The 144179-nt window shown below is 44.2% G+C and overlaps 2 protein-coding genes across 14 annotated transcripts in view; one reads left to right on the forward strand and one right to left on the reverse strand.

Annotated features, from left to right (window-relative positions):
• The first annotated feature begins 3238 nt into the window (after positions 1–3238).
• On the forward strand, positions 3239–104070 carry CCDC83 (coiled-coil domain containing 83). Of its 2 annotated transcripts, none has more exons than XM_089662402.1 (11): positions 3239–3280; positions 53169–53287; positions 62650–62734; positions 64770–64938; positions 76254–76421; positions 80352–80443; positions 83532–83600; positions 89401–89522; positions 93451–93548; positions 99470–99564; positions 103826–104070. In XM_089662402.1, exons 1-11 carry the CDS (start codon positions 3272–3274, stop codon positions 104003–104005), a joined length of 1206 nt encoding a protein of 401 aa, XP_089518528.1. In that variant the 5' UTR covers positions 3239–3271; the 3' UTR covers positions 104006–104070. The 2 variants fall into 2 exon arrangements, with proteins under 2 accessions (XP_089518528.1, XP_089518529.1); XM_089662403.1 differs by lacking the exon at positions 3239–3280 and adding an exon at positions 31164–31290.
• Positions 104071–108912: 4842 nt separating this feature from the next.
• The window catches only part of PICALM (phosphatidylinositol binding clathrin assembly protein), a 198037-nt gene continuing 162770 nt past the window's right edge, over positions 108913–144179 (reverse strand). For 11 of the 12 annotated variants that reach the window (XM_089662407.1, XM_089662414.1, XM_089662412.1 and 8 more), the window contains 4 exons: positions 134585–134644; positions 134034–134138; positions 117113–117215; positions 108913–109850 (listed from right to left, as the gene is read on the reverse strand). In XM_089662407.1, the coding sequence (XP_089518533.1) occupies positions 117123–117215; positions 134034–134138; positions 134585–134644 (258 nt within the window). In that variant the 3' untranslated portion in view covers positions 108913–109850; positions 117113–117122. The remainder of the gene's footprint in view (positions 109851–117112; positions 117216–134033; positions 134139–134584; positions 134645–144179) is intronic. The other variant, XM_089662408.1, reaches the window with a different exon arrangement.

The raw sequence follows: 144179 nt of genomic DNA on the forward strand, positions 1-144179 counted from the left end.
ACGCCCTCTGATACAGGGTGCTACATAAACGATAGACCCAATGCAGTCTTTGATAGCTGCCAGAATGTGTTCTAGGCTACCTAGGATTAGGTTATATTAGGGTCCATGCACACTGGGCTTAAACAAATGCCAGTTCCCTTGGCAGAAAAAAATGCTCATGTAGAGTGTTTTTGTACACAACTTTTATGGAGCTTTGGGAAGTGCTTTCATTTAAATTACAGTAAAGAAAGAAACTTTATAAAAATGAAATGAATGTGACCTGGTGACGCTGACATAAGTGTGAGTTTTCTTTAGCGAATTCTGCATATCTTAACAGCCAGTAGGTCATAAGATATAGACAGCTAATCCTATATGCACATCTGAACTTTTTCCTCAGATCACATGTTTGACATGTTCACTAAACATGCATTATTTTCAACCCATAGATATTGAAATGAACTTGGGCCTCACGATGGTACTAAACAAGCAGTGAAGGTAATTTATTTGAATGAAATAGAATATTTTCCTTACTATGTTTTGTATTATGTATGACTTGCCTGCACCAGCTCAAAACACTACTCTGACATCTCCCTCACTCCGAAATCCTGACAAAACCAACCAATCCAGTGACTAACAATGGCAGCTGCCAGGCATATGGGCATTGCTGTGCCCTTCCGGACAGAAAGCACAGCATGTTTGTATATTTAACAGTCATTGATGCTTCCAGTGTTCTATTGAAACCCTAATTTAACTTTAAGGCTTTGTTCACACCAGTGAACTATGGGAACGTGTGCAAAATCGTGTGTTTTCCCACAATGCAGTAAAACACGTTGTCCGTTTGCAGACACAAGGCATTTCCATTAATATTTAATGGCACCCCCATGCATCTTGCAAACACATGCACTTTTGCATGCGCCAAAGTACACGTACCATAGTATCATGTTTTTTTGTGCAGTGTACTTTTTTTTGCACATTTCTTGAATGCAAAGTAGCCCATTGAAATTAATAGACTGCCCTGAACACAACGTGCAGGAATGCACGTAAATGCGCCTAAAAGCGTGTGCAAATGGAGCCTCAGGTACAGCAGAAAAGCCTGTCCCCTGTAACCATGCTGTAGGGAAGGACACTTGCTCTCTGCATGGAAGCAGTAGTCTTACTGCAGAGATCCCCAATGCTCCCTTGTGAGTCAAACCTATACAGCTGCAATCAACAAAAAACTCATGCTCCCCACTGACTGGAGACTGGAGACTCAGCAAGAAATGCATCAAATCACTGCAGAGAGACCTCTGGTTACACACAGATTAAAGCGGAGTTCCACCTGAAAAAAAAAAAAAGTCAGCAGCTACAAAAACTGTAGCTGCTGACTTTTAAAATACAGACACTTACCTGTCCCTCGGACCAGCAGTGTCCTCACCACCACTGCTTTCACCGGCCATCTTCTCTCCCTGACGCCGGCATCTTCAGTGAGGGCACCCGGCTGTGACAGCTTGCGGCTTCACAGCCGGGTGCCCACTGCGCATGCGTGAGAAGCGCTGCGCTTTGTTAATGGCCCTGTAGTCTTCTGAGACCTGTCACATGTCCCAGAAGACTACGGGGAGGGAAAGGGGAGGGCAACTTCCGCTTCCGATTGCATAGGCAATCACAGCAGGCGTGGGAGTGGGTACCTGTCAAATTCAGGTACCCGCTCCCCCAAGGTGCCAATCCTTAATGGGGAGCGGGGGACAAAGACTTAAACGGAACTTCCCTTTTGGGTGGAGCTCCGATTTAAGGAACCTTCTCTGCAGCATTCTGGCAAGGGGCAGGCTTTTCTGCATATGCTGGGGCCACTTTCTGAAATAACAAGTGAACTGTAAAGCCTAGTACACACGGGTTAAAAGTCGGGCGGAACCATTTGGCCAGCTTCTGTTGAAAGAGCATGACTGAAAGAGGACTGCCGATCGGCTCCCGATCAGCACTCTCAGCCAATGGCTGAGAGCACTGACCAGTGTTCTGGATGGGGGGGAGACACCACATCCCCCCTCTCCCCTGTCAGAAAACAATAGCACTGTGGGGGAGATCGCTATACTGACATTGGAGCTGTCAGGTTTTCTTCGTTCAGCCCGCTGGATTAAACGGAAAAAAAGAGTAGTCTGTACCAGGGGCGGACTGACAAATCATGGGGCCCCTGGGCAATAGGGGATCATGGGGGCCCTGTGTCCTTGTCCACACTCAAACCACACCCAAAAAAACCTATGAAAGGTACCAGGGGCATCTCATGGGGCCCCCTACTGACCCCGGGCCCTCTGGCAGTGCCCGAGTACCCAAATGGTCAGTCCGCCTCTGGTCTGTACTAGGCTTAAGACTTTGCAAATCTTTTGTTTGACACACCTGGAATGTATTTAGCTGATATACACTGAAACTGGACTTTAGACTCGGTACAGATCTCTGCGATACATGCGTTCCCACATGTGTTCCTGCATCACAGGAGATCATGTGTTACACTGTATTGTGTGCTGAAATGCCATTATGTCCTAATGGTATCCAAATGCACCAAGCTATCCCATGCACATTTTGTTGAACCACAATACATAGTTACTACCATGTGTTGTGATTCAGCGCAATTTTTAAAAAGTGCTGTGCTATTTTTTTGTGTGATTTGGATGCAGTAGATAGTCCATACAAATGAATGGGCTGCCCTACTGCGAAGCACAGTAGCACACACAAAAACACGCAGCAACAAACATGCGCTGGCACATTGTACAGATGTGAAACCAGACTTATTAAAACTTATATATTTTCATCAAATATTTGTGTTATGTGTGATATTTTAGAATGAAAATTAACATTATTACATCAACGATGCCCTCCTACATTTGCTATTTCATTTCATACACAGATATAGAACAATATGCATAATGTGTGTCTGTGTCATATTTTATTGCTAGTAACTCCTGATTTAAGCACCCTGAGTCAAAGAACATTTATTGATTTGATTTCTAATTGATATATTTATTAGCTGTTGTGGGTTACTGCACCACATGATTGTGTATTACCCTTCTTTTTAAGCTCATAAACCGCATGGGAACCACATCTGTCCCACATCCCATAATCCCCTGTCATAAATAATCTATAACTTATACAAACTGCCATGGTAGAAATTCGTGCCCACAACGTCCCCCAAAAGATTAACTTGCTTTACAGGGCTTATTGGGATTCTTTGCATTCTTTAAATCTAAGGACTTTGAACTCTTTATTCACAATGTAGATTTTTTTTTTTCAGTTGGCATCTGGGAGGTGACGAGAGGTGACATAAATGCATTGGGTAAGTATCTAAGTTATGCTTTGTATAGTATTGTAGAAATAAAGCATAAGGGGCCATTTATACCTCTGTATGTTAGTTAGCATTTTAAGCTGCACCTGCGGTGAACTATGAACATCGTTTTCAGTGATATAGCTTACTTATTTCATCTTGTGTTATGGTGCTTTTCCTAAAAACATCCTGCTTCCTTGCATTGGAATGAGCAGCAAGGGCTCATTCTCATGTGTGGCAGCTTCTGCTGCATACTTTACATAATTGCCCATGTACGCTCCAGTGTGTCCTCCTGCAGCAGCCTTTCTCAACCATTCACCCCAGAGGAACCACAAAAATATTCTTCTGGTCTTGGAGAATCCTTACCAATGCCAATCCATAGGGCATCAACAGAGGAAAATGCCCCTATATTGGTGGTCAGCAGAAAGAATGCAGCCCTTACAGTGGAGGTCAGAATGTCACCCATACAGACAGCAAGAAAAGATAATTGGGTCATGCTGCTCGTTTTGCAAAGTAGCATTGGTCTTGGAACTATGCAGGCACCATCGGATCAGACGTCAATCAGCCACAGCTGAAGGAACCCCTAGCAACCTCTGGAGCAACTCGAGGGTACCACAGAACTCTGATTAAGAATTGCTGTTCTACAGCAATGCAACATCCTCGCTCCCCCTTATTGTTTTGGCCACAAACACTGGTATGTTCTGCTGGTCTTCTGGGTGTTCCATGTTTAATGGTGTGGGACACCAAAACTACTGACTGCCAATGTAAGGAGCACCAAAACCAATGACTGTCAACTATGATGGGGGCACTACAATGACTACCACCTAAAAGAACTCTTTGCTACCACCAACAAAAAGGGGGGCACTACCTATCCACCAACTCAACTTGGGGCTCTTCATAGAGCATCAACTTAAAGGGGGACTATGCTAACCACCAGCAAACAGGGAGCACTACGCTATGCACCAACTAAAACAGGGGCGTTATTCTGACCACCAACTAAAAGTAGGACAGTACACTGACCTCCAACTAAAAGAAGGGCACCTTACAGAGCAGTAAGTTAAAGAGAGGAACTGTGCTGACCCCAAACAAAGGTGAAGCACTGCACTGGCCACTAGCTAAAAGGGAAGCACTGACCACCTATGATATCTAAGTAAACATTAGTGCTGCTGTATAATCATGCATTTTTCAGTGTGTTCTTGTAGCATGTTTATGTTTGTTTTTTATGTGTTTTCATGCTCCCTGAATTTATTGAAGAAGAAGGAAACTGGTTGTTAAGCACAATGCCATGAAAAAAGTAGATGTTTATGAGGTCCAAAATGCACAGTGTAGTACCAAAAGAAGCATGCACCATGTTACATTGATGTGAATGAGCATCGTGGAGAATAAAATGGTTTTCATTGTTGTGCAATGCAGATCTACAGCAGATGAACATCAAATGGCACTAGTTTGAACAGGGCTAATACAGGGAACTACAGTGATCAACTAGAATGGTGGCAGTATGCTATGAACGAAAAGAGGGACACTACACTGACTACCAAAGTAAAAGTTGGAATTACAATGACCACCAACTAAAATCAGGGAACTGTGTTGACCATCAATAAAAAGGAGGGTCACTATACTGACAACCAACTCAGGATGTCAGTATAGGGGGACAGCTAACTGGCCCCCAACTAAAATACAAGCACTTCAGCAAAACCATGAACTACATGGAGGACACTACCTTGAATGCCACTCAAAAGGAGTAAACTACTCTGGCCACCAATTAAAAAGAGGGCACTAACCTGACTGCAACCTAAAAGGAGTACACTGCTCTGGCAACCAAATAAAACAGGGACACTACCCTGACTGCCGCCTAAAGGGGGGGGGGCACTAATCTGGCCAGCAACTAAAAGGGAAACACTACAGTGACACTACTAATAGAGTGGCATTATCCAGGCCACCAACTAAATGGGAAACCATAAGCTAAGCACCAACTAAAAGGCGGGCACTACCCTGACCACCAACTAAATAGGGGAGACCCTGAAAAACACATGGACCCTAACTAGAAAATCTAATGGGGCTTTTAGAGGCACCATACCAAAAAGAAGGTCAATACTTAAAGTATAAAAAAATTAAAGCTTTATTGAACAATGTTAAAACCACAGTTGTGGTAAAGGGTCCACTCTGTATTGTAAGGCCACAGCCAGAAATACCATCTTGAGGGTGAATAGAGGCCATCCGTACAGCTTAATTAGGTCCGTACCATACAGTCAATATTTATGCCTCAAAAGCAACTGTTCCAGTCAAGAAGACTTTAAACAAGAGGCTGATGCATTAAAAATTAGAATGCGGGCTCGCGGCTATTCAAACAAAATGTTGAAAAAAGCATATCATTGAGCAAACCAGCAATCATGTACGGACCTAATTTTTCAAACACCACGTCCCAGGCAAGGCAAGGAGACCACCACAAAAATAATCATGCACTATAACAGACAACAGCAACAGATTCATCATGTAATTGATAAATATTGGTATCTCCTTAAAGCTGATCTTGCTGTAGCCACATGTGTAAGAGACAAGGCCGAAATTGCATTCCAAAGGAATGTATCCATCACGGATGCACTGGTACAGAGCCATTTTGTTAGGACAGAAGAACAGATCCATGTTGTCACAAGGGAACATTTATATGTGGCGGATGTGCTTATTGCCAATATATCTCTCAGGACAAAAAGCATATACTACCGAATGGGGAGTTGCATGAAGCACAACACTATGTGAATTGGTAAAACCAAACTTAAGTTTTGGAAAATAATTTATGACCACGTATTAGCTATTCAATTGGGAGCTATATCATCCCCCATATGGAGACATGGTACATGGTATCATTCTAAGAATCCACAATGTGTCAGGTTCTTTGCCCGTGAAAGAGTCTATCTAGACTCTAGAGGTCGTGACGGGATCACCGCATCCTTCAAGAGGCCAAACATGGTCTATCCCTTCCCCTTCAGGCATGCACCTTACCCTGCATGTCTTGTGAATAGCCTTTTCAAAATCATGTAATCAACGTACTCAATCTCCTCACTGCTTCTTCATAAATTCTCAGTGATCATGAAAGATAAACATACTCCCATAGTGCAGTATTGCTTAAAATTCTACCAATCTCCAAAATGGCCACCGCGGCACTTCCGTTTGCGTCTGACGTCACAGCCGCTTGATGCGTTTCGTCATTCAATCAACTTCCTTCATTTGCAATCCTATGCCTTGATTGGTAGAATCAAGTTGCTTGAACCTCAAATATATGTAAGCGCAATTTTACATTATTAAATTGGAATTGTAAGTAATACTGCACTATGGGAGTATGTTTATCTTTCACGATCACTGAGAATTCATGAAGAAGCGGGGAAGAGATTGAGTACGTTGCAGGGGCGGACTGACAACTTATTGGGCCCACGGGCAATAGGGGATCATGGAGCCCCTGTGTCCCTACCGAAACTCAAAAAAGCCTATGAACAAGGTACCAGGGGCATCTTATGGGGCCCCCTACTGACCCCGGGCCCTCGGGCAGTGCCCGAGTTTCCAAATGGTCAGTCCGCCCCTGGTACGTTGATTACATGATTTTGAAAAGACTATTCACAAGACATGCAGGGTAAGGTGCATGCCTGAAGGGGAAGGGATCGAGCACATTTGTTTGGCTTCGCACACAGGTGGTGGATGCAGGATGGTCACACGCGTATTTTGGATTTTATTCACAGTATAAGAGTGAAATGCAAATTTTCACCCTAAGAGAGTAAGAGTATTTAGGGGAGGAGTGGTGCACACCTTCTATATATTGCACTTTATATATTGCACACAGGTGCACATGTAGCACATTTGTATTAGAAATATTACACTATATTATTTTTTTTCTTTTGGAGATTTGGATCAGTACACTGGAAGATCACATGAAAAAGAGAGATTCTATGATACACAACACATTTTGGCTATCTTGATGAGAAGACAAGATCGGAGTAAGAAGTAGTGCGCTGTTGCTGGCATAAAAAAAAAATATATATATACTTTTTCTTCCTCTTGGAAAGCCAAATATTTGAATGTGCCTTATTTAGAGTAAGTTAGTCTTGGAAAAGGTTAATTCTAATATGTACCTAGCCAAGGGCTATGCATAGAATAGCTCCCTGTTGTCCCGAATTACTAATTTGTTTGTATTAAAATCAGTTTGGGGAGTAGGGATGTAGTTTGGATGGATTTGGGACACAGTGACTATTCAGACAATTTGATCTGTTTTCTCAGCTTTGTTTTTTTGTTACGGACATGTGGTTTGTGCACCTCGCCTATCTGTGCACCCTTGATGAAGGGTTCCTTTTTAGATTCAAATGGTCATGGCTCCTTGTGGCTCTTTATGAACATCTTGATGCCATCATCTGGTATACGTGAATATTTGATTATTACAGATGTTATATTTTCCTGACATTTTTTTGATATGTTGTATGCTTATTTTGGCTTTATTTATATAATTTTAGAACTATATGTTATATCTCCCTGAGGAAGCGGGCTATTGTCCTGCAAAATGCGTCGGAAAAGATTGATGAAAGATCTTAAAGAAATTATGTCAACTATGCTAGCCATGGGAAATTTTTCTGCAATGTTATGTTACTCTGCACAAGCTATACATGTCTTTTAATATGAGCTGTGTGAATGCTAAAAAAACCTTTACCACAACTGTGGTTTTAACATTGTTCAATAAAGCTTTAACTTTTTATACTTTGAGTATTAACTTTTTATACTTTGAGTATTGACCTTCTTTTTGGTATGGTGCCTCTAAAAGCCCCATTAGTTTTTTTCTAGTTAGGGTCCATGTGTTTTTCAGTGTCTTGCCAATAAAGGGTTGTGGCACCAGTAAAATCCATCAACAAGGGATGATACCATTGGACATATAGGTCTCCCTCTCCCCTTTCTTCCAGTTAATGTCTCAACTAAATAGGGGACACTACTCTGACTAACACCTAAGAGGAGGTCACTACGCTGACCACCAACTAAAACGGGCCATACCCCGACCACCAACTAAAAAGGGGATGCTACCCTAACCAGCAACTAAAAGGGGACATTACTATGACCACTAACAAAAAGGGGGCACTACACTGACCACTAAGTAAATAGGAGAGACTACTCTGACTACCACCTAAAAGAGTACCATGACCTGGTTACTAACTAAAATGGGGGCTGTGACAGGCCCAACCAGAACAGGGGCTTTTTGAGGGGACAAGGGGTTAGCCTTCTACCCACTGATTATGGCCCATGGAGAGAGCAGATAATTCTGGACAACAGCATGATGAACACTGATAGCGAGCCTTGGATTAATTCTCTGAGTAAAGACAATAAATCTTCCCTTCTGGAGTGGATGGAAAGAGGTAATATTAATCTTATACAGGTTAATGGTCAGAGGAAATATAGTGGCCCTCCTGCAGACTTAACTGCAGGTTAGAGAAACTCCTCCACTTGGGGCAGACATATTTATTATTATTATTAATTTACAGGATTTATATAGCGACAACAGTTTGCTCAGCGCTTTACAAAATAAAGGGAGACATTACAGTTACAATACAATTTGGTACAAGAGGAAACAGAGGGCCCGGCTCGTTAGAGTTTACAATCTAGGACAGCGGTTCTCAACCTGTGGGTCGCGACCCCTTTGGGGGTCACAGGGGTTGCCTAAGACCATCGGAAAACACATGCTGCTGGAGGAGGGGTAGAGAGGTTGTCTGGTCAGCGGGTCCGGTGTCTTCATTTCCCTGGACCGCGATGTGTGGGCGGGATGACATGCCGCCGCTGTCATCTGGCCACACCCCAGGGATCATTCAACAGTTCAGCCTCCTCGCCGGTGATTGGCCGCCGGAACTGAAGCTCAGGAGAGGCACACAGGCGGCCAATCAACGGTGAGGAGGTGGAACTTGGAGAGGAGGAGCCGAGCGGCAGTGCGAAGATCAAAGAAGATTGAGTGAAGGAGCTGCTGGAGCAAGTTAAGAGGAGGAGAGCAGCTGGAGAAAGAAGACAGCTGACCGGTAAGTGCCTGTACTGTGCAGATGGTGCTGCTGCAGCCAGGTATGCTGCATGTAGATGGGAGAGGGACCGAGCCCAGGCTGGAGCAGAGGTCAGCAAGGTAAGTATCATTGGTGTCAGTGGGAGGAATAGTGCCCCATCATTGGTGTCACTGATACCAATGATGGGGCACTATTCCTCCCACTGATACCAATGATGGGGCACTATTTCACCCCCACTGACAGCAACGATGGGGCACTATTTCTCCCCCCACTTACACCAAGGATGGGGCACTATTCCTCCCCCCACTGACACCAACGATGGGGCACTATTCCTCCCCCCACTTACACCAAGGATGGGGCATTATTCCTCCCCCCACTTACACCAAGGATGGGGCACTATTCCTCCCCTCACTGACACCAACGATGGGGCACTATTCCTCCCCCCACTGACACCAACGATGGGGCACTATTCCTCCCCCCACTGACACCAACGATGGGGCACTATTCCCCCCCTACTGACACCAATGATGGGGCACTATTCCCCCCCCACTGACACCAATGATGGGGCACTATTCCCCCACCCCCACACACTGACAGTTATGGAGTAGCAATGAAAATTTATGGTTGGGGGTCACCACAACATGAGGAACTGTATTAAATGGTCCCAGCATGAGGAAGGTTGAGAACCACTCATCTAGGAGGATATTTGTCAACAATCTCCCTCAAGAAATCTATGAAGATAGATAAATTCCACTTTTTCAGACTTTTTTGTAGGAATATTGTATGAGTTTTGTCTTATGATGGACAGATTATACCATTTGAATGCAAACAACTGAAAGACAGCATGTGTACTTTGTGTATTAAGGGGTGGGCTTGTTGCCGGGCTGCCTGGGGTGGACTCCCTGGTTTGTCTGGCTGTTGAGATGTCCATCTTTGATGTGGGAATTGATCGGGAATTTGTTTGTACAGTGCTGTTTCATTTCTGGTACCTTGTAAGTGCAATTTGGTTTTGGATAAAAGTTTTTAGTTATGGTTTTATGCTATGGATAGCTTTTTGGCTTCCTATGTGCCACAATTGAATGACATATCGAGAGTGGCTGTCCTCTATGAAGCACGCTGACATATAAGGAGTTACATCTGATGGTGTACAGCAGTGGTTCTCACCTTCTTAATGCCGTGACCCTTTGATACAGTTCCTCATGTTGTGGTGACCCCCAACCATAAAATTATTTACCCAGTAATTATAATTCATGAGTGTTGTTTTACCTCCAATACAGCTGCTTTCAACACAGTAGCTGCTTTTAACAGAGTAGCTGCTTTCTACACAGTAGCTGCTCTTTACACATCAGAAATATGTGTTTTCTGATGGTCTTAGGGGACCCCTGTGAAAGGGTCGTTCGACCCCCAAAGGGGTCGCGACCCACAGGTTGAGAACCACTGGTGTACAGGGATCTGCGAATGATATTTGATACCATTGAGCGAGTTTACTGTTCAGTAAAATGGGGGCCAAACACATCTGGTAAACCTTCTGTGAGCACGGTGTGGGGTGACACATTTGCATGTGTTGATAAGACGGTTTCATCATTCCATCACTTGAAGAGTATCCAGTTTTTCTATACAAGATTTTCACATTGAGATGGGACTTTTATAGATGAGCTTTTTTTATTTATGAGCATGAAATGTTTACACTTTATATTTATTTATCTATTTATGTATGAGTATTATCATTATTATATAGGATTTATATCGCGCCAACAGTTTGCTCAGCGCTTTACAATATAACGGGAGACAATACAGCAACAATACAGTTCAATACAAGAGGGAAAGGAGGGCCTGATCCTGGGAGCTTACAATCTGGGATGAAATATTCACTTTTATGAAATGTCTATCTTGTTGATGTTTAATGATATGCGAGTGTGTGTGGCCAGCGTCGGGGGGGGGGGGGCAGGCACGTCTGGCAATGTCTATGGTCGCAAGGCGAGAGTAATGACATCTTGGCGCATTTCAGGCCACACTGCAGCAGCCGCTATAAAAACCCAGGAGCTGAGCGGATGGCACCGGACTTGTGTGACTGACAGACAGAAATGACTGAGGCAGACCATAACGGAACTGGTGTTAACCTGGGTAGTGGGCAGGGGCGAACTGACAACTCATGGGGCCCCCGGGCAATAGGGGATCATGGGGCCCCTGTGTCCTTTCCAAATGGTCAGTCCACCCCTGGTATCAGTTGAGTATTTATATTTTTGAGCGCTACACTGTTGCGTGATCATATTTGATAAATTCCAGTATTAGGATTTCATGCTAGCTGCTGGGTTATGAAAACATTTGTTTGAACTAGCGCGGATTACTTTTGCACATTTATATACAGCTAGGAGGCTACAGAACAGAAGATTTCTGTTTCAGGTGGAATTCAAGAAAAATATTTTAGGGTAGTTTAGGCACAGTTTAAATGACTATATGTTCCCTATAAGGCAGAGGATCTTCACTTTTTGATCTCAGGTTGACAATACTATAGCAGAAAAATATGCAGAGAGCAGGCTAACAAAAATGTGAAAGTCATATAAAAACTGTTTTAGGGTTGCAATGCAATATTAACTCAAAGTATGTGTTCACTGTAAATACAATATACATTGGATGCCTTTGGTAACTGCTGCTTGTGGTTTGCCTCTGAAGATCCAAACCTTTATTTCTCACGCTCTGGAATTTAGTCCTCTGGCCTCTCACAGGCTGATGCTAATTAAATGGCTTCTGTACTAGCTCTACACTTTTGCGGCACAGGCTGCAGGCAATAGTCCCTGGTTTTGGAAACTTGTCCTTGGGAATATCCAGGTCTTGATAATTATAGTATAACTATGGGCAAAATAAAAAATGACATATATGATGCAGTCTGTCACTAGCAACATGGCAATTGCTTTTCTAACATAGTTACAGTACATAGTCTGGTTTAAAAAAGACAAAAGTCCATCCAGTTCAACCATAGAAAAAAAAAAGTTATAATCCTATACCCACAGTTGATCCAGAGGAAGGCAAAAAAACACAGCAAAGCACGATCCAATTTGCTCCTGCAGGGGAAAAAAATCCTTCCTGATCCCCCAAGAGGCAATCGGATATTCCCTGGATCAACTTTACCTATAAATGTTAGTATCGCTTCTACTTTACCTTTGGGCGAGTTCTGAATGCAACCTGGAGGGAGGATTCACCCATTGTGACCAGACCTTTTTCTGATGAGGATCCTTGGGATATGATATAGACCGCTCATATTTATTTAGTTTCTGGTGAGTGCGCATTTCTGCTATTCTTCACAGAGCACTACCATTGATTGCTACCAGTCACCTGGCACGATTATTACAATATAGACTTTTTATCAGTATTTTGATTTGTGTATTTTATCTGTTCATATTTTCCTCAAGTGCTGCACTGTTCTTATATTCTATAAATGTTAGTATCTAGTTATATTCTGTGTATCTAAGAAAGAATTCAGGACTTTTTTAAAGCAATCCGCGGAGCTGGCCAGAACCAACTCTTGAGGGAGTCTATTCCACATTTTCACAGCTCTTACTGTGAAGAAACCTTTCCGCGTTTGAAGATTACATTTCTTTAATAACTGTTGATTCTGCCAGTAGTTCTATTATTTTTCTGTTCCTGTACCAGGGTGACAAGGTTGCTCATTCTCCAGTGAAATAGCACAGAACCGTTGTCACCCTTAGATGGACATGTATTTTAAATGGTAAAAGAAAAACAAATTCAAATATCACAGCACAGCTGTGTGTGAAATAAGAAATCACTGAATACTATAGTAATTTACACGCCACAGGTAAAACACCAAGATAAATGCAGTCACTTTCCTTGCTTAAAGGATAACTCCACTTTCACTGATACAAATATATATATATACTGTGCGTGTGTGTGTGTATATATATATAGATATATATAGATATATATGTCATATACAATTGCTACACAAGCCATATTGTATATTATATTTAAACTTTAAGGAGTGCCAGAGTCTGCACTAAAAGTCACATTTTAAGCATCCCCTGCAATAGGAATTCAGTTTTGGTGAGCTACTCCTCAAAGGTTAAATATAATATACAATATGGCTTGTGTAGCAATTGTATATGACATATATATCTATCAATATATATATATATATATATATATATATATACACACACACACACAGTATATATATATATTTGTATCAGTGAAAGTGGAGTTATCCTTTAAGCAAGGAAAGTGACTGCATTTATCTTTGTGTTTTACCTGTGGCATGTAAATTACTGTAGTATTCAGTGATTTCTTATTTCACAAGTAGAAAACGTAAAATGTAAAATAATGTCACTGTAACTTTCTGTAAAATTCAATGCAGTATGTCATCCTGGAGGAGTTCTGTATAGTATTGGCGTATACAATTCCCCAAAATGACGTTTTCTACTTCTTTGGTTGGCTTGCTGATTTTTCCAGAGTCTGCACTAAAAGTCACATTTTAAGCATCCCCTGTAATAGGAATTCAGTTTTGGTGAGATACTCCTTAAAGGTTAAATACTTCTAAAGGGATGCAAACACTGAAACTTTACTCATCAGAATACTGAGAGTGCACCAGGTAGTTATAATGAATCAGATCCCCCCCCCCACGCACACACACGCATTCAGAAGCAATCAAACAAAAGGTTGTATTGGCAGCCGCGGAGCTTTGGCAGGATCACCCATTCTTCTTCTTTCTCCCGCCACAGATACATGAAGCAGAAGAACAGTGATAGGAGTGGGCTCTATATACCTGTTCAGAGAGAAGAGGAGATGGAGAGAGACTGAAAAAAGCTGCAGCTGGAGATGCTGGAGAAGCCTTGCCCACTACTTGGAGAGTAGAATGGGGGAGCTGTAATTGGCTGTAGCCACAGCCTGCAGTGGAACAGCAAGCCCCTGAGCTTCAGGAGAACTGTGGGGGGCTGCAGGGACTGGTGGGTATTTCGCAAAGGAGGAAGTGCTGTACAGAGGAGACTGTGTAGAACTACAAGGCCCAGGAGCTGAGTAACTTCAGTAGGAGGAAAAAGGATTGCTAGTCCAGGCTCTAAAAATAGTTTACTCACATGGAGAACCAGGGGAAGCTGCTGGTGGGCTGCTGATTGCCAGTGCTCCCTGTGACACCAGATCAGGACTGAACTGTTGCACCTGCCAGAGAACACTAAGCCAGTGGGACCACCAAGTGAACTGCAGAATCCTGATCATGAGCCTGATCATGAATCCAGTATTCTGGACACCCATGGGAAGGGAGGAGACTCCACAACAAATTTTAGAGTAGAACACCAACCCAGTCTGGACCCCCAGGGATTTGTTTTGAGGATTAGTTTTCCTTCTGTTGGAATTACAAAAACTCTTCTTAAGAGTGCTCAAACACAATCCTTGGCACCAACAGGTATACCGCTAACTAGTGGGAGGGGATAAATTGGGACTGTTACCCACAGCCCACTGAATGTACTTACTGTTGTAGCACTACTCCCGTGGGAGCCAAGGAATACTGTTCAGGTTTCCACTATCTTCACTCCGCAGCCAAGCACACAGGTTCATTCACATGTTTCTTCAATGACCAGTCTAGGAGTGTTGTTTTTTTTTGTTTTTATCTTTGAAGAACTTGGATAAGTTTTAGGGAATTATGTGGGATACTCCAAAAACAAGAACTATCTAAATTGGAGGATTTAGGTATTCTTCAGAACAAGCTATGTTAAAGTCTGTGCTTGTAGCAAACAGTAGACTTTAGCTTTAAAGTAGTAGGAGTAGGATTATTATTATTGTTATTATTCTACAGGATTTATATGTTGGGACCCTTACTTATTAATATATTTATAAACAGTATAGGGTCTGGGATTATAAATCCCATTTCAGTCTTTGCAGATGACACCAAGCTGTGCCGTGGAATAACTTCCTTACAGGATGTACAGCGCTGAGCAAACCCTTTGGCGCTATATAAATACTGTATAATAATAATAATAATGTCTTCAATTTACAAGCCGACCTCAATGTACTGCTTAATTGGGCAACTATGTGGCAAATGAGGTTTAATGTTGATAAATGTAAGGTTCTGCAGTTGGGAGCTAAGAATATGCATGCATCATACATACTGGGGGGGTACAACTGGGGGAATCAATGGTGGAGAAGGATCTGGGAGTTCTGGTAGATCACAAGCTTAGTAATGGCATGCAATGCCAAGCTGCAGGTTCTAAAGCGAGCAAAATCCTCTCTTGTATTAAAAGAAGTATAGACTCCAGAGAGAGAGATATCATATTACCCCGGTACAAATCATTAGTAACACCTCATCTGGAATATGCAGTTCAGTTTTGGGCACCAATTCACGAAAAGAACATTGGGGAACTGGAGGAAGTACAGAGAAGGGCAACCAAACTGATAAGAGGCATGGAGGAGATCAGCTATGAGGAAAGATTAGAGGAACTGAATTTATTCTCTCTTGAGAAGAGGAGATTAAGGGGGGATATGATCACCATGTATAATACATAAGGGGGGATATGATCTCCATGTATAATACATAAGGGGGGATATGATCTCCAAGTATAATACATAAGGGGGGATATGATCTCCATGTATAATACATAAGGGGGGATATGATCACCATGTATAATACATAAGGGGGGGATATGATCTCCATGTATAATACGTAAGGGGGGATATGATCTCCATGTATAATGCATAAGGGGGGATATGATCACCATGTATAATACATAAGGGGGGATATGATCCCTATGTATAATACATAAGGGGGGATATGATCACCATGTATAATACATAAGGGGGGGTATGATCTCCATGTATAATACATAAGGGGGGATATGATCATCATGTATAATACATAAGGGGGGATATGATCTCCATGTATAATACATAAGGGGGATATGATCACCATGTATAATGCATAAGGGGGGATATGATCTCCATGTATAATACATAAGGGGGGATATGATCTCCATGTATAATCCATAAGGGGGGATATGATCTCCATGTATAATACATAAGGGGGGATATGATCATCATGTATAATCCATAAGGGGGGGTATGATCTCCATGTATAATACATAAGGGGGGATATGATCATCATGTATAATCCATAAGGGGGGGTATGATCTCCATGTATAATACATAAGAGGGGATATGATCTCCATGTATAATACATAAGGGGGGATATGATCTCCATGTATAATACATAAGGGGGATATGATCTCCATGTATAATACATAAGGGGGGATATGATCTCCATGTATAATACATAAGGGAGGATATGCTCTCCATGTATAATACATAAGGGGGGATATGATCTCCATGTATAATACATAAGGGGGATATGATCTCCATGAATAATACACAAGGGGGGATATGAGCTCCATGTATAATACACAAGGGGGGATATGATCTCCATGTATAATACATAAGGGAGGATATGATCTCCATGAATAATACATAAGGGGGGATATGATCTCCATGTATAATACATAAGGGGGATATGATCATCATGTATAATACATAAGGGGGATATGATCTCCATGTATAATACATAAGGGGGATATGATCTCCATGTATAATACATAAGGGGGGATATGATCTCCATGTATAATACATAAGAGGGGATATGATCACCATGTGTAATACATAAGGGGGATATGATCTCCATGTATAATACATAAGGGGGGATATGATCTCCATGTATAATACATAAGGGGGGATATGATCTCCATGTATAATACATAAGGGGGGATATGATCTCCATGTATAATACATAAGGGGGATATGATCATCATGTATAATACATAAGGGGGGGGTATGATCTCCATGTATAATACATAAGGGGGGATATGATCTCCATGTATAATACATAAGGGGGGATATGATCTCCATGTATAATACATAAGAGGGGATATGATCACCATGTGTAATACATAAGGGGGATATGATCTCCATGTATAATACATAAGGGGGGATATGATCTCCATGTATAATACATAAGGGGGGATATGATCTCCATGTATAATACATAAGGGGGGATATGATCTCCATGTATAATACATAAGGGGGGATATGATCTCCATGTATAATACATAAGGGGGATATGATCATCATGTATAATACATAAGGGGGGGGTATGATCTCCATGTATAATACATAAGGGGGGATATGATCTCCATGTATAATACATAAGGGGGATATGATCTCCATGTATAATACATAAGGGGGGATATGATCTCCATGTATAATACATAAGAGGGGATATGATTACCATGTGTAATACATAAGGGGGATATGATCTCCATGTATAATACATAAGGGGGGATATGATCTCCATGTATAATACATAAGGGGGGATATGATCTCCATGTATAATACATAAGGGGGGATATGATCTCCATGTATAATACATAAGGGGGATATGATCTCCATGTATAATACATAAGAGGGGATATGATCACCATGTATAATACATAAGGGGGATATGATCTCCATGTATAATACATAAGGGGGGATATGATCTCCATGTATAATACATAAGGGGGGATATGATCTCCATGTATAATACACAAGGGGGGATATGATCTCCATGTATAATACACAAGAGGGGACATGATCTCCATGAATAACACATAAGGGGGGATATGATCTCCATGTATAATACATAAGGGGGGATATGATCTCCATGTATAATACATAAGGGGGGATATGATCTCCATGTATAATACATAAGGGGGGACATGATCTCCAGGTATAATACATAAGAGGGGATATGATCTCCATGTATAATACATAAGGGGGATATGAGCTCCATGTATAATACATAAGGGGGGATATGATCTCCATGTATAATACATAAGGGGGGATATGATCACCATGTATAATACATAAGGGGGGATATGATCACCATGTATAATACATAAGGGGGGAATGTGATCTCCATGTATAATACATAAGGGGGGATATGATCTCCATGCATAATACATAAGGGGGGGAATATGATCTCCATGTATAATACATACGGGGGGGATATGATCTCCATGTATAATACATAAGGGGGGGATATGATCTCCATGTATAATACATGAGGGGGGATATGATTTCCATGTATAATACATAAGGGGGGATATGATCTCCATGTATAATACATGAGGGGGGATATGATTTCCATGTATAATACATAAGGGGGGATATGATCTCCATGTATAATACATAAGGGGGGATATGATCTCCATGTATAATACATAACGGGGATATGATCACCATGTATAATACATAAGGGGGGGATATGATCTCCATGTATAATACATAAGGGGGGATATGATCTCCATATATAATACATAAGGGGGGATATGATCTCCATGTATAATACATAAGGGGGGATATGATCTCCATGTATAATACATAAGGGGGGATATGATCACCATGTATAATACATAAGGGGGATATGATCTCCATGTATAATACATAAGGGGGGATATGATCTCCATGTATAATACATAAGGGGGGATATGATCACCATGTATAATACATAAGGGGGATATGATCTCCATGTATAATACATAAGGGGGGGTATGATCTCCGTGTATAAATACATAAGGGGGGATATGATCTCCATGTATAATACATAAGGGGGGGGATATGATCTCCATGTATAATACATAAGGGGGGATATGATCTCCATGTATAATACATAAGGGGGGATATGATCTCCATGTATAATACATAAGGGGGGTATGATGAACATGTATAAATACATCAGTGGTTCATATAGTGAACTCGGTGTAGAGTTATTCCCCCTGAGGTCATCACAGAGGACAAGGGGGCACTCTTTATGTCTGGAGGAAAAGAAATGTAATCTCCAAATACGGAAAGGTTTCTTCACAGTGAGAGCTGTGAAAATGTGGAATACACTCCCTCAAGAGTTGGTTCTGGCCAGCTCAGTGGCTTTCTTTCAAAAAGTCCTGGATTCTTCCTTGGATACACAGAATATAACTGGATATAACATTTATAGGTAAAGTTGATCCAGGAAATATCCGATTGCCTCTCGGGGGATCAGGAAGGAATTTTTTCCCTGCAGGAGCAAATTGGATCGTGCTTTGCTGGGTTTATTTTTTGCCTTCCTCTGGATCAACTGTAGGTATAGGATTATAACTTTTTTTTTTAATGGTTGAACTGGATGGACTTTTGTAGGAGCTGAATACATTGAGCAGACCTAACTATCAGAACACAGCAGCACTGATTACAGTGTGCAAACTATGCTTTTACCTAACAACATTAACAACCACATTGAATACAGTGTGACAACTAAATTTACTATCAAAACACATACAAAATCTAACTGAACCTAGCACCTGTCTAGGAGGGTGCTACACTGTGTATATATACTAAGTTTAGGATGGCCCCTTACATCTGGGCCTAGAAGGGGCAGACTTTGCCCATTTGCGCCAGGCTTCAGTACAAGTTTAATAATATCCAGTTTGCAAATTGTTAACATTGCAACTGCTATTTGACATTGTTTACTGTTATTGCCGCCATAATTTGCTCTGCTGGACAAATAGCCTTGTTCTCTAGGAGGCCAGTTCACACCAGCATGCTGCGGTGGTGTGAGCTCAAAAACACTACAGCATGCAATACTTTTTTCAATGCAGCACAGTGAGACACAATCCACCACATCTCACCAATCTGCGGCTAGTGGCTAGACTCGTATCTTTTATTGGGCAATCCATTTTCGTCATGTTTTTTTTTTTTTTCGCCTGGAGTTGTTTTTTTAAATCGTAAACTAGCACCTATTAAAGTGGGCGTTTTAATCGCTTGGGCTAGTTGTAATGTTTCAGCGCCAAATGATGTACCCTCGCTTTCTAAGATATTTTATTGTACTTCTCTATGTATTGCCTTTTGTAACTTTTGTTATTCAACTTTGAAAACCCTAATAAAAATCTTTGTAAAATAAAGTGGGTGTTTTACCTAAATGTAAAAGTCTGCATGAAGACATTCCTGACATGTCAAAGTCAACACATTTTTCAAACAAATCTCTGCCTTTTATCATTATTATTATTATACAGTATTTATAAAGCGCCAATAGTTCGCTCAGCGCTGTACATTACAAAGGGGGACAGAACATGTGACAGAACAATACCAATACAATGCAAAACATGAGGGGATTGAGGGCCCTGCTCTTTCAAGCTTACAATCTAGGAGGGAGGGGATGGTGGTACAGGAGGAGATAGCTGTGGGGGATGGAGTGGTAGGAAGAGTGGAGGAGGTTGGCAAGTTAGCAGGGGGTGAGGTAGGCTTCCCTGAAGAGATGGGTTTTCAGGGTGCGCCTAAAGGAGAGGAGAGTAGGTGATAATCTGATGGGTTGGGGCAGGGAGTTCCAGAGGATGGGTGACACCCTGGAGAAGTCCTGGAGGCGGGCATGGGAGGAGGAGACCAGGGAACTAGAGAGAAGGAGGTCTTGTGAGGAGCGGAGTGTGCGTGTTGGGTGGTACTTGGATATTAGGTCGGTGATGTAGTTTGCAGCAGTATGGTGGACGGCTTTGTACATCAGCGTTAGGATTTTGAATTTGATCCGTGGGGCAATCGGAAGCCAGTGGAGGGATTGGCAGAGGGGGGTGGCGGAAACGGAGCGGTTGGAAAGGTGAATGAGTCTGGCTGCCGTATTCAGGATCGACTGAAGCGGGAATAGCCAGTGGTGAGGCAGGCCAGTGAGGAGGGAGTTGCAGTAGTCGAGTCGTGATATGATGAGGGAGTGGATGAGCTGTTTAGTGGTTTCTGGGGTTAGGAAGGGGCGTATTTTGGCGATGTTGCGGAAGTGGAGTCTGCATGAGTTTGTTAAAGATTGGACTTGGGGCTGGAAGGATAGGTTGGAGTCCAGAATGACACCAAGTACTCTGGCCTGCGGGGCGGGTTTGATGGTGGCGTTGTTGGATGTGATGGAGAAGTCAATGGGGGGTGGTGTCCGGGCTGGGGGGAAGACAAGAAACTCGGTTTTGGAGAGGTTCAGTTTAAGGAAGTGGAGCGACATCCAGTCTGATATGTCGCTCAGTAGGTGTGTGATTCGGGCAGAGACTGAGAGGGTGAGGTGGGGGGTAGAGAGATAGATTTGAGTGTCGTCGGCATAGAGGTGGTAGTTGAAGCCGTGAGAGTGTATGAGTTGGCCAAGGGAGGAGGTGTAGATGGAGAAGAGAAGGGGCCCAAGGACAGAGCCTTGAGGGACCCCAACAGAGAGGGGGAGTGAGGGGGAGGTGGTAGCATTATAGGTAACGCTGAAGGAGCGTTGTGATAGGTAGGATGAGAGCCAGGAGAGAGCGGAGTCTCTGAGGCCGAGGGAGTGTAGTTTTTTGAGGAGGAGGGGGTGATCGACTGTGTCTGTCTACTGTCTGTCTGTGTCTGTCTAAGCGCAGTCCTTGTGCGTCTGTCTACTGATTTTGCCTAGAAGGAAGCATTTCCTCAGACTCCTCCCTCCAGTGATCAAACTATAACATTGTAACTACGTAACAAGTAACAAGGTTAGAGGCTGTATCAGGGGCTGATCTGTGTCAGACATTTGTGAACAAAGCACAAGGATATAGATTATTGGTCATCTCTGACCTGGCATCCTAATCCAGGAAGACCCAGGATGATACCTGAACAAAGATGGCGCTCTCACTCTGAAGATATGAAGTCTTTGTCAGGGTATCTATGTGAGATAAAAGCTACATGGGAGGAATTCTGTAACACATTACTTACCATGCATGCAATTATCATAAATATATTTGACGCTGGATTCACCTTAACCCCCCTGGCGGTATTCCCGAGTGTAGCTCGGGGTAAAGTTTCAGCACCACAAGCGGTAACCCCGAGCTACACTTGGGCTTACCATGTGGCGCTGCTCCGGGATCCCTCGATCAGTTACCTTGTCCTGCGCTCCCGCGATGTCCCCCCTGCAGTGTCCCGTGTAATGTCCTCCGGTGGATGCCGGCATCTGTCATCTGGGTTCCGTTCCCTGCGACGTTGGGACGTACGGGGGACAGAACAGCGGGAAATTTGAAAATGACAAAAAGGGACATTCACTAAATACACTAAAATCACATAGTATTCCATTACTGTATCAAACCATTTCACATACATTTTGTCCTGAGTGCTTTGTCCTGTACCCTGCCTGCATTTTTACTGTTCTTTCTGCCTGGAAACTGAGAAACGTCCATGGCGTCCAAAAAGCGTCCCTTTAGGTCAAAATCGGTTTTAGACCGGCTAGAGAACAGCGATAGTAAATTAGAACCACTTGCAGAATTGTGTGATACTGATTCGTGGAGGAAATTCGTCATCAGACACTGAAAACGATTTTGCGACTTTGCTCAGCGATGTGCGAACTTGGCGCTATATTTCAAATTTCAGTGTTTTTGGTTTGATTATATTATTGAATTAAATTTATTATTATTATATTATTATTTTTATGATTATTTATTAAATTATAATTTATGATTTCGTGTTTCAAATTTTAACATACCCGGGATGTTTACTAGACTCTTGTTTGGACAGATTTCAGTGAGTTATTCCTAAAAATTACAGGCCTACAATAAAAACAATACATATTTCCATGCAAAAAAATGTACCACTTTGAGCACAGAAATATGGACATAATCAGACCGCTAGGGAGGTTAAAGGCTACAAGACACAGGGATTACTGTTTAATTGGAAAATTTTATATACCTGGAAAGCCTTTCACTTTCTCCACCATTCTATGATTCATTGGTTTCTCAAGAACCCTAAGCCAAGCCCTTCTTTGAGACATCCCAGCCATGAGAAGCATCTGGCATTGGAAATACCTTACTTTAGTAATTACTGAGAAATCTATGAGGATTGTAGAACAGGCTGGTGATAGAGAGAGAGGAATGGTATTATTCGGATGACCTCTACTGGTCACAGGTCCCATTTCTACTTTTCCTTGATCGTACTCCTAGTACGTACAGTACACTATTTTACTATGGAGTAAGATTTTAAAGCCATATGCTATCATGATTTAAAGTTATACTCTGTACTCACGCCATCTTTTGACGTCATTATAACGTGTTGCAACAGGTTGTATGGTTGGAGTAGCTTTTAGCTTTAGCTTAAAATTGCATAAAATGAAGTAGATTTTGCTGGAGGGCTTGTATGTGTTACCCTAAGCCTCCTAGATATTGATCTTCCCTGTAACACTTCCAGTAAATTCAACACTAACATTAGCCCTTCCTGTAACCCCATAAGAGTATTATTAACCACATGCCGCCCAGCCACTGTAGAAATACGGCGTCAGGGCGGCACGGCTTGGCAAAACCACGTTTTAAAACGTGTGTTTTCAAAACAGGTATTGGGCGCGAGCGAGGCGCGCCACCGTTCTACCTGTCCCGCCGATCACGGTCGCGGATGTCAGCCGCCGGGTCACAGCCGGTCGTTACCGGCTATGTCCCGGCGATTAGCGGCAATCAGTGACAGAGAGCACAGCTGCAGTAGCTGTGCTTTCTGTCAGTTCCCTGACAGCTCCTGACACGCTGATCGGGACAGAAGAGTTTATCTCTCCCGATCAGCGGTTTTCCCTGCAGTACACCCCCCCGCCTCCTAGTAAAACACTCCCCTCACACAGTTAACCCTTTCACTGAATAATAAAGTTAACCCCTTCCTCCCCAGTGCCATTAGTACAGTGTCAGTGTTTTTTTTTTTGCACTGATCACTGTATTGGTGTCACTGGGGATGTCAGTGACCCCAAGTCAGTTCCCCCCCAGTGTCAGAATGTCCGCCGCAGTCCCGCCATAAGTCGCTGATCACCGCCATAAGTCACTGATCGCCGCCATAAGCCATTAGTATACAAAAAAATTAAAAATCCCAGTATCTTTCCCGCCATTTGTAAATGCTAAAACTTTCACGTAAACCAATTAATTTACACATATTGGGGGTTTTTTGTAGCAAAGACATGTCGCAGAATACATTTTGGCAGAAATTTATGACTAAATTTGATTTTTACATTTTTTTTACTGGACATGTTTTATAGCAAAAAGTCCAAAATATTGTTATTTTCCTCAAAATTGTCAGCCTTTTTTTTGTATAGCGCAAAAAATTAAAAACGCACAGGCGATCAAATACCACCGGAAGAAAGCTCAATTTGTGGGAAAAAAAAGGATGTAAATTTCATTAATGTACCGTATTGCATGACCGCGCAATTATCCATTAAACTAGCGCAGCGCTGTATAGCAAAAAAATGGCGTAAATTGCAGTATCTATACCATAGTTTATAGACGCTATAACTTTCACACAAAGCAATCAATATACACTTATTGGGATTTTTTTTTACTAAAAACATGGAGCAGAATACATTTTGGCCTAAATGTATAACTAACTTTGAGTTTACTATATATTTTTTATAGCTGAAAGTAAAAAATATCATTTTTCTTCAAAATTTTGGGTCTTTTTTTGTTTATAGCGTGAAAAATAAAAAGCGCACAGGTGATCAAATACCACTGAAAGAAAGCTCTATTTGTGTGAAAGAAAGGCCGTAAATTTCATTTGGTTGCAGCATTGCATGACCGCGCAATTATCAGTTGAATTAGTGCAGCGCCGAGTAGCAAAAAGAGGCCTGGTCATTAAGGGGAGTAAATCCTCCGTTGGGCAAGTGGTTAAATAGATAAAAGGACGTTGGCAGCTCGATCTTCCACAATAAATGAGTTTATTAATCCAGGTACAAAATAATACAGGGCTTACGCATTTTAGTGCATAGCCTTTATCATAGTCTAGGCCAGGGGTCTCCAAACTGTGGACCAAGGGCCAGATGCAGCCCTTTTTCAGGCCCTTGGGACACTATTCCTCCCAATTATTTGAGGCACTATTCTTCCACCTTACACCAACAATGGGGCACTATTTTTTCCACTGCTACCAGTGATGGGGCACTATTCTTCCTCCTCTTCCTGACCACAAACCCACCATGTTTATTCTAACCGATGCTGGAATCAGGACATTTTTTACCCTGGCCACAATCTGGCTCCCCTAAAGTCTGGAGAACAGTAAACTGGCCCTTTGTTTGAAAAGTTTGGAGACCCCAGCCTAGGCTATGACTAAGGCTATAAACTGAAATGCATAAGCCCTATATTATTTTGTATATGAAAAGACAAAAAGAGGGCACACAGGCCTAGTGCATTACCTTTACAAATTAGATTTATTGATAAAAAGAAAATACTCACAAGAGAAATAAAATCAAATGGAAAGCATGTCACAAGAGATGCAGTGTGGTCCAAGACCCCTGAAGGTAGCCTGGTGGGGGACTGTAGACCTCTGGATGGCTGACGCGTTTCGAGGTTGTACCTCTTCCTCACAGCCAGTCTTTTTTTGTCTTTTCATATACAGTTCTCTTTGGATTTCCCTGGTCCATTGAGGGCAGCAAGGCTTGCATTCCTTTCATACACATGTGGGGATATTGACATTGGGGAGTCCATTGTCCAGCGCAGGAGCTCATGCGTCCGGTTGCTTTTTTCTTCCTACTATATTATTTTGTACTATACCTGGATTAATAAACTCATTTATTGCGGAAGATCGAGCTGCCAACTGCCTTTTATGTACATGTTTGCTCGGGTGCTAGGAGGACACCACTAGCCAGTGCACTGACCACTTACCACCTCGAGGAATTACAACAGGTGTTTTCTACTGTATTTAGGAGTAATACTAACCCTTTCTGTATCCCCAATACTAACCCTCACCGTACCCTAACATAAAACCTTCCTTTAACTCGCTAAGACTAATACTAACTTCTTCTGTGACCATAATATAAAACTGACCCCAGGGGCGGACTGACAACTCATGGGGCTCCCGGGCAATAGGGGATCATGGGGCCCCTGTGTCCTTGCCCAAACTCAAAAAAGCCTATGAAAAAGGTACCAGGGGCATCTTATTGGGCCCCCTACTGACCCCGGGCCCTCGGGCAGTGCCCGAGTTTCCAAATGGTCAGTCCGCCCCTGACTGACCCATAATGCTAACATAAACCCTTCCTGTAACTTTGAAACTAACCTTTCATGTAGCCCAAACACATAATTTGCTGTCCTACTAACAACTAGCCAACAGCTAGCTAACAAAACTGACAGAAGCAGCGTTGTGTTTCATTCCAAAACTGTATTTACTTCTGTGAATAGTCCTGTAAAACTGCAATACCGTCATGTAAACTAAAGTTACCATATGCTTGTAAACATGTCTCTCACAAATTCATATAATGAACACGTTTCTTACAAACAGTTACCTACAAATCACATTGAATACATTTAAATGCGATTTATCTATGTATGTGACTTTGATAAACAGAATTAAAGAACTTACAGGCATATGTGTATCAAAGGCAGGAAGGAGGAGACCTTCACTGGTGTTCTTCAGGAAGCTAAAAAAGGCTGCAGTGGTTTATGGAAAATCTTCATTCTTAAAAAACATGAGACACTTCCTGTTCTTTATGGATAAGGATGCAATTGCAGTGAATGACTAAAAGATGGTTCCCTACTCAACATAATGATGTGAATACAGAACATTCCTAGCCTGGTTTAAATATATACCACAACTGAATTACTGTAACATTTACCTTGGTAGCTCTTTATTCTGGAAAAGGACTACTAAATCTGAGACAAGTTGGAGTTATTCTTTAGCAATCCCCTGATTTAAGATTTTAAGATCTTCTTTGCAAACTTTACCATCACCACTAGGAATGGCTTTTATAATGAGACCCATTGGGCATACTTTGCACTTTGCTTGAGGGTCTTTCAACAAAACAAGATCTCCTATTTGAACATTTGGTTTCTCCTTTTCCACTTTCTTCTTGTTTGGAGGGATGACAAATATTCTTCTTCCAGCATTTCCAAAAGGTGTCAGCAAGGTTCTGAACCTGCTTCCACCGGCACTTGTAAAGATCTTTTAAGGTGAACTCAGCAGGTGATGATAATACTGCAGAAGCCTTCTGAGTCAAGAGCATTGCTGGTGTAAAAAATGTATATGGGAATGTTTGACCAGTCAAGTTCTTCCACCCTAAACTCGCTCATTCATGTCTTTATGGACCTTGCTTTGTGCACTGGTGCGCAGTCATGTTGGAACAGGAAGGGGCCATCACTAAATTGTTCCCACAAAGTTGGGAGCATGAAATTGTCCAAAAGTTCTTGGTATGCCGACACCTTAAGAGTTCCCATCACTGGAACTAGGGGGCCAAGCTCAACCCCTGAAAAACAACCCCACACTATAATCCCCCCTCCACCAAACTTTACACTTGGCACAATGCAGACAGGCAAGTACCGTTCTCCCGGCAACCGCCAAATCCAGACACATCCATTGGATTGCCAGACAGATAAGCGTGATTCGGCACAGCAGAGAACACGTCTTCACTGCTCTAGAGTCCAGTGGCAGCGTGCTTTACACCACTGGTCACGATGGTTTGTATTGTACTTGGTGATGCAAGACTTGGATGCAGCTGCTCGGCCATGGAAACCCATTCCATGAAGCTCTCTACACACTGTTGTGCTAATCTGAAGGCCACACAAATTTTGGAGGTCTTTAGCTATTGACTGCAGACAGTTGGTGACTTCTGCTTACTGTGTGCTTCAGCATGCGCTGACCCCGCTCTGTCATTTTACGTGGCCTACCACTTGGTGGCTGAGTTGCTGTTGTTCCCAGTTGCTTCCACTTTGTTATACCACTAACAGTTGACCGTGGAATATTTAGTAGCCAGGAAATGTCACGGATGGACTTATTGCACAGGTGACAACCTATCACGGGACCACGCTTGGCGTCACTGAGCTCCTGAGAGTGACCCATTCTTTCACAAATGTTTGTAGAAGCAGTCTGCATGCCTAGGTGCTTGATTTTATACACCTGTGGCCATAGAGGTGATTGGAACACCTGAATCCAATGATTTGGAGGTGTGTCCCAATACTTTTGGCAATAAAGTGTACCTCCGTACATATGGATGCAACAGTTGATGGGGTAGGTTCATTCTCCTCCCCGCCTTGCTCTTTGTTGGTTATCAGCGTCTCTGTTACCCAAGGGGCTGGACCTGAATGCAGTGCTGAAGTATGCTGGTCACTACTGCACTCTCTGCATCTTATATTGACCTTACAGTCTTTAGCAGTGTATTTTATGGATGCACAACATCTGAAGCAGATAGCATTTTCCTTCAGGTAAGCTTTACATTTATCAATGTGCTTGCTTCTGAACCCACTATGCTTTGACAGTGGGTGTGTTTTTTTATGGATTGGGCATGAACTGTCTGGGTCCATGGACTTCTTTTCAGAGTTGTTAAGACTTAAAGCTGTGCCAGTGGCTGACACCTCTGTCTTTCTGACTGACAATGAAGGTCTGTTGCCGTCTACCTACAGAGTGCAGGGGTTAGATGTATGTAATGTACAGAGTTCAGTTGTCAAAAGTATGCTATATACAGTGTGCAGGGGTTAGAAGTATGTGATATACAGAGTGCAGGAGCAGGAGGTACATAGTTACATATAGTTAGTCTGGCTGAAAAAAGACAAAAGTCCATCCAGTTCAACCATAAAAAAAAAAAAATAATTATAATCCTATACCCACAGTTGATCCAAAGGAAGGCAAAAAAACCCAGCAAAGCATGATCCAATTTGCTCCTGCAGGGAAAATATTTCCTTCCTGATCCCCCGAGAGGCAATCGGATATTCCCTGGATCAACTTTACCTATAAATGTTATATCCAGTTATATTCTGTGTATCCAAGAAAGAATCCAGGACTTTTCCGTGTTTGAAGATTACATTTATTTTCCTCCAAATGTAAAGAGTGCCCCCTTGTCCTCTGTGATGACCTCAGGGGGAATAACTCTACACCGAGTTCACTATATAAACCACTGATGTATTTATACATGGAGATCATATCCCTCCTTATGTATTATACATGGAGATCATATCCCCCCCTTATGTATTATACATGGAGATCATATCCCCCCTTATGTATTATACATGAAGATCATATCCCCCCTTATGTATTATACATGGAGATCATATCCCCCCTTGTGTATTATACATGAAGATCATATCCCCCCTTATGTATTATACATTGAGATCATATCCCCCCTTATGTATTATACATGGTGATCATATCCCCCCTTGTGTATTATACATGGGTATCATATCCCCCCTTATGTATTATACATGGAGATCATATCCCCCCTTATGTATTATACATGGAGATCATATCCCCCCTTATGTATTATACATGGAGATCATATCCCCTTATGTATTATACATGGAGATCATACCCCCCCTTATGTATTATACATGGAGATCATACCCCCCCTTATGTATTATACATGGTGATCATATCCCCCCTTATGTATTATACATGGAGATCATACCCCCCCTTATGTATTATACATGGAGATCATACCCCCCCTTATGTATTATACATGGTGATCATACCCCCCTTATGTATTATACATGGAGATCATACCCCCCCTTATGTATTATACATGGAGATCATATCCCCCCTTATGTATTATACATGGAGATCATACCCCCCCTTATGTATTATACATGGAGATCATATCCCCCCTTATGTATTATACATGGAGATCATATCCCCCTTATGTATTATACATGGAGATCATACCCCCCCTTATGTATTATACATGGAGATCATATCCCCCCTTATGTATTATACATGGAGATCATACCCCCCCTTATGTATTATACATGGAGATCATATCCCCCTTATGTATTATACATGGAGATCATACCCCCCTTATGTATTATACATGGTGATCATATCCCCCCTTATGTATTATACATGGAGATCATATCCCCCCCTTATGTATTATACATGGAGATCATATCCCCCCTTATGTATTATACATGGTGATCATATTCCCCCTTATGTATTATACATGGAGATCATATCCCCCTTATGTATTATACATGGAGATCATATCCCCCCTTATGTATTATACATGGAGATCATATCCCCCTTATGTATTATACATGGAGATCATATCCCCCCTTATGTATTATACATGGTGATCATATCCCCCCTTATGTATTATACATGGAGATCATATCCCCCCTTATGTATTATACATGGAGATCATATCCCCCCTTATGTATTATACATGGAGATCATATCCCCCCTTATGTATTATACATGGAGATCATATCCCCCCTTATGTATTATACATGGAGATCATATCCCCCCTTATGTATTATACATGGAGATCATATCCCCCCTTATGTATTATACATGGAGATCATATCCCCCCTTATGTATTATACATGGAGATCATATCCCCCCTTATGTAATATACATGGAGATCATATCCCCCCTTATGTATTATACATGGAGATCATATCCCCCCTTATGTATTATACATGGTGATCATATCCCCCCTTATGTATTATACATGGAGATCATATCCCCCCTTATGTATTATACATGGAGATTATATCCCCCCTTATGTATTATACATGGAGATCATATCCCCCCTTATGTATTATACATGGAGATCATATCCCCCCTTATGTATTATACATGGAGATCATATCCCCCCTTATGTAATATACATGGAGATCATATCCCCCCTTATGTATTATACATGGAGATCATATCCCCCCTTAATCTCCTCTTCTTATGTTTTGATAACGATTATACATTTTCATTCTATTGGATGTACTGATGCAAATCTTTGATATTTTATGTTGCCTTTTCTTCGTTGCTGAATTCCGTGTCCCCCTCTTCCTATTGGAGCTGCATCTTCTCTGTTGAATTGTCTGCAGGAAGTCCGCCAAGTGGCGATATGACACCGAGCTCAACGAGGATCCCTGTCGTTGCTGCAATTGTGGACTGTTCTATACTTCGTCCAGCAGATGGTGATATAGCACCGCACCTTCCCAGATTCCAGGAGGGATGAGTGTCCAGCCATTGCCGGAAGTATTGCTGTAGCTATGGTGACAGCGAGTGTTGTGTGTGGGACTCAAGCTGCAGGAAACTGGGCAGGTTGTCATCTGCTGGGTACATGTGAGTATAGAGATCAGGGGGACACATACACCACATGTGGGGGTCGTCATCTACTCAGCCTCTTCTATAAACCCAACTCACCCTAACCTGCTACATACTTCACATCTTATATCTCTGAACTGTATAGGGGGCCGTGTCTGAGCTGCATAGGGGGCCGTGTCTGAGCTGCATAGGGGGCCGTGTCTGAGCTGCATAGGGGGCCGTGTCTGAACTGCATAGGGGGCCGTGTCTGAACTGTATAGGGGGCCGTGTCTGAGCTGCATAGGGGGCCGTGTCTGAGCTGCATAGGGGGCCGTGTCTGAACTGTATAGGGGGCCGTGTCTGAGCTGCATAGGGGGCCGTGTCTGAACTGCATAGGGGGGCCGTGTCTGAACTGTATAGGGGTCCATGTCTGAACTGCATAGGGGTCCGTGTCTGAACTGCATAGGGGTCCATGTCTGAACTGCATAGGGGTCCATGTCTGAACTGCATAGGGGTCCATGTCTGAACTGCATAGGGGTCCGTGTCTGAACTGCATAGGGGGCCGTGTCTGAACTGTATAGGGGGCCGTGTCTGAACTGCATAGGGGGCCATGTCTGAACTGTATAGGGGGCCATGTCTGAACTGCATAGGGGTCCACGTCTGAACTGCATAGGGGTCTAGTTCTGGACTGTGTAGGGGGCCATGTCTGAACTGTATAGGGGTCTAGTTCTGGATTGTATAGGGGTCCATGTCTGGACTGTACAGGAGTCTCTTTCTGAACCGTATAAGGGTTCATCTCTGGACTATATAGGGCTCCATCCCTGGCCTACATAAAGTTCTGTCTCTGGATTGTAGTATAGGTTTATCTCTGGACTGTATAGGGGTCCATCTCTGCTCTATATGGGGTTCTATCTTTGGACTGTATAGGGGTCCATCTCTGCTCTATATGGGGTTCTATCTCTGGACTGTATAGGGGTCCATCTCTGCTCTATATGGGGTTCTATCTCTGGACTGTATAGGGGTCCATCTCTGCTCTATATGGGGTTCTATCTCTGGACTGTATAGGGATCCAACTCTGCTCTATATGGGGTTCTATCTTTGGACTGTATAGGGGTCAATCTCTGCTCTATATGGGGTTCTAACTCTGGACTGTATAGGTGTCCAACTCTGCTCTATATGGGGTTTATCTCTGGAGTGTATAGGGGTCCATTTCTGCTCTATATGAGGGTATATCTCTGGACTGTGTAGGGGTCCAACTCTGCTCTATATGGGGTTCTATCGCTAGACTGTATAGGGGTCCATCTCTGCTCTATATGGGGTTCTATCTATGGACTGTATAGGGATCCAACTCTGCTCTATATGGGGTTCTATCTTTGGACTGTATAGGGGTCCATTTCTGCTCTATATGAGGGTATATCTCTGGAATGTGTAGGGGTCCAACTCTGCACTTTATGGGGTTCTATCTCTGGACTGTGTAGGGGTCCAACTCTGCTCTATATGGGGTTCTATCGCTGAACTGTATAGGGGTCCATCTCTGCTCTATATGGGGTTCTAACTCTGGACTGTATAGGTGTCCAACTCTGCTCTATATGGGGTTTATCTCTGGACTGTATAGGGGTCCATTTCTGCTCTATATGAGGGTATATCTCTGGACTGTGTAGGGGTCCAACTCTGCACTTTATGGGGTTCTATCTCTGGACTGTGTAGGGGTCCAACTCTGCTCTATATGGGGTTCTATCGCTGGACTGTATAGGGGTCCATCTCTGCTCTATATGGGGTTCTATGTCTGGACTGTATAGGGGTCCAACTCTGCTCTATATGAGGTTCTATCTCTGGTCTGTATAGGGGTCCAACTCTGCTCTATATGAGGTTCTATCTCTGGTCTGTATAGGGGTCCAACTCTGCTCTATATGGGGTTCTATGCCTGGACTGTATAGGGGTCCATCTCTGCTCTATATGGGGTTCTATGTCTGGACTGTATAGGGGTCCATCTCTGCTCTATATGGGGTTTATCTCTGGACTGTATAGGGGTCCAACTCTGCTCTATATGGGGTTATATACCTGCGCTGTATAGGGGTCCAACTCTGCTCTATATGGGATTCTATCTCTAAGCTGTATAGGGGTCCAACTCTGCTCTATATGGGGTTCTATCTTTGGACTGTATAGGGGTCCATCTCTGCTCTATATGGGGTTCTATCTCTGGACTGTATAGGGGTCCATCTCTGCTCTATATGGGGTTCTATGTCTGGACTGTATAGGGGTCCAACTCTGCTCTATATGAGGGTCTATCTCTAGACTGTATAGGGGTCCATCTCTGCTCTATATGGGGTTCTATCTCTGGACTGTATAGGGATCCAACTCTGCTCTATATGGGGTTCTATCTTTGGACTGTATAGGGGTCCATCTCTGCTCTATATGGGGTTCTATCTCTGGACTGTATAGGGGTCCATCTCTGCTCTATATGGGGTTCTATCTCTGGACTGTATAGGGGTCCATCTCTGCTCTATATGGGGTTCTAACTCTGGACTGTATAGGTGTCCAACTCTGCTCTATATGGGGTTCTAACTCTGGACTGTATAGGTGTCCAACTCTGCTCTATATGGGGTTTATCTCTGGACTGTATAGGGGTCCATTTCTGCTCTATATGAGGGTATATCTCTGGACTGTGTAGGGGTCCAACTCTGCACTTTATGGGGTTCTATCTCTGGACTGTGTAGGGGTCCAACTCTGCTCTATATGGGGTTCTATCGCTAGACTGTATAGGGGTCCATCTCTGCTCTATATGGGGTTCTATCTATGGACTGTATAGGGATCCAACTCTGCTCTATATGGGGTTCTATCTTTGGACTGTATAGGGGTCCATTTCTGCTCTATATGAGGGTATATCTCTGGACTGTGTAGGGGTCCAACTCTGCACTTTATGGGGTTCTATCTCTGGACTGTGTAGGGGTCCAACTCTGCTCTATATGGGGTTCTATCGCTGGACTGTATAGGGGTCCATCTCTGCTCTATATGGGGTTCTATGTCTGGACTGTATAGGGGACCAACTCTGCTCTATATGAGGTTCTATCTCTGGTCTGTATAGGGGTCCAACTCTGCTCTATATGAGGTTCTATCTCTGGTCTGTATAGGGGTCCAACTCTGCTCTATATGGGGTTCTATGCCTGGACTGTATAGGGGTCCATCTCTGCTCTATATGGGGTTCTATGTCTGGACTGTATAGGGGTCCATCTCTGCTCTATATGGGATTTATCTCTGGACTGTATAGGGGTCCAACTCTGCTCTATATGGGGTTATATACCTGCGCTGTATAGGGGTCCAACTCTGCTCTATATGGGGTTCTATCTCTAAGCTGTATAGGGGTCCAACTCTGCTCTATATGGGGTTCTATGCCTGGACTGTATAGGGGTCCATCTCTGCTCTATATGGGGTTCTATCTCTGGACTGTATAGGGGTCCATCTCTGCTCTATATGGGGTTCTATGTCTGGACTGTATAGGGGTCCAACTCTGCTCTATATGAGGGTCTATCTCTAGACTGTATAGGGGTCCATCTCTGCTTTATATGGGGTTCTATCTCTGGACTGTATAGGGATCCAACTCTGCTCTATATGGGGTTCTATCTTTGGACTGTATAGGGGTCCATCTCTGCTCTATATGGGGTTCTATCTCTGGACTGTATAGGGGTCCATCTCTGCTCTATATGGGGTTCTATCTCTGGACTGTATAGGGGTCCATCTCTGCTCTATATGGGGTTCTATCTCTGGACTGTATAGGGGTCCATCTCTGCTCTATATGGGGTTCTAACTCTGGACTGTATAGGTGTCCAACTCTGCTCTATATGGGGTTCTAACTCTGGACTGTATAGGTGTCCAACTCTGCTCTATATGGGGTTTATCTCTGGACTGTATAGGGGTCCATTTCTGCTCTATATGAGGGTATATCTCTGGACTGTGTAGGGGTCCAACTCTGCACTTTATGGGGTTCTATCTCTGGACTGTGTAGGGGTCCAACTCTGCTCTATATGGGGTTCTATCGCTAGACTGTATAGGGGTCCATCTCTGCTCTATATGGGGTTCTATCTATGGACTGTATAGGGATCCAACTCTGCTCTATATGGGGTTCTATCTTTGGACTGTATAGGGGTCCATTTCTGCTCTATATGAGGGTATATCTCTGGACTGTGTAGGGGTCGAACTCTGCACTTTATGGGGTTCTATCTCTGGACTGTGTAGGGGTCCAACTCTGCTCTATATGGGGTTCTATCGCTGGACTGTATAGGGGTCCATCTCTGCTCTATATGGGGTTCTATGTCTGGACTGTATAGGGGTCCAACTCTGCTCTATATGAGGTTCTATCTCTGGTCTGTATAGGGGTCCAACTCTGCTCTATATGGGGTTTATCTCTGGACTGTATAGGGGTCCAACTCTGCTCTATATGGGGTTATATCCCTGCGCTGTATAGGGGTCCAACTCTGCTCTATATGGGGTTCTATCTCTAAGCTGTATAGGGGTCCAACTCTGCTCTATATGAGGTTCTATCTCTGGTCTGTATAGGGGTCCAACTCTGCTCTATATGGGGTTCTATGCCTGGACTGTATAGGGGTCCATCTCTGCTCTATATGGGGTTCTATCTCTGGACTGTATAGGGGTCCATCTCTGCTCTATATGGGGTTCTATCGCTGGACTGTATAGGGGTCCATCTCTGCTCTATATGGGGTTCTATGTCTGGACTGTATAGGGGTCCAACTCTGCTCTATATGAGGGTCTATCTCTAGACTGTATAGGGGTCCATCTCTGCTCTATATGGGGTTCTATGTCTGGACTGTATAGGGGTCCATCTCTGCTCTATATGGGGTTCTATCTCTGGACTGTATAGGGGTCCATCTCTGCTCTATATGGGGTTCTATCTCTGGACTGTATAGGGGTCCATCTCTGCTCTATATGGGGTTCTATGTCTGGACTGTATAGGGGTCCATCTCTGCTCTATATGGGGTTCTATCTCTGGACTGTATAGGGGTCCATCTCTGCTCTATATGGGGTTCTATGTCTGGACTGTATAGGGGTCCATCTCTGCTGTATATGGGGTTCTATGTCTGGACTGTATAGGGGTCCATGTCTGCTCTATATGGGGTTCTATGTCTGGACTGTATAGGGGTCCATGTCTGCTCTATATGGGGTTCTATGTCTGGACTGTATAGGGGTCCATCTCTGCTCTATATGGGGTTCTATGTCTGGACTGTATAGGGGTCCATGTCTGCTCTATCTGGGGTTCTATGCCTGGACTGTATAGGGGTCCATCTCTGCTCTATATGGGGTTCTAAGTCTGGACTGTATAGGGGTCCATCTCTGCTCTATATGGGGTTCTATGTCTGGACTGTATAGGGGTCCATGTCTGCTCTATATGGGGTTCTATGTCTGGACTGTATAGGGGTCCATGTCTGCTCTATATGGGGTTCTATGCCTGGACTGTATAGGGGTCCATCTCTGCTCTATATGGGGTTCTAAGTCTTGACTGTATAGGGGTCCATCTCTGCTCTATATGGGGTTCTAAGTCTGGACTGTATAGGGGTCCATGTCTGCTCTATATGGGGTTCTATGTCTGGACTGTATAGGGGTCCATCTCTGCTCTATATGGGGTTCTATGTCTGGACTGTATAGGGGTCCATGTCTGCTCTATATGGGGTTCTATGTCTGGACTGTATAGGGGTCCATGTCTGCTCTATATGGGGTTCTATGCCTGGACTGTATAGGGGTCCATCTCTGCTCTATATGGGGTTCTAAGTCTTGACTGTATAGGGGTCCATCTCTGCACTTTATGGGGTTCTATCTCTGGACTGTGTAGGGGTCCAACTCTGCTCTATATGGGGTTCTATCGCTGAACTGTATAGGGGTCCATCTCTGCTCTATATGGGGTTCTAACTCTGGACTGTATAGGTGTCCAACTCTGCTCTATATGGGGTTTTTCTCTGGACTGTATAGGGGTCCATTTCTGCTCTATATGAGGGTATATCTCTGGACTGTGTAGGGGTCCAACTCTGCACTTTATGGGGTTCTATCTCTGGACTGTGTAGGGGTCCAACTCTGCTCTATATGGGGTTCTATCGCTGGACTGTATAGGGGTCCATCTCTGCTCTATATGGGGTTCTATGTCTGGACTGTATAGGGGTCCAACTCTGCTCTATATGAGGTTCTATCTCTGGTCTGTATAGGGGTCCAACTCTGCTCTATATGAGGTTCTATCTCTGGTCTGTATAGGGGTCCAACTCTGCTCTATATGGGGTTCTATGCCTGGACTGTATAGGGGTCCATCTCTGCTCTATATGGGGTTCTATGTCTGGACTGTATAGGGGTCCATCTCTGCTCTATATGGGGTTTATCTCTGGACTGTAGAGGGGTCCAACTCTGCTCTATATGGGGTTATATACCTGCGCTGTATAGGGGTCCAACTCTGCTCTATATGGGATTCTATCTCTAAGCTGTATAGGGGTCCAACTCTGCTCTATATGGGGTTCTATGCCTGGACTGTATAGGGGTCCATCTCTGCTCTATATGGGGTTCTATCTCTGGACTGTATAGGGGTCCATCTCTGCTCTATATGGGGTTCTATGTCTGGACTGTATAGGGGTCCAACTCTGCTCTATATGAGGGTCTATCTCTAGACTGTATAGGGGTCCATCTCTGCTCTATATGGGGTTCTATCTCTGGACTGTATAGGGATCCAACTCTGCTCTATATGGGGTTCTATCTTTGGACTGTATAGGGGTCCATCTCTGCTCTATATGGGGTTCTATCTCTGGACTGTATAGGGGTCCATCTCTGCTCTATATGGGGTTCTATCTCTGGACTGTATAGGGGTCCATCTCTGCTCTATATGGGGTTCTATCTCTGGACTGTATAGGGGTCCATCTCTGCTCTATATGGGGTTCTAACTCTGGACTGTATAGGTGTCCAACTCTGCTCTATATGGGGTTCTAACTCTGGACTGTATAGGTGTCCAACTCTGCTCTATATGGGGTTTATCTCTGGACTGTATAGGGGTCCATTTCTGCTCTATATGAGGGTATATCTCTGGACTGTGTAGGGGTCCAACTCTGCACTTTATGGGGTTCTATCTCTGGACTGTGTAGGGGTCCAACTCTGCTCTATATGGGGTTCTATCGCTAGACTGTATAGGGGTCCATCTCTGCTCTATATGGGGTTCTATCTATGGACTGTATAGGGATCCAACTCTGCTCTATATGGGGTTCTATCTTTGGACTGTATAGGGGTCCATTTCTGCTCTATATGAGGGTATATCTCTGGACTGTGTAGGGGTCCAACTCTGCACTTTATGGGGTTCTATCTCTGGACTGTGTAGGGGTCCAACTCTGCTCTATATGGGGTTCTATCGCTGGACTGTATAGGGGTCCATCTCTGCTCTATATGGGGTTCTATGTCTGGACTGTATAGGGGACCAACTCTGCTCTATATGAGGTTCTATCTCTGGTCTGTATAGGGGTCCAACTCTGCTCTATATGAGGTTCTATCTCTGGTCTGTATAGGGGTCCAACTCTGCTCTATATGGGGTTCTATGCCTGGACTGTATAGGGGTCCATCTCTGCTCTATATGGGGTTCTATGTCTGGACTGTATAGGGGTCCATCTCTGCTCTATATGGGATTTATCTCTGGACTGTATAGGGGTCCAACTCTGCTCTATATGGGGTTATATACCTGCGCTGTATAGGGGTCCAACTCTGCTCTATATGGGGTTCTATCTCTAAGCTGTATAGGGGTCCAACTCTGCTCTATATGGGGTTCTATGCCTGGACTGTATAGGGGTCCATCTCTGCTCTATATGGGGTTCTATCTCTGGACTGTATAGGGGTCCATCTCTGCTCTATATGGGGTTCTATGTCTGGACTGTATAGGGGTCCATCTCTGCTCTATATGGGGTTCTATCTCTGGACTGTATAGGGGTCCATCTCTGCTCTATATGGGGTTCTATCTCTGGACTGTATAGGGGTCCATCTCTGCTCTATATGGGGTTCTAACTCTGGACTGTATAGGTGTCCAACTCTGCTCTATATGGGGTTCTAACTCTGGACTGTATAGGTGTCCAACTCTGCTCTATATGGGGTTTATCTCTGGACTGTATAGGGGTCCATTTCTGCTCTATATGAGGGTATATCTCTGGACTGTGTAGGGGTCCAACTCTGCACTTTATGGGGTTCTATCTCTGGACTGTGTAGGGGTCCAACTCTGCTCTATATGGGGTTCTATCGCTAGACTGTATAGGGGTCCATCTCTGCTCTATATGGGGTTCTATCTATGGACTGTATAGGGATCCAACTCTGCTCTATATGGGGTTCTATCTTTGGACTGTATAGGGGTCCATTTCTGCTCTATATGAGGGTATATCTCTGGACTGTGTAGGGGTCCAACTCTGCACTTTATGGGGTTCTATCTCTGGACTGTGTAGGGGTCCAACTCTGCTCTATATGGGGTTCTATCGCTGGACTGTATAGGGGTCCATCTCTGCTCTATATGGGGTTCTAACTCTGGACTGTATAGGTGTCCAACTCTGCTCTATATGGGGTTTATCTCTGGACTTTATAGGGGTCCATTTCTGCTCTATATGAGGGTATATCTCTGGACTGTGTAGGGGTCGAACTCTGCACTTTATGGGGTTCTATCTCTGGACTGTGTAGGGGTCCAACTCTGCTCTATATGGGGTTCTATCGCTGGACTGTATAGGGGTCCATCTCTGCTCTATATGGGGTTCTATGTCTGGACTGTATAGGGGTCCAACTCTGCTCTATATGAGGTTCTATCTCTGGTCTGTATAGGGGTCCAACTCTGCTCTATATGGGGTTTATCTCTGGACTGTATAGGGGTCCAACTCTGCTCTATATGGGGTTATATCCCTGCGCTGTATAGGGGTCCAACTCTGCTCTATATGGGGTTCTATCTCTAAGCTGTATAGGGGTCCAACTCTGCTCTATATGAGGTTCTATCTCTGGTCTGTATAGGGGTCCAACTCTGCTCTATATGGGGTTCTATGCCTGGACTGTATAGGGGTCCATCTCTGCTCTATATGGGGTTCTATCTCTGGACTGTATAGGGGTCCATCTCTGCTCTATATGGGGTTCTATCTCTGGACTGTATAGGGGTCCATCTCTGCTCTATATGGGGTTCTATGTCTGGACTGTATAGGGGTCCATCTCTGCTCTATATGGGGTTCTATCTCTGGACTGTATAGGGGTCCATCTCTGCTCTATATGGGGTTCTATGTCTGGACTGTATAGGGGTCCATCTCTGCTGTATATGGGGTTCTATGTCTGGACTGTATAGGGGTCCATGTCTGCTCTATATGGGGTTCTATGTCTGGACTGTATAGGGGTCCATGTCTGCTCTATATGGGGTTCTATGTCTGGACTGTATAGGGGTCCATCTCTGCTCTATATGGGGTTCTATGTCTGGACTGTATAGGGGTCCATGTCTGCTCTATCTGGGGTTCTATGCCTGGACTGTATAGGGGTCCATCTCTGCTCTATATGGGGTTCTAAGTCTGGACTGTATAGGGGTCCATCTCTGCTCTATATGGGGTTCTATGTCTGGACTGTATAGGGGTCCATGTCTGCTCTATATGGGGTTCTATGTCTGGACTGTATAGGGGTCCATGTCTGCTCTATATGGGGTTCTATGCCTGGACTGTATAGGGGTCCATCTCTGCTCTATATGGGGTTCTAAGTCTTGACTGTATAGGGGTCCATCTCTGCTCTATATGGGGTTCTAAGTCTGGACTGTATAGGGGTCCATGTCTGCTCTATATGGGGTTCTATGTCTGGACTGTATAGGGGTCCATCTCTGCTCTATATGGGGTTCTATGTCTGGACTGTATAGGGGTCCATGTCTGCTCTATATGGGGTTCTATGTCTGGACTGTATAGGGGTCCATGTCTGCTCTATATGGGGTTCTATGTCTGGACTGTATAGGGGTCCATGTCTGCTCTATATGGGGTTCTATGTCTGGACTGTATAGGGGTCCATGTCTGCTCTATATGGGGTTCTATGTCTGGACTGTATAGGGGTCCATCTCTGCTCTATATGGGGTTCTATGTCTGGACTGTATAGGGGTCCATCTCTGCTCTATATGGGGTTCTATCTCTGGACTGTATAGGGGTCCATCTCTGCTCTAAATGGGGTTCTATGTCTGGACTGTATAGGGGTCCATGTCTGCTCTATATGGGGTTCTATGTCTGGACTGTATAGGGGTCCATGTCTGCTCTATCTGGGGTTCTATGTCTGGACTGTATAGTCCATCTCTGAGCTGTATAGGGGTCCTAATGGTAAAAGAAGCCTGCATGCAGGAAATGTTGTGTGAAACTTATACTAACACCAATTTAGCTCCAAGGATGATATTCATTTCTTGGTGCTGAGCAGGGATGAGGGAATGTGCAGGTTCCTGATCAGTGATGTGACCCATGTGTGAAGTCTGACAACTTTGCAGCAAATCCTATGGAGTCTCAGAGAGGTGAATCTCGTTATGTAATTCTGGCCATTTGTAGGGCTGATAAGCTGTTGTCAGTGTGTTGTAGAGCGATTTAGCATGATTGGCACCCAATGCAGTGCAGCTCCAACGTACATGTATTGCAGCACCCCAGAAGATCCACTACTGTGTGTTGTGGTCTCTTTCTATTTATTTGCATTGTTTAGGGCCGGTTCACACTGCATGCATTTCAGTTGCTTTTTTTTCCTGCATCTAAAGCGCACAGAAACTAGGTTATATGGTTGTCAGTAGAACAGGCTGCATTTTTTCTGCACAGAACTGTACTGGAACGCGGTAAAACGCATCCAAACCACACTGGAACACACCAAAACGCACAAAAAACATACTGGAACATACATGTCCCTATTTAAATTGAAGAAAAAGAGCGAGGAAAAATTAACTGGAATGCATAAAAAACGTACTGGAACGTACAGTTGCAAGAAAAAGTATGTGAACCCATTGGGATTACGTGGAGTTTTGCATGAATTGGGCATAAAATGTGCTCTGAACGTCATCTAAGTCACAACAATAGAAGAACACAGTCTGCTGAACATAATACTACACAAACATTAGATGTTGCCATGGTTCTTCTATTGTTGTGACTTAGATGACGTTCAGAGCACATTTTATGCCCAGTTCATGCAAAACTCCACGTAATCCCAAGGGGTTGTGACACTGGGACTCCACAGGGGCTTTTCAGGGCTGCTGTGGAGGGCTAGGAATTCCTCCATGATGGGTGTCTGGACCATGGAGGATGCAGCTGGATCAAGGGTTCAATCTGGTGGCTAACCTGTATTTTGCAGTCCAGGAGGGGTTCTGGAAGGGCTTCCAGTGCTCCCTGGAGAGTGCAGTGGAGGGTATCAATGCTGCAGAGCGGAAGCTGTCTCATCTGATGGAGGCACCTCAATGGACTGGCAGCCGAGATGACCCTGAGAGGAGGTGGGTCTGGCTGATTTTGGTGTGGCTCAAGCTTCCCCCAGAACTCAGGGCTCTGTCCCACCCTGTTTCCTTTTTGCCCCAGATCGCATAAGGCACCATCCACTCTTAGTAGAGGAGGAGAGCATATCACTCCACCAGGGACTTTTTGAGCTTCTGGAAGTGGAACTAAAGAAAGACTGTCAGAAAACATGGCCATGGAATAACTCTCTGGAATTTTCACACATCTTTCTCCATGCCACAGCCTTTTACAGGTGACTCCCCAGTACGTTGCAGTCCAGGGAGGACCACAGTAGGGCTTTCAGTGCTCCCTTGATAGTGTAATGGAAGGGATCAATGCTGCAGAATGGAACGGTCTCACTTGATGGAGGCATACATAAACAATTATATTTTTCAACATGAAGCAGTCAATCAGGTCCAGTGGGTGATACATACAGCGCATACAAGAACAGCCGCTCGTAAGACGTGCATTGTCTAACGCACGTCCAGTGCGTTGTAACTATCTGCACACAATCAAGTATATTTTTGTAATTTTAACTGTGGTCTAAAGTGCCTAAAAAGTCCAGATATTTAATATTTGGTTAGGTTTCAATTAGATATACCAGTACCCACACCCATAGCTACCATCCTATGGCTTTGGTGTGGATTTCCCATATACTTAACACCCCAGGTTGGAAACCATTTTTTTTTACCCTTTAATCTTTTTCCTGGCAGCTATGTAGACGGTTATCTAGGGAGTAATGATGAGCAGAAATGCCTTGAGTTCATTTCGAACAGGGTTTGGTGAACTTCGTAGAAGTTTGTATGCAAAACCTAAACGCCACTTAAATCAATGAGAGCCAAGCGGTCAAATTAAAAATGCCCATTTTCTGGACTAATAGACAAGGCGGGTATCAAAAAATAGCTAGGGGGTGGCCACTGCCTTAGGTAGAAGCAGTAGAAATACAGGTTCTATATATGATTTTCAGCCCCTGTCCATTCCTATGAAAGCCCAAACAGCCACAGTTCAGTCTGAACCGTCAGCTCATTCCTAGTAGGGAGGTTAGGAGAAATGGAGCTTATGCAGGCCATATATGGGTCGAAAATCGGCCGATTTTTCGTCCAAAAATAAAATCGGCCGGTTTTCGGATCGTTAGTGGGCTAATTGTTCAGCAGTTTTTCGGTATTTTGGCAGATTTTTTTTATCGGTAAAGTTGGAAAAAAATCGGCAATGATGGGCAAATCGGCCGATCTTTTTACAAATAAAAAAATGTGCGCATGAGCAGTGACCTGCAAGAGGAAGACAAAAAGAAGAAGAAAAAGAAGAAGAGGATGAAGAAGAATAAGTAGAGGAGGAAGAAGAAGAATAGGAAGAAGAAGAGGAGGAAGAAGAGGATGAATAAGAAGAGGATGAAGTAGAGGAGGAAGAAGAAGAGGAGGAAGAAGAAGAATAGGAAGAAGAAGAATAGGAAGAAGAAGAGGATGAAGAAGAAGAAGAGGATGAAGAAGTAGAAGAAGAGGATGAAGAAGAAGAGGAGGAGGATGAAGAAGAAGAAGAGGATGAAGAAGAAGAAGAGGATGAAGAAGAAGAAGAGGATGAAGAAGAAGAAGAGGAGGAAGAAGAAGAGGATGAAGAGGAGGAAGAAGAAGAGGATGAAGAAGAGGATGAAGAAGAGGATGAAGAAGAAAAAGAAGAGGATGAAGAAGAAGAAGAAGCAGAGGATGAAGAAGAAGAGGAAGAAGAAGAGGAGGAAGAAGAAGAATAGGAAGAAGAAGAGGATGAAGAAGAAGAAGAGGATGAAGAAGAGGAAAAAGAAGAGGAATTCCAGTCCGGCAAAAAGTGTTTCTGCAGAGAGCTCCGCTATTTCTTTGACAGTTCCTTGACATTTATAGCGGTTGCAACAATGTATCTATTTGTTTCCGAATAAAAACATCTGTATCCTAAATGGATACAAATACATTGTTGCAACCGCTATAAATCTCAAGGAACTGTCAAAGAAATAGCGGAGCTCTCTGCAGGGACACTTTTTGCCGGCTGTAGACGGGATGAAAATCGGCCGATTTTTTTTTACCGTTGCTGGTAACGTCGGCCGCTTGAACGACCGATTTTTTGTTTTTTTAAAGAAAAATTGGCCGATTTTCGACCCATCTATGGCCTGCATTACTCTACTCTTTGTAGTTGTCAAAGACAATATTCCAGGCAGCACAGTGGCTAAGTGGTTAACACTTCCACCCATGGAGCCTCATAGAGCCAACCTGACAGGGCCCCCCAATAAACACGGTTTACTATGCTTCAGTTATGAATTAACACAGTGGGTGATCGGTACCAATCACTATTATGTTCTTTCAGGAAAGGAAGGGGTTGGTAAATATTATAGATTTATCAGACCCTTCCTCCATGCTATATCCTGAGGAATCCTATTGTAAGTTTGCAGCTATCAGCGGTAAGGAGAGGAGGTAAACACTGTGGGAGTTGGGGGGGTACACAGGGGGGGTCTGTGCAGCAGTGGAAAACATATAGTGCGCAGGGAGGGTGGTTTGTGTGGCAGGGGGGCAATTACTGGAACCAATTCCTTGTATGCTTCTCTCTGCAGGAGGGAGAGGAGAAGAAGCCAACTTTCTGCTGCTGCATCCCATACAGGGGATCGGTTCCAGTAATTGCCCACCCACCACATTGATCACCCTCCCTGAACACATCCGATTCATTCCGCCATACAGTTGGACTAGTGGTATCCCCTTATCCACAACCCTTCTTCCACCTCGCAGCCATAGAGCCGTTGGTTTGAATCCCAACCACGACACTACCTGCCTGGAGTTTGCATGTTCTCCCTGTGCCTGCGTGAGTTTCCCGCAGCTACTCTGGTTTTCTCCAAAGACATGCTGGGAGGTGAATTGGCTCCTGTCTAAATTGGTCCTAGTATGTATGAATGAGTTGGGGAACTTAGATAGTATGCTCCATGAGAGCAGGGACTGATGTGAATGTGTATTAATATATGTAAAGTGCTGGTTAAATTGATGGAGCTATATCTGTATCTGTAATAAATAATAAAAAAAGTTCACATCAAAAAGCCAGACCAGGGCAACAATGTGGAGCCAATGCTGAAGAGAGTGCATGTAGACAGAAAGTGGCTAAAAGAGGCTGAAGGAGATTAGAAGCACTGATATGTTACAAAAAAAATTAACATAACGTATTTTCTGGCGTACAAGACGACCCCCTACTTTTCCTGTTAAAATGTAGTGTTTGGGCTATACTCACCGTATAAGACTACCCCTCTTCCAAGGCACACCAGTGGGAAGAATCGTGCCCCATCATTGGTGTCAGTGGGAGGAATAGTGCCCCATCATTGGTATCAGTGGGAGGAATAGTGCCCCATCATTGGTGTCAGTGGGAGGAATAGTGCCCCATCATTGGTATCAGTGGGAGGAATAGTGCCCCATCATTGGTATCAGTGGGGGGAATAGTGCCCCATCATTGGTACCAGTGGGAAGAATCGTGCCCCATCATTGGTGTCAGTGGGAGGAATAGTGCCCCATCATTGGTATCAGTGGGAGGAATAGTGCCCCATCATTGGTATCAGTGGGAGGAATAGTGCCCCATCATTGGTATCAGTGGGGGGAATAGTGCCCCATCATTGGTACCAGTGGGAAGAATCGTGCCCCATCATTGGTGTCAGTGGGAGGAATAGTGCCCCATCATTGGTATCAGTGGGAGGAATAGTGCCCCATCATTGGTATCAATGGAAGAAATAGTGCCCCATCATTGGTGTCAGTGGGAGGAATAGTGCTCCATCATTGGTATCAGTGGGAGGAATAGTGCCCCATCATTGGTATCAGTGGGAGGAATAGTGCCCCATCATTGGTATCAGTGGGAGGAATAGTGCCCCATCATTGGTATCAGTGGGAGGAATAGTGCCCCATCATTTGTATCAGTGGGAGGAATAGTGCCCCATCATTGGTATCAGTGGGAGGAATAGTGCCCCATCATTGGTATCAGTGGGAAGAATCGTGCCCCATCATTGGTATCAGTGGGAGGAATAGTGCCTCATCATTGGTGTCAGTGGGAGGAATAGTGCCCCATCATTGGTGTCAGTGGGAGGAATAGTGCCCCATCATTGGTATTAGTGGGAGGAATAGCGCCCCATCATTGGTGTCAGTGGGAGGAATAGCGCCCCATCATTGGTGTCAGTGGGAGGAATCGTGCCCCATCATTGGTATCAGTAGGGGGAATAGTGTCCCATCATTGGTATCAGTGGGAGGAATAGTGCTCCATCATTGGTATCAGTGGGAGGAATAGTGCCCTATCATTGGTATCAGTGGGAGGAATAGTGCCCCATCATTGGTATCAGTGGGAGGAATAGTGCCCCATCATTGTTGTCAGTGGGGGGAATAGTGTCCCATCATTGGTATTAGTGGGAGGAATAGTGCCCCATCATTGGTATCAGTGGGGGGAATAGTGCCCCATCATTGGTGTCAGTGGGAGGAATAGTGCCCCATCATTGGTATCAGTGGGAGGAATAGTGCCCCATCATTGGTATCAATGGAAGAAATAGTGCCCCATCATTGGTGTCAGTGGGAGGAATAGTGCTCCATCATTGGTATCAGTGGGAGGAATAGTGCCCCATCATTGGTATCAGTGGGAGGAATAGTGCCCCATCATTTGTATCAGTGGGAGGAATAGTGCCCCATCATTGGTATCAGTGGGAGGAATCGTGCCCCATCTTTGGTGTCAGTGGGAGGAATAGTGTCCCAACATTGGTGTCAGTGGGGGGAATAGTGCCCCATCATTAGTGTCAGTGGGGGGTGGAATAGTGCCCCATCATTGGTGTCAGTGGGGGGTGGAATAGTGCCCCATCATTGGTGTCAGTGGGGGGGAGGAAAAGTGCCCCATCGTTGGTGTCAGTGGGGGGGGAGGAATAGTATCCCATCATTGGTGTCAGTGGGGGGTGGAATAGTGCTCCATGATTGGTGTCAGTGGGGGGTGGAATAGTGCCCCATCATTGGTGTCAGTGGGGGGGGGGAGGAATAGTGCCCAATCGTTGGTGTCAGTGGGGGGGAGGAAAAGTGCCCCATCCTTGGTGTCAGTGGGAGGAATAATGCCCCATCATTGGTATCAGTGACACCAATGATGGGGCACTATTCCTCCCACTGACACCAATGATGGGGCACTATTCCTCCCACTGACACCAATGATGGGGCACTATTCCTCCCACTGACACCAATTACACTTGCTGACCCCTGTTCCAGTATGGTGCTGCTGCAGCCAGCATATGTGGTTGCAGCAGCACCTAAGCACGGCACACTTACCTGCATCTCCTTCACTCGATTTTTGCGGGGCCGCTCAGCTCCGCCTCCTCGCTGGTGATTGGCCGCCTGTGTGCCTTTCCTGAGCTACAGTTCTGGCGGCCAATCACCGGTGAGGAGGCGGAGCCGAGCAGCCACGCGAACATCCAGTGGACGAACTGAATGAAGGAGCACCCCGCTTCCTGGACCGGTTTATCGTGGGACTGGAGCCAGGTAAGAGACAGCAGCCCCTGCCCACCCCTGTACTTAGTTTCCCTTCTGTTGGAAGGGGGGGGGCGGCGGTGGCACCGCCCCCCTAAAAAGTGTCAGCATGCCGTTACCGGCGTATAAGACGACCCCCGACTTTTGAGAAGATTTTCAAGGGGTAAAAAGTCGTCTTATACGCCGGAAAATACGGTAGTTTATTTTTTTTTTCCTTTTCTGTGTGGTTTCATATTTCTGTATTAAGAGTTTTCTTGTAATGATACTGTCAGGGCAATATTCTTTTTACAAATCATGTATTTAACATTACAATAGAAATGTGTATGTAATATAGTTGATAAAATCTTTTTTAACCAAATGTCTTTTTCAATATATTTATGATCCTATTGCACCATTAAAGTCCCACTGGGGGTTCTTTGGGTACATACAGTTTATGTTTAAAAACATGGCAATTGTTTGTTATACAAAGGTGTAACGGAACCGACCCAGACTGCGCTTGAGTACTTCCGTTATACCGGAATACCGCTTCCCAGTCCGAACACCGACAACAGACACCACAGCCGCCCATACAAGACTAGACGACACCAGTACTGAAGTAAACCAGGAGGTAGACTAGTTTATTTAAACACAGATATAAGATATATACACTCAAGGGACAGTCCCCCCTCCCTTCATAATGACACAGGGTGGGTGGGGGGGCAATCTACATTTAGTAACAAGAGGCACACAGGTATTCCAACTTCACACCAGCAGACAGTCCCATCAGGAGGGAGGGCTGCTGGAGACACCCCCCCCCCAAGCTAATACCTATAAACACATACATCCCATAATAGTTTGCTCCCAAGCCACACAGACAATAGAACAATGGGATGCAGCCCCATAACATTAAACAATCAACAAGCCCCCACCCCAATATTAGGACAGATCACCCTGTACCCCTAACAGGCACAGGGTGATTTACACATAAGAGGGATATGGGGAGCTGAGACAGGGGTCTCCCCATCTCTCCAAAGTAAGCTGTGTTCCATGGGCCCCCCACCCAAAGTGACTCCTGTCACAAAAGGGCTTTAGCAAGCTTAATGTCATCCAGTTAGGGTTTGCATTTACTTTAATGTCAAAAATGTCCATAAAAAGCAGATTCAGGTGTCAGCTTTGGATAAATGGAATGGTCCAACAATCAGGATTTTTTACTCTTGTGCCGTGGCTCAGTTTGGATGTACGTACCCTCTCTTTAGTCATACATCACCCGACTTTCCTCTTACCTCCTGCCTGTCAGGTTCCCCATTAGATGACCGTGTTGGACCCATGATGATCACACTTTTCTATATCTAATTAACATTCCAGAGGGAACCCAATGAAAAGCCCCTTTAAAGCAGCATTTCCCGTGTAGCATAGTAATCCAGCGGCAGCTCAGAAGTCAGCTCACAGGCGAGCCTTTCAGGACGAAAGTATAATGAATTTTTGTTGGCGGTCCTGGCTGGGGATGGACCACGTCCCTTCCTGTCTTCTCAGCTGTTCACCAGTAACAGGACGAGAGTTTATCCCAATTCATAAAGGAGATGATTCATCCCATAATGGCCCCCAATGACGACACTTTTCCCTCTTGGGCTGCTAGCCAATTTTTTTTATTTTTTTTTATTTTTTTTTTTAGCAAGAACCTGTCTCAAATAAAACTGAAATAAAGTATCCACCTGTTCTGGAATGGTATTTTTCCTAAAATACAGATCAGGAACATACTGAAGGTATTGGCACATTTCACCAGCTCTGCTCTCACACCTGTATACCCCCCTATGGACCAGAGCAATTTTCATGTTTAAAAATGGTGATATTACTGAAGATAGCAAAGTAAAATTATTATCATTTTTTAAAGGACGAACAAGGCTTTCTTTTCCTGATATTGTCTTGCAAAAATGATTTTTATTTTTTATGCAATCTTAACATGAATGTAACAAAACTAAAAAAAAAAAATTATATTTTGATCAGTGGGAGTTTAAAAAATATATTGTTACTATAGATATAAAAAGTCTATAAAATAATAATAATCTATTATTTATCCCATTTAAAATGACATTAAAATGATGGTTCTATTTACAAACAAAACACATTTTGTTCTTTAAAATTTGCACTTTTTTTAATGTGACACTAAAAAAAATGAACAAATAATCCATACCTGCCTGCTCCCTTGTGAAGCTGAAAATGTTCCCATTTCAGCAGGACTAGCTTAGCATGAGCTAGTGAAGATCACAGGAGTAGCGGTGTCTACTACATTGATTTCCAGCTTGCAGAGCAGGGGTCTCCAAACCAGGGGCGGACTGACAACTCATGGGGCCCCCGGGCAAAAGGGGATCATGGGGCCCCTGTGTCCTTGCCCGAACTCAAAAAAGCCTATGAAAAAGGTAACAGGGGCATCTCATTGGGCCCCCTACTGACCACGGGCCCTCGGGCAGTGCCCGAGTTTCTAAATAGTCAGTCCGCCCCTGCTCCAAACTGTGGCCCGTGGGCCACATGCGGCCTGCTGCAAGATTTTATCTGTCTCGGAGCTAGTACACAGTCTCTGCTTCTTCCCTCCTCCCTCAACAGCTGATGTTCAGTCTCTGCCAGGGGCGGACTGACCATTTGGAAACTCTGGCACTGCCCGAGGGCCCGGGGTCAGTAGGGGGCCCCATGAGATGCCCCTGGTACCTTTTTCGTAGGCTTTTTTGAGTTTGGACAAGGACACAGGGGCCCCATGATCCCCTATTGCCCGGGGGCCCCTTGAGTTGTCAGTTCGCCCCTGCCCACTACCCAGGTTAACACCAGTTCCGTGATGGTCCGCCTCAGTCATTTCTGTCTGTCAGTCACACAAGTCCAGTGCCATCCGCTCGGCTCCTGGGTTTTTATAGCGGCTGGTGCAGTGTGGCGTGAAATGCGCCATGGTGTCATTACTCTCGCCTTGCGACCATAGACATTTCCAGACACGCCTGCCCCCCCCCCCCCCGACGCTGGCCACACACACTCGGATCATGGTCTCTGGTGGCTCCAGAACTGCGCATGCGAAGTTCCAACCCGAGCCTTCAAAGTCTTTTTTCACTGGCACTTTTCTCCTGTTATGGCCATTTACGGCAGCGGAAAAGTGCCAGGTTTTTACTGGCTGTCCATAAAAACATGGACAGTTGGCAACTCTTGTCCCCCATATCTATCCACACCTCAGCCCCAACAGATGACAACCAACAAGATCCAGAGGCGCATAGATAAAGGAAGGAGAGGTAATCCGAACACAAGGGCCCCTGGTGTCAGCTGGGTCCCTAGCACTGGCTACATTATGGGTTATGACTAAGGCTTTTTTCAACCTCTTGTATTTTTTATGTCATTTTTTGTGGTCGTTTCAATACAGAGGAAGATTTTAGCGCAGTGGCGGTCGTGCGGATCTTTTTTTTCCTATTCATGTCCCTAGCACTTGCATACAGATCACATGATCACCTATACACATATCTTCTGGAGAGTGTAAGGCTACGTACACACTAACTTTGTTAGCAGGGGGCCCCATGAGATGCTCCTGGTACCTTTTTCGTAGTTTTTTTTGAGTTTGGGCAAGGATACAGGGGCCCCACGATCCCCTATTGCCTGGGGGCCCCATGAGTTGTCAGTCCGCCCCTGGTCTCTGCTTCCCCCGTCTCCTGGTGCAGTCTTCAGGAGGGTAAGAGCACAGGTCCCCATCTGAATCCTAGCAAGCAATGACATGCTTGCCCCAGCATTCACAGGAGGATGGAACTTCCTCTGCCCTGCATTTTTACAGGGGTAAGAGGCAGACTCTGATGTAAGGGAACACTCTGATGAGGGCGCTAATCATAGAGGGACTCTGATGGTGACACTGAGGTAAGAGGGACTTTGATATAAACAGAGATTCTGATGGGGATACTAATGTAAGGGAGGACTCTGATGGGGACTCTGGTGTAAGGGGGGCTCTAATGGGGACTCTGATGGGGACACTAATGTAAGGGGGGATTCTGATGGGGACACTGATGTAAGGGGGGACTTTGTTGGGACCCTGATGTAAGAAGGGAAGTCAATGAGAAAGATGCAGGTTGAATTTATTTTTGTTTGACCATTAATAATGGTTCATGTTTATGTGGAATTTCTTTGCTTCACTGAAGTTGGGGCAGCACAGTAGCCAAGTGGTTAGCACTTCCGCCTGGCAGCACTAGGGTCCCAACCACGACACTACTTTCCTGGAGTTTTCCTGTTCTCCCTGTGCCTGCGTGGATTTCCTCCCACACTCCAAAGTTGGTACCAGGGGTGGACTGACCATTTGGAAATTCAGGCACTGCCCGAGGGCCCAGGGTCAGTAGGGGGCCCCATGAAATGCCCCTGGAACCTTTCATAGGCTTTTTTGAGTTTGGGCAAGGACACAGGGGCCCCATGATCCCCTATTGCCCGGGGGCCCCATGAGTTGTCAGTCCGCCCCTGGTTGGTAGGTAAATTGGCCCTAATATGTGTATGTATGAATGTAAATTAGGGACCTTAGATTTTACGCCCCTTGAGGGTTAGGGACTGATGTGAATGTACAATATATATGTAAAGCGCTGCATAAATTGACAGTACTATATAAGTACTTGTAATAAATAGTTATTTCTCCGTTGTACCAAATCATATCATTGATTACAAAAAAGTTCCAAGTAAAACATATTTATATAAATTTTATTGTTTAATTTAGAAAACAGTTTTTTTCTGAGGGGGATGGGTTGATTTTAATTTGTAAAATATGCAATGAGGCCCTTACACTGAAAAGCTGGGAGACCACCGTTCTAGAGAAATCCCACAGCTAGGATACATGCATAGTTGCATAGTAGTAATGCCAAGCTGGACCAATGTGACTATGTAAAAATATCCATACATGGAATTCTTTACACAGTTCAATCTGAGCTTTTACAATCCATATTTGAGAATACGGCACATATATATTTTTACATTTTTGTCATCCTTCTCATTCCAGGCAACCACAGACATGGGGAAGAGCGAGAAGAAAGGAAAAAAAGGAACAAAGAAAAAGAAAGGAAGTAAAAAATCTCAGGAAGACAAAATGACGTTTGCTGAAGCTCTCCTTGCCTATCAGTCAGTATCCTGGGTGGGGTGACCCTATATGTGATCAGACATTTGGAGTCAGAATCGGGGTTAGAACACCTGGGTGTCAGAATCGGGAAGGGGGGAGTCACATCCTTTACATTCTAAAATCCTTTTAAGAATAAAATGCCTTGTGTTTGAGATGCATTTAATGCATATTTCCACTGCTGTTGTCAAATTTGAGAAAACCCCACTATATGTTTATTATATGTCCCCATCAGAGGCGGACTGACAACTCATGGGGCCCCCGGGCAATAGGGGATCATGGGGCCCCTGTGTCCTTGCCCAAACTCAAAAAAGCCTATGAAAAAGGTACCAGGGGCATCTAATGGGGCCCCCTACTGACCCCGGGCCCTCGGGCAGTGCCCAAGTTTCCAAATTGTCAGTCCGCCCCTGGTCCCCTTTTATACAGCATGCATAAAAAATGTTCTATGTAATATTTCTACCTATTAAATGTTTTTAAGGAGGAGGTGTCATAGCTGACGGCAAGGTTAGGACAGTTGAGTCTGTCCCAAGTCTGTCTTCATGAACCACTTGCCCTCCGGAAGATTTACCCCCCCCTTCATGATAAGGCAATTTGTTTACATACAGCGCTGCGTTACTTTAACTGATTGTCGCCCAGCCACTGTAGATATACGGCGGCAGGGTGGCACTCGCAGGCAAAACCACGGTTTAAAACGTGTGTTTTGTAAACAGCTAGGGGGCACGCGCAAGGCGCACCACCGCCCTATCTGTCCCGCCGATCACCACCGCAGATGTGAGTCGCCAGGTCACAGCCGCTCCTTAGCGGCTATCTCCCGGCGATCGGCGGCAAACAGTGACAGACAGCACAGCTGCAGTAGCTGTGCTGTCTGTCACTTCCCTGTCAGCTCGAGGATGAGCTGATCGAGAAAGAACAGTTTCTCTTTCTCGATCAGCCTTGTCCCGCCCAGTACACACCCCCGCCCCCTAGTAAAACTCTCCCCTCACTCCTATAACCCTTCCCTGCAAAATAAAGGTAACCCCTTCCTCCCCAGTGCCATTAGTACAGTGTCAGTGTTTTTTTTTTTTTGCACTGATCACTGTATTAGTGTTTTTGGGGATGTCAGTGAACCCAAGTCAGTACCCCCCAATGTCAGAATGTCCACCGCAGTCCCGCCATAAGTCGCTGCCATAAGTCCCTGATCGCCGCCATAATTCGCTGATCGCCGCCATTATTAGTAAAAAAACCCCTAAAAATCCCTGTATCTTTCCCGCCATTTGTAAACGTTATAACTTTCACGTAAACCAATTAATTTACACGTATTGGGTTTTTTTTTAGCAAAGACATGTCGCAGAATGCATTTTGGCAGAAATTTATGACTAAATTTGATTTTTGCATTTTTTTTACTGGACATGTTTTATAGCAAAAAGTCCAAAATATTGTTTTTTTTTCCTCAAAATTGTCAGCCTTTTTTTTATAGCGCAAAAAATAAAAACCGCACAGGCGATCAAATACCACCGAAAGAAAGCTCAATTTGTGGGAAAAAAAAGGATGTAAATTTTATTTATGTACCGTATTGCATGACTGCGCAATTGTCCGTTAAACTAGCGCAGCGCTGTATAACAGAAAAATGGCGTAAATTGCAGTATCTATACCATAGTTTTTAGACGCTATAACTTCCACACAAAGCAATCAATATACACTTATTGGGATTTTTTTACCAAAAACATGTAGCAGAATACATTTTGGCCTAAGTTTATAACCAACTTTGAGTTTACTATATATTTTTTATAGCTGAAAGTAAAAAATATTGTTTTTCTTCAAACGTTTTGGCCTTTTTTTGTTTATAGCGTGAAAAATAAAAAGCACACAGGTGATCAAATTACACCGAAATAAAGCTCTATTTGTGTGAAAAAAAGGACGTACATTTAGTTTGGGTGCAGCATTGCATGACCGCGCAATTATCAGTTGAATTGGTGCAGCGCCGAGTAGCAAAAAGAGGCCTGGTCATTAAGGGGGGTAAATCCTCTGGAGCTCAAGTGGTTAACTGACAATTGTAAGGTCATGCAATGCTGTATATAAATGAAATGTATAGAATTTTTTGGGTAGTTATTGATTACCTCTGCGTTTTTTTATTTTTTTGCGTTATAAAAAAAAAGACTGACAATTTTGAAAAAGAAAACAATCAATATTTTGTACTATTTGCTATAAAACATTACCAACAAAAACATTTTTAAAATTATATTTTTTCATAAATTTAGGCCAAAATGTATTCCGCTACATCTTTGGTAAAATAAAATTCCAATAAGTGTATATTAATTGGTTTACGTAAAAGTTATACCGTCTACAAATGGCAGTTTACATACTGGAATTTTTATTTCTTTATTTTTTTAATACTAGTAATGGTGGAAATCAGCGACTTATAGCGGGACTGCGGCGGGCATTCTGACACTAACTGACACTGGATGGGAACTGACTAACGGCCACTTTCATCTCCAGTGATACGCATACAGTGATCAGTGCTAATAAAAAGCACTGACACTGTACTGGATAGGAAGGGGTTAACAGGTAGGGCAATCAAAGGGTTAACAGTGTGCTGTTTTGTGATTACTGTGTGCTGTTTTACTAGGGGACAGGGGCGGACGGACCATTTGGAAACTTGGGCACTGCCCGAGGGTCAGTAGGGGGCCCCATGAGATGCCCCTGGTACCTTTTTCATAGGTTTTTTTGAGTTTGGGAAGGACACAGGGGCCCCATGATCCCCTATTGCCCGGTGGCCCCATGAGTTGTCAGTTCGCCCCTGCTAGGGGATGTGCAGCTTTCTATCTCTCTGTTTTGCAGAGAAATAGTAAGCAGCACATCCCTGCTGACAGGAGAGAAACCTCTGTTGTTAACACTCAGATCTCTCCCCTGTCAGCTTCTCCTGGCCATGAATCGCTGGCTGGGACCCAGTGATTGGCAACTCCAGGAGCCAATGACAGCGTGGGTAGGGCAGCGCTCATGCGTGCGCCCCCTTAATAACTGGTTGACCCTCCTTTGGCAGCAATAACCTCAACCAAACGTTTCCTGTGTTGCAGATCAGACCTGCACAACGATCTGGAGTAATTTTGGACCACTCCTCTTCACAAAACTGTTTCAGTGTAGCAATATTCTTGGGATGTCTGGTGTGAATCGCTCTCTTAAGGTCATGCCACAGCAATCAATAGGGTTGAGGTCAGGACTCTGACTGGGCCACTCCAGAAGGCGTATTCTGTGCTGTTGCAGCCATTGTTTTGTTGAATTGCTTGTATGCTTTGGGTCATTGTCCTGTTGCATCACCCACCCTCTGCGGAGCTTCAGTTGGCAGACAGATGGTCGTACGGTTTCCTGCAAAATGTCTTGATAAACTCTGGAATTCATTTTCCCATCAATGACAACAATCCGTCCAGGCCCTGAGGCAGCAAAGCAGCCCCAAACCATGATACTCCCTCCGCCATGTTTTACAGTGGGGATGAGGTTTTGATGTTGGTGTGCTGTGCCTTTTTTTCTCCACACACAGTGTTGTGTGTTCTTCCCAAACAACTCAATCTTGGTTTCATCTGTCCACAGTATATTTTGCCAGTAGTGCTGTGGAACATCCAGGTGCTCTTTTTCAAACTTCAAACGTGCTGCAATATTCTTTTTGGACAGCAATGGCTTCCTCCGTGGTGTCCTCCCATGTACTCCATTCTTGTTTAATGTTTTCCTTATTGTAGATGTGTCAACAAAAATGTTAGCATGTGCCAGAGATTTCTGTAGGTCTTTAGCTGACACTCTGGGATTCTTCTTTACCTCATGCAGCATTCTGCGCTGTGCTCTTGCAGTCATTTTTACAGGACGACCACGCCTAGGGAGAGTAGCAACAGTGCTAGACTTTCTCCATTTGTAGACAGTCTGTCTTACCGTGGACACATGAACATCAAGGCTTTTGGAGATACTTTTGTAACCCTTTCCAGCTTCATGCAAGTCAACAATTCTTATCGTAGGTCTTCTGAGAGCTCTTTTCTGCGAGGCATGGTTCACATCAGACAGTGCTTCTTGAAACCAGTAAACCCAAAACAGGTGTGTGTTTTTTAAGGGCAGGACAGCTGTCAGCAACACATCCAATATCATCACACTGATTGGAGTCAAGGTTGGCTCACTCCTGGCTCCAATTAGCTCTGGGAGAAGTCATTAAGCTAGGGCCTCACATACTTTTTCCTCCCTGCACTGTGAATGTTTACATGTTATGTGCAATTAAACCATGGCAACATCTAATGTTTGTGTAGTATTATGTTCAGCAGACTGTGTTCTTCTATTGTTGTGACTTAGATGACGTTCAGAGCACATTTTATGCTCAATTCATGCAAAACTCAACGTAATCCCAAGAGGTTCACATACTTTTTCTTGCAACTGTAAATGACAGCTGAGGGGACAGGTACTCAGTTTGTCTCATCTCACCATGAGCGGTCAAACAATGAATGACCTATTATGAAACCATCCATCAGGAAATGAGGAAGTGATCATGTAAATGTTGATCTATATACGTCTGACATGGAAACAATTTGTGCATGCTGCATTTATAATCCTGGATAGTGTTTTCACAAGCATGGGTGTTTGAACATGTAAGTCATTTCCTTCTATTCTTCTCATTAAGAACATTTCCTCTGCCTAATCAGAGAGCCTTTATGGTTCATTACATTATAAGCGAAAAGATTTCATGAAGAATTCCACCTCTGACTGTGTGTTCCATAAAACCCCTTCTACGCAGTCCAGATTGACTTTACAACAAGAGTCTGCAGGATAGCAGTGGCCAGTATTCAGTCTTTGCAGCATATCAGATCTATATCTCAAGGCCTTTTTTTATTTTATTTAAATTGTTATTATTTTTAATGAACATTTAATTGCATTATCTGGTGATTTTATGTCTGCCTGAAAGTCAGCTTAAAAGCATAAATTTGACAAACTTAAAAATTCTTCCTTGCAGTTGGGTTTTGCAAGGGTCAGTTGCTCATTTAGTTCTAAGAATCTGTAGTACTCACCCCCAGAGGGACTGATGAGAATGTGCCCAGATCTCCCCTACTAGCATAGAAGCTGCTAGTCACAAGCACAGTCACATGCACATGGACAATACAGGCTAAGTCAAGGGAATGCGTTTTTAGACTTTTTTGCTGAATAACTTGAAAAAGAAGGGGGGTTCAGGATCTTCCAGAATGATCAATTATAGGACAAATTTACAGCACAAATCCTTATAGCCGTAGGCACATGTTAAAGTCCCAAACACCGGTCTTACTCACAATGCTCTAGGAGCTATCTGCCATACAGCATCCTCAGGTGGGTCCTCAGCGAGGGAGGTAAAAGATTCTTCTCCAGACTAGGACTTCAGGACAGTGCTCTCCAGCAAAAACCCATTAGTAGTTTCCTCCAGATCCTCAGCTCAGCACCTGCTGAGGCCCAGACTACAATTGCTTGACTCACTATAGCTGTCTCCCAGGGGCAACAGCCCCAGGAGAAATATAATCTTCCCTGAAGAGGAAAGTGCACTCTGGAAAGGCCTCCCAAACATTTATCGCTTCCCCAGCCACCTTTCAGACACCTCCTTCCAGGGATTGACTAATGCATGATAAATATTCATACTTAATAACACACATTTGACCCTCCCTGCTCTGTATTCTGGAAACCTCTCTCAGACAGGGGCGTATTTACCACAAGGCAAACAAGGCATTTGCCTAGGGCGGCATTTTTTAGGGGGACAGCACTGATAGGGAATATGCTGCGTGGGATCCGAGAGAGGTGGCGGGCTGCTTGATGGTGTGTGCAGAGCGTGATTGTCGTTCCAGGGGATGTCCAGAGCTGTGAAGGTTAATGTCTTTCTCTCTGTCGCTGGGGTGCTGCGGTGGGTTTTAGCGGAAGGCTCTCTCGAGTGGTGGGGGCTGGTGTTGGTCAGTGTCAGGCTCTCTCCGCCGGGGAGGGCGACTGATTTTTGTGTTGCCTAGGGCAGCAAAAAAAAAAAAAAATACACAACTGCTCCCAGAAGCAGGTGTGAGAAATCAAAAACCCAGCTAGGAAACCCAGACCTGACAAAAACAATACATTACTGCTCCACTGAATGTAGTGACACCAAAAACTAAATTTTATCCTAGCAGTCTAATTAGAGAACATAGAATTGGAGATCTGCTTACCCGACACTTTGCTCCTCCACTCTGTTAGACTGGTTCCCCCAGCAACTGCCTCCTATGTTCCAGCAGTCTAAGGTTTTGATGTCATCAAGATGAATGCAGAGTCCACAAGCCTGCACTAGACATGATGACACCAAAGGACAATCCACTGCCGGAGAATAGGGGAGCATCATTTGCTGGGGGAGCAGAGGATTGAGTGAGTAAAATGCTTTTACTCTCCCCTAGAAAAAGGAGCAGGTAATCCTTGCAGTGTGGCCATAGCCCCCCTGCAAGGAACGATTTTCAGATTTCCCGGAGTTGGTGGCCTTTAATGGTTAGATCTGGAAAAAGCCAGCTTGACTAATTAATAAAACTGCATAACTGTTCAAAAAAGATCAGTTAAAAAAAAAAAAGATCTCAGGGACTTAGTGTAGACTCTAAGCCTTTCCATCCTCAAATCAAGCAGGTACCAAAAGCGGCAGTCTATTAGTAAAAAACAAAATATCTGCAGTAGCAATAAAAGTAACCATCAGGATATTTTGTGTGAATACATAACTGTTAAAGCGGAGCTCCACCCAAAAGGGCAAGTTCCATTTTAATGCATTGTCCCCCGCTCCTCATTAAGGATTGGCACCTTTGGGGAGAAGATACCCGAATTTGACAGGCACCGGCTCCCACGATCTCCTAAGGCAATTGGAAACGGAAGTTGTCCTCCCCCCCTCCCTCCCCATAGTCTTATGGGACACGTGACAGGTCCCAGAAGACTACTGGACCATTCACAAAGAGCAGTGCTACTTGCGCATGCATAGTGGGCACCCGGCTATGAATCCACAAGCTGTCACAGCCAGATGCCCACACTGAAGATGTTGGCACCAGGGAGAGAAGATGGCCAGTGAAACCAGCCATGGTGAGGACATTGCTGGACCAAGGGACAGGTAAGTGGCTGTAGATTAAAAGACAGCAGCTACAGTTTTTGTAGCTGCTGACTTTTTTTTTTTTTTTTTTTTTCAAATCAGCTGGAATTTCGCTTTAACCTCCCTAAGATCAGCCGTAGTAATTTATATTGGAATTCTAGGTTACACTTAACTAGCCTTAAAACTGTCCCCTTCCCACTCCTAACACCCATGCTAACTAACCTGTGTAAGATATATATATATATATATATATATATATATATATATATATATATATATACTTTGCTATTTGTAGCCTGTTCTTGTCCAGTCAGGTAATCCCACTCCCCTGTGTCTGTCAACATGGCTTCAGGGGAGAGGAGGGAGTACCAAAAACAGATAGGACCATTGAAGCCTATGGGTGAAGTCACCTGCCAAGGCATTATACCAGTTCAATTTGCCTAAACAGCCTCCCTAATGGGGCCCCCTTCTATTCCCGGGCCCCATAGCAGCCTGGACTGCTATGGCTATAGTTACACCACTGCTTGTATGCGTTGTCAGATAACAGGGATCCCCAAAGCCTGGGAACTTTATTGTGCAAATAGTAGCTTCAGTTTCTGACTTTCTGTTGACTCACACCCCTCACACCTTCCGTGTACTTATTGCATATCCTTGTAATGAACAGAGAGGTGCAGGAGGCAGTGAGACTAAAGATACTATTTGCATCTTAGCACTCCCTGAGTTTTGTGCCTTGGGGGGGGGGGGTGTATACAGTGTATATAACTATACAGCTATAGGTGTCCACCATGCATGGCTGCCTGCAGATTATAGGACTTGAATGCATAGTCAAGTTGTGCAAAACGTTAACAAATGCAAAAAGGAAAAATATGCATTTTTTAATTTTTTTGCATGGTCTAGCAAAACAATGCATTCATAATCAGTGCAACGTGGTTCCTTCAAGCTCTTCCTCCAGTCCCAGGGCCATACGGAGATACAGACCTGGCGCTGGAGGTAACACTGGACTACAAGGGCGGTGATGTAAGGGGGAATATATATAAATGGATCAATTCAATCAATTATCACTTTTCTACTGTCAAAAGATTTCTTACAATTAAAAAGTGCATGCACAGTTGTCATTGGCCTGGTTGAGTCTCATTCCCTGTTGCACACACAATATCTGGATTTCCCATACTTCAATAGAAAATCAGGTCTTAGTAACATTGACACTAATGACATTGAGTGACACCGATAACTTCTAAATATTAGTTACCGTCAAATAGTGAATCATTGATTTTTATAATGATTGTTATATAGGCTAGCTGTCTTTGAGCCTTTTATGCACCGCATTCACAACTGAAATGTGTTCACTTCTCTGTAAGTGAAGGTTTTAGAATAAATTGTGTACCCCATCCTTCGCCCATCTCTAATAATTCCTATGAAAAATGATTGTGACAGCCACTGGAATCCAGGTCATTGTAGGCATGCAAGTTCTAATTGTAATTTTGAAGCAGAGACCTGTGGAGTATAATCATATTGCACCTATATATTTATATAATGATAAAAAACATTATAATACCATGTTATAAAGCAGTGTTTCTCAACCTTTTTTCTGTCAAGGCACCCTTTAAAATTATGGACAGTCCCAAGGCACCCTTTAAAATTATGGACAGTCCCAAGGCACCCTTTAAAATTATGGACAGTCCCAAGGCACCCTTTAAAATTATGGACAGTCCCAAGGCACCCTTTAAAATTATGGACAGTCCCAAGGCACCCCATTCTAAAATGTGAAAAACTATTCTAATAGTTTTATATAAACGCAGCAACAAAATCCGCACATGTAGGACACCCAACATTAGAGGTGATTAATTCTTCCAAAGCAAATACACTTTTGCACACTGGTACTGACTAGTATTCCAGTGTTTCTCTTCTCCCTCTTTTTCTCCGTCACTGAGCAAATGTGACCCCAGCGCTGATGGAAGGGGGGGTGCGCGAGGGTCAAACAAGAATGCTGTGCAGATTATCAATGTTCTCCTTATCAACTGATGATGTCATTGTTTGTCAGGACGCTGGCAGCTAGACGGTCATAATGGCGCACAATGAAAACCCTTGGCTTTGTGAAACTAAAAGGCAGGCTTGTTCCACCCACAGACCTGTATACAAGTTTTGGGCAATTTGTAGACATTTTGCCAAGGCACCCCTGAAGAAACCTCAAGGCACCCAGGTTAAGAAAGCCTGTTATAAAGTATAGGCATAAACCTGGCACACATTTTCAGGTATATTTAAAATAACTATAATTTTCCAACAAACAGGAAACTCATTATTGTGTTAATTAACTGCCTGCAGAATTCAGATGAAGGAGTCTATGATTGAAGAACTTTTGGCTGAGGTGAAACAAATAGAAGAAAAGAATACAAGATACAAGGAACGGGTATGTGTTGTTATAAACTGTTTTTAAAAAAAAAAAAATTAAAACTTTTATATGGTTAACCACCCACTCCTTCTCATTAAACTCAATTCCTTTGGCCTCCAAGATTTGGCTGTTTCCTGGTTCCCCTCCTATCACAGCCAGGGGCGGACCGACAACTCAAGGGGCCCTCGGGCAATAGGGGATCATGAGGCCCCTGTGTCCTTGCCCAAACTCAAAAAAGCCTATGAAAAAGGTACCAGGGGCATCTCATGGGGCCCCCTACTGACCCTGGGCCCTCGGGCAGTGCCCAAGTTTCCAAATGGTCAGTCCACCCCTGATCACAGTGCACCTTCATTGTTACCTACAACTCTGTCTCCTCCTCTCCACTTCCTCTCTCTGTAGGAGTCCCCCAAGGCTTTGTTCTTGGACTCCTTCTCTTCTCTATCTACACTTCCTCTATTGATCACTTGATAACCACCCATGGCTTTCAATACCATCTCTACGCTGATGACACCCAAATGTATCTTTTTACTCCTCACTTCACTCATTCACTCTCCTCTCGCATTACCAACTTACTAACTGATATATCAACATGGATGTCGCACCACTTCCCTGAACTAAATCTTTCTAAAACCGAGCTGATAATATTCCCCCAACCACCCCCCGCTCATGCCCTCCTCCATGACTTTTCCATCAAGATTTATAATATAAACTCCAGTCCCTCCCCTCACGCCAGGGTACTAGGTGTACTCCTAGACCTATCGTTTCGGCCCCAAAGAAGGGCTGCTTTTACCAACATGGGGACACACAGGAGTTCTGTCCATCCCCTTGCAGGCTCATTGATGTCAATTGGGACACAGTAGACACAGCTGATGCTCCCAATCTGACATCCATGTGGGTGGAGATGCATGGCCCCAAAAGCGGACAGTATGAGTTTAGGGACATGCCATGCACCTACATGGATATCAAATGCCACTACTTTCGGGGGCCCCGAAAGCAGACAGTATGAGTTTAGGGACATGCCATGCACCTCAAATGCCACTGCTTCCCAATTTACATCAATGGGGCTGCCTGTACAGGAATACAGGGAACACCTGTGCATCCCCGTGTGGGTAAACATGGCCTTGCATGGGTGTACACTGTAATGTATCCGTTGTGAATGAGGCCTTACTGTATTTTTTTTTCTTCAATTGTATTTTATTTATATTTTTTGCAATTTTGCTTTTTTACAGCCCTATTTGGGATCTTTAGTGAGATATCTGGGGTTTTAACAGACAGTCAGACAGAGAAAGGTACTGAGAATATACCGTAGAGTCCTCAGTCCTTTTCTTTGCAGCCTCAGCAGCGCTGCATGTGAATGAATAGGAGCGCTTTGTACAGAGACTCCTATTCATTCACAAACTGAAGCATAACAAACACAGTTTACTCTGCTTCACTGATGAATGAACACAAGAGCGATCTGTGTTCATTCATGAAGGGGTTGGTGAACATGACATGTTTTCAAGCCATCCCCCAACCCCTATCCTGACACCGATCTCCCGATATAGCCAGCTTAAGAGGGAACTTCCCCGTTATTTGGAGAGACTTGCTCGTTGTGAGTCTGGGATAGGATGTAGAGAAATGTCCCCACACAAACAAACATGAAAATAAAACTGAAGAGGTTTTGTATTAAACAGAAATGGTAGCTGGTGGCTTGTATGATGATGGTGATTACACCGCTTTCATTGAAAAAATAATATAGCATGTAAAAATGCTACAGAAGCCATATTTTGCTGGTTTTAAAATTAATTTTCTAATCTGCAGCTGTTCTAATGTTCTAAAACTCTCCAAAAATTAATGTTAACATGGCAACCTGGTAAGTGTACAAAATGTCCTCAGAAATTTAATTTCCTGCTTGTGTGATTGGTTCATTGATTTTCTGCACAGATACAAGTAACATTTTAGGCATCACCTACAATAGGAACTTCATTTTTGGTGAGCTATTCCCAAAGGCTTGTCTACATGTGGGGATCTCTCCAATTCATCTAGATAAAACCAATTCTGTTTTTGCATCCAGAATGAACGTCTAAAGGCCGAGCAGACGGGACATGTCAAGGAGCTGCTGAGTGACGCCAAAGCCCAGGAACGGGAACTGGCTAAGAAAGAGATTGTCAACCGGGAAGAAGTAGACGAGCTGATGAAAGAGAAATGGGATTTTATACGGCAGAAGGAGAATTTGCTGGAAGGTACAACAAATATATCCACAAAATATGTGTTTTGTTTGTAATGTTAGAGAGAACATGCAGTTCTTTTACACAGCCTGAAGGACAATACCTTCATGAGACCGTGCCCTCAGATGTCTGAAAGTGCACTTTGTATCTAGTAGGAGTGCAACTTTTCTACAGTGGGACAGGCAGATGTCCCCACAAGCACTTGGAAGCACTCTGGGGTATCCCATGACACCAGCAATCCAGGGCCATGGCACAATGAGGGTGGAGGATCTGGTCCCATCCAGCCTGGAGGACCTGGAAGTGGTTGCACCTTGATTGCCTAGTATAGATACACCAGTGGTGGGCAACCTTTTTTTTCAACTGAGCCAAATCTTGCCAAAACCACGATTGAAATTTATTTTGAGAGCCACATTTTTAAAACTGAAAATACATCCCCCATATAGTAATTCATCCCCCATAGTAATTCATCCCCCATATAGTAATTCATCCCCCATATAGTAATTCATCCCCCATAGTAATTCATCCCCCATATAGTAATTCATCCCCCATATAGTAATTCATCCCCCATAGTAATTCATCCCCCATATAGTAATTCATCCCCCATATAGTAATTCATCCCCCATAGTAATTCATCCCCCATATAGTAATTCATCCCCCATAGTAATTCATCCCCCATATAGTAATTCATCCCCCATAGTAATTCATCCCCCATATAGTAATTCATTCCCCATAGTAATTCATCCCCCATATAGTAATTCATCCCCCATAGTAATTCATCCCCCATATAGTAATTCATCCCCCATAGTAATTCATCCCCCATATAGTAATTCATCCCCCATATTAATTCATCCCCCATATAGTAATTCATCCCCCATATAGTAATTCATCCCCCATAGTAATTCATCCCCCATATAGTAATTCATCCCCCATAGTAATTCATCACCCATAGTAATTCATCCCCCATATAGTAATTCATCCCCCATAGTAATTCATCCCCCATAGTAATTCATCCCCCCTATAGTAATTCATCCCCCATATAGTAATTCATCCCCCATATAGTAATCTATCCCCCATAGTAATTCATCCCCCATAGTAATTCATCCCCCATAGTAATTCATCCCCCAAACTCATAAGTTGACGTGTCATATGACCAAAACACTTAGCCGTCACTTTATATCCTCCAAGTGGAGCTTGGATTCATCCCCCATATAGTAATTCATCCCCCATATAGTAATTCATCCCCCATATAGTAATTCATCCCCCTATAGTAATTAATCCCCCATATAGTAATTCATCCCCCATATAGTAATTCATCCACCATATAGTAATTCATCCCCCATAGTAATTCATCCCCCGTATAGTAATTCATCCCCTATAGTAATTCATCCCCCATATAGTAATTCATCCCCCATAGTAATTCATCCCCCATATAGTAATTCATCCCCTATAGTAATTCATCCCCCATATAGTAATTCATCCCCCCTATAGTAATTCACCCCCCCTATAGTAATTCATCCCCCATATAGTAATTCATCCCCATATAGTAATTCATCCCCATATAGTAATTCATCCCCCATAGTAATTCATCCCCCATATAGTAATTCATCCCCTATAGTAATTCATCCCCCATATAGTAATTCATCCCCCATAGTAATTCATCCCCCATAGTAATTCATCCCCCATATAGTAATTCATCCCCTATAGTAATTCATCCCCCATATAGTAATTCATCCCCCCTATAGTAATTCACCCCCCCTATAGTAATTCATCCCCCATATAGTAATTCATCCCCATATAGTAATTCATCCCCCATATAGTAATTCATCCCCCATATAGTAATTAATCCCCCCTATAGTAATTCATCCCCCCTATAGTAATTCATTCCCCATATTAATTCATCCCCCATATTAAGTCCCCAAGTCCCCCCTGTGTCAATTCACTTACCTTTGCTCCGCGCGTTCCTCTCGCTGTGTTTCCGTGCCGTTCTGGTCTTCAGGGCGGACTGTGAGAGGAGAGGAGTTCGTCAAGCTGCTCCGCCTACATCCTGGCTGCCCCGCCTACATCCTGACAGCTGCAGAGTCCTGACTTTTGGGGCGGCCGCCCGAGAGGAGGGAGGGGAGCGGGCGCCCGGCACACAGAAGAGCCGCATTTAAGTTTGTAAAGAGCCGCATGTGGCTCGCGAGCCGCGGCTTGCCGACCACTGAGATACACCAATAGAAGTTACAGAGCCCAGATAAATTAGAGATTATTCTGTTTTTAAATGGCTTCAGGTGAACAGAAAATGTATTCATAAGTAATAGTATAAGTAAATATAAAAGTTTATCTATCTTCTGTATTTATGGCCAGTTTAGGGCAGGACATAGGCAATCTATTCAGGGTGTTGCAGAGGCAAACTAGCAACTAAATTCAATGTAATTCCCTTCACAAGTAAATCCTCTTCCAGCATAGAAAAAAAAACTGGCCATAGCTGTCAGATTCTAATTACCTGCCAAAGGATTTGTATTTTTGTTCCTCCAGATCTAAGAAGTACGCAGCTCTGCCACATAGCACACCCCTGTTTGACAAGGACTCTTTCTCTAAAGCATTTCAGTAACACTTGCGCGTCTTGTGCATTCCCAATTTTTTTTTTTGCATTGCAGCAGTTACAGTTCTATTCTAAAGCAGTTTTATTCTAAAGCAGGCACAGCCTGAGTAACGAAGCCCGTCCCCTGCCTGCATGCCGCAGAGAGAGTCTCTCGCTTTCTATGAGGATGCAGTGGACTCATTGCCGAGGTGCAACACCCCCCACATACCTATAGCTCTGCAATTAACAAAGCTCATGTTCAGTGGTGATTGGAGAGTTCTTACTCAGCAATGGGGTATTGGATCTCTGCAGAGAGACCGCTGCCTCCCAACAGAGAGCAAGAAACCTTCTCTGCAGTTATTGCAGGGGGACAGGTTTTCTACTCAGGCTGTGGCTGGTTTTTAAAGAAAACAAACTGTAAGGACCCATTTACAGTGCCTTGAAAAAGTATTCATACCCCTTGAATTTTTCCACATTTTGTCATGTTACAACCAGAAATGTAAATGTATTTTATTGGGATTTGATGTGATAGACCAACACAAAGGGGCACATAATTGTGAAGTGGAAGGAAAATGAGAAATGGTTTTCAACATTTTTTACAAATAAATATGTGAAACGTGTGGCATGCATTTGTATTCAGCCCCCGGAGTCAATACTTTGTAGAACCAACTTTCGCTGCAATTCCAGCTGCAAGTCTTTTTGGGGACCTACCAGCTTTGCACATCTAGAGAGGGACATTTTTGCCCTTTGTTCTTTGCAAAATAGCTCAAGCTCTGTCAGATTGGATGGAGAGCGTCTGTGAACAGCAATTTTCAAGTCTTGCCACAGATTCTCAATTGGATTTAGGTCTGGACTTTGACTGGGCCATTCTAACACATGAATATGCTTTGATGTAAACCATTCCATTGTAGCTCTGGCTGGATGTTTCGGGTCGTTGTCCTGCTAGAAGGTGAACCTCCGCCCAAGTCTCAAATCTTTTGCAGACTCATAACAGGTTTTCTTCTAAGATTGCCCTGTATTTGGCTCCATCCATCTTCCCAACAACTGTGGCCAGCTTCCCCACAACATGATGCTGCCACCACCATGTTTCACGGTGGGGATGATGTGTTCAGGGTGAAATATTAGTTTTCCACCACACATAGCTTTTTGTTTTTAGGCCAAAACATTCAATTTTGGTCTCATCTGACCAGACCACCTTCTTCCACATGTTTGCTGTGTCCCCCACATGGCTTCTCGCAAACTAAAAATGAGACTTCTTATGGCTTTCTTTCAACAGTGGCTTTCTTCTTGCCACTCTTACGTAAAGGCCAGATTTTTGAAGTGCATAACTAATAGTTGTCCTGTGGACAGATTCTCCCACCTGAGTTGTGGATCTCTGCAGCTCCTCCAGAGTTACTACAGGCCCCTTAGTTGCTTCTCTGATTATTGCTCTGCTTGCCCGGCCTGTCAGTTTAGGTGGACGGCCATGTCTTGGTAGGTTTGCAGTTGTGCCATACTCTTTCCATTTTCGGATGATTGATTGAACAGTGCTCCGGGAGATGTTCAAAGCGTTGGGATGTTTTTAATAACCTAACTCTGCTTTAAACTTCCCCACACCTTTATCCCTGACCTGTCTGGTGTGTTCCTTGGCCTTCATGATGCTGTTTGTTCAGTAATGTTCTCTAACAAACCTCGGAGGGCTTCACAAAACAGCTCTATTTATACTGAGATTAAATTACACACAGGTGGACTCTATCTACTAATTAGGTAACTTTTGAAGGCAATTGGTTCCACTAGATTTTAGTTAGGGATATCAGAGTAAAGGGGGCTGAATACAAATTCACGCCACACTTTTCAGATACCTATTTGTAAAAAATGTTGAAAACCATTTATCATTTTCCTTCCACTTCACAATTATGTGCCACTTTGTGTTGGTCTATCACATGAAATCCCAATAAAATAAATTTACGTCTTTGGCTGTAACATGACAAAATGTGGAAAATGTCAAGGGGTATGAATACTTTTTCGTGACACTGTACACCCTTGTGTTGTGGTAACATACATGTTACCATAACGTGAAGCAGCACATTTCAAGCATTACTGCATTGCAATGCCATTCATTTTGAATGGTACACCATAAGGCAACGCATCTTTGTTGCAGCACACCACAATGCATAATGCTCATTAATGCACCACAAGATTGGAAAGGGGCAATAAGACTCTGCACATCTTTTGTTTATTTCACCTGATTTAAACTAAAAGTTCAATTAGGCTTTAAAAGATGCACTTGCTGATGTTTTATTGAATACATTTCTGCATTAACCCTTTTACTACCATAGCCATATGGGAGTGTGTAAATCTGACAAACTGACTGTTGGCTTTTAGATGAAAGCGATCTGGCAGCTTTGCACTCCAGCATGTGCCCCGGCCATGTTTCTGTGGTTCTGCGCACCTATCGGTGGACCTGGGACCGGCATGGTGGGTGCCGCTGGGGAGAGGGGAGGGACATACTGCTAATAACCCAGATCCTGGCATCACTACTGGATGGGGTGGAAGCTAATGTAGTGTGATCTGCAGTCCATTAGCTTCATTGGAGGTCTTTTAATCCACTGATGTCTCATTAAAGAGAACCTGTCACCAAAAATGCATCACATAGGGGACTTTTTGGCCCATATGGGATGAAAAATATGTAAAAGAGTTAAAGTTACACCAAAGCACGTAAAATCCCCTCCAACAAATATTTAAGCCCCCACCCCAACATACATGCATGGTAGAATCAAAATGTCCATTGCACTACACATGTTACATAGCCCCAGGCATACTGGAGTGACAGCAATAATTCTAGGCTCATTTTTCACTGTTATAGTAGCTCTAAACTGAAGACCTGTTGGGGCTTTTAAAGCATAGCCTGTGGAAAATATAAGGTACCAAAGTTTGTTGCCATTCATAGGTGCACACAACTTTGGCTTGACATGTTTGGTATCTATTTAGTGCAACCTCATCTTTTATATTTTGCCAAAGAAACTGGGTAGTTTGTTGCATGGATGTGCCCTTAAATTAACTTTAGTGTATTTTTTACTGAAATTTAGCATTTCATAAAACGCTGCACTAATATCGTGTGCCATAAAACATTGGATCTACCACCATTTTATTCTCTAGGGAAGTGGTCTCCAAACTGTGGACCGAGGGCCAGATATGGCTTGCCTTGACTGACCCTTGGCACACTATTCCTCCAACTGACAGAAATAATGGGGCACTGTTTCTCCCACTAAAGCCAATGATGGGGCACTGTTCCTCCAACTGACACCAATGATGGGGCACTATTCCTCCCACTAAAACCAATGATAGGCACTATTCCTCCCACTAAAACCAATAATGGGGCACTATTCCTCCCACTGACACCAATGATGGGGCACTATTCCTCCCATTGATACCAATGATGGGGCACTATTCCTCCAACTGACATGAATGATGGGGCACTGTTCCTCCCACTAACACCAATGATGGAGCACTTTTCCTCCCACTAAAACAATGATGTGGCACGTTTCCTCCAACTGACACCAATGATAGGGCACAATTCCTCCCACTGACACCAATGATGGGGCACTATTCCTCCCATTGATACCAATGATGGGGCACTATTCCTCCAACTGACATGAATGATGGGGCACTGTTCCTCCCACTAACACCAATGATGGGGCACTTTTCCTCCCACTAAAACAATGATGGGGCACTTTTCCTCCAACTGACACCAATGATGGGGCACTATTCCTCCCACTAATACTAATGATGGAGCACATTTTCTTCTACTAAAGCCAATGATGGGGCACTGTTCCTCCAACTGACACCAATGATGGGGCACTATTCCTCCCACTAAAACCAATGATAGGCACTATTCCTCCCACTAAAACCAATGATGAGGCACTATTTCTCTCACTGACACCAATGATGGGGCACTATTCCTCCCACTGACACCAATGATGGGGCACTATTCCTCCCACTGATACCAATGATGGGGCACTATTCCTCCCACTGATACCAACGGTGGGGCACTATTCCTCCCACTAATACCAATGTTGCATGTTCTTCTCCCACTGGCCACAGTCTGAGCCCCCTAAAGCCTAAAGGATAGTAAAATGGTCCTTTGCTTAAAAAGTTTAGAGACCCCTGGTCTAAGGCAGGGGCGGACTGACAATTAATGGGGCCCCTGTGTCTTTGCCCACACTCAAACCACACACAAAAAAGCCTATGAAAGGTACCAAGGGCATCTCATGGGGCCCCCTACTGACCCTGGGCCCTTGGGCAGTGCCCGTGTGCCTCAAAGGTCAGTCCGCCCCTGGTCTAGGGTGTCTTCTTTCACAAAAGAATGTTTTGGGGTGTTTTACATAATCTTTTAGCCTACAATTATTTTTTAAAAACTTGTGCAAAAAATGCAAAAGCGGTAATTTGTGTCTTTTATATCTATCTGGAGTTCTTATGCAAACAAGAAGCCTGCCAAAAAAAAAAACAAACACTCTTCCAACTTACCTCTCCGGTAGGTGGTGAATTCTCACTCTCCTAGAGATATCTGAAGCTTGCAGGTGATCTAGCCTGCCAGACCCCACCTATAAATGACATAGCACTTTTGGTTGTATAGGCCTTTTAGAATATTTCTAGGAATTTATTTCTGATTTACTGCTGCCTGCTGTAGGAAATATTTAGAATTCATGACAGCATCACTCTGCAGTCTCCGCTCTCTTCTGCAGAGTTTCCATTGGTATTAGCTGGGGAATAAAGTTATTTTTATATTTGTCTTTTCTCTCAGCACAGTGCAGCTCTAATACTTAATGTTTATCTCCCCAGAGCTCCGAGCCTCCCCTGTTCCTTCTCCTCGCTGCAAGTCTGTTAGTTCAGGAGCAATTAAATCCGACCGACAGCGGAGGAGTGAGGCTCAGCCTGGAACTTGTACCTGTATCCCAGCAGATGAGAGACTGTAACCGAGGAAGTATACATAGGAAATGATATTGCTTTAGATTGTATAGATTTTTAGATTATATATATATATATATATATATATATATATATATATATTTTATATTATTTTTCTATTATTAGATAGATAGATAATATATATATATATATATTTTTTTTTCTATTGTATATTTTTTTTTTCTATTACTAGATAGATAGATAGATAGATAGATAATATATGTATATATTTTTTTTCTATTGTACCGTATTTTCCGGCGTATAAGACGACCCGCTACTTTTCCTGTTAAAATATAGGGTTTGCGCTATACTCGCCGTATAAGACTACCCCTCTTCCAACACACACCAAATAAAATTGAAAAAAACATCAGATTTGATTTCAATATGGTATGCTATTTCAGTATGGTATTCCAATGATGGGGTGCAATTCCTTCCACTGACACCAATGATGGGGCACGATTCCTCGCTCTGACACCAATGATGGGGCACTATTCCTCCCACTGATACCAATGATGAGGCACTACTCCTCCCACTGACACCAATGATGGGGCACTATTCCTCCCACTGACACCAATGATGGGGAACTATTCCTCCCACTGATACCAATGATGGGACACTATTCCTCCCACTAACACCAATGATGGGGCACTATTCCTCCCACTGACACCAATGATGGGGCACTATTCCTCCCACTGACACCAATGATGGGGCACTATTTCATCCACTGACACCAATGATGGGGCACTATTCCTCCCACTGATACCAATGATGGGACACTATTCCTCCCACTGACACCAATGATGGTGCCCCATCATTAGTGTCAGTGTGTGAGGAATAGTGCCCCATCATTAGTCAGTGGGAGGAATAGTGCCCCATCGTTGGTATCAGTGGCGGGAAAAGTGCCCCATCATTGGTATCAGTGGAAGGAATAGTGCCCCATCGTTGGTATCAGTGGCGATAAAAGTGCCCCATCATTGGTATCAGTGGGGAGAATAGTTCCCCATCGTTGGTGTCAGTGGGGAGAATAGTGCCCCATCATTGGTATCAGTGGGAGGAATAGTGCCCCATCATTGGTGTCAGTGGGAGGAATAGTGCCCCATCATTGGTGTTAGTGGGGAGAATAGTGCCCCATCATTGGTATCAGTGGGAGGAATAGTGCCCCATCATTGGTGTCAGTGGGAGGAATAGCGCCCCATTATTGGTGTCAGTGGGAGGAATAGCGCCCCATCATTGGTATCAGTGGGAGGAATAGTGCCCCATCATTGGTGTCAGTGGGGGGGGGAATAGTGACCCATCTTTGGTGTCAGTGGGGGAGGAACAGTGCCTCATCGTTGGTGTCAGTGGGGGAGGAATAGTGCCCCATCATTGGTGTCATTGGGGAGGAGGAATAGTGTCCCATTGTTGGTGTCAGTGGGGGAGGATAGTGCCTCATCGTTGGTGTCAGTGGGGGAGGAACAGTGCCCCATCGTTAGTGTCAGTGGGGGGGGGGAGGAATAGTGCCAAGAGTGTCACAGCATGGTGCTGCTGCACACTTACTGGCCGCTCGGCTCTGCCTCCTCGCCGGTGATTGGTCGCCTGTGTACCTTTCCGGTGCTGGCGCCCAATCACCGGAGCTGAGCAGCCGTGCGACCATCGAGTGGCGAACTGAAAGAAGGAACAGCAGCACTTCCTGGACCGGATCGTCGTGGGACCGGGACTGGAGCCAGGTAAGGTACAGCAGCCCTCTGCCCGCACCTGTACTTAGTGTCCCTTCCGCCACCGCGCCGCCCCTCAAAAAAGTGCCGCCCTGATACCGGCTCGCCGTATACCGGCGTATAAGACGACCCCCGACTTTTCAGAAGATTTTCATGGGTTAAAAAGTCGTCTTATATGCCGGAAAATACGGTATATATTTTTTTTCTATTACTAGATAGATAGATAGATGATAGATAGATAGATAATATATATATATTTTCTACTGTATATATTTTTTTCTATTACTAGATAGATAGATAGATAGATAGATAGATAGATAGATAGATAGATAGATAGATGGACAGATAGATGATATAGATTATATATATTTTTTTTCTATTACTAGATAGATAGATAGATAATCTTTCAGTTGCATAGATTTAGATAGCTTTATTGTATGTGCTCAACTATAAATAGGTAACAGTATGATGGAGATGGGGATGCAGACAGAAGAGTCTCCTATGATGAGTGAGCTGCAGAATAAAGATAGATGCTAGCCCAATCACCAAAATCTCATCTAATCTTTAACATGTTAATGTAATTTTCAGTATTTTTATTTATTACAGGTACTTATATAGGACTGTCAAATCATGCAGTGTTTTTACATATACTCCAGCCTTGTGTAGGTCTACAATCTTGTCCCTGACATCCTTGGACAGCTCTTTGGTCTTTGCCATGGTGGAGAGTTTGGAATCTGATTGTTTGATTGCTCCTGTGGACAGGTGTCTTTTATACAGATAACAAAATGAGATTAGCAGAACTCCCTTTCAGGGACTGCTTCTAATCTGAGCTTGTTACCTGTATGAAAGACACCTGGTAGACAGAAATCCTTCTGAATGATAGGGGATCAAATACTTATTTCCCACATGAACATGCAAACCAGTGCATCATTTGTTTGACATGCATTTCTTTTGAATTTGCGGATTGTAGTTCTCGATGAACTAGCTCAGTTCTGTTGAGCACTCTAGATAGTTCATTGATGCTTCCTGTCATTGTATAACTGCCTGCCTGTAGGAGGTAGTGGCAGAGAGATAGCCTGAGAGTCTACAGGGACCCGAGATTCCCCCTGATCTGCTGATTGCGGGTTCAATGCTTCACAGCGGAGGTGTCAAACTCAATTTCATCATGGGCCGTATTGGCATTTTGGTTGCCCTTAAAGGGCTGGTTGAATCTGTAAGACTAGATGTCCAGGACACCCATCCCCTACATCAGATGTCAAAAGCCCCCCACCAGAAGAAGTCAAGAGTCCCCTTACATCGCAGTGCACCCCCCCTTGCCTTGTGCTGCTGCCAGGAAGAAGCTAGGGGCGGAGCTGGGAAGCAGAAAGTGCAGGGTCTGGAGGAGAACCAGAGGAGGGCTGGAGTCAGCTGCCAGAGTCTGCTGAATGCTGAGACCAGGGGACGCGGAGACGATGGGGTGCTGCGGCTGAACAGAGAGGTGTTCTGTCCTCCTCTCAGCTGACGACTACTGAGACGGGGGGGTGGGGAGGAGCTCTGTCCTCTTCTCTGCTGCCAACTGCTGATTCAAGATGGGGGGCAGAGATGAGAGGGGCACTGTAGCTTCAGGAGAGATACGAGGGCCACATGAAATGGCCTGGTAGGCCAAATTTGGCACTCAGGCCTTGTGTTTGACACATGTGCTTTAGAGGCTCCCAGTAAAAATAATAATAAATGCACATTTTTTTTTAAAGATGTGCATTTATTTATTTTTTTTTTACAGGTGACCCTATCCTAGCAAAGCAAAAAAACAGAGCAACCACAGTTTTCATTGTTTCCCAGTCTGAAGTGACTAAATAATTGAAATTTAAGTTGCTAAAGTCCTTTTCAACTGAAACAGCTGGATGATAATGTGCCGTGGACAGTTCCACTCCAAGAGTTCTTCTTACCTGAAATTAAAGGAAAAAAACAAAAAAAATCACTACAAAAATGCAGTGTTCATGACCAATTTAGTGGTCTCTCTCCAGTGCTGACCTTGTAGTGGAAATCCTTGTGCTGGGGTCCCGTGGGCAGCTCTGGCACGTGTCTCCACATGGAAAGGAAAGCATGACTGTATACTTTTCCTGTATTTTTCAATATTTGCTTTTCAGAGATCCGCAGAGAAATATTGCATCTGGAGAAGCAGATTACAGTGGCAAAGACAGAGAGGGATTATTGGCTGGAATATAAGAATGTGGGGAGTCCAGAGCATGCCAAACAGATTCATCTCCTGCAAGAGGAAATCAAGCATATGGCACAGAACTTCACAGACATAAATGGTCAGTCCCTCTAAGTTCAACTTAAAAATGTAATAATCACCTCCTCTGACACCACTGATTGCTCCAGCACTGATGAGAAGAATCTTCTGAATCTGACATTTATGGAAGTATTGGATTCCTGGCCTCCAAGTGCTCTGAGGTTCCTTCTACCAGCCCCTGCGTCACAACTGGTTTGTGTAGGGCAGTGGTTCTCAACTAATGGGCCGCAGCCTCCCCTCTCCCAGGCCTGTAGCCAGCTGCAGACCCCCTAACTTCCCACAGTGCCTTAGTGCCACCCAGTCTTACATAGTGGCCTACCTTGCTCCTCAACCTCCCACACTTCCCCCAGACCCCCTGAGAGCCCTCAGCCTCCACTGCTTACCCAGCCCTGCTCTCAATAACTTTGAGAAGCACTGTTGTAGAGGATGATGGAAGAAACCTCAGCACAGTTGTTTACATCAGCGTTTTTCAACCACTGTGCCGCGGCACACTAGTGTGCCGTGAGATATTGTCTGGTGTGCCGTGGGGAAAATTGCAATTTCATCCGTAACATGTGGCCTCGGCTCACAAATAGACCAATCATTAGAACAGCAATGGGCAAACTACGGCCCGGCGGACCTTTTCATCCGGCCCGCGGAGCGTGATACTGTCAGGATGATCTGTCCCCCTCGACGTATCTGCGCATGTGCTGGAGATCGCCGATCGGCTGCTAATGCCTGAAACTGGCACATGCGCAGATACGTCGAGGGGGACAGATCCTCATAGGTGACAGATTTTCATGCTACACCGGAACGGCGAGAGGAACGCGTGGAGCAAAGGTAAGTGAATTGACACAGGGGGGGCTTGGGGACTTAATATGGGGGATGAATTACTATGGGGGATGAATTACTATAGGGGGGATAAATTACTATAGGGGGGATAAATTACTATAGGGGGGATGAATTACTATAGGGGGGATGAATTACTATAGGGGGGATGAATTACTATATGGGGGATGATTTCTATTCAAGAGAATTACTTTATATATAGTCAATATAGGCACAGAGGTAAAATTTTTTAACATTTTCTAATGGTGGTGTGCCTCGTGATTTTTTTCATGAAAAAAGTGTGCCTTTGCACAAAAAAGGTTGAAAAACACTGGTTTACATAAATCTGACACTCCTGGAAGTGTCAGACTCAGAAAATTCGTCCATGGGCATCTTCTCCTCAATGCAGGAGAGGCAAGTATTAAAAGGTATCTCTAGACAAATATCTTTTTTTTTAATTTTGGACAGAGTGAGGAAGAGTCAGACCTTCTGTAAACATTTTATTGCTTTCTATGTCCCTACTGGAGAGATTCACCCCTCTATTTGTACTGGTGACCATTGTCACCAAAGCATAAAGACCCCAGAACAAGAGGTAGTGGGAAATCTTATATTGGAGACAACTGTCCAAGAAGGGAATTCCCCTCACTATGGGAGATTTCCACTAACTTTGTGTTGTGTCTGTGGGACAGGAAGTGAAGAGAAATTTCCCCAGTTGCACGCAGACCTGGTAGTAACCTGGTAGTGATTTTCACCTTTCATGATGTTATCCAAAACTAAAAAAAAGTTTTGGCTATACATACTGTATATATTGATCAGTCACAACTTTATGACTATTGACAGGTTAAGTGAATTACATTGATTATCTCATTACAATGACATTTGAAAGTCCATGGGGTATATTAGTCGACAAGTAAACATGTTGTCCCTGAAGTTGATGCATTGAAAGCAGAAAAAATGGGCATCCCACTTTGTAATCTATGGGGCTGCATAGCTGCAGACCGGTCAAGTTGCCCATTCTGACCCATGTCCACTGCAAAAAGCATCTACAATGTGCACCATGAGCATCAGAACTGGGCCACGTCACAATGGAGAAAGGTGGCCTGGTCTGATAAATCATGTACTTACCGGGGGAAGAGATGGCACCAGAATGCCGTATGGGAAGAAAGCAAACTGGCAGAGGCAGCGTGATGCTTTGGATAATAATCTGCTGGGAAACCTTGGGTCCTGCTATTCTTGTGGATGTTACTTCAACATGTAACACCTACCTAAACACTGTCAATGACCACGAACTACTCTCCTTGGAAACAGTATTCCCCAATTGCAGTGGCCTCTTTCAGCAGGATAATGCACCCTGCCACACTGCAAAAATGCTTCAAGCATGGTTTGAGGAACACAACAATGAGTCTGAGGTGTTGACTTGGCTTCCAAATTATGCAGATGCCAATCCAATTGAGCAACTTTGGGATGTGCTGGAAAAACAAGTCTGCTACTGATGGCTTGGTGCCAGGTACCACAGCATACTTTCAGAAATGAACCCATGCCTCAAAGGGTAAGGGCTGTTGTGCGCGCATAAGGGGAACCTGCTCAGTATTAGGTGGGTGGTCATGAAGTTATAGTTGATTAATGTACTTTAAACATCTTCCTTGTAGGAGCCGTGTTTTTTAAGTTTTTTATTTTAAGAGCAGCAGTAGACTGTACTTACATCCCTCCTCAAGCTGCCCAAAGAGCACTGATGTATGGCCTTCAGTAGCTACTAATCAGATCATTATGTTCATCTCAGTAGTCATACATGTATTCTTTTTTCTCAGAAAATCAGTGTATATACCCACCTTCCCCAATCCCCTGTGGGAGAACAGCAAATTGGTAGGGGCTGCTTTAAATGATGGGTGTTGCCAAGGCTGAAAACTGCAAAATGCAAGGGTGCAATGTTCAGGAATGAATAACACAGAGTGCAGGTCTCAGGAGTCCATATTATGCAGGACTCAGGAGTATGTATTCTACAGGGTGCAATATTCAGGAGTGCATATCACACAGGGCTCAGGAATGAGTAACGGACAGAGTGCAGGTCTCAGGAGTGCATATCATGCAGGACGTAGGCATGTGTATTCTACAGGGTGCAGTGTTCAGCAGTGCATATCACACAGGGCGCAGTGTTCAGGAGTGCATATCACACAGGGCTCAGGAATGAGTAACGGACAGAGTGCAGGTCTCAGGAGTGCATATTATGCAGGACTTAGGAGTGTGTATTCTACAGGGTGCAGTGTTCAGGAGTACATATCATGCAGGACTTAGGAGTGTGTATTCTACAGGGTGCAGTATTCAGGAGTACATATCATGTAGGACTCAGGAGTATGTATTCTACAGGGTGCAGTGTTCAGCAGTGCATATCACACAGGGTGCAGTATTCAGGAGTACATATCATGCAGGACTCAGCAGTGTGTATTCTACAGGATGCAGTATTCAGGAGTACATATGTAGGACTCAGGAGTGTGTATTCTACAGGGTGCAGTATTCAGGAGTACATATGTAGGACTCAGGAGTGTGTATTCTACAGGGTGCAGTATTCAGGAGTACATATGTAGGACTCAGGAGTGTGTATTCTACAGGGTGCAGTATTCAGGAGTGCACATCACACAGGGCACAGGTTTCAGGAATGAGTAACGGACAGAGTGCAGGTCTCGGGAGTGCATATCATGCAGGACTCAGGAGTATGTATTCTACAGGGTGCAGTGTTCAGGAGTGCATATCACACAGGGCGTAGTGTTCAGGAGTGCATATCATACAGGGTGCAGTGTTCAAGAGTGCATATCACACAGGGCGTAGTGTTCAGGAGTGCATATCACACAGGGCAGAGGGCTCAGGAATAAGTAATGCGCAGAGTGCAGGACTCAGGAGTGTGTATCCTACAGGGCGCAGTGTTCAGGAGTGCATATCGCACAGGACTCAGGATTGTGTATCACACAGGGCGCAGGGCTCAGGATTGTGTATCACACAGGGCGCAGGGCTCAAGAGTGGCTGCAATACCTAGGCCAGTGTACCAGCAAACCGTACCTGGAGGGAATCAAGTAATATACTTTTTTTTATTTCTTTCCATGCACTTAAAACCCCTTGTAGATTTGGCTGTTTTCTTCTCTTCTCCATCCAGAACATTTCAGAAGAAACTTGGAGATGACAAAAGAAAAGATAGACAAGGAAACAGAGAGGAAGATGGGTCTGACAAGAGAGATGGCCACACTGGTATGTATGGCGCTCCATTATAGTTGTTATAATCAGAGTCCCGGCTCTAAGAGGGCACCAGAGTAACAAGACTTTCCCACCCCCTCCCGCTTCACACATTCCTATTGGCCAATGTGGCAGCCCATCCTAATAGTGGATGATTAGATATATAAGGGTTGGTAAGCTCCAACATTACCTAGAAGTGTCAAAAGTTCGTCTGTACAGAACAGCCTCACATTTGGCCATAGCGAAAGTGAATGGTAGCTGCTGGTATGTTCATGCAGTTTATACCTGTTTATACCTGTTGTGAAGGGTATCAATCAACAGGAAAACTGATGGAGGAGTAGCATCAGTCTTGACCATTTCTAGGAAATCAGGACATGCATATAAATTCATTTGTGTGGGAGTACAGAGAACTTTAGTTTGAAACAGGTGAAATAATACAAATTGAGGCACTGGACTAAACCTTCTGTACTATCAATTTCATATAAAAATTGATGGTAGCTCTTACCAACTTAAACCTCGACCACTTGGAAAACACAACATGGGGGGGATGATTCCACTGCATGGGAACCCCTCACCTTGAAAATGATCAGCTCAAAAATCCATATATCTTTATTTCTGACAGTATAATGACAACCAGTAAACATGCAGTAACCAACGCGTTTCTGTGGTCAAAAAATCTCCCTTCATCAGGGCTTGGGCTAAGGTTGCTGGAGTTTCTCTATGGACTTTGGTGAAATCTCCTCAATATTACCTTAATGTAGAATTCTGGTCAAAACCTAACTTCTAAAAATGCTCCATCCTCCCTCCTAATATCCTTCTGGCTAATCTTTGTAAGAAAGATCTGTTGTAAGCAGGGGCGTACTGACAACTCATGGGGCCCCCGGGCAATAGGGGATCATGGGGCCCCTGTGTCCTTGCCCACACTCAAAGCACACCCAAAAAAGCCAATAAAGAGGTACCAGGGGCATTTCATGGGGCCCCCTACTGACCCCGGGCCCTCGGGCAGTGCCTGAGTGCTCGAATGGTCAGTCCGCCCCTGGTTATAAGAAAGATACCTATTTTCAGGTCGCTCTGGTCCAGTCAGGTGATTCGGTTCCTTCAACTGGCGCTGACTGACACTGAAAGATCATGTATACTCTTATCAGCTTTGACTGCATGAATACATTTGAGACATGGTACATATACAGCCTCAATTTTTTTAAGAAAAAAAAAGATCTTTAATCATTTTAAAGCCATCCTTGTGCTTAAGTTAAGTGACTTTGCCTAGGCTGAGGTGAAGTCATCAGTCTTCTGCAGGCAAGAAGAAACATTCCCTCTCTGTTAGGGTCCCTCAAGGCTCTGTCCTCGGGCCCCTTCTCTTCTCCATCTACACCTCCTCCCTTGGCCAACTCATACACTCTCACGGCTTCAACTACCACCTCTATGCCGACGACACACAAATCTATCTCTCAACCCCCCACCTCACCCCCTTGGTCTCTGCCCGAATCACACACCTACTGAGCGACATATCAGACTGGATGTCGCTCCACTTCCTTAAACTGAACCTCTCCAAAACCGAGTTTCTTGTCTTTCCCCCAGCCCGGACACCACCCCCCATTGACTTCTCCATCACATCCAACAATGCCAATATCAAACCCGCCCCGCAGGCCAGAGTACTGGGTGTCATTCTGGACTCCAACCTATCCTTCCAGCCCCAAGTCCAATCTTTAACTAACTTGTGCAGACTCCACCTCTGCAACATCGCCAAACTCTGCACGTTCCTAACCCCAGAAACCACTAAACAGCTCATCCACTCCCTCATCATATCACGACTCGACTACTGCAACTCCCTCCTCACTGGCCTGCCTCGCCGCTGGCTATCCCCGCTTCAGTCCATCCTGAATATGGCTGCCAGACTCATTCACCTTTCCAACCGCTCCGTTTCCGCCACCCCCCTCTGCCGATCCCTCCACTGGCTTCCGATTGCGCAACGGATCAAATTCAAAATCCTAACACTGACGTACAAAGCCGCCCACCATACTGCCCCGAACTACATCACTGACCTAATATCCAAGTACCGCCCAACACGCACACTCCGCTCCTCACAAGACCTCCTTCTCTCTAGTTCCCTGGTCTCCTCCCATGCCCGCCTCCAGGACTTCTCCAGGGTGTCACCCATCCTCTGGAACTCCCTGCCCCAACCCATCAGATTATCACCTACTCTCCTCTTTTTTAGGCGCACCCTGAAAACCCACCTCTTCAGGGAAGCCTACCCCACCCCCTGCTAACTTGACCGACCTCCTCCACTCCTCCTACCACTCCATCCCCCACAACTATCTCCTCCTGTACCACTATCCCCTCCCTCCTAGATTGTAAGCTCGAAAGAGCAGGGCCCTCAATCCCCTCATGTTTTGCATTGTATTGGTATTGTTCTGTCACATGTTCTGTCCCCCTTTGTAATGTACAGCGCTGAGCGAACTATTGGCGCTTTATAAAAACTGTATAATAATATAATAATTTCCTCAGTCTTCTCTCCCCCAGGGATCAGACTGCAACTTTGTAACTTTGTAGGCAGTCTAATGCTGTCCTTACACAGTTGGAAAATCGTTCAAAAAAGGGTTTTACGCACTTGATCATTCGACTTTAGAAATGTCAGGGGGCTAATTTCGCTTAGCGAAATGCAAAATTGGATGGCAAAAAAAAAAGAACTGTCATGTCAGATTTTTGGAGCCTAAACAATTGATTTCCTAAACATTAATAGTGGAATTGATCAAAAAACGTTTGAAAAAATCTACAGCAAAATGTAGCCCTGGAAGTACAAGAAATGAAAAGAAAAATCTTTCTATAAATACAGTTGGCGAGTAGGAGGGTTCATATAGCTCAAAAAATCTTTACATCACTTCCACCGATCAACGAAAAATGTATAATTTACGTTGTTAACGATTGATAATATGCCGACAATTGAGCAAAATACTTCGATACGATGACGGCATTAACGCACGTATGTTTGACTCCAATCCAATCATTTTTTTTCAAAAACAGTTTTCTAACCATGTATGGCCAGCATTTAAGTATCATGGTCATAGAACAGAAAATAAAAGTATTTCTTATAATATTTTCCTAGGACGCAGTGAAGCATATTGACCAGGAAAGCCAGAAAGAAATCCAAGAGAATGAGTGGATGAAGAAAGAGGTAACTAGGGGCTTACTGCATGAAATCATATGTGTCCAAAATGGTCTTTTTCAGTTGTGGCACCCTTCAGCAATATGCAAAATCTTGAGGCACCCCCAGTGTAAAATGTAAAAAACAAAAATAGTATTTATCAATGGGAAACCTGACTCTTGAACAATGCACTCAACCACCTTGAAATTAACTTCAAATCAGAAGCCCCCCTTTCACATCAGTTTCCCCCAGTAACACCAGAGTTCCCCAATCACATCAGAAGCCTCCCTTCCTACCAGAGGCCCCCTGATATATCAAAGTCCTCCCATCACATCAGAAGCCCCCTCCTTTCTATCAGAGTTCCCCCTATACATCAAAGGCTGTCCTATAAATGAGAGTCCTCCCATCATAGAGTCCCCTCTTCCTATCAGAGCCTTAGCTCCAGCAGCATGGGCTGGAGGCATAGCAGGTCTGAGCAGTGGTGAACTTTTGTCCTCTCCTGAATGCTGGGGGGGATCTGCATGCCACCTTACCAGGACCAATGCCATACACCATGAGTTCTGCCCTAGATATTTATTGGTTGCTATGGTGCTGGTGGTCGGCCCGCCTGCACCTTGGCAATGCATGACACTGATTCTGGGCAAATTACATCCTATATTCATGGCACCATGGGGGTGCGCAAACACCGCCCCAGCTGAAAAATGTTGATATAGTTAATTGGTGCCCAGTCCATGACTTGTAACACATAAACCTCCAACCCCTCTTCTAACTCAGTCTGATCTTTTAATGAATTATATCATATGTTTATATTACAAAAAGACACCAAGTCAAGCAGTTATCTAATATATACATACACTCACCAGCCACTTTATTAGGTCCATCTGTTCCATTGTTTGGTAACACAAATAGCTAATCAGCCAATCACATGGCAGCAACTCAATGCATTTAGGCATGTAGATGTGGTGAAGACGACTTGCTGAAGTTCAAACTGAGCATCAGAATGGGGAAGAAAGGGGTTTTAAGTGACTTTAAACGTGGCAGATGGACTGCTCTGAGTATTTCAAAAACTGATCTACTGGGATTTTCACACACAATCATCTAAAGGATCTACAAAGAATGCTGTGAAAAAGAGAAAGTATCCAGTTGTGTGGACAAAAATGCCTTGTTGAGGTCAGAGGAGAATGAGTAGACTGGTTCAAGATGAGAGAAAGGCAACAGTAACTGATGTCAATATGAACCAAAATCTCTGAGGAATGTTTCCAACACCTTGTTGAATCTATTCCACGAAGAATTAAGGCATTTTTCTGAAGGCAAAAGGGGGCCCATCCCGGTACTAGCAAGGTGTCCCTAATAATGTGGCTGGTGAGTGTATATTCTAAGTACTTGGGGCCACTCAGGGGTCCTTCATTCGCAGTGTGCTGACAAGTAACAGGAGGAGAGAGCAGACAGGTGACCTCATCAATCTGTTGCTGCTCCTGACCTGCATCAGAGAAAGGTCAGGTCTAGATCGCTGGCTGTGGTAGGGGGCTGTGTAAGTCGCAGGTTGGAATGGACAGCATTAGGCTTCAGTCACACGGCAGTAAAAATACACATATACAAATTATATATCTGAACACAGCTAGGGCCCTTTCACACGGGCATTCCATATGTCTGTTTTTCATCTGTCCGTTTATGGATGAAAAACAGACAACAATGTATGTCTATGGGCTAGCGGATGATTATCCGTTATCATCCGTTGACATCTGCTTCTGTTAACATCTGTTTTTTGAAATGGAACAAAGCCCTATGGCCCCATTCACATGAGTGTTCCGTGTTTTTTTCATCAGCTCAGTCACGTTTAAAAAAAAAAACAAAAAAAAAACATACCAGTTTTTTGTCAGTTTCTTATCAGTTTTTTACATCCTTTACCGATGTAAAAACGGACTGTATGTCCGTTTACATCTGTTTTTGCCTGTTCTATTTTTTTTAATGAAAGAAAAAAAGGGCTTTCTTCTGTGCAAAAAAATGGATGTTAACCAGTTGCCCTCCAGAAGATTTAACCTCCTTCATGACCAGGCTATTTTTTTGCAATACAGCACTGCATTACTTTAACTGACAATTGCGCAGTCATGCAATGCTGCACCTAAATTAAATGTATGTCCTTTTTTCCCACAAATGGAGCTTTCTTTTGGTGGTATTTGATGTCCTGTGCGTTTTTTTTTTGCGCTATAACCAAAAGAAGGCCGACAATTTTGAAAAAAACAAAACAATATTTTTGACTTTTTGCTATTAACCTCCTTAGCGGTATTCCCGAGTGTAGCTCGGGGTAACATTTCAGTACCACAAACGGTAACCCCGAGCTACACTCGGGCTTACCATGCGGCACTGCTCCGGCATGTGTTCTTCACTTACCTTACCCTGCGCTCCCACGATGTGTCCCCTGCAGCGTCCCCGGCCATCTCCTCCGGCCGATGCCGGCATCCGGCTTCTGTGTCCTGTCCCTGTGACGTCGTGACGTACGGGCGCCGCAGGCGGCGGGAAATTTAAAAATTTTAAAAAATGTCATTTTTTTTTTTTTAAATTTTACATAGTAAAACATTGCTGTCTCAACCAATTTCACATACATTTTGTCCTGAGTGCTTTGTCCGGCGCCCTGCCTGCATTTTGTCTGTTCTTTCTGCCTGGAAACTGAGAAACGTCCATGGCGTCCAAAAAGTGTCCCTTTAGGTCAAAAGCGGTTTAGATCAGCTAGAGAACAGCGATAGTAAATCAGAACCACTTGCAGAATTGAGTGATAATGATTCGTGGGGGAAATTCGTCATCAGACACTGAAAACGATTCTGCGACTGAGCTCAGCAATGTGCGAACTTGGCGCTATATTTCAAATTTCAGTGTTTTTGGTTTGATTATATTATTGAATTAAATTTTTTATTATTTTTATATTATTTTTGTGATTATTTATTAAATTATAATTTATGATTTTGTGTTTCAAATTTTATCATACCCGGGATGTTTACTAGACTCTTGTTCGGACAGATTTCAGTGAGTTTTTCCTAAAAATTACAGCCTACAATTAAAAAAATACATATTTCCATGCAAAAAAATGGTACCGCTTTCAGCACCAAAAATCTGAAATAATCATACCGCCAGGGAGGTTAAACATGTCCAGTCAAAAAACGTAAAAAATCTAATTTCGACATAAATTTAGGCCAAAATGTATTTTGCGACCTGCTAAAAAAAAAATTCCAACACGTGTAAATTAATTGGTTTATGTGAAAGTTATAGCATTTACAAATGGCGGTATATATACTGTGACAGTTTGGTGATCAGTCACCCAGGATTCTCAACAAGGCAGGTTGAGGGGCTCCAGGGTAAATGTTTGATACGGAGGAAAGTGGCTTTTCACTCTCCTGTGTTTGTAAGGTCTGTTTTGGGATCTGGAGCTTGGAGATTTCAAAGAGATCTGGGAGGGATGAAATCTCCAATCCTGGGACCAGGTGTTGGAATAGGCCAGGAGACTGATTGCACAGGTGTGTGCAGGCCTTTAGATAGAGTCAGGACCAGAGTTCTGGGCTCCACCCCGGCAGCTAGGAGTCAGCAGGGCTCCACCCCGGCACATAGGAGTCAGGTGGGCTTCACCTAGGAGAGGTGGAAGCCAAAAAGCAGCAAGGGGCTGCTAGAGACTAGCTGTGTGCTAGTGGCGTGCAAGAGCTGTGTCTTGAAGAAGTCTGCAGGAGACAGACATCAAGTTGAGTATAAGCCAGGAGGCTGAATCGGTGTTTTGTGTGATGGTGGATACCCCTGCGTGGGAACCTCTTATGTTTTGAACTTTTGTTTAAATAAAAGTGGGCTAAAAAGGCCCTGAAAAGAAAGCGAGTTGCTGTGTGCTTTGAAGAAGCTCTACCATTAAAGAAGCGAGTTCCCACAATACACTGGGATTTTTATTTATTTTTTATACTAGTAATGGTGGCGATCAGCAACTTATAGCGGGACTGCGGCGGGCATTCTGACACTGGGGGGAACTAACTGCCACTGACATCCCCAGTGACACCAATACAGTGATCAGTGCTAATAAAAAGCCCTGACACTGTACTAATGGCACTGGGCAGGAAGGGGTTAACATCTGGGGCGATCAAAGAGTTAACTGTGTGTTCTGTGTATTTTACTGTGTGTTGTGCTTTACTATGCAAGCACACTGCTTTGTTTGGCTCTGCTATGCAGAGCCATACAAAGCAGCGTGCTGGAGCTGACAGCTGAGAGATCTGTATTGTTTACATACAGACCGCTCCCCTGTCAGTGATACTTGGTGATCACTGGGTGCCAGCGGAGAATCACCGGCCAGGACCCGGTGATCGACAGGTGAAGCAGCCAATGGTGGCACGGGTAGGGCGTGTGCGTGCCTCCTACCCAAGAACACACAATCACGTATATATAAGTGATTTTTCGCGGCCCTGCTGCCCTGTAGCAGTAGTTCTGCTATAGAGCGGTCAGGAAGTGGCTAATAGATGCAGATATTAACAGATGTAAACAGATGATAACCCGCTTACATCTGCTAGTCTATAGAAATACATGGGTATGGACAGATGAAAAATGGACATACGGAACGCCTGTGTGGAAAGGGCCTATTTTTGTTCCGTAAAAAAAATGGAACAGACAAAAAAACAGATGTAAATGGGCATACGGTCTGTTTTTGCATCCCTTTTTCATTGGTAAAGGATGTAAACAACTGATGAGAAACTGATGTAAACTGATCCGTTTTTTCTTTGAAAAAACGTGACTGAACTGATGAAACAAATGGAACACCCGTGCGAAAGGGGCCTTACATTGTTTTCAGTGGAGTCATTCACACAGGTGAGTAAACTTGAGCTGCTTTCAGAACACAGAATCCAAACATGTGATTTACACGCTTGCTCATGTATATGCATTTGTACACGCCTAAATTAGCTATAAACAAAGGGGAATATAAATTATCATCATAACAAGTTATGTACACCTACCTGTACTTGGCTTGGTATCAAGAGATCCCCGAACTTTCCACTTCTTAATAGGTGATTTAACAGTACTGATTGGCATATTCAAGGCTTTGGACATCTTTTTATTTCCATCTTTATAAAATTCCTTGTTACGCAGGACTTTTGACTGTTCTTTTCTGCTCCCCATGGCTCAGTATCTAGCCTAGTCAGTGCTTCAATGTAAGAGCTAACAAACTCATCGACTATTTATACACTGACACTAATTGCAATTTAAAAAGCCACAGATGTGGGGCATTAACCTCTAATTGGCATTGTAACCCGTGTGTGTCACCTTGTGTGTCTGTACCAAGGACAAACATTCCAGGGGGCGGAGACTTCTTATGCTGGCCATTTGGGTGATTTCTGTTATTATGACTTAAAAAGGAGCCAAACAACTATTTGATAATAAATGGCTTCATATGATCATCATCCTTCAATAAAAGAGCATTTTTTGGCATGATCAGTCATATTTTCAATATCAATGCTAGAATTTCACAATTTCTGCCAGGGGATGCAAACTTTTGAGCACAACTGTATACGTCTTTATGCATCTATACACAAGTGTTTTACTGATCATTACGCAGGAACTTTTCTCCCAGAAAACACGTGTAATAACATCGGTAACATTTTTACAACTGAATGAAGCCTTACAAATCCTTTGCAGGGTAAAGTAGACCTGTTATATGTATTTCATCTAAGTAATTAGCTGTTTTCCTGGAGTTCAGCTTTAAGGGGTGAAGGTCTTCAATCATCGTTAAAACTTGTTCTCCTTAAAAGGTTTTCCATTTAGGACTCTGTGTCCTAAACGTTTTTTTATTCGCATTTCTCATCCTCTCCAGGTTGCAATTTACAGTAAAGACATTCAGGATCTGGAGAAGACTGTTTATAAGACGGAGCAAGAAAATTTGCAATTAATAAGTCATCTTTTCAATTGCCGGCTTCAGGATCTAAAAATATCCAGGTACACTCTTAAGTGCACATGCGGGGTAATAAATGTTCTTCAAGCTTTTAATGCAGGAGGGATTAACCCCTTAGAGGAACGAGGGTTTCCCAGCATAGAGAAGCTTCTGGATCACACAACTGCCAACATCGAGCATGAAAAAAAATTGGCTTTTGGATTGCATTGTGTGTAATGATCTGAAGGGGTCCCCATCTCACAGCCAACTGTTAACAACAGCAGGAGCCCTGTTCTGGGTGGACTGTAGACAAAACATACTCGTTTCCAGGAGACAGGCCAGGGACCGTTTAATTTTTGTTGTCCTCAAAGGTCCAAAGACCTGGAAGGTTTGGATAGTCCTTTACATGGAGGGGTCCCATGCAGACCTAAGCAGCTCCTTCAAATTGGACCATGACTGAATTGACCCTTGGATTTTTATTGCTTTCTTTGTCCCTATTAGGAGGAGACTTCCCCTTTCTGTCATGTCAGGAAGTGATGGGAAATCTCTCCAAGATGGACACAAAGTCTAGGTTCACACCTTTGTAGGTTGTGTTTGAGGCATTTCTGCATTGCGTTTTTGCACTTGCGCTTTTGCTGCATTTTGTGTTTTTTTTCTATTTTTTTCTTGTTGCTAGACAGATTTTAAACGCAACACGCGGCAAAAAAGCATCACAAATGCAATACATGCTTTTCTGCAGCGTTCCCATTGAAGTATATAGAACCAAAAACACAATGTTTTGCATTCAATAAAGTCCCTGACCCTTTCCAAAAAATGCACCGGGTGAAAACGCGGAGATGTGAGCATGTCCCATAGGAAATCATTTTAAATGGACTGTACTGCGTTTCTGCAAAATGCAAAACACTGCAGTAGGTGTGTGTAACAGAACCGGACCCCGACTGCACTTGGGTATTTCCATTATACTGCAGCTTCCCTGTCTGAACACAAACCCCCGGACACCACCCGCTGATTATGCAGGAAATAGACAGCACCAGACTCTTCTTAAGACAGGAAGTCAACTCTTTTATTTTTACATAAAACACAAGATATATACACAGGGCGGGGAAACACAACCAGGAACAGGAAACACATCATCAGCCCACCCCATCAGTGGGAAGGGCTACAGGAAACACATAAGCCCGCCCCATCAATGGGAAGGGCTACAGGAAACTCATCATTAGCCCGCCCCATGAATGGGAAGGGCTACAGGAAACACATCATCGGCCTGCCCCATCCCTGGGAAGGGCTACAGGAACCCCCCCAACCAAGACACAGAACAATGGGATGCAGCACATGGCAGATAACAATGGACAACCACCTGCAGTGAACAAAGGACAATCCCCACACCAATACACAATATACATTCCCATTCACACCCTGTACCCCTTAACAGGCACAGGGTGAGTTAAAGGAATTTGGGAAGATGATACAGGGGTCCCCCCACCCCCAAAAGTCACTCCCGTCACAGTGTGAACCTAGGGAAAAACATTTTTTATTCGAAGTGGGGCAGGAATGCAACTTTTGACTTTATTTCTTTTTATGGCTGTCTGTTTCTTCTTCTCCTTGTGTAGCCACCATCCATGCATTTCCTGTATGGACAGGAAGTAAGTAAAAACCTCACTATTGGAGGGTCACAGAAAATTAAAAAAAATAAATCTACCCCACTCTGTCCAAGAATAAAATTGGGCTGGAGTTGGGCATTGGGGTGTGTTTGCACTGGTGGTGGTGTTCAACACCCCTCTGAAAACCGATCCAGAGATGATCACTTTTCAGAGGCATTGAACAGGCGGGTCAGAGGTGATATATTGCCTCCTCACCACCTGCTTCAAGCCCTGAAAGGCCTCAGCACTGTACAGCTATATCACATGTGGTTTTTGGGTGGTTGTGGCATGGCCCTTTTCACTTGAATAGTGTCGATGGAACGCAACCTGTGGTTGAATTTATGCCAAGCCACAGCACACAGGTGGGGACAAGGCCCAAAACTGCAGCTCAGTCAGTCTTTTATATTGGTCCCCGGTAGCCCATGTAAATGAGGCATTAAGGACAATGGAAGTCTGTATATTTATCAGTATGTTGTTTGATGTATGTACAGTATGTGTGAGAATACATTGTATGTATACATGAATACATGTCTATTGGTGTGGTTGTACATAATCGTATTTATATACATTTGTATGTCAGTATATAGAATTGGTTCTGTGATCTCATCAGTTGCCATTTTGCTTCTCTCTTTAAAATGAGCCTTTATATGAGATAGTTCTCACCACTGTCTCATCAAAATCATCAAGTTTTCAACCGGCTTCTTTTTTTAGATCTCTCATTCATTAAGTTGCTAGGAGTCGAACTTGAGTTGATGGCACTTAGAAGTGGAACTACACTGTACCTGAGCACCACAAACCAGAAGCGCTATTTACTTTTAATATTCAAACTCCCCCATCCATCCATGTTTCCATGCTTTATTTTGCTGAGAAATCACAGCACAGCCTAGCATTTCTAGTTGTGGCCATCTTGAGTAAGGGCAGATGATTCATGTAGCATTTACTTCCTGGGATCCATTTGCCCTTAGCTCAGGCAAGCAGGCAGGAGGTTGTGCTTGGCTGAAAAAAAAAAAACCCTCCTCCCCTCCTGAAGACTCATGGGATGTATGACATCATTGCCTAGGCCTGGAAACCAGGAAGTAACTGAAGAAATGTAAGAAAACAATTTAAAACGTGTAAATATTATATACTTTGATATCTGTTTACTAATGCTGACAGCAAAAGGATTAAAAATAGTCCATGTTGATTGAGAGAGTGAAGTTTTACTTTAGTAGAACATGGGATACGGTTCATTTATCCACAGGGTTGCCCTTTGCCCTGTACATGGGTCTAGAGCACCCAGATCTGTGTAGAACAGGGATGTCAAACTGGCGGCCCTCCAGCTGTTGCGAAACAAGTCCCACCACGCCTTTACCTTTGGGAGTCATGCTTGTAACTGTCAATCTTGCAATGCCTCATGGGACTTGTAGTTTGGCAACAGCTGGAGGGCCGCCAGTTTGACACCCATGGTGCAGAATAAGGAATTCCTCACAAATGATCACAAACTCGTGCAGACTCCACCTCCGCAACGTCGCCAAAATCCGCACGTTCCTAACCCCAGAAACCACTAAACAGCTCATCCACTCCCTCATCATATCACGACTCGACTACTGCAACTCCCTCCTCACTGGCCTGCCTCGCCGCTGGCTATCCCCGCTTCAGTCCATCCTGAATACGGCTGCCAGACTCATTCACCTTTCCAACCGCTCCGTTTCCGCCACCCCCCTCTGCCAATCCCTCCACTGGCTTCCGATTGCGCAACGGATCAAATTCAAAATCCTAATGCTGACGTACAAAGCTGTTCACCATACTGCCCCGAACTACATCACTGACCTAATATCCAAGTACCGCCCAGCACGCACACTCCGCTCCTCACAAGACCTTCTTCTCTCTAGTTCCCTGGTCTCCTCCTCCCATGCCCGCCTCCAGGGTGTTACCCATCCTCTGGAACTCCCTGCCCCAACCCATCAGATTATCACCTACTCTCCTCTCCTTTAGGCGCACCCTGAAAACCCACCTCTTCAGGGAAGACTACCCCACCCCCTGCTAACTTGTCGACCTCCTCCACTCTTCCTACCACTCCATCCCCCACAGCTATCTCCTCCTGTACCACTATCCCCTCCCTCCTAGATTGTAAGCTCGAAAGAGCAGGGCCCTCAATCCCCTCATGTTTTGCATTGTATTGGTACTGTTCTGTCACATGTTCTGTCCCCCATTGTAATGTACAGCGCTGAGCGAACTATTGGCGCTTTATAAATTCTGTATAATAATAATGATTAGTGAGAAGTGTTAATAATCCAGATGTGGAATTTTTCTAAATAAAAGTTGGCTGGGGATCCCAGAACACAGCTTCTACCCCCTTCTCCTTCTCTTCCAGGAATGCCTTCCTAACGCAGGTGGTTGGCCTGGATCCACCAGAAGTTCTAGAGAACAGGTTGGTCAAACAGGATCTGGACATAACCTCTGATGATGAAGGTTTGTCATAGATGTAGATTGTCAGTAAAGTGTATGTAAATCCTAACAATAGACCAAAAGGAGGCAAAAAAGAAAAGGCTGTTAAAATTATCATTGACATCATTTTATGTTTGAGAAGTGCAAAAGCAAAAAAAAAAAGCAAACCTGCTGCTCTTGTAAGAAATCGATAGCCACCTTTTGTTGTCTGTGTTATTCTCAAGAAATTCTAGCAGTTCTTGCACTTGTAGTGCTACTCCCGTAAGAGCTGCAGGAATACTGTCCAGGTCCTCCCCAAATATTTTGCTCCACAGCCAGACATATAGGCTCACTCACACATTTCTTCACTAACGGGTCTAGTGGTAGTGTTTTTATTTTTGGAGAACTAGGATATGGATGGGGGAATTAGGTGGGATTCTCCAAATTCAAAACCAGTTAAGGACTTTATAATTCATTTTTAATATTCAAAACAAAGTCCCCCATCCATCCTTATCCCCATGCTTTATTTTGCTGAGAAATCATTTTGAAAAGCACCCCTTGGCATTTCTGGTAGTGGCCATCTTGAGTAAGGGCAGATGATTCATGTAGCAGTTCCTTCCTGGAATTCATCTTTCCTCAGCTCTTAGGCATTGGCTGAGCTGAGAACCCTCCCTTCCTTCCTGAAGACTCCTGGGATGTGTGACATCATGGAAAGCAGAAGGTAAATGAAGGAAGGCAAAAAAAAAAAAAAGATAAAACAATTAAATGATATACTTTCCGATCTGTTTACTAATGCTAGCAGCACAAGGATTAGAAATAGTCCATAGTAATTGAGAGATTGAAGTTGCACTTTAAGTGTTCTCGAAGATAAGTTATGACAAAGTTCATGCTTGAATCAAACATTAGACTTCCACTTTATTGCAACAGTAGTAGCAAGCATGAGTAGAGTCCTTTGAAATGGAGAATTACATGGACAAAGCTCTTTGGGACACCAGCCAGTGGTTCCCTTTTTGCTATACCTGCGGATGACTCTCTAGTGTAAGAGTTGGATGAAGTAGCACAGTGTCTAAGATCCTTCAAGGCCCACCATACTCACAAGGCCCAAGAGCATATGGACGTCTTCCTCCGTGATACCAGACCTAGATCTTCAGTAGACAGCCTAGTGGAATCCACATCTCAGCATTCAGGCCCTGAGGTTACCCACATGGAAGTAGTTGCCTGGGGAGGGCAACGTGCCCTATCTCAGGCTGGACAATCCTATACAGGAAAGACCCAGAGCTGAGTGAGCTCATAGAATATATAGTTACCCAGCATGCCATCAGAGTTCTCTAGGATAAGCTGGAGCTGTATTAATATTCATGCTGGCATGTGCATAACTCCACACCCATGATCTTGAAACCTCTCAAGTTTCCAGAATCCAGAGGAAGCTATAGGCAGACTGGCAGAAGCTGAGCACACAGAGCAGACCAAACTAAATGATCACAGCTCACCAGGTACAGTTAGCTAACTATACTTTTACCTAACAAATAATTACAGCCACTCTGACTACAGCGTGGCAACCAAATGTACCTATAAAAAACACAACTAATTCTATCTATTTAAACCTAGCACCTATCAATTAGGGTGCTACACACTACAGAAATAGTCATCCCTATGTTGTGGAGATGGGGACAGTGGGCAGAATTCAGTAGTTTAAATTCCAGTATTATATGGCCAATTTAAAGCTGACCATATGCTGCTTGAATTTTGGCTGATTCTGATATTTGGCATTACAAGTAAAACTACAATTTTGTCCTATGTGTCTAGTTCACATGTGGTTTAAATGGAACACTATACAGGTCCAAACACACCTACATATACATTTTACCCCATACATGCTGCAACACATGGAACTGTATGAATCCAGCCTAAAAATACAGTGTGTCTTATATGTTGTAGAGCAGAGGTATTGAATTAAAATTCATGGAGCTCCAGGCAATAAAAAAATTTTTCCTCCAGCGGAAGTCCAAATCGTGTTTTTTTTGTGCGATGACTCAGTTAGTTCCCACCACAGCCCCCCCTCTCTTCTTAGGCTAGGTTCCCATTCCTAAAGCTGGGAAACGCACTCAGAATCGCACATGTTCCTGGCCCCCAGAGGAACACGCTGCACTTTAGCAGATGCGTATTATTGGCACCCCCACACATAGGCACCTGTGGTGGATTTTCACACTTGCCAAACCACGTTGCTGCAGCAACACGCAGCATGGTGCTGCGCAATTTTAAAAACAGGGTTGGCGACTTCTTTCACATCACAGTTAACTCCCCTTCGCATCATCTCACACTCCCGTGACATCAACCCAACCGTATTGTCCTCTGCCTCCTTTCCACAGTCCCCCTACAAAATTACTGCCCTCAGACACCCCCCCCCCCCCCCCCAGTCCTACCTTGCACAGACAGATCAGAGGGCAGGAGCTGCAAGCTGGTGTTTGGTTGCTAGAACCACCCTGCATCATAGCAACCAATCATCACCTTGTTAACGCAAGCAGCTCTCACCCTCTGTCCAGAACTGTCCTGGCTCCACTGATGGCTTTGTGAGGATGATAGTGGTTATGGCTGGAAGAATTGGCTCCTAAATGGTGGGACTGCAGCAATCCAGATAGGATAGTGACACGTTCTGCCACTTAGTGATGCCTGGTGTAGAGGATAGTGTCAGAACGTACCAGAGGATCATGGGATAGGTTCAGTGAACATTCCAAAGAAATGTTCGTTAAGATAGGATTTTAGAAGAGAAAGCTTCCAGTAGAGTGGCTGGAGGGTCAACAGCATACTCAGAAGGGATCTGTTATGGCAAGTCCCATATTTCTTTTAGGAAATGCTAAAAGAAATATGGGTGCAGTGTGTATCCAGAGATGGAGAATGCAAAGAGAAATCACAAACTTCGTTGTTGCCATTGGCTCTTTGATGTGGACTGTTTAGCTGGAGTTCTGTGTATTATTATTATACAGTATTTATATAGCGCCAAAGGGTATGCTCATTGCTGTACAGTAGCAAGGGTGACAGAATATGAGACAAGACAGTAACAATACAATACACGAGGGGTTCGAGGGCCCTGCTCTTTCGAGCTTACAATCTAGGAGGGAGGGGAAGGTGGTACAGGAGGAAATGGCTGTGGGGGACGGAGTAGTGGGAGAAGTGGAGGAGATCGGCTGTTAGGTGAGGTCAGGTGTTACCTGAGGGTGGGGTAGGCTTCCCTGAAGAGGAGGGTTTTCAGGGTGCACCTAAAGGTGAGGAGGGTAGGTGACAGTCTGATGGATTGGGGTAGGGAGTTCCAGAGGATGGGGGAAGTCGTAGAGAAGTCCTGCAATCGGGCGTGGGAGGAGGAGACCAGGGAGCTAGAGAGTAGGCGGTCCTGTGAGGAGCGGAGGCCACGGGTAGGGTAGTATTTGGGTATCAGGTCAGTTATGTAGTTTGGGGTGGCATTGTGAATGGCTTTGTAGGTCAGAGTTAGCAGTTTGAATTTGATGCGTTGGGCAATCGGGAGCCAATGAAGGCATTGGCAGAGGGGGGAGGCAGATGTGGAGCGGTTGGTGAGGTGGATGAGTCTGGCCGCAGAGTTTAGGATCGACTGGAGTGGGGATAGCGTTCGTTTGGGTAGGCCAGTGAGAAGGGAATTGCAATAGTCCAGGCGTGAGATGATGAGGGAGTGTACGAGTTGTTTGGTGGTGTCTGGGGTGAGGAATGTGCGTATCTTGGAGACGTTGCGGAGGTGGAGCCTGCAAGATCTAGATAGCAGTTGGATGTGGGGTAGGAAGGAGAGGTGGGAATCCAGGGTGACACCCACTACTTTGACGTGTGGGGTGGGAGAGATGGTGGCGTTGTTAGTAGTGATGGAGAGGATGGGGGGGGCGCGGGGCGGGGGGAAGACCAGGAGCTCAGTTTTGGATAGGTTAAGTTTGAGGAAATAGAGCGACATCCAGTCTGATATGTCGTTTAGGAGGTGGGCGAGGCGGGCAGGGGGTGAGGTGGGGGGTGGAGAGGTAGATTTGGGTGTCGTCGGCATAGAGGTGGTAATTGAAGCCGTGGGAGTGAATACGTTTGCCAAGGGAGGAGGTATAGATGGAGAAGAGGAGAGGCCCAAGGACAGAGCCTTGGGGGACCCCAACAGAGAGGGGGAGAGAGGGGGAGGTGGCAGTGTTGTAGGTGACGCTGAAGGAGCATTGGGAAAGGTAGGAGGAGAACCAGGAGAGAGCAGCATCCCTGAAGCCAAGGGAGTGCAGTTTGGGAAGGAGGAGAGGGTGGTCAACAGTGTCGAAGGCCGCGGAGAGGTCGAGGAGCAGGAGAATAGAATAGTGGCCATTGGCTTTGGCGGTTATTAGGTCATTGGTGATTTTAAGTAGGGCGGTTTCGGTGGAGTGCAGGGGACAGAAGCCAGACTGTACGGGGTCAAGGAGGTTGTTATCAGTGAGGTGGGCGCTTAGGCGATTGTAGGCCAGGCGCTCAAGGAGCTTGGAAGTGAAAGGCAGCAGGGAGATGGGTCTAAGGTTGTTAAGGTTAGTGGGGTCAAGGGAGGGTATTTGGAGTATGGGGGTGATGTGTGCGTGCTTTAGAGGGGAGGGGAAGGTGCCGGTGGAGAGGGAGAGATTGAAGATGTGGGTGAGGGAGCAAACGATGAAGGGGGGGGTGACTGGAGGAGCTGTGAGGGGATAGGGTCCAGGGGGCAGGTGGTGAGGCGACCATAGAGACCTCCTCAGGGGTATTTGGGCTGAAGGAACGGAGTGTTGGGGAGGTGATGGTGTGTGGGGCATTAGGTAGAGTGGGGGGTAGTGCGGCTCTGAGGTTGGGGGAGGGGAGGGTTGATGGGTTGAAAGAGGGCGGGGGGCTGAGTGGAGAGGTGGATTGTGAGTTGACAATGTCCTTACGGATTGCATCAATCTTGTTTTGGAAGTGATTGGCAATCTCGTGGGCAGTGAGTGAGGTGCTGGGTGGAGGTGGGGGGGGGAGAGAGCAGGGATTTGAAAGTGGAGAAGAGCCGGCGAGGACAGGTGGAGAGGGTGTTGATAAGGGTTATGAAATAGGCTTGCTTGGCGGCGTGGAGGGAAGTGGTGTAGGCGGCTTTGTAGAGGGAGAACGCGTGAGGGGATCTGGTTTTGCGCCATAAGCGCTCCAGCCCGCGACTGCGTCATTTGAGGCATTTCGTGTGGTCGTTTTGCCAGGGTTGAAGCGGTCGGGGTCTAATGCTACGTGTGGTTAGGGGTGCCAGGGAGTCAAGGGCAGCTGACAGTGAGTCGTTGTATGCAGTAGTGGCCAGGTCAGGGCATGACAGAGGGAGGATACTGTCATACAGATGGTCAGCTGCCAGGTGGAGATGGGTCGGATTCAGATTGCGGAGGTTGCGGGTGATGGTTAGACGCTTCGGGGGGGGGGGGGAGGGGGCAGTTGAGGGAGGGGGAGATGGAGAGTGTGAGGAGGTGGTGGTCAGAGAGGGGGAAGGGGGTGTTAGTGAAGTCGTGGGGGGTGCAGAGGTGGGAGAAAACAAGGTCCAGGGTGTTTCCATTGGAGTGGGTGGAGGACTGAGTGTGCTGTGTGAGCGCGAAGGAGGAGAATAGAAGGAGGAGTTGGGAAGTAGCCAGGCTGTTGGCGTTGATCGAGATATTGAAGTTGCCTAGGATGATGGTCGGTAGCTCAGAGGAGAGGAAGAAGGGAAGCCAGGTGGCGAAGTCGTCTAGGAAGGGGGATGCGGAACCAGGAGGCCGATAGATTACCGCAATCCTTAGGGGGGTGGGAGAGAAGAGCCGGATGCAGTGGGCCTCGAAGGAGGATGTGGGGGGGTTAGGGAAGACCTGTCTGGTATGGTATGTGTTTTATTGATTCCAAGGGAACATTCTGGTTTTAATTAGCCGTCATAGCCACACATGAAGTTGGACAAAAGAAGCAGAGCATGCTACAGCCAAACATGAATATGTGTATCACTAATCTTCTGCTTCTAGGTGAAGACAGACAGCTCCCCTCCTCTGAGGACAGAGATTCCCAGCTCTCTATTGACCTGAAACAATTGCTGCAGGAGGATGAAAAGGATTTCAAAGTAAGTGGAACCTCCATAGGACTGCACTAGGGACATTATTTCTACTGTATGTGTGATGTCAACATCCATAAAGAAAACATTTTTAGCTTATAGTAATAATATTCTCTGGACAAACACATTATTTTAAATATACAGAACACACAAAACAGTTCAGTTCAAACTTGCTCTGAGAGAAATAATAGGATATTCATACTCGTTGCAAAATCCTTATCTTGGAGTCCATTGAAGAACACTAAGTGTTAAACCTTTGTGTTTACTACAACCTACAGGACTGGACACCGTCAAACAAAAAAGACAACCAGCTCAGAAACACACCTAGCTGACAAAGTTGTGTTTCTTGTAGTCATCACCTCAGAGTAGATAGGGGGAATATTCCTAAATGGTTCAAATGGGGGCTTCTAAAGAAGTAAAAAAAAAAAAAAAAATCCCAGTGCCATAGGGGATTTTTTACTGGATGGGGTAGATAGTAGACCTCCTGCACAAAGGTCTTAACCAGCGAGTAGAAGCCAGTGGTGTCTGGCACAGAATGGCAGGGAAAGTGACTTGACCCTTGATGGTGCCAAGAGGACCATGGTCCAGATCCAACTGAAGGAATGAGATTTGTCTTACTGAGAAACTCCAGGAGTGAAATAGATTTACCAAAGTACGCTATCCACATCTAATAATGGACCTTGAAGGAAATGGACTTCTGAGCCTTAGGAATGACAGACTCCAACATGCTCATGTCCCTAAAACCTTGGCTTTAACAGCCATGCCATTAAAGCCTAAAGGTCCACACACTGTTGGCTGAGAAAATCTGCCTGTGAGTTGTGTACCTCACTAATGTAAAGGGCTGACAAGGTTAGTATATGAAGTTCTGCCCAGGACAGGATTTGCTGTACCTCAGAGTTTTGCTATGGAGGGACTTCTTGCTAGTCCATGGTCTGACTGGATCCAGATCAGCTGGCCTTCTTGCAGTTTGGTCCAGCGCTGCATAGACAGCCATATTGCCCAAAATTCCAGGATGATGAGCAGGAACTGAGATTTCACCGATGACTGACAAGGTGCCCAGGATTACCCAAAAGCCAATAGGTTGACAAAAAAAAAAAAAAAAAAAAAGACTTCCCTGACTCTAGGTCTGCACATATTCAGAAGCCATTTTTACATCTATACTCCATTAGAATTTAAACAAGATTTGCCCCTTATACACTTTATTGGGATTCACCTTTCAGTTCAGACTTGCAGAATTTCAAACAAGATTTTTCAAACCGAACCTGGGTGGAGTTGCCCATGACTACTACCAACACAGAACACCGGATGGAGGACAGAACCAGCTAGTTCAAACTGCTATTTTAGGGGGGATTCTAATTGCTTATCAGTAGAATATCTGCAGTTAGATTGTTTCCACTTGACTAGTGGTATTTCTAATAAGATGGCAACAATGGTTGAACCACCGTGAGAATAGTCCGCAGTTTAATAAATGCCCTCTCAAATTTAAATTCTCAAGTGGGGTCCCAGACCCCCTCCTGGGTGCTTCCAGTCCACATGGGGGAATTCCTTGAACAACAAGTGTAAGAGGAAGGTCTTTGCAGCAGTCTTCTACAGGACTCAACACCTCAAGAACCAGTAGGAGATTGTGGGCCTGGCATCACCCATAGCAGCGGGACAGCTGCCTGTGCATATGTGCAGACATAATGGGGTTTATTTACTAAAGCTGGAGAGTCCAAAATCAGACTCCCTTCTGCATAGAAACCAATCAGCTTCTAACCTCAGCTTGTTCAATGAAGTTTTGGCAATGAAACCTGAAAGCTGATTGGTTTCTATGCAGAAGTGAGTCTGATTTTGGACTCTCCAGCTTTAGTAAATAAACCCCAATGTGACCACAGCAGCAGTATGCAGCTGTACCAAGGTATCCATGAAGGAAAAAAAGTCTAGCAAAAATTGATTATTTCTTTCAGCTCTTGAGAAAAGTCTAAAGCTCCCCCCTTTTCTTGCATTTTGTATTTTTAAGAAAATGTCCCTTCACTTCCTATCTCAAGATACAACAGGAAGGGAGAGGATTCACATTCAATCCTAAAGACAATGGTTACAAATACAAATTGAGGGTGAATCTCCATTGTGCATGCAAAGCTAAGATAACCTGACCAAGAGTCTAACCTTCTAATTAACACCCCCCCCCCCCCCCAAATAAAAAACCAAAAAGGTGATTTTAGATCCACTTTAAGTGAAATGATAACACTGCACTTATATTCAAGCTTTGTTTTCAATAATTACAGAGCATCAAAGCTCTGAAGTGGTTCCTGATCATGTGATCAATTTCAGCTATAACATAATGAGCACATGCAAGCTGAAGCCTTCATTCAGATGGTTGCAGCTTGCAGGGGCCGCTGAAGCTCGCAGATGGCAGTGTGCCTCTGTTTAATGCTGTAATTGTCTATCACAAGTATAGTTTTAAATAGAGGTACACTGTACACAATTATAACATCTAAAATTTAGAAAGATGTTTTTTTTAAAGTTTTGTTCTCTTGTAAGTTTAGAACACAGTAGGGTTTTTATTAAAGCCTAGATTCACACTACTGTGGGCTGTGTGGCCTGCATTTGCTCAGGTACGGCAGTCCATTCATTTCAATGAGCTGTTGTGCCCACTTTTCCCATAGGAAAAAAAAGTGCATGTAACTTTTTAAAAATTAGGGTGCAGGGAAACGTGCTGCAGTCTGAGACGCGTGGGGTACCGTTCAGGATGAATGGCAGTCCCGTACATCTCCCGCAGTGCGATTTGGGTGCGGGAACGGGTGCGACTCCTCCACCTTCAACCATCCTGCAAACTTCATTGTGAACCTAGCCTAAGACAGTAAACCAAACAATCATTTTATGTTTTTTTAAAATGACAATGCTACATTTAGGCTCCATATACACGGAGCATTTTAATAACGCTGGTAATGTTAAAGTCATGTTAAAAAACGTTTGTTTTTCTGTGTTTTGACACGTTTTTAGAGTAACCAAAAAACATCCAAAAACACTAGTTTGCCACGATTTACCGAGTTTTTCAGCGTTAGAGTATTTTTACAGCTAAAAAGCTCCTCTAGAAACCCACTAGTTCTGGGGTTTTTTCCAGCCAAAAAAAGTTGATTACAGTCTGTGTGCACATGGACACTTTGGTTAACCACTTCCAGTCCGGACACTTTTACCCCCTTCCTGTCCAGGCCAATTTTCAGCTTTCAGGGCTATCACACTTTGAATGACAATTGCGCGGTCATGCAACACTGTACCCATATGAATTTTATACCATTTTTTTGAGACAGATAAAGCTTTATTTTGGTGGTATTTATTCATCACTGGGATTTTTATTTTTTTTTGCTATGTAAATGAAGTGCACACATTTTGAAAAAAAGTGTTTTTCTTATAAAATTTAGCAAATAAATAATATTTCATCATAAATCTCGGCCAAAATTTATTCTGTTACCTTTTTAGTAAAACAAAAAAAAAATAACCAAAATTAGTTTATAACCAAAAATTATAATTTTTAAACTTTTTTATAATATGTTTTTTTTTCTTTTTTACATACTGTCACCCTAGCAATACAGTGTCACCATGGTGACACTGTACTTCTTGTAAGGGGTGAATATTTTTTTTTTTTCTTTTTTTACACTGATTGCTTTTACAGCCTTTATGGGTGTAAAAGCAATCATTTCTCCTTCTCTCTGGCTGCATTACTGCAGCCATTGAGAAATACTGTGTGAGCTGTCACATGGTAGAAGGCTGTTGTGAATAACCCTGTACCATGTGATCTCTGTGATCATTCACAGATTTCACACGTAGAAAGCAATGATGTCAGAAGTGACATCTTGCTTACTACTCTGCATGTGATCACATGATCGGGACCTCACAGAGAGGTCCTGTCTGATGATCAGATTGTATATAAACAGCCGGACGGTGGCAGTGCAGGGTCAAGTGGTCGTTTACAAACTGCCTCCCCACCCGCTTGTGCGCGCTCCCTGGGAGCGCGCAGCACCACGATCCGGTGCCCGCTGTGTCTTCCGGACACAGTGGAACACCGATCGTCAGCTGGGACGTCTCTGGGAGGTGGTTAATATGCTGGGGAGATTTCTGGCTGTAGAAAAAAAATGTCAAAAGCCAAAAACAGCCGCTGTAAAAATGTCCAGTGTGCATGAGGACTTAAAATGGGCATTCAATGACCTCCGGGCAGATTAAAAAAAAAATTGTTGCTTTACTGCCAGAACAACTTTGAGGCAGCTCTAAAAACACTCATTTTGTGTTGCAGGAATACCTACATCTGGGCCCACTGGAGCTAAAATTGTTAAGCATCGAAGGACAAGCCGTGCCACTACACAAGCAGAGTGCAAAGGACAAAACTCCTGATCAGAGCCAAGGACTGTCCTGTCAGAATAATCTAAAATGGCCAGTGACACCAAGGATGATAAAATCAGCTTTTCCATCATAACTGAAATGTTACTCTTCCAGCCTGTAACAAGTTACTGTATGTAGAATAAATGTGCATTTCATTAAGCTGTATCTTCGCATAGATCTTCCAAATGGGACAATGGCAGGAAAGTCTATTTTTTCTCTGTACCTCCAATCTGATTCACAGACAGAACAGCAGCCAGCTATAGAAAGCAGCCAGCTGGGTGGAGGACTGTTTCCTGAGATAGGCATTCTGCCCATATTTACATCAAAGTTGGCTTCCAACTTAATTAAAAGAAAAATGTCTGTGCCCCAATAGAACGTCTCATTTTTATTTTGTGGGAAGAGGGTAAGCTCAGGTGTTTTAATTATCAAACCCCGAAGCATAACAACACATTTAAAGTGGACTAATACGTTTGCTGGAAGGGGGAAAAGTTAACCTTCAAGTGAACCCATAATTTAATGAACTTGAACTTTCCCATACTTCATAGCTAGACTCCACCAACTATCATCCCCCTATGTCAAGGAGAATGTCCTTACTGGCCATTGATCATTGGAAGGAGGATGGCTAAAGGCAAGCCTCCACTTTTTACAAAACTCCAGCTTGTCCTCAACCATCCTGGACCTTCTTATTGGTCCTTTAAGCGATGACCACATGGGCTCTTGATGCAGTATTGGTTTGCAGGCTTCATTTGATCTGAAAAGTGAATGTTCTGGCAGCTTTTAACATGTTTCATTGTGGCCCAAATGTTGCAAGACAGGAGCCCATTTGGCTCAGAAAACCCTAACAGACATAATGGTTGGGGGCAGCTTGGTAAGTGGTGAAACTACTAACTAGATACCAGTAACAGCATATGCATGAACCACTGCCCTGTCCAATGGGGAAGCTCAGGAGCCAGAAGTGAGAGAGCCAAGCTCCACTTTTATAGGAAAATAGTTCTGCCTAGAACGTTAGCTGCCTGCATCTCTGGATCTGCTGACTGTTGAAGAAACCATTTTTTCCCTCCCACAGATGGTAAACCAAAGTATATATTTTAATAACAAGATTGTTTGAATTAATAAAGAGTAACAGAAGGGCTGAATAGTTACTTCTGAAGAAAATGCTACTCCTGGCTTCCCCCAGTGCCAGTTACCCGACCAAAGGCCAAGGCATTATTTGGTCAAGCCATCTCTGCGGAGGAGAGGGTTCAGATTGGATGACCCTACCCTTTCAGCATGAGCATGAATTTCAGGCTATTATTCTTTTTCTATCCTTACAACATGACTGGTGACTTTAAAGCCAATTATAAACCGGTGTGATAGTTTTCTAGTTTAAAGTATACATTCACTTTTTGAAGAAAAAAAATAAAAATAAATGCAGGTAAAACAATGAGCATTTATTATTTATTTTCTAAGAATCCTGCAGAGCATTGCACCTGCAATCTGCAGATAGGTGCAGTCTCAGGCTCCTGCAAACGCTCAACATAGCTGTCTGCCTGTACATCCTATGGGCAGGTAGTTACCTGACAGCACGAAGATCAGTGGACTACGAGGGTGCTGGTGAGTTGCCAGCTGGTGATCTTCCTGACAGCACGAAAATCAGTGGACTACGAGGGTGCTGGTGAGTTGCCAGCTGGTGATCTTCCTGACAGCAGGAAGGTCAGTGGACTACGAGGGTGCTGGTGAGCTGCCAGCTGGTGATCTTCCTGACAGCAGAAAGGTCAGTGGACTACGAGGGTGCTGGTGAGTTGCCAGCTGGTGATCTTCCCGACAGCACGAAGATCAGTGGACTGCGAGGGTGCTGGTGAGTTGCCAGCTGGTGATCTTCCCGACAGCACGAAGATCAGTGGACTACGAGGGTGCTGGTGAGTTGCCAGCTGGTGATCTTCCTGACAGTAGGAAGGTCAGTGGACTACGAGGGTGCTGGTGAGCTGCAATGGCTGACGGTACGTAATACAGGAAACTGAATGACACAGCCTTGTGGGCTCCCTTGACTGGGAGATGCTAAAGATCCTTTAAGTGGATTTTGCATTTCCGTAGACTTGTCTGGGAAAGCAAAATCCAGATGAAGCAAACACAGGCACTTAAGTTGTTGCTTTTTCTCCCAGAATACTTGTTATAAGGAGAAAGACAAGCAAAGAGGCTCAATACTCAAAATGAAACACTGAACACACAGAAACCTGTTGAAGCTGATTTTATTTGAAAATCCACCAATTCCTGACCACATACAATTTATATTTTAAACAAAAATAGAATCTGCAAAGACAATGCAGCAGGTACGCGATTCATGTACAGAATTGCTTTCATGCTTAGAACTTCCCTTTCCGATGCTCCTTCCACAAGATTTATTTATTTTTTTTTATTTACATGAGAAGTGCTGATCAACAGCACCTGGGTTTTCCCGAGTTCCTTGTGGACATAGGGGCCAGACAGAGCTTAGTGTAGGGTGTGACGATACTGTGTGTGTGGAGGCTGTAAGGCACTGCATGACAGAGGGCTCTGACTTGGCTTTCATAGGTTCCGCGTCACCAGCCAACATCAGCAATGGGTTACAGCAAGATTATGAAGAGGAAGGTGGTGTCCTCACTCTCCGTACTACAAACGTTTAATATACAATACATGCTATGGCACTTAAAGTGATAAATGCTAAAAGTTCTCCCCAACATTTACAGACTTGTCCACCCTAAAGTAAAATTCAATTCTGCATGGGCACTGGCTTCTTAAACCACTAGGGGATCTGGAAGGGAGGTCTCCTCACCAGAATTCCTTGGAATGCCCTGAAGATTTAGTCAGTATCGAGTCAAGTCAGGGAGACTAAAAAGGTACCCAAAGAGAATGGATGAAAGTTATGAACAATGGTGTCTGTATTTGTACAGTGGGGCAAAAAAGTATTTAGTCAGCCACCAATTGTGCAAGTTCTCCCACTTAAAAAGATGAGAGAGGCCTGTAATTGGCATCATAGGTAGACCTCAACTATGAGAGACAAAATGAGAAAACAAATCCAGACAATCACATTGGCCGATTTGGAAAGAATTTATTTGCAAATTATGGTGGAAAATAAGTATTTGACCTCTGTCATTGCCAAGAAAGGATATATAACAAAGTATTGAGATGAACTGTTGATATTGACCAAATACTTATTTTCCACCATAATTTGCAAATAAATTCTTTCCAAATCAGCCAATGTGATTGTCTGGATTTGTTTTCTCATTTTGTCTCTCATAGTTGAGGTCTACCTATGATGCCAATTACAGGCCTCTCTCATCTTTGTAAGTGGGAGAACTTGCACAATTGGTGGCTGACTAAATACTTTTTTGCCCCACTGTATGTTGTGCAAACTAAAGTCTGTAACCTAATAAAAAGTACGGCCAGGATTTTTCGAATGGAAGTCTACTGCTCTACAACTTTGCGTTGTGTCCTCATTTCTTTAGGTTGTACAAAAAGCCATCTCATGTCAAGTGTGTATGGCATTGTTGGACAGATTCGCCTTGTAAACTTTGGCTTCAGCTTATATAAGAGCAGTATGTACAGCAAGCTTTTCCAAAGCTGTTGGCTAGTTTCAAACAGTTTTTGAAGCCTTTAAAGCTTCGTTCAGCTGAGGGACCTTGATGGCAGTGCAGAAAGTCACTGTAAACTTACTGAAGCCAGCTATCATCTTGTTTAAACAAGCTGCTAAAAGGTTTTTAACAAGGTTAGAAGGACAATAAGATCGTTGTTGAACATCAACATAATGGAACTAAAGTTTTCTTTAAAGGCTTCAACAAAACTGATCAAAGTGTGCCAAAAGCTGTATAAAAGCTTGATGCCCACAATGCTTTAATAAAAAAAAAACCCTACAGTTCACGTGAACAAGCCTTAAAAAGGGTATTTAAATTCTTGGCAGTTCCTGAGGGACTAAATAGCTCGGGACTCTGGAAGAGCTCAGTAGTGAGATCACTGCTCCGGGGTTCTCTGGTCTACAGACTTTAACACGGGGACTCCACACTACCCTGCTGAATTCTAAACTGAAGGAGTAGGATTATGTTGGAAGCAGAAGCAGCGAGGCCCCAAGGCAGGCAGGAACAGACCCACAAATGTTGGCAAATATCTCATTAGTGAAGCTTGAATGAGATCTAAAATGCCAGCAGGAATCTTGACCTTCAGCTGAAATATCATTTTTCTGGGTAGACTGGCCTTCTAAGACATCCATCAGTGCTACAAATGGCAGATGTTGCATCTCTGCTGCATTCCTACAAACAACTGTTCAGTTATGGGCTACAGGTATCAAACTATGGGCATATGCTCATGATGGATTTAATGGGCAGGTGTAACTGGGAATTCTGGTGGAGATCTCATTGCCTAGAAACCCAGAGAGAAAAAACAGGAAACGAGCTGAGAGAAACCTGCTAGTTGCCATTGTTGTCTTCTGACAGTGCTAAATGTAATGACTTCAGCTGTTTCTGAGTCACTGACCTGGAACCAGGATGCAGATCAGGAATTTCCAACTTCATCGGCTAGGTTACGTGGCTCAGAACGTGCTGAAGTCAAAGATTCTGCTTTTCAGCCAAACAACTGGAACTCCGTAATGGAAGCCTCCATGTTTCTCTCAGCACAGGTTTCCTTTAAGCCAGTGGATTATTCACCTTGCCAGCTTTGACCTAAAACATCAGTTTTAAAAACAATTAAAGAATCTTCTGAAGTACACAGCACCCACTGAAGACAAAGCCACGCTGCCTGAGAAGTCATGGCTTTGTGTACGCCTCATCCTGCTTCCAAGGCTGTGGCGTCATCAAAAGTGGAGCCAATGCATTCAACCAACAGCCAATATGAGCTCAGCTCTTCTGAAGGTGTTGTGTACCCCAACGGTGACAACTTGACGGGTTGTCTTTAAAACTCCTCACCCCTTGTTTAAAAGGAAATCATACAGTGAAAGCAATTCCTCACATTCATTTGTTTTCTTGCTTCTTTTTCGTATTTTCTTAAAAAAAAAAAAAAGAAAGAAAAAAAGGCATTACCATGTCAATGTAAAATAATATTCTGCCAAGCACAAAGCAATAAGATTCATTCCCAATGACACAATTTAAAATGTAGTGATCGTCCTAATCAGACATCCCCACCCCCTCCCCCTTGCAGATTCCTAGGCACATATCTATCGGAAATAAAGCAGCGTACAATTCATCTCTTAAATATTCATCCTTAAAACTCTCCGTAAGATGTGGGACTATGGAAATAAACCCGACCCCTCCCTGTTAGCAGTATACAGACGTAAAATATTTAGTGCTTGGTATGGAATCATTTTCAGAATTAAAAGTAAAAAAAAATAAAAAAAAAAAAAAGAAAAAAAAAAGGAAAAAAATCCGAAAAACTGTATACATCCATACATATTTCATAAAGGTGTCTGATACATTAATTGTTAAACTGATAATCATAAATAAATACAAATAATACATAAGGAATGTCTACTGCAAACAGAATATATATATATTTATATATTTCAAAGTGTGGAGGTGGGAGATGGGGAAGAAAGTGTTACCCTCAATTACGGCCTACGTGAGTAAAATCTGAAGGAGAGGACGTGATGGCGTGGTTGATGAGAAGTGTTCGGTGGTCTTTTTTCCCCCCTTGAACTGCCCAGGGAAAATGAATGTGCATACCCCTTCACTTCACACAGCAGAGCCAAATACAGGACTCTCTCTGCAATCTACTGTCCGCAACACGCTACTGGATGGGGGACTGCTGTGACCCCCCACCCTTGGCTTCTTAGGGAGAGCTTCCGTATTGCTGGCGGCCCCAACAGCTCGTTCTGGTACCGTTTTGTGTGGAAGTGTAGAGCTTATCAGCAGCTTTGAATTTGACTGGAAGTAGGGATTTGTTATGTAGCCTCTTCTAAAAGGGAGCTCCCATCCAGCGGATTACATGAACTGCATCTGGAACACAAAACACAAAGAGCGTCAATGCACTGAACAGAAGACATACCTTACCAGTTTAAAATAATCAGGTCATTTCCAAAGTTGTTTAAATCAGAATGCCAGCCAAAAAGAACATTAAAGGAGAAAATAAAATGGGCTTTTATTGCAATATTCACCCTCAAGCAAAAACTCTCCCCAACAATGCTACTTTTCTGCCACTAGATATCCTCAGTCTGATGGTCAGCATCATTAAACCCACTTCCTTTGACCCCAGGTCATCCTAAACCCTCAACCTTCCTGTGACTGGACAGTGAAATTAGTTCCCCAAATGAACCAATTGGATCTATGGCCTGCTTTTCCCTCACACTCCAGCATTGGTGACCAGGGACTGCAAGAAGCTGAAATCGGATCAAATTAAGGTCTGTCTAGAATCAAGTTTTAGAAATCTGTTGCTTTTGTTAAAGAATGTGTAGTGATCCTGGTATAAAGATCCTTGTTCAGGCATTTCCTAGACTGGGGTGAAAATGGTCTCCTAACTGTACACACTTGAAGTGATTTGTGCAGACACATGGCACAGGCATGGCCCACTGTTGTCACCATCAGGAATCTGATCCAGAGCAATAATGTGCAGCTGATGCTGGATGGAGTGCATGCAGATAGGAAGTGGCTTAGGGAACCTGAAGGCGATCAGCAGAAAAGTTTAGATTTTTTCAGGTATTGACCAAAACATATTCAAGCTATAGTTCTATAATGGATATGGGCTGAAAGTGCACACTCTCAGGTTTAATTTGAGGGTATGTATATCCAAATTGGAAGAAGGGATTATGAATTACAGCTCTTAAAGAGTAGCCACCCCCCCCCCCCTTTTTCAAGGGACCAAAAGTAATTGGACAATTGAATCAAAAGCGGTTTCATGGCCAGGTGTGGGCTACTCCGTTATTTCTTCATCAATTAAGCAGGTAAAAAGTCTGGAGTTGATTCTAAGTGTGCTATTTGCATTTGGAATCTATTGCTGTGAACCTACATCATGCGTTCAAAGGAGCTGTCCATGCAAGTGAAACAGGCTATTGTAAGGCTTCAAAAATGAAACAAATCCATCAGAGAGATAGCAGCAACATTAGGAGTGGCCAAATCAACAGTTTGGTATATTCTGTGGAAAGAAGAACGCACTGGTGAGCTCAGCAACATAAAAAGGCATGGACGTTCATGGAAGACAACAGTGGTGGATGATCGCAGGATCCTTTCTATGGTAAAGAAAAACCCATTCACAACATCCAGACAAGTGAAGGACACTCTCCAGGAGGTGGGCTATCATTGTCAAAGTCTACAATCAAGAGAAAACTTCACGAGAGCAAATACAGAGGGTTCACCACAAGGTGCAAACCATTCATAAGTCTGAAGAATAGAAAAGCCAGATTAGACTTTGCCAAAAAATATCTAACAAAGCCAGAGCAGTTCTGGAAAAGCATTCTTTGGACGGATGAAACTAAGATTAATCTGTACCAGAATGACAGGAAGAACAAAGTTTGGAGAAGGCTTGGAACCGCTCATGATCTAAAGCACACAACGTCATCTGTAAAACATGGTGGAGGCAGTGTGATGGCATGGGCATGCATGGCTTCCATTGGCACTGGGTCATTGGTGTTTATTGATGAAGTGACAGAAGACAGAAGCAGCCGGATGAATTCTGCAGTGTTTACAGATATACTGTCAGCCCAGATTCACCCAAATGCAGCAAAGTTGATTGGCGGCGCTTCACAGTACAGATGGACAATGATCCAAAACACACTGCAAAAGCAACCCAGGAGCTGGAAGTGGAATATTCTGCAATGACTGAGTCAATCACCTGATCTCAACCCAACTGAGCATGCATTTCACTTGCTGAAGGCAAAGCTAAAGGCAGAAAGACCCACAAAGAACAACTGAAGATGGCTGCAGTTAGAGCCTGGCAAAGCATCAGAAAGGAGGAAACCCAGTCTTTGCCTGAAGTATGGAACCCATGGACATTACCAGTAAAGGATTATCAACAAAATATTCAAAATGAACATTTTATTTATGATTATATTCATTTGAGCGCCTGAAAATGGAGGGACTGTGTATAAAAATGGTTGCAGTTCCTAAAATTTGTACTTGATATTTATGTTCAACCCGCTGAATTAAAGCTGAAAGTCTGCACCTCAAATTAATTTGGATTGTTTCGTTTTAATTTATTCTGGTGGCATACAGAGCCAAAAGTATGAAAATTGTTCCTGTGTTCACAGATATATGGTGTGTGTGTGTGTATGAATGTATACACACACATATACACACACAGTGAAGGAAATAAGTATTTGATCCCCTGCTGATTTTGAATGTTTGCCCACTCACAAAGAAATGTTCAGTCTAAAATCGAATGGTAGGAGAAACGGAATAGCAACAAAAAATTCAAAAGAAATGCATGTCTAACAAATTATTGCATGTTCATGAGGGAAATAAGTATTTGATCCCCTATCATTCAGCAGGATTTCTGGCTACCGGGTGTCTTTCATACAGGTAACAAGCTGAGATGAGAAGCAGTCTCTTAAAGGGAGTGCTGCTAATCTCATTTTGTTACCTGTATAAAAGACATCTTTCCACAGGAGCAATCAAACAATCAGATTCCAAACTCTCCACCATGGCAAAGACCAAAGAGCTGTCCAAGGATGTCAGGGACAAGATTGTAGACCTACACAAGGCTGGACTGGGCTACCAAACTATCGCCAAGCAGCTTGGTGAGAAGGTGACAACACTTGGTGCAATCATTCGCAAATGGAAGAAACACAAAACAACTGTCAGTCTCCCTAGGTCTGGTGCACCGTGCAAGATCTCACCTCGTGGAATGTCAATGATCATGAGAACAGTGAGGAATCATCCCAGAACTACACGTGAGGATCTTGTCAATGATCTCCAGGCAGCTGGGACCACAGTCACCAAGAAAACAATTGGTAACACACTACGCCGACAAGGATTGAAATCCTGCAGTGCCTGCAAGGTCCCTCGGCTCAAGAAAGCACATGTCCAGGCCATCTGAAGTTTGCCACTGAACACCTGAATGATGCAGAGGACGACTGGTTGAAAGTGTTGTGGTCAGATGAGACCAAAATTGAGCTCTTTGGCATCAACTCAACTCGCCGTGTTTGGAGGAGGAGGAATGTTGCCTATGACCCCAAGAACACCATCCCAACTGTCAAACATGGTGGTGGAAACATTCTGCTTTGGGGTGTTTTTCTGCTAAGGGGACAGGACAACTGCACCGCATCAAAGGGACGATGGACGGGGCAATGTTCCATCAAATCTTGGGTGAGAACCTTCTTCCCTCAGCCAGGGCATTGAAAATGGGCCATGAATGGGTGTTCCAGCATGAAAATGACCCAAAACACACGGCCAAGGCAACAAAGGAGTGGCTCAAGAAGAAGCACATTAAGGTCCTGGAGTGGCCTAGCCAGTCTCCAGACCTTAATCCGATTGAAAAATCTGTGGAAGAAGCTGAAAGTTCGAGTGTCCAAATGTCAGCCACCAAACCTTAAAGACTTGGAGAGGATCTGCCAAAAGGAGTGGGCCAAAATCCCTCCTGAGATGTGTGCAAACCTGGGGGCCAACTACAAGAAACATTGATTTCCAACAAAGGATTTGCCACCAAGTACTAAGTCATGTTTTGTGAAGGGGATCAAATACTTATTTCCCTCATGAACATGCAAATCAGTCATCATTTGTTAGACATGCATTTGTTTTGAATTTTTTGTTGCCACTTTGAGTAGGCAAACATTTAAAATCAGCAGGGGGTTAAATACGCGTGTGTGCATGCATGCGTCAAAGTGTTAAAGCATTGTTCCTTTAATCTCAGCCCTTGGTGCTTACAGTATTGATGGTCAGAAAGAGCAACTTTGCCTGAGCCATGCCCCCCTCCTTTGCAATGACATTTGGTCATATGGCAGATGCCGTATATCATTCAGAGCTCAGGAAGAAGCAATAATGCAGTGACAGACACATGAATTGTCAGGTTTTCCAAGTGCAGCACTCAGAATAAAAAGATGTACTGTTCCACAAAGCTTTTGGATGGTGGCCTGTCAAACATTGTTTCTATAAGGTATCAGAATGCAAACTAATCATTACACACAAAGTCAAACAAAAGCAACAAGGCCATTGTTCAGGCAAAAAAAACGATACTATCCTGCTATCAGGAAGGACATAAAGGCAAGTCAAACTCCAAAGACCCATTTCTTGTTTTTTTGTTTCTTTTAAATTGGGCGAGTGTAGTCGTTTCCGTGGACTTGCAGCACCATAGTCAAGTGCGCTCTACTTTCTTATGTTACACTAGCCCTGAGTTTACTTTGGTTTTTTTTCCCATTCGGCGATTGTTATCCTAACTGCAGATCTGTCATCTCCAACAATGACCATCTTCTATTTGCTCCCTTCTAGTCTGGTAAATATACCATTGAAAACATTTCATTATTCTGTTTGAAAAGTGCAAAAATACCAGCTGGTAATGTCTAATTTTGCGCATCTCCTGAACATTTTCTGTGTTATCTCAAGGAGTGTAATTGGCCCTTCCAGTTCTTATATTAGAATTAAAGAATGATTTGTCTTTATGCTTTAGAGATGAGAGTGGAAGGGTTTGAATAGTTTAGCAAAAGACCACTGGGCAGGGCTGACACCACTCCGTCCACAAAAATGCTGTCTTTAAAGGGAGAAAACATAAGGAAATGTGCATGTATTGTTGAGGCATACAGCATGTTTTTGTACCGACATACACTTTAAAATGGGCCATCCAGAACAACTTTCACAGTATCCTGTATTCTTTGCAAACTCAAAGCCTTATGCATGGCTGTTTAAAAAATAACAGATATAAATAGTAAGGGGCAGATTTGCACATATAGGAGCTTTTCACGGACTTGAGTGAGAGGCTACATTGGGTCAGAGCCTTTCATTGACTAAATAAAGCAGCACTGCGTCAGAGGCTTTTAATGACCATACAAGAGGCAGTGGTGCAACAAAGCTTTTTCAAGACCCACACGAGAGGCAGTGCAGGGTCCAAGCCTTGCACAGACTCACAGGAGAGGTAGTGCAGGGCTGGGCAGTGCAGGGTCCAAGCCTTGCACAGACTGACGGGAGAGGCAGTGCAGGGTCCGAGCCTTTCACAGACAAACGGGAGAGGCAATGCAGGGTCCGAGCCTTTCACAGACACACGGGAGAGGCAATGCAGGGTCCAAGCCTTTCATAGACTCACTGGAGAGGCAGTGCAGGGTCTGAGACTTTCACAGACTCACAGGAGAGGTAGTGCAGGGCTGGGCAGTGCAGGGTCCGAGCCTTTCAGATTCACAAGAGAGGCAGTGCAGGGTCCGAGCCTTTCACAGTCTCATGGGAGAGGCAGTGCAGGGTCCGAGCCTTTCACAGTCTCATGGGAGAGGCAGTGCAGGGTCCAAGCCTTTCACAGTCTCACGGGAGAGGCAGTGCAGGGTGGGTCAGTGCAGGGTCCGAGCCTTTCATAGACTCACGGGAGCGGGGTCTGAGGCTTTCAGTGACTTGCATACAACAGCAATGGGTTAGGGTTTATCTTTTTAAAAAACTGCTATTCACTCAACAAAAAGAAACAATGTCTTGTTAAGCGCTTTTAATGATTATTGAGCAGTGCTGGGATAGAGCCTTTTAATGACCATAAAAGAGACGGGTGAATGAGAGCTTTTTTTGAATTCATGAGAAACAGTGCTGGGTCAGAGCTTTTTAGAATGTCACATGAGAGGTATTAGTGTCAGAGCTTTAAAAGATTCACAAGAAGCAAGGCTGGATCAATGGTTTTTCATGGCTTGCATTAAAGTTAGGGGTGGGTCAGTGATGTTACATGATGAGCTGGGGTGGGTCAGTGATGTTACATGATGGGCTGGGGTGGGTCAGTGATGTTACATGATGGGCTGGGGTGGGTCAGTGATGTTACATGATGGGCTGGGGTGGGTCAGTGATGTTACATGATGGGCTGGGGTGGGTCAGTGATGTTACATGATGGGCTGGGGTGGGTCAGTGATGTTACATGATGGGCTGGGGTGGGTCAGTGATGTTACATGATGGGCTGGGGTGGGTCAGTGATGTTTCATGCCACACGATAGGCAGGGGGGTGGGTCAGTGATTTTTCATGACACACGATAGGAAGGGGGGTGGGTCAGTGATTTTTCATGACACGATAGGTAGGGGTGGGTCAGTGATGTTACATGATGAGCTGGGGTGGGTCAGTGATGTTACATGATGAGCTGGGGTGGGTCAGTGATGTTACATGATGGGCTGGGGTGGGTCAGTGATGTTACATGATGGGCTGGGGTGGGTCAGTGATGTTACATGATGGGCAGGGGTGGGTCAGTGATGTTACATAATGGGCAGGGGTGGGTCAGTGATGTTGCATGACACACGATAGGCAGGGGTGGTTTAGTAATGTTACATGATAGGCAGGGGTGGGTCAGTGATGTTTCATTACACACATGAAAGGCAGGGGTTGGTCAGTGATGTTACATAATGGGCAGGGGTGGGTCAGTGATGTTGCATGACACACATGAAAGGCAGGGGTTGGTCAGTGATGTTACATAATGGGCAGGGGTGGGTCAGTGATGTTTCATGATACACATGAAAGGCAGGAGTAGGTCAGTGATGTTTCATGACACACATGATAGGCAGGGGGGTGGGTCAGTGATTTTTCATGACACACGATAGGCAGGGGTGGGTCAGTGAATTTTCACGACACACGATAGGCATGGGTGGGTCAGTGATGTTTCATGACACACATGATAGGCAGGGGGTGGGTCAGTGATCTTTCGTGACTTGCATGAGGTGCAGTGGTGGGTCAGAGGCCTTTAATATTTAGCACAAGAGCCTCTTATTAATTCATATGAAGAGGCTGGCAGTTGGCTTCCATACAGGTAATTTTTTTACATTTCTGAATTACATGTCTGGGTCTAATTTGGACTAAAACAGAGCGAGTTACATCAATAAACCAATGAAAGCATATTTATTCAGGCAAAGCAAAAATAAAATAACTGAACAAAGCAAACCGACCTCCTGCAACATAATCTGAGTTAAGAGAAGCTATAAACTGAAAAAGGAAAGTGAAACATAGTAAAGTATCTGTGTCCTTAACAACCCACATATCAACAGTCTTATTTCAAGGTTGGGTTTTGACAAAAGCTGAGGTGTGCAAACACAGAGTGGATGCCAATGATTTTTTTTTAAACACAAGGTACCATGTTCTCTTTGACTCATGGAGATGTAGCTGACTATACCTAAATGGTCCTACAAGAAATCCTGTAATGAGAGCTGTGGATAGGGGTCCTTCCCAGGCGCTCTGTGAGGACTCTGACTGGATGGGCTGGATGCTGCAGACAACTGGGTGAGAGGAGAGGCAGAGAGAAACAAGTCTGAGAATGACAGAATATGGAAGTGGAAAATGTCATGACACCAGAGAAATGGAGACGCTCACAGACTGAGGACGACAGAGCGCAAAGCAGAAGAAAAGCACATAAACCGATTAGCTGCCAGGTACATCCAGCTATACAAGTTTCACTGGATTTATTTATTTTTTCTCATGATAAAAGGTTAACTTCAAATATACAAATCACATTATTTAACTCAGAATTTCATAAAGCAGTTAAATCATACATACATAAGTACACCATATAGCCAAAAGTTAGTGGACACCTGACCATCACATCTATATGAGCTTGTTGGACATCCCACTTCATAATCATGGGCATTACTATGGAAGTATTCCCCCTTTGCAGCTATACCAGCCTCCACTCTTCTAGGAAGGCTTTCTCCATGATGTTCGAGTTGTCTGTAGAAATTTGTACCCCATCAACCATTAGAGCATTTGTAAGGTCAGGTTCTGATGTTGGAGATCTGGCTTACATCTGGCAGTCTAACTGATCCCAAAGGTGTTCAGTAGGGTTGAGGTCAGGGTTCTGTGCAGGTCACTCTGGATTCTCAACACCAAACTCCTCAAACCATGTCTTCATAGAGCTGGCTTTCTACACAGGGGTACAGACAAGCTAGAACAGAAAAGGGTCTTCTAACTGTGTGTTTACAACCTTGTGGTAACAGTTTGAAGACCCTTTTCTGTTCCAGATGTAAGCCAGATCTCCAACATCAGAACCTGACCTTACAAATGCTCTAATGGTTGATGGGGCACAAATTTCTACAGACAACTCGAACATCATGGAGAAAGCCTTCCTAGAAGAGTGGAGGCTGTTATAGCTGCAAAGGGGGAATAATTCCATAGTAATACCCATGATTATGAAGTGGGATGTCCAACAAGCTCATATAGCTGTGATGGTCAGGTGTCCACTAACTTTTGGCTATATGGTGTACATACAATTTTATGAGAAGTGCATTTTTTCAGTAGCGTAAAGGAATAATATTGTGATGAACTATATGGCCAAAAGTATGTGGGCATCTGACCATGACACCATTGTGTGTTTACAACCTTGTGGTAACAATGTGGCCATTCAGATGGTGTCATGGTCAGATGCCCACAAACTTTTGGCCATATAGTTCATCACACTATTATTCCTTTACGCTACTGAAAAAATGTACTTCTCATAAAATTGTATCTTATTTCCACCTTTTTGCGGTCCAAGTAATGGATATTTTCTAAAATCTCTCAAAGAGAAAGCAGCAAACTTTTAAGGCGTAGAAGCATCTGTATGAACTGACCGTAATATACTAATCTTAAAATACAGCAACCTAGTTGTTTTATAAAGTGTGTCACTTTTAAATGATCCAAGCAATAAAATCTTTAGGATACTTTCACGCTGATCCGTAGCAAAAACATAGTAAACGTGCATTTTTGCTGCAATTTTCACAGGACATGACAACAAAAACGCAACGCAGGTGTGTTTGTGATGCGTTTTGCTGCATTTTCAATGCATTTCAATGGGGAGGTGCGTTTTTTTTTTTACCGCACCCAACCTGCACCAAAAAGGCAGCAAGCAGGATTTTACTAAACACAACAGACCTGCAATGGATCAGTGAAGAGTTCCACAGGAATAAATGGTCACATTTTTTAATGCGAAAGCGGAAGAAAAAGGGATCAGTGTGAAAGCATTGTAACCTCTGTTCTGTCTCAGCAGGGGATCCCAGACTGACCCACTGATGAAACAAACATCAGAACAGAAACAGACATCACACAAGGGACGTCTGCGACCATTCCACCTTGTAATGGAGGACAAGGGGACCTATGTGATCCCTATGGGTGGCTGGCTGTAAACGGATGTGTCTCTTCCTAAATCCGCCCTCTGCTGAAAAGTAAAAGTGGACCTGGACACAAAGTTGCTGCATTCAGTGTGACAAACATGAATGAACCTGGATGTGGGCTCAGACATCTGGTCACCCACAGGGGGAACTGGATTGCCTGTGCAACAGGGCCCTTAAAGTTCAATTCCACATGTACAGGAAGGAAAAAACACACACAAAAAAAAAAAAAAAACTCAAACTGGACAATTCTGTGTGCTGGAAAAATATATGTCTGGTATATTTTAACCACCTCCTGTCCGGCCGTTGTATGTAAACGGCCAGACGGTGGCAGTGCAGGGTCGGGTGGCCGTTTATAAACGGCCTCCCCACACCCTACTTGTGCGCGCTCCCTGGGACACAGTGGAACACCGATCGTGGACGGGACCTCTATACGAGGTCCCGATCATGTGATCGCTGATTGGCCAATCAGTGATCACATGCAAAGTAGTAAGCAAGATGTCACTTGTGACATCATTGCTTACTACATGTGAAATCTGTGAATTATCACAGAGGTCACATGGTACAAGGCTATTCACAACAGCCTTGTACCATGTGACATGCTGTGACCAATCACAGCTCACTCAGTAGTTCTCAATGGCTGCAAGAATGCAGTTAGAGAGAAGGAGAAATGATTGCTTTTACATCCTTTATGGGTGTAAAAGCAATCAGTGTAAAAAAAAAACCAAAAACATCACCCCCCACAAGTAGTACAGTTTCAGCGTTGTTGCACTTTGAATGACAATTGCACGGTCATGCAACACTGTACCCATATGAAATTTTATCTTTTTTTTGAGACGGATAGAGCTTTATTTTGGTGGTATTTAATCACCTCGGGGATTTTTATTTTTTCTTAAACAAACCAAAAACCACTGAAAATTAAAAAAAACAAAAAACCGTTTTCTTAGTTTTTGTTATACAATTTTGTAAATAAGTGATTTTTCTCCTTCACTGATGTGCGCTAATGAGGCTGAAGTGATGGGCACTGATAGGTGGCACTGATGGGCATTTACAGGCATCACTGATGGGCACTGAAAGGCAGCACTGATATATGGCACTGTTAGGTGGCACTGATAGGCAACACTGACTGGCAGCACTGATAGGCATCGATAGGTGGAACTGACGGGTGACATTGAAAGGCAGCTCAGATGGGCACTGATATGTGGTATTGATGTGGCACTGATGGGACACTGACAGGTGGCACTTTTGGGGCCACACTGATCATCAAGGCACACTGATCATCAGTGCCCTGATGATCAGTGTACATATCCCCTCCGCGGAAAGCCGATTACCGGCACTCCTCACCTCTCGAGCTGTCAGCGTGACATAACCGGCATTTCTGTATTTACATGTGATCAGCTGTGATTGGACACAGCTGATCACATGACCGAGCCGACATCTTCGGCTCTTTCCGTGATCCGCTGTGTCCAAGGGACATAGCACACCGGCGATCGCCGCGCTGCGCGCTCCCTGAGCCGCGCATGCGCGGTGAGAATGGAAGGACATCATATGACGTCCTATCAGAACGAGAGAACCGCCTTGCATCCGTCATTGTACTATTTTCTTGGTAGACAACAAAAGATTTTCATTTGTACAGTGCTGTGAAAAAGTATTTGCCCCCTTCCTGATTATTTTTTTTTTCATGCATATTTGTCACACCTAAAAGTAATCAAACAAATATTACATAAAGTAAATACAAAATGTAGTTTTTAAAAAATGATCTAATTTATTAAAAGTGGGAAAAAAAGCTGTCCAAACCTGCCTGGCCCTGCATGAAAAAGTAATTGTTGAGTGTTTTGTAGCTTTGAGCTTCAAGCTACAAAATGGAAACAGTGTGAAAGGGGTCTTAGGGCCCTCTGGATGGAGAAGCAATGAAGACGCTTTTGGAAAGCAGTACGGTCAGTCTGAGGAAAGAGTAGTGTTAGATGGACTAGCAGTTTTAAATGGACTTGTTTATCAAATTTAAGTTCAACTGGGCAGCACAGTGGCTAAATAGTTAGCACCTCCACCAGGCAGTATTCTGGTCATTGGTTTGAATACCAACCATGGTACCACCTGCCTGGAGTTTGCATGTTCTCCATGTGCCTGCGTGGGTTTCCTCCAGTAGGTTAATTGGCTCCTGTCTAAATTGGCCCTAGTATGTGTATGAATGAATGTGAGCTAGGGACCGTAGATTGTACACCCCTTGAGGGTTAGGGACCTTAGATTGTACACCCCTTGAGGGTTAGGGACCTTAGATTGTACACCCCTTGAGGGTTAGGGACCTTAGATTGTACACCCCTTGAGGGTCAGGGACCTTAGATTGTACACCCCTTGAGGGTCAGGGACCTTAGATTGTACACACCTTGAGGGTTAGGGACTGGTGTGAATGTACAATATACGTAAAAGTGCTGTGTAAACGGGCAGTGCGGTAAGCTCCCAGGATCAGGGCCCTCCTTTTCCTCTTGTATTGAACTGTATTGTTTCTTAGTTTTTGTTATAACATTTTGTAAATGAGTCATTTTGCTCCTTCACTGATGTGCGCTAATGAGGCTGCAGTGATGGGCACGGATAGGCTGCACAGATGGGAATGGACAAACATCACTTGTGGGTATTGACCGCCATCACTGATGGGCATTGAAAGGCAGCACTCATATATTGCACTGATAGGAATGGTTAGGTGGTACTGAAAGGCAGATCTAATGGGCACTGATATGTGGCGTTGATGTGCACTGGTTGGCACTGATATGTGGCACTGATGTGCATTGATGGGCACTGGTATGTGGCATTGATTGTAAGCTCCAAGGAGAAAGCCCTCCTATCCCTCTTGTATTGAACTGTATTGTTGCTGTATTGTCTCCCATTATATTGTAAAGCGCTGAGCAAACTGTTGGCGCGATATAAATCCTGTATAATAATAAGTACCTGCAATAAATAATTCCAACTAAGACTTTTTCAGCAGTTACAGCAACAGTTTTTTTTTTCTTTTGGGATAAAGCTGAAGTGTTGAATTAAAAAGCTGACTAATTCTAAGCACCCCTGTCAGAAGTAAATGGTTTGTCTCCATCCAACTGCCAACTTTTCTTGGACAGTCTGATGTTTTTCAACTTTTAACAGACCAGACTTACTGGCTGCATCTAAAGGTGAAAGAAACTATGGCAAAAAAAAAAAAAATGCCTTAAAAAAGAAAACTAAATGCAGTCATCACAACTCCAGTGGGTATAGAAAAGAATCACCCCCTTTAAATTGATCACATTTTGTTGCTTTGCAGCCTGAAACGAAGATATAGTTATTTAATGCCATGGTGTTTACTCGCAATGTATAACATCCAAGTGAAAGATATTACACAAACAGGTCAGTTAAAAAATTTAGATATTCAAAAACAGAATGACTGAGTTGGGAAAGGATCACCGCCCTCCTAAAAATGACCGTGTCTGCTTTGATTGGTGCACATTGGGATTCCCAGGGTGTTGGGTCTTTGCTTTATGACTGATAGTTTAATGGGAAGGCATCTCATCCTAGTGACATTGCTAGTTCATGGTGAATACCCTAAATTCTACTCACGTAATCGCCGCTTCCCCCACAAGGTAGTGACAGGGTGACTTCACGACTAAAAAGAACAGCTCATGGAGGACACTGGCATACATTTACATTTCTCCACGTCTGAACAGATGACCGGTCTGTAAGCCAACAACTGTGAGCCACAATCAATGTCTGAAGCGGAAGAATGATGGACGTAAAACACACAGAAGAGCAAGTGTGCGCACTTCCCCGGCTGGATCATTCAAATGAACTGCAATAAAGAGAGCTCTCACAGCTGATGGCCATAGAAAGGTCCCGTTTCATCACCACATAATGAGATCAATTAGCTCATGATGATAGAGACGTTGTACTAGTCCAGCATTTCCCAAACCTTGGTTAGTCAAGTACCCCCATCACTTCCTTTAATTCCACCTGTACTTGTAGATATTTACCATCCATATCACCAGCCTATGGTTCAGCAACACTCCATAAAGGAACTCTACAAAACAAGCCCACCTTCCTTCTTCCTTACCAAGTTTGCTAGACCAGTAATCAGGGCATACCCACGTTTCCCCGAAAATAAGACACTGTCTTAGATTTGTTTTAGCTCAAAAAAACACGCAAGGTCTTATTTTCGGGGTAGGTCTTATTTTTTTAAATGTCCAGGTGTGGACAGGGGGTGCAGAGGTGAGCTGCAGGCAGTTGTGGATGAGGGTTACTATGGAGAGGGCCGGTTGATGACAGTTGTGAGCTGCAGTGAGGTGCTGCAGGGGTGACTTGTCAGGTGAGTTTCAGACAGGGTGCAGAGTGGAGCTGTGGCTGGGGGGTGCAAAGGTGGGTTGCAACCAGGGGCGGACTGACAATTCATGGGGCCCCCGGGCAATAGGGGATCATGGGGCCCCTGTGTCCTTGCCCAAACTCAAAAATGCCTATGAAAAAGGTACCAGGGGAATCTCATGGGGCCCCCTACTGATTCCGGGCCCTCAGGCAGTGCCTGAGTTTCCAAATGGTCAGTCCGCCCCTGATACATAGTGATATTGATATAGAGATACTGGTCCAAGCCAGACCAATGTAACTATGTATAGAATATCCATACCTGGATTCTCTTTAACCACTTCCAGTCCGGACACTTTTACCCCCTTCCTATCCAGGGCAATTTTCAGCTTTCAGCGCTATCACACTTTGAATGACAATTGCGTGGTCATGCAACACTGTGGCCATGAATTTAGCAATTTTTTTGAGGCAGATAAAGCTTTATTTTGGTGCCCGCATTTCCAAATGGTCAGTCCGCCCCTGGTTGCAACTCAGCTCACCTCTGCACCCCCCTAGCCGCACCTCACCTATGCACCCCCCTAGCCGCAGCTCACCTATGCACCGTCTGCCACTCACCTGACTCAATTTACCTCTGCAACACCTGACTACAGCTCACCTTTGCACATCCCCCTCCACTGCCCTCATATGCTTAGCTAGCTTTGCAAAACACAGGTGTCAGCAACCGGCCCCTCTCTATAGTAAATCCCGCTTCAGGTCCTATCTTCCCACACAGTGTACCAAGCGCACTTACTCACCGCTCCACATCTTCCCCACTGGCCGGCGATCACCCCTGGGGAATCGACTTTCATGCATTAGGCTGCTGGAGGAGATGCCCCACCCCTAAACATATTGCACCCGCATATATCTGCTCCTTCCCTGTCCCACAGTGAGTACAGAGGTAGGGAGGTTCTGTGGGAGCGGATGGTGAGTACAGAGGTGGGGAGGTTCTGTGGGAGCGGATGGTGAGTACAGAGATAGGGAGGTTCTGTGGGAGCGGATGGTGAGTACAGAGGTAGGGAGGTTCTGTGGGAGCGGATGGTGAGTACAGAGGTAGGGAGGTTCTGTGGGAGCGGATGGTGAGTACAGAGATAGGGAGGTTCTGTGGGAGCGGATGGTGAGTACAGAGGTAGGGAGGTTCTGTGGGAGCGGATGGTGAGTACAGAGGTAAGGAGGTTCTGTGGGAGCGGATGGTGAGTACAGAGGTAGGGAGGTTCTGTGGGAGCGGATGGTGAGTACAGAGGTAGGGAGGTTCTGTGGGAGCGGATGGTGAGTACAGAGATAGGGAGGTTCTGTGGGAGCGGATGGTGAGTACAGAGGTAGGGAGGTTCTGTGGGAGCGGATGGTGAGTACAGAGGTAGGGAGGTTCTGTGGGAGCGGATGGTGAGTACAGAGGTAGGGAGGTTCTGTGGGAGCGGATGGTGAGTACAGAGGTAGGGAGGTTCTGTGGGAGCGGATGGTGAGTACAGAGATAGGGAGGTTCTGTGGGAGCGGATGGTGAGTACAGAGGTAAGGAGGTTCTGTGGGAGCGGATGGTGAGTACAGAGGTAGGGAGGTTCTGTGGGAGCGGATGGTGAGTACAGAGATAGGGAGGTTCTGTGGGAGCGGATGGTGAGTACAGAGGTAGGGCGGTTCTGTGGGAGCGGATGGTGAGTACAGAGGTAGGGAGGTTCTGTGGGAGCGGATGGTGAGTACAGAGGTAAGGAGGTTCTGTGGGAGCGGATGGTGAGTACAGAGGTAAGGAGGTTCTGTGGGAGCGGATGGTGAGTACAGAAGTAGGGAGGTTCTGTGGGAGCGGATGGTGAGTACAGAGGTAAGGAGGTTCTGTGGGAGCGGATGGTGAGTGCAGAGGTAAGGAGGTTCTGTGGGAGCGGATGGTGAATACTGAGGTAGGGAGGTTCTGTGGGAGCGGATGGTGAGTACAGAGGTAGGGAGGTTCTGTGGGAGCAGATGGTGAGTACAGAGGTAAGGAGGTTCTGTGGGAGCGGATGGTGAGTACAGAGGTAAGGAGGTTCTGTGGGAGCGGATGGTGAGTACAGAAGTAGGGAGGTTCTGTGGGAGCGGATGGTGAGTACAGAGGTAAGGAGGTTCTGTGGGAGCGGATGGTGAGTACAGAGGTAAGGAGGTTCTGTGGGAGCGGATGGTGAATACTGAGGTAGGGAGGTTCTGTGGGAGCGGATGGTGAGTACAGAGGTAAGGAGGTTCTGTGGGAGCGGATGGTGAGTACAGAGGTAAGGAGGTTCTGTGGGAGCGGATGGTGAATACTGAGGTAGGGAGGTTCTGTGGGAGCGGATGGTGAGTACAGAGGTAAGGAGGTTCTGTGGGAGCGGATGGTGAGTACAGAGGTAAGGAGGTTCTGTGGGAGCGGATGGTGAATACTGAGGTAGGGAGGTTCTGTGGGAGCGGATGGTGAGTACAGAGGTAGGGAGGTTCTGTGGGAGCAGATGGTGAGTACAGAGGTAAGGAGGTTCTGTGGGAGCGGATGGTGAGTACAGAGGTAAGGAGGTTCTGTGGGAGCGGATGGTGAGTACAGAAGTAGGGAGGTTCTGTGGGAGCGGATGGTGAGTACAGAGGTAAGGAGGTTCTGTGGGAGCGGATGGTGAGTACAGAGGTAAGGAGGTTCTGTGGGAGCGGATGGTGAATACTGAGGTAGGGAGGTTCTGTGGGAGCGGATGGTGAGTACAGAGGTAGGGAGGTTCTGTGGGAGCAGATGGTGAGTACAGAGGTAAGGAGGTTCTGTGGGAGCGGATGGTGAGTACAGAAGTAGGGAGGTTCTGTGGGAGCGGATGGTGAGTACAGAAGTAGGGAGGTTCTGTGGGAGCGGATGGTGAGTACAGAGGTAGGGAGGTTCTGTGGGAGCGGATGGTGAGTACAGAGATAGGGAGGTTCTGTGGGAGCGGATGGTGAGTACAGAGGTAAGGAGGTTCTGTGGGAGCGGATGGTGAGTACAGAGGTAGGGAGGTTCTGTGGGAGCGGATGGTGAGTACAGAGATAGGGAGGTTCTGTGGGAGCGGATGGTGAGTACAGAGGTAGGGCGGTTCTGTGGGAGCGGATGGTGAGTACAGAGGTAGGGAGGTTCTGTGGGAGCGGATGGTGAGTACAGAGGTAAGGAGGTTCTGTGGGAGCGGATGGTGAGTACAGAGGTAAGGAGGTTCTGTGGGAGCGGATGGTGAGTACAGAAGTAGGGAGGTTCTGTGGGAGCGGATGGTGAGTACAGAGGTAAGGAGGTTCTGTGGGAGCGGATGGTGAGTACAGAGGTAAGGAGGTTCTGTGGGAGCGGATGGTGAATACTGAGGTAGGGAGGTTCTGTGGGAGCGGATGGTGAGTACAGAGGTAGGGAGGTTCTGTGGGAGCAGATGGTGAGTACAGAGGTAAGGAGGTTCTGTGGGAGCGGATGGTGAGTACAGAGGTAAGGAGGTTCTGTGGGAGCGGATGGTGAGTACAGAAGTAGGGAGGTTCTGTGGGAGCGGATGGTGAGTACAGAGGTAAGGAGGTTCTGTGGGAGCGGATGGTGAGTACAGAGGTAAGGAGGTTCTGTGGGAGCGGATGGTGAATACTGAGGTAGGGAGGTTCTGTGGGAGCGGATGGTGAGTACAGAGGTAAGGAGGTTCTGTGGGAGCGGATGGTGAGTACAGAGGTAAGGAGGTTCTGTGGGAGCGGATGGTGAATACTGAGGTAGGGAGGTTCTGTGGGAGCGGATGGTGAGTACAGAGGTAGGGAGGTTCTGTGGGAGCGGATGGTGAGTACAGAGGTAAGGAGGTTCTGTGGGAGCGGATGGTGAATACTGAGGTAGGGAGGTTCTGTGGGAGCGGATGGTGAGTACAGAGGTAGGGAGGTTCTGTGGGAGCAGATGGTGAGTACAGAGGTAAGGAGGTTCTGTGGGAGCGGATGGTGAGTACAGAGGTAAGGAGGTTCTGTGGGAGCGGATGGTGAGTACAGAGGTAGGGAGGTTCTGTGGGAGCGGATGGTGAGTACAGAGGTAAGGAGGTTCTGTGGGAGCGGATGGTGAGTACAGAGGTAAGGAGGTTCTGTGGGAGCGGATGGCGAGTACAGAGGTAGGGAGGTTCTGTGGGAGCGGATGGCAAGTACAGAGGTAGGGAGGTTCTGTGGGAGCGGATGGTGAGTACAGAGGTAAGGAGGTTCTGTGGGAGCGGATGGCGAGTACAGAGGTAGGGAGGTTCTGTGGGAGCGGATGGTGAGTACAGAGGTAAGGAGGTTCTGTGGGAGCGGATGGTGAGTACAGAGGTAAGGAGGTTCTGTGGGAGCGGATGGTGAGTACAGAGGTAAGGAGGTTCTGTGGGAGCGGATGGTGAGTACAGAGGTAGGGAGGTTCTGTGGGAGCGGATGGTGAGTACAGAGGTAAGGAGGTTCTGTGGGAGCGGATGGTGAGTACAGAGGTAAGGAGGTTCTGTGGGAGCGGATGGCGAGTACAGAGGTAGGGAGGTTCTGTGGGAGCGGATGGCAAGTACAGAGGTAGGGAGGTTCTGTGGGAGCGGATGGCGAGTACAGAGGTAGGGAGGTTCTGTGGGAGCGGATGGTGAGTACAGAGGTAGGGAGGTTCTGTGGGAGCGGATGGTGAGTACAGAGGTAAGGAGGTTCTGTGGGAGCGGATGGTGAGTACAGAGGTAGGGAGGTTCTGTGGGAGCGGATGGTGAGTACAGAGGTAGGGAGGTTCTGTGGGAGTGGATGGTGCTGTCACTTCAGCCGCACTTCTGTGTTTATAAAAGAGACAATAGATATGAGTGTGCGCAAGGCCAGTGGCTGAGGTGGTGGAATGGCGTTCTGCCACGTTCCGGCTGAAAAAAAGCCCTGATCACAACTAGGTCATATTTTCGGGGTAGGTCTTATACTTTTTGCAATTCCCAAAACTAGCACTAGGTCTTATTTTCGGGGAAACAGGGTAACCTCAATCCGCACTTGAGAAATGAACTTCAGGTTACCTGCTCCTACTACAGTTTTCTTTCAACCCCATCCAAGCTCTGATGGATGGGGATCAGTTAAGCCTCCAAAATGCACTAGCTATCAATTTTTACTCTCATGATGAATAAAAGTTTAAATCGACTCTTAATACTTGTGGCGCTCTCATTTCATCACACTTATTCTTCCTTCCTGAGGGGTCCACATTGGTAACACCTTCAACAACTTTTCTGCACTTCATTCTCTAGAAAGTAATTATCCAAGAGGCTCCAAAATTACCTGTGGCTATTATGGTAAGACGTGTATTTACTTCCATCATTTTATTGGGACTTAGGATAAACTTTTGACTACAAGGCAGAGTTGCCCGACAGCTTCCTTCCATATTTGACATTGAGTTGCAGACTCTCCGAAAGAAAAACTGAGGAGCATGTGAAGCGTTGGGCAGCACAGTGGCTAAATGGTTTGCACTTCCGTCTGGCAGTACTAGGGTTGTTGGTTCAAATCCCAACCACGGCACCACCTGCCTGGAGTTTGCATGTTCTCCCTGTGCCTGTGCGGGTTTCCTCCCACACTCCAAAGACATGCTGGTAGGTGAATTGGATCCTGTCTAAATTGTCCCTAGTATGTGTATGTATGAATGTGAGTTAGGGACCTTAGATTGTACGCCCCTTGAGGGTTAGGGACTGATGTGAATGTACAATATATATGTAAAGCGCTGCGTAAATTGACGGCGCTATATAAGTACCTGAAATAAAATGAAAAAAAAAAGCGTTGGGCAAAACAGTGGATAAATGGTTAGCACTTCCGCCTGGCAATACTAGGGTCGTTGGTTCGAATCCCAACCCCGGCACCCCCTGCCTGGAGTTTGCATGTTCTCCCTGTGCCTGCGTGGATTTCCTCCGGGTGATCCGGTTTCCTCCCACACTCCAAAGACATGCTGGTAGGTGAATTGGCTCCTGTCTAAATAGTCCTTTGTATGTGTATGTATGAATGTGAGTTAGGGACCTTAGAATGTACACCCCTTGAGGGCTAGGGACCGATGTGAATGTACTGTACTATATATATATATATATATATGTGTGTGTATGTGTAAAGCGCTGCGTAAATTGACGGCGCTATATAAATACCTGAAATAAATAAGATAAATGGTCTCTACAAACTATGCAATGCTAGTACATCGATCTCCCTGTTGGACTATTACAACAAAAATGGTGAAGCACTATGCTAAATAATAAATATGATTATAAAGTGCAAGAGATGAAAAAATAAAATTAAAAACACACTATATGAATTTGTGTACAATCATATAAATAATGTGCCACAAAACTAAGTACCCATATATCAAATATAAACCGTAAAAAATATATAAAAAATTAATGCTATAGACAAGTGCAATATGAATCAAAATGCAGATAATAAATATAATTTCACAGTGATGCAGTGTAAATAAACCACACTTGTGATAATGTGCAAACACTTAACAGTTATCTGATATGCCAAACAACTGATCTTGTGGAATAAATCAGTGATTGTATTGGATGTATTTCTATGGTATAGGGAAGAGGTGATAGCAGCTGGCACTGGTAATATAAATTCTTTGTATCTGTGGAGCGCAGGAGGATTTCCCACTTTTATTCCTGTTGAACTATTGTGTTCTAAAAGAGGGACTAATTCCCCTCCCCGTGTTTTCCAGCATGCCCCTTCGACAGAAGTTGAAAGAGGGACTAACAGGGGCGGACTGACAACTCATGGGGCCCCCGGGCAATAAGGGATCATGGGGCCCCTGTGTCCTTGCCCAAACTCAAAAACGCCTATGAAAAAGGTACCAGGGGCATCTCATGGGGCCCCCTACTGACCCCGGGCCCTTGGGCAGTGCCCGAGTTACCAAATAGTCAGTCCACCCCTGGGGACTAATTCTCCTCCCCCTACTTGCCAGAACACACCTTCGGGCACTCGCAACCATCGGCAGATGTTTTCCAGCATGCCCCTTCGACAGAAGTCGGACGTTCGGCCAGCTTCTGTAGGACAGGCTGCTGTACACACAGGCCGGTTTCTGTTGAACCGGCCAATACCGGATGATAGTCAGCCCGTGAGTACCAGGCTTAGATGTTCTGCTTCTCATCGACTCACTCACAGTTCACAGACTAATGCAGGCCATAGACGGGAAGAAAACCGGCCGAAAATTCCTTCAAAAAAATAATCGGCCGATTTTCGGATCGTTGGTGGCTGAATTGGTCGGGCGGTTTTCTTGATTTTGACACTTTTTTTAATCGTTCATGTTGAGAAAAAAACGGTCGATTTTGCCCATCACGGCAATGATGGGCAAATCGGACGATCTTTTATTCCCGATTAAAAAAATGTGCATGAGCCGTGACCAAAGAAAAAGAACATCTGTATCTATTTGTTTCCATACAAATAGATACAATGTTTGCAACCGCAATACTTAGAAATGTCAAATCTATTAGCGGTGTCCCTGCAGAGAGCTCCGCTATGATATTTGACATTTAAAAGTATAAGGGTTGCAACATTGTATCTATTTGTATCCAAATAGAAACATCTGTATCTAAAATGGATACAAATAGATACAATGTTGAAACTTTTTATTATTCATATTCTATTTCTTATTTTAAATGTCAAATATGGCGGAGCTGTCTGCAGGGACACCGCTATTTTATTAACTGCCGGCCGTAAACGGGACGAAAATCAGCCGACTTTTTTTTTACCAATGGTGGTAACGTCGGCTGATTGAACGACCGATTTTTCGTTTTTCTGGGGGAAAAAAAACCATCCGTTTTTCTCCCCGTCTATGGCCTGCATAACATTACGTGGCTGCCGCTCACCCTGCCTTTTTTGGCCCAGCGTCTGCAAAACCTCTACTTACCCAAGACAGAAACTTCTGATCGACCGCCATACATAGTCGCCTCCACTCGACCCTTCAAAACCCACAACAGCTCCAAACCTCATCAGCTTGAGCTACTCTACCCATTCGCTTTCCAGCAAGTCACCCTTTCCCTATTGAAATAACTAGGCATAACCTGCTAAATAATGTCTCAAACAACCAAAGACCTTACCCTGATCAGTATTTCACAATCCTTACCCATGAAGACCGTTTCATAGTGCTTAATGGTCTTGCAATGACAACAAAATGTAATGGGATGGAAAATGTTGTTCCTGTGTACAACCCCTCTGCCATCTCAGTATGGGCAGGCCCTGACCCAGGTAAGAATGCACTCTACCATAATATATTGGATATTTTTCATTATCTGTGCCAATACTAGCTGCACTGCCAATAAACATGTCACAAGGAAGGGCACAGCACAGTGAATTTGTGACCGGTCTAAGCTCCATAAAGCTGCAAATTTGTGCTTCACCTGCTATTCCCTTCCAAAGAAAGAACAAACTCTAATTATCCATTTTACAATAGATACTCGCTTTGTAACCAAATCACCTTTTACAATTGGAAAGCATTGTTTTTTTATCAAGGGACCTCTGTTCAGACAGGGCTGGCCTTCGTGATTCACCGGTTTTGCATCACCCCAGACTTTGGGACTAACGTCTTAACTGAATTTCCTCTCCCAGAGCCCGTACCTATGAAAACCAAGCAAAAGAAGCAGCCATGCGTCTGTTCTCGCACGTACTCTAATGCAACATTTGCCAAATTGGGATTGAAGCATACAGTATCTAAACCCAAACACAAAAATGTAAAATACTTCAGCTTACCAGTCTTTCGCTACTGTGGCTGCAGTCTTCATTTTTTTTTTTCAGGCTTTTTCCCCCCTCTATGTTTACCTGTTGGCCTGCAAATAACATACGGTGGCTTTGCTCAGTGTATATAAGGAGGAAGCCATGGTTGTCACCCAAACAGCTTTCCTGGTCTGTGACTACACAATAGCTTTGAAGGAAGACAAGATTGTGTCAGCTTTCTGTTCAATTCACAGGAGGCGACTGACACTGTATTTCTATAACAAGATCAACAGGCATTTCCAGTATTTGCAGAAAATGTTTTTAGCCTGAAAAAAAAAACTAATGCAGCCACCACCATCTACAGAACTGGTAACCGGGAAAATACATTTTGTTCTTGGCTTTAGATATCCTTAGGTACTTCAAATGTTCATGGACTGCAAAGTAATCTAGGAAGCAGAAAATGATACTGCATCTCTCATTCATTTATCATAATAAATTATAAATATGTAGCAGAGAAGAGGCGCAATGATGTCACAATTTCCACATTGTCCAGAGCAGCCTTTCTCAACCAGGGTGCCCAGGCACCCTGGGGTGCCTTGAGGTTTCTTCAGGGGTGTCTTGGCAAAAGGTCTAAAAATTGCCCAAAACTTGTATACAAGCCAGCGGGTGGAACAAGCCTGCCTTTTAGTTACACAAAGCCACAGGTTTTCATTGTGCACCAGCCTTCTAGCCGCCAGCGTCCTGACAACCAATGACATCATCAGGTGATAAGGAGGATGTCAGTTGCTTGCACAGCATCCTATTTTGATCCTTCCCTGCCCCTTTCATTCAGGGTTTCTTTTCTCCATCTCTGAGCTAATGTGACCCACATTAGCTCAGAGATGGAGAAAAAGAAACACTGGAATACTAGTCAGTACCAGTGAGTAAAAGTGTATTTTCTTTGGAAGAATAAATCACCTCTAATGTTGGGAGTCCTACATGTGTGGATGTTGCTGTGTTATACAAAACTATTAGAGTAGTTTTTCACATTTTAGAATGGGGTGTCTCAAGACTGTCCATAATTGTAAAGGGTGCCTCAGGACTGTCCATAATTGTAAAGGGTGCCTCCGGACTGTCCATAATTGTAAAGGGTGCCTCAGGACTGTCCATAATTGTAAAGGGTGCCTCAGGACTGTCCATAATTGTAAAGGGTGCCTCAGGACTGTCCATAATTGTAAAGGGTGCCTCAGGACTGTCCATAATTGTAAAGGGTGCCTCAGGACTGTCCATAATTGTAAAGGGTGCCTCAGGACTGTCCATAATTGTAAAGGGTGCCTCAGGACTGTCCATAATTGTATAGGGTGCCTCAGGACTGTCCATCATTTTTAAGGGTGCCTCAGGACTATCCATAATTTTAAAGGGTGTCTTGACCGAAAAAAGGTAGAGAAACCCTGGTCTAGAGGACTACTTACTGGAAAAAAAAAAATACAAGACATTCTCAGAATGGCGGCAGAGCCAAGAGGGCAATCCCAATGTTCAGTGTGCAGAGGGGAAGTCACAGGAACAGCACGGATCTCTTTGTATGTAGCGTGGCTTACTACAGTGATTTTCAGTATCCCTAGCAGTCCTATCAGCGCGTTTCCTTACCGGTCACATACTCAGACAATGTTATGGGTTTCGATCATTATCCTTTACACAAAGTTGAAGGATAGAAACATTTTTCCAAGCTACTGTCATGTCAAAGGAGAAAATATACACAGAATATACACATAAATACAACACAATCATCCTAAATGCCTTCAATGGCTTGATATTTTTATTTACTTCCATTCTTCAAAGCAAGACTGGATAAATGTTTCATTTTTCAGACACTCTTTCAGTCGCCTGGAGCCATTTTACAGACTACATCGTGTGACTGTTGCCACTACGAAGCTTGGCGCTTAACACGTCACTTGGTATAAGTGAGCCGATGGCTGAATGTGCACGTCGCTGGCAGGTACACACATGTAAGATGGTTTGCTTTACCTGTGCTCCTGATACAGGGCCAAAAGGATTAGGTGGTCTCATTACAGGTTGGTTGTATATTAATGCTTGCTGTGGTATTACTGGCACAGATCCCATCTGAGGAGGCTGAGATAAAAAAAAAAAAAGGGATTAAAAACACGCAGACAATTCTTTTTTCCTACATATATTATCTATCTCTAACTAACTTATTCTTAATGATGATTTAATATTTGATCTCCTTTCATTGAAGATGTTGTATATTAGCCGAACGTGCATGTAAATTCCTGACATATATAGATCTAGCAATACACACCAAACTGAGCATGTGCAGAGTGACTGCACACTAAATAAGAGGGGGACACTGGAAAAAGGGGGCAGAGAAGTCAGGATGAAACATCCTTTTTACACAATGCAGAGGATTAACCCCTCAGGTTCCAAAGGGAGTATGACGAGCATGGTTTGCTGCATCTATAGACTGATTTTACTGTTGTGGGTCTAGTAACACTTTAATGTAAAATGAAAGGATAGCACTGCATTATGAAACAAAATGTTTGCAATAAATCTCATCCTACCATTCCAAATGCAGCTATTCCTGTAGGCGTTGTGGCTGGATAGGCCATGATTGGCGGTGCCTGTGGTAACAAAAAAAAAATAACAGATCAGTTTTTATACATCATCATCAAACATGAAAGCATTCAGCATTTCATAAACTAATGGCCATGCAGATTGGCAAAGTGTGTGTGATTGATCCAAAGCAACAGGCTAACACCAATAAAAATGTCTGCAAGTACTCAAAGTCTGTCCTCACCAGCATTTATAAATGTATATTTCCAAAGCAAGCACAGAGCAGAACCAACCAACCACCGGCAACCCAAAAAAAAAAAAAAAGTTGTAGCACCTCAATCCATTAAGGGAGACCTACTGGCGGCATCTCCTGCAAGTGATTTCTGTTATTCCACAAACATTTTAAAAAGACTTGTATGAAAAGAGGCAATCCAAGACTTGGCTGCTGGGAAAGGTCACATTCTAGAAAACAATGCAATGCTTGTACAGAACACAAGTTACAGTGAAGGAAATAAGTATTTGATCCCCTGCTGATTTTGAATGTTTGCCCACTCACAAAGAAATGATCAGTCTAAAAATCGAAAGGTAGGTGTATTGTAACAATGAGACAGAATAGCAACAAAAAATTCAAAAGAAATGCATGTCTAACAAATGATGACTGATTTGCATGTTCATGAGGGAAATAAGTATTTGATCCCCTTCACAAAACATGACTTCATACTGGGGATCAAATACTTATTTCCTTCACTGTATGTCACCGATTGTATGGGACGTACAGAATTGTACGCGAACACATCCGAGAGTCTCATACCACACAAAAGCTCAATACATCCCAAGGTTGGTTTTCTCCAAATATTCAAGTTAAAAGGGCCAGTCTATCTTAGTGTATGCCAACGCAAAATAATAATAAAAAAAGTAAACACTACATATCTGTAATAATTTGCTCATATCCCTATGTTTATTTTTTCTTAAATACCGCAAGAGCAGAAAAAGTACTGTTAAAAAACAGATAATCTGCCAGAAATCCAGCAAGCTTGTTGTTTGGGCTGACAACACTGTGCCTCTGATGCTATGAAATAGCAAGCAGTGTTGTCAGTTCTGTGGTCTTGTAGGAAGGGCTGACAACACTGTGCCTCTGATGCTATGAAATAGCAAGCAGTGTTGTCAGTTCTGTGGTCTTGTAGGAAGGGCTGACAACACTGCTTGCTATTTCATAGCATCAGAGGCACAGTGTTGTCAGCCCTTCCTACAACACCACAGAACTCCAACTTACCTCTGTTCCTACTCATCCCACTGCACATGCACACATGGATTCCTTTCCTATCAAAACAATGCGGCAGCCTCGAGTCCCAATAACCTGCCCACATACTGTGTGTAGGAAAATGGGCTCTTGGGAAATGTAGTTTTGGGGGAGTGCCTGTGTCAATAGAACTCCCCCCCAGCTGTCCTCAGATAATTTTACAATCCAGGTGATGGAAGTGCCTAGAGTAGTAATAGTAAAAGCTGATTCTTATAATTGTACTGGGACCTGATCCAGAGGGGAAGAGGGGGGGTTTGTGTGTAAATTTGGGTAACACTGCACATACTGTAACTTGCTGCTCACAATTAAAGTGGAAGACATTTATACAAACTCACCTTAACTTTACTTTTTCCCTCTTCCACAAAAGCAAAAAAAAGTTTTGTATTTTTTCACCATTTTGCTTCTGTTTTTGCTGCAAGACTGCACTTCTGGGCCCTGCTATCTCCTGCGATTACTATGTCACAGTTATCCCAGGAGGCAATTTCCTACAGGGGTTGTCCGCATGCACACAAATGCAACATAAAATTCAGTGGCCATCCACCATGATTTGGCAGCATTGTGTGCCTGCATTAATGTCTGCCAGTCAAAGGCCTGGAAGAGACCGGTATCGGCCAAGTTCCACTTATTTTTTTAGTGCGTGTCTCTAACTAAAAAGAGGCAACAAAACCGGAAAAAAAAACCAAAAAAAAAAAAACCCATTTGTTATCAGAAGTCTTGGGAAATGACCTTAATGGTTTCTAATTCAGAAGGTGTGCCCATCTCAGCTAGGGAATTACTTGGAGATTACATCACATCTGCATGGAAAGTAATGCGACTAGTACAGTCAGGTCTATAAATATTGGGACATGGACACAATTCTAACATTTTTGGCTCTATACACCACCACAGTGGATTTGAAGTGAAACGAACAAGATGTGCTTTAACTGCAGACTGTCAGCTTTAATTTGAGGGAATTTACATCCAAATCAGGTGAACGGTGTAGGAATTACAACAGTTTGCATATGTGCCTCCCACTTGTTAAGGGACCAATAGTAATGGGACAGAATAATAATCATAAATCAAACTTTCACTTTTTAATACTTGGTTGCAAATCCTTTACAGTCAATTACAGCCTGAAGTCTGGAACGCATAGACATCACCAGACGCTGGGTTTCATCCCTGGTGATGCTCTGCCTGGCCTCTACTGCAACTGTCTTCAGTTCCTGCTTGTTCTTGGGGCATTTTCCCTTCAGTTTTGTCTTCAGCAAGTGAAATGCATGCTCAATCGGATTCAGGTCAGGTGATTGACTTGGCCATTGCATAACATTCCACTTCTTTCCCTTAAACTCTTTGTTTGCTTTTGCAGTCTGCTTTGGACCATTGTCCATCTGCACTGTGAAGCGGCGTCCAATGAGTTCTGAAGCATTTGGCTGAATATGAGCAGATAATATTGCCCGAAACACTTCAGAATTGATCCTGCTGCTTTTGTCAGCAGTCACATCATCAAATACAAGAGAACCAGTTCCATTGGCAGCCATACATGCCCACGCCATGACACTACCACCACCATGCTTCACTGATGAGGTGGTATGCTTAGGATCATGAGAAGTTCCTTTCCTTCTCCATACTCTTCTCTTCCCATCACTCTGGTACAAGTTGATCTCGGTCTCATCTGTCCATAGGATGTTGTTCCAGAACTGTGAAGGCTTTTTTAGATGTCGTTTGGCAAACTCTAATCTGGCCTTCCTGTTTTTGAGGCTCACCAATGGTTTACATCTTGTGGTGGACCCTCTGTATTCACTCTGGTGAAGTCTTCTCTTGATTGTTGACTTTGACACACATACACCTACCTCCTGGAGAGTGTTCCTGATCTGGCCAACTGTTGTGAAGGGTGTTTTCTTCACCAGGGAAAGAATTCTTCGGTCATCCACCACAGTTGTTTTCCGTGGTCTTCTGGGTCTTTTGGTGTTGCTGAGCTCACCGGTGCGTTCCTTCTTTTTAAGAATGTTCCAAACAGTTGTTTTGGCCACGCCAAATGTTTTTGCTATCTCTCTGATGGGTTTGTTTTGTTTTTTCAGCCTAGTGATGGCTTGCTTCACTGATAGTGACAGCTCTTTGGATCTCATCTTGAGAGTTGACAGCAACAGATTCCAAATGCAAATGGCACACTTGAAATGAACTCTGGACCTTTTATCTGCTCATTGTAATTGGGATAATGAGGGAATAACACACACCTGGCCATGGAACAGCTGAGAAGCCAATTGTCCCAATACTTTTGGTCCCTTAACAAGTGGGAGGCACGTATGCAAACTCTTGTAATTCCTACACCGTTCACCTGATTTGGATGTAAATACCCTCAAATTAAAGCTGACAGTCTGCACCTAAAGCACATCTTGGTCGTTTCATTTCAAATCCATTGTGGTGGTGTATAGAGCCAAAAATGTTAGAATTGTGTCCATGTCCCAATATTTATGGACCTGACTGTAGCTACCCAAGCACTGTTGAAGCACCAAGTTGAAGCAAGCCAATGAACTATCAATACGCACGAGATTTCATTTATTCCTGTCTTCTGGCTGAACAGGGGATTAAATAAATCTAGGTGATTCAATTGAATAAAAATGAAATAAATTGAACAAAAAAAAAGAAAAACACACTCCTTTAGGAATCCAATTAAATAAGATATATTAAGGCCTTATTTGAAGGAAGAAGCACCTCAAATCTAGAGCAGGGGTGCTCAACCTTTTGAAGAGCAAGCTCCACTTAAGTGATCTGGTAACTGGTCGCGGGCCACAATGGAATGAAATAGGTGAAAACTTTTAATTTTATATTTTGAATAACTTAATGAACATTTTCCTCCTGCAGTCGCTGAATGCCGGTGGAAGGGAGAGGAGAATCTGGCGTTCAGCAGTTGCAGGAAGAAACTGGAGAGGATCGGTTTCTGTATACTTGAGGTCTTTCTGAAAGTGCACCAAACTCGCAGGATATAATAGAAGTGTGCTTCCTTGTTTTGAAGTCGAGGGCCACATCAGAGGACTCCGCGGGCCACAGTTTGAGCACCTCTAGACTACAGGATCTACAGAATCAGGAGCATGCAGTGTGGCAAGACAGCTTTACTGATTTCCAATTCATTGACCATTACCAGTTTTACAGCAATTGTCTTGATATTGAAAATTAGTCCAGGTTAGTGACAAAGCCACTGGATCAGCAGGACAACCGGAATTTTCAAAAATAGTTAATTGATGACCTGTTTACACCCGTATAGGTTTTCTTAGAAATAAATCTCTGGTCAAAATATAAAAATTCCAGTACATCTCTCCAAGGCTAGCATGTTTCCTATGCTTTGTCAGTAGGTAAACCCAGTAAATTCCAGCACGCCCCGAACTTCCTGTAATGAGCTGACAACACAACCCAAACAAACAGCATTGCCAAGGCTGCCGAGCTACAGAAATGAGGAGAGAGGAGATGCTCTGTGGCCAACCAGGGAAAATCTGGACACTACTACCAATACCATTTGGGATTTTAGGCAGTGTTGTCCGCTCACTAGAGAGCTAGGAGATCACTGGATTTTTAGAAGACAAGGTCTGCCTGATCTCAAGCAAGCCTCATTATCACAAGGACCTGACACGGTCCATAGCGGATAGTGGAAGCAGGACAATCACTGTCTTCTGATTGCTGGTGGAATGCTTTACAGACTCCTAACAAAAAATGATACACTTTTTTCCACCTGCAAAAAAATGTGCATTTATTATTTTTTTTTGTGGAAAGGTTAACTCAGGACTCCCCCCCCCCCCCCCCCCCCACCCCCTCAGAGACTAGGTGCAGGAACTTCCCCTTTTGAGTCACTTCTTGTCCCATCCCTGCTATCCAACTCTGAGCACAGTCTCTTGCTTCCACCTCCAACCCACTGCCCAGTAATGCTCCTTTTAGAGAGGGCAGAGCCAAGTTTAATTTTGTGGTGCTAATTTGTATGGGATTTGATAAGAAAAGCAGTAAAACAGTTCTCCCACAACCAGCAACAAGAGATCCCCCCAGCATCAACAGATTCCCCCCAGCATCAACAGATTCCCCCCAGCATCAACAGATTCCCCCCAGCATCAACAGATTCCCCCCAGCATCAACAGATTCCCCCCAGCATCAACAGATTCCCCCCAGCATCAACAGATTCCCCCCAGCATCAACAGATCCCCCCAGCAGCAACAGATCCCCCCAGCAGCAACAGCAGATCTCCCAGCTGCCAGCATCAATAGACTCTCCATAGGCCAGAGACATGAGATCTTTCCCTCAACAATAGATCCCCCCAGCAACAATAGATCCCCCCAGCAACAATAGATCCCCCCAGCAACAATAGATCCCCCCAGCAACAATAGATCCCCCCAGCAACAATAGACTGCCACACAAAAATAGATTCCCCCCAGTGATCCCCCATCAGCAAGCATAAATAGACCTTCCAAGACACCCCAGCACCCCTTGCTATTACATGCATTCAGTACAGGGGGGGGGTGCAGGAACTTTGTTCCCCTGATGAAAAGCCCTGGGTGAACTTATCCTATAAACCAGGGACAACTTCTCCATAAGGGAGGAGAGGTACATCAGCTACAGTGTGGATTTATAGGGGCACACCCAAGTCTTTGCCAGGTTGCAGCCTATTATCCAGGCTACATGAATATCCAGCCTGCATCCTGCACTGCATGATCAAGATATGATGTCAATGCAAACTGAAAGGATTGGGAGGTGGCATTATTCTAGCCTAAACTTGACCTGGACTCAAAAAGTGAAGATTTGCTATGTTATAGGGAACCTGAACTGTAATTGTGCCAAAGCAATAGTGTTTTGCCTCCTATGTCTTTAGACTCACAGCTGTACGTATGCAGTGTGAGATTCTAAGGTACCGTATTGACTGCGACGTGTAGTCTCAAGGGAGTTTGTAGCAAAATTTTTGCTCACTGTGCTTCTGTTGTTCTCTTTGCTGGAGTGAAAGCTATACTTGAGAACCTACAGAGAGATGCAGATTCTGCTTCATTAATTCTGTGGATTTGTATTTTCTGTACCCATTCTGCTTCAGTTTTCCCCCCACCAAATAGTATATAACCAGCCGAGCTCTGAAATGAGGAAGCAAAGTCCTGCTACTCTAGCAAGATGGCTGCTTATACTATACAGAGACACATGGGCTGATTTATGAAGGAAGTTGAAAGTTTTCACTTGAGAAATAGCTTATATACTCACTTTAATAGTCCAATAAAGTGAAAAGCACCTGTACATGATTGGGTATATAAAGTGAGAATTTGTTTTTTCATTACGGAGATGGAAATACTCTACTCGGGTAAGCCAGCCTAACAGTGCAAAACATGGAGTGTTAAATTAGTAATGGGCAAAAAAAAAAACAGCTGCAGGGAACCCACAGGCAACACTATTTCACTTATTTAATATAAAAGGTGCAGCGCAGGTAAGCCCTGCACCCAATGAGTATGTGCATAGCACGAAACGCATCAGGGGCTACAGCAACTGGTTGTCTAGCCACCACTGGTGGCCATCCTACTAACATACGGTCAGTGTTTTTCCTATTTTAATTACCTTGTCATTATTGTTTTACACCTACCCTTTACGGAATAAAGTTCCCTATACAGTATCACGCTATGTGGTATCCCTTTTTTGGCTCTCTTGTGAGTGCCGCCATTCGCAGACCCTGCTTCAAAGGTGACCCCAGATGGTGATACACTTCAAATACCCCTGAGCACCCTTTCAGATGTGATCAGAAGGTGTAGGAACCTGACCTGGGAGCAGATGACCTGATTGATACCTGATGAGACAGGCTATATCTCAAATGCGTGTTTTTTACGCACTTCTGGTGAGTGCGCAAATTTACTAATTGGATTTATCTGCCACCTTGGACCAGATTCTCACGCACATATATTGAGATCGTACCAGATCTTCACGTGGGCTGTTTTATTTGGGACATTTATTCACCACGCTCACCTTTTTGGTGACATCCTTATTTTTTGCACTTTAATTTGCACTTTATGTGATTTATGTGATTTTATACGCATGATGTCTTAGCGTTGCACCTTTTATATTGAACACTTTTAGGAAGGTTTTATTTGGTTGCCTTTTCGGTGTACGAGCAGCTGTTTTCTTTTACAGGTAGCGCTCACTCTTTGTTTTATCCTACTATTTCACTTATTACTGTGCTCAGATTCCATACTTTAGGTCTAGAACCTCACTCAATGCAGGGAGTTTAGTTTTAATCGGTGCAACAAAATCAAATTTAAATATAAAAACCACTAAGAAAATCACAAAAAGCTTAGGAGAAAAAACTAAATATATTATATCATAAAAAGAATTTGAAAGGCCAGTTAGCTACGGGAAAGTACTTCAGGAAGACCAATAAAACATTGGATTCTCAAGAGCAAAACAAACTACAAAGCAGAATTTAAGAACAAAAAGGGGGAAACCTCCTGCATGCTCTCTTTAACCACTTCCTGTCCGGACACTTTTACCCCCTTCCTGTCCAGGGCAATTTTCAGAGCTATCACACTTTGAATGACAATTGGGCGGTCATGCAACACTGTACCCATATGAATTTTTTACCATTTTTTTGAGACAGATAAAGCTTTATTTTGGTGGTATTTATTCACCGCTGGGATTTTTATTTTTTTTGCATGTAAATGAAAATGTCCAAAAATTTTGAAAAAAAGTGTTCTTTTTATAAAATTTTGCAAATAAATAATATTTCATCATAAATCTTTGCCAAAATGTATTCTGTTATCTTTTTAGTAAAAAAAAAAATCCAAATTAGTTTATAATCAGAAATTATAATTTTTAAACATTTTTTTTACATTTTTATATTATCTTTTATACATACTGTCACCCTAGAAGTACAGTGTCACCATGGTGACACTGTACTACTTGTGGGGGGTGATGAAGATTTTTTTTTCTTTTTTTTTTTACACATTGCTTTTACACCCATATAAGATGTAAAAGCAATCATTTCTCTTTCTCTCTGTGTGCATTCTTGCTGTACTGAGTGAGCTGTGATTGGTCACAGCTTGTCACATGGTACAAGCCTGTTGTGAATAGCCTTGTACCATGTGACCTCTGTGATCATTCACAGATTTCACACGTAGTAAGCAATGATGTCACAAGTGACACCTTGCTTACTACTTTGCATGTGATCACTGATTGGCCAATCAGTGATCACATGATCGGGACCTCGTAGAGGTCCCGTCCGACGATCGGTGTTTCACTGTGTCCGGAGGACACAGTGGGCACTGGATCGCGGTGCTGCGCGCTCCCAGGGAGTGCGCACAAGCAGGGTGCGGGGAGGCCGTTTATAAACGGCCACCCGACCCTGCACTGCCACAGTCCGGCCGTTTATATGCAACGGCCGGTTGGGAAGTGGTTAAGAACAAAAAGGGGGAAACCTTCTGCATGCACTCTTTAAAAAACTTGTTTATTTGATTTCAAGAAAACCAGAAGACATTGCTTGGAGTTAACAATCAGACATATTGTAAAATTAAAGTATTAAAAACTAAAAGGCAAAACTTTTTTTTAGTTTTGGATAGAGTGGAGAGGGTTTAGAATGACTGTCAGTTTTTAATGCTGTCTGGGAGATTCACCCTCTCGATTTGTCCTCTTTACCATCATCATTGAAAGTGAAAGCAAAAGAAAATCCCACATTTTGGGTTGTCCCCAAAAATTAAATAGCTTTCCTCTTTCCTCTCACTTCTTGTTTGGCTATGGGGCAGGAGTTGAGGGGAAATCTACCAGCAAGACACAGGAGGAAAAAGAAAAACTGTCAGGGTTATAACCCTTCCTTACTTTATCCAAAATGAAAATAAAAGTTTTGCCTATAGTTCTACTTTAAAGCAAAAATTGCACTATATCATTACTAGTTTGACACAGGTTGTTATAAATGAGACGTAATATTCTTGAGACCTGAATGAAGGATCGGACTGAACTGAAGTCAAACCAAACCAGACAGGAAACTGTCACATGACAGCAGGTCACCGTCTCAATCGGCTGCGGAGTTCCCCTTCCTGTAGCCACAAATAACAAAGGGGCAGGGATGCTGCTGAGATTGGTGACCTCATATGGCCACATGGCCATAATTGGACAGCTCCATTGACCAAATACTGCCATATTGGATCAATGCTTTGTTGCATGCAACTGTGAGGTGAACTCCATGGCTGCAGCTGATTAGGATGGCAGCCTGCTATCACGTGATAGGTTCTTCAGGGTTCGGACCAAACTCAGATCAGATCGAACCTTAGGCTCATACTGAGTGTGTCTCCAAACTTGGCCCAACATTCTCCTTCTGAAGATACTAT

Source organism: Staurois parvus, unplaced genomic scaffold, assembly GCF_062004578.1.
Source record: "Staurois parvus isolate SC_StPar_1 unplaced genomic scaffold, SC_StPar_1.0 ptg001468l, whole genome shotgun sequence".
Classification (NCBI taxonomy): Eukaryota; Metazoa; Chordata; class Amphibia; order Anura; family Ranidae; genus Staurois; species Staurois parvus.

What these genes read in the sequence shown, in the direction of transcription:
- CCDC83 (XM_089662402.1), top strand. An exon ending in GAAGGAGAATTTGCTGGAAG is followed by an intron (nt 64,939 to 76,253) that starts GTACAACAAATA and finishes TTTGCTTTTCAG; the next exon opens with AGATCCGCAGAGAAATATTG. An exon ending in CAGGATCTAAAAATATCCAG is followed by an intron (nt 89,523 to 93,450) that starts GTACACTCTTAA and finishes CTTCTCTTCCAG; the next exon opens with GAATGCCTTCCTAACGCAGG.